General features: G+C 41.4%; 4 protein-coding genes and 2 long non-coding RNA genes across 6 annotated transcripts; 1 reads left to right on the top strand and 5 right to left on the bottom strand.

Moving 5' to 3' along the window:
• Positions 1-34637: 34637 nt before the first annotated feature.
• On the top strand, positions 34638-74841 carry LOC308291829 (uncharacterized protein; the record flags this gene model as incomplete). The annotated part of the gene is made up of 7 exons (XM_080733961.1): positions 34638-34721; positions 36411-36468; positions 37533-37686; positions 58561-58706; positions 71117-71257; positions 71908-72084; positions 74825-74841. The coding sequence occupies 7 exons, from the start codon at positions 34638-34640 to the stop codon at positions 74839-74841; spliced, it is 777 nt and encodes a 258-aa protein (XP_080590087.1).
• An 8418-nt stretch (positions 74842-83259) lies between these two features.
• guca1b (guanylate cyclase activator 1B) lies at positions 83260-92641 on the bottom strand (the record flags this gene model as incomplete). The annotated part of the gene is made up of 4 exons (XM_080733960.1): positions 83260-83438; positions 84672-84786; positions 87013-87162; positions 92438-92641. 4 exons carry the CDS (start codon positions 92639-92641, stop codon positions 83260-83262), a joined length of 648 nt encoding a protein of 215 aa, XP_080590086.1.
• Positions 92642-98042: 5401 nt separating this feature from the next.
• On the bottom strand, positions 98043-108635 carry LOC308292063 (eukaryotic translation initiation factor 4E type 3-like). The gene is made up of 7 exons (XM_080734291.1): positions 107006-108635; positions 105814-105886; positions 104558-104652; positions 103322-103382; positions 103145-103211; positions 101545-101700; positions 98043-100677 (listed from the first exon to the last, which is right to left on the bottom strand). The coding sequence occupies exons 1-7, from the start codon at positions 107170-107172 to the stop codon at positions 100631-100633; spliced, it is 666 nt and encodes a 221-aa protein (XP_080590417.1). The 5' UTR covers positions 107173-108635; the 3' UTR covers positions 98043-100630.
• Positions 108636-108930: 295 nt separating this feature from the next.
• On the bottom strand, positions 108931-112650 carry LOC308292064 (uncharacterized protein). Its single transcript, XM_080734292.1, has 6 exons — positions 112363-112650; positions 112092-112237; positions 111382-111449; positions 111146-111262; positions 110603-110707; positions 108931-109205 (listed from the first exon to the last, which is right to left on the bottom strand). Exons 1-6 carry the CDS (start codon positions 112489-112491, stop codon positions 109144-109146), a joined length of 627 nt encoding a protein of 208 aa, XP_080590418.1. The 5' UTR covers positions 112492-112650; the 3' UTR covers positions 108931-109143.
• A 7552-nt stretch (positions 112651-120202) lies between these two features.
• LOC308291119 lies at positions 120203-122646 on the bottom strand. Its single transcript, XR_013962309.1, has 3 exons — positions 122340-122646; positions 122069-122214; positions 120203-121425 (listed from the first exon to the last, which is right to left on the bottom strand). It is a non-coding gene; the product is annotated as an uncharacterized lncRNA (long non-coding RNA).
• Positions 122647-130191: 7545 nt separating this feature from the next.
• On the bottom strand, positions 130192-132635 carry LOC308291562. Its single transcript, XR_013962341.1, has 3 exons — positions 132329-132635; positions 132058-132203; positions 130192-131414 (listed from the first exon to the last, which is right to left on the bottom strand). It is a non-coding gene; the product is annotated as an uncharacterized lncRNA (long non-coding RNA).
• Positions 132636-144179: the final 11544 nt, after the last annotated feature.

Here is a 144179-nt window from a genome sequence, read left to right as displayed (position 1 = left end):
GTGTTTACAGAGACCATGTGACATTGAACTGTATCATAATGTAACATTTTGCAGCGTGGCGACACCGACCTGCCGATGTTTACCGATGATGAGTGCTAGACCACCAATTACCATTACTTTTTTTACCAATGGTTCGGGGACCACCAGTGATCGTTGAGGGGTTTCCAGGTGGTCCCCAGCAAAAAGATGGAGATTTGGTAACCGAATGGACCCTTTATAAGATCTTTAACTCATGAGTGTAAAATGAAACCCAATGGATCCTTATGGGCAACGACAATATATTCTAAGTGTTGGGTCTGAGTGGCTAAATGTCATCAAATGGTGGTCTAATATTACTTATAAAAAAACGACCGCTAAATCGGAGAGGTAATGACCGATGTCCGATACCGACATCTGGGTCCAATAGCGACCCATATATCAGTCGGGCTCTACCTTTAACCCCATGTAATTCCCCACGCTCAAGGGCAAAATGTCAGGGCCAACCAAATATACCCCTTGATGTTGCGTAGTTTTTCTTTTGGAATGGGGCTTCGGAAGGGGGGTGTTAGAAGTGGGGGAGACTGTGTGTCTGTGTTTTGGCATAATACTGTGTATTTCTGTGCATCTGTGCTTCCGGGTCAAAATGACCCGAACAGCACTTAAGGTTCAAAAAATATGAGGGGGGTGTAGCATGGGTGTAGTGCAAAAATATTTTTTTTACATTCATCTCAGAAGAATCTTTAAGGCCAGTGAGTTTCAGGTGGAAAAATGTTAAACTTCTACCTTTTCTTTCCAACTGAAAATGTAAAACGGGTCAAAATGACCAGAACAGAACTTAAGGGTTAAGTCAACTTCACCTTTGGCTCTGTTCTTGGTCTGCTCGGTTTCCCTCTATACCATACCTCTGCCGAAAATAGCTTCCAGCTTGCCCGAGGATCTGAGCAGAATAATAACATTGTAATTGTCAGATTACCCGATTGATTACTTGAATCGAATTTTAATTGACCAATAAATAAAATGATCAATGGCCACGTTGGCCAGCTGCCTTGCTCCGCAACCATAGGTCGCAGTTAACAATGAAAACCGGCACTCTATCTCTGTGGTTCCCCTGACACATCTTTGTGACATCACAGGTGACATTACTGAGTGTCAGGGGAACAACTCTAATAGAATGGGTTTGCCGCTCTGACATCACACGCTGACTTCACTGTGATGTCAGGGGAACCACACTAACATAATCCCTTTTATGCCCATACATGGATAATCCTGATGTCATCAATATTATGCCCATATCTAACAGGACTTCATATGGGAATCCCCATATATGGAGGCCACATACCAAACTAACAGAATCCATATATGGCCAAGACAGCCCATATGTGTGTGGCTGGTTCTACAGACTGGGATCTCCATGTATGGAAATAAAAAGGATTGTATGTATGATGTCAGATGTCATCCATTTTGAGGTGAGAACATGGAGAAAGTGGGCTTAATAATAAGTTGGCTGCGAATGCCATAAATGATGGTTTAATGTAACATTGAGGAGAGCGGAGCAGGTCACTGCTTCATGAGTGCAGAGTCAGCAGCTGGGGTGTGCTGGGGAGTTAATTGGTATTTAACCTAGATTTGTGCTTTTTGCTGGTGATGTAATTAATTATATTGGAGCCGATTCCAATAGTATAAACAATATTAAAAGGCTTTCATATACTCTTGATATCTTTTTCAAACTAGGTTTAGCCTGGTCTTTTGTGATTGTGTCCATTTCAGTCTGGTGTGTTCCTGTTTGTCTTAAAGATGAACCATCCAATATGAGTCTGTACTTAGATTTCGTTATACGAATGACAATGTTATTACATCGATGCGTGGACGTCTGGATCTAGCAGCAGGAAATTGAGGCAGCAATATAAACAGCTGAACTTTTCAAACCGATCTGCATACTTTATTATCCTTGCTGAGCACTGCAACCTGGGAACTGAAGTGGATGTGTGTGCACTAGCTTTTCATTAAACAGAGGAAACTCTGCATGAACAAAATGTTGAGTTCAACCCTTTACCGGTCTCTCATTGTATCTTTTTCCTAGACGCCTTGCACCTCCCTGTGTGTAAAGAGGAGGTTTCCCTTGAAGAGGAGAGGAGCCCCAGTCTGGTCCAGGAGGAACCAGAGCCTCCACACATTAAAGAGGAGCAGGAGGAGAAGCTACTAAGACCAGAAGAGGTTGATAGGCCAATGATGACATTACTAGCAGTGAAAAGTGAAGGTGATGATGGTGAAAACAGAGACACAGAGCCTGTAGCCAGCACCTCAACTGAACACATGATAACACAAGCTGATCCAGAGGACTGTGGAACATCACAACCAACTAGTGATGACCAGCTCCTCTCTTCACACTGTTCTGAATCTGACATCACTGAAGACAGTGATGAGTGGGAGCCCAGTGTAGATCAGTCACCTTTAAACACACTGAAGTCGCACAAGACACAACATGTGGAAGGACAGAGATTGTCTTTGAGCAACAAGATGTCCCAGGACCTGAAATCATGCAAAGAAACTCACTCCATGCAGAGTCACACAGAGAAGAAACGTGTTAGTTGTACAGTCTGTGACAAGCTGTTTAATGATGAAGATAAGCTGAAGACGCACATGAAGACTCATAAAAAGAAGAGGTCATTTACTTGTTCAGTTTGTAACAAAGGCTTCAGTAAAAAGGGTGACCTAAATAGACACATGAGGACTCATACTGGAGAAAAGCCATTTACGTGTACAGATTGTAACAGAGGCTTTAGTCGAGCGTCTCATCTAAAAATACACATGAGCATTCATACAGGGGAAACATCATTCACTTGTACAGTTTGTAACAGAGGCTTCAGTCAAGGGAGTAATCTAAAATACCACATGAGGACTCATACAGGGGAAAAGCCATTTAGCTGTACTGTTTGTGGCCACGGCTGTATTCACAAGGGAGATCTAAAAAAACACATGAGGACTCATACAGGAGAAAAGCCATTTACTTGTACAGATTGTAACAAAGGATTTAGTCGAGCGTCTCATCTAAAAATACACATGAGAACTCATACAGGGGAAACATCATTCACTTGTACAGTTTGTAACAGAGGCTTCAGTCAAGGGAGTAATCTAAAACACCACATGAGGACTCATACAGGGGAAAAGCCATTTAGCTGTACTGTTTGTGGCCACGGCTGTATTCACAAGGGAGATCTAAAAAAACACATGAGGACTCATACAGGAGAAAAGCCATTTACTTGTACAGATTGTAACAAAGGATTTAGTCGAGCGTCTCATCTAAAAATACACATGAGGACTCATACAGGGGAAACATCATTCACTTGTACAGTTTGTAACAGAGGCTTCAGTCAAAGGAGTAATCTAAAACAACACATGAGGACTCATACAGGGGAAAAACCATTCACTTGTACCATTTGTAACAGAGGATTTAGTCAAGTGATTGGTCTAAAAAGACATATGAGCACTCACAGGGGAAAAGCCCTTTAGCTGTACTGTTTGTGGCCACGGCTGTATTCAAAAAAGAGATCTAAACATACACATGAGAACTCATACAGGGGAGAAGCCATTCACTTGTACAGTTTGTAACAAAAGCTTTACTCAAAACTCTCATCTAAAAGCACACTTGAGGACTCATACGGGGAGGAAACCCTTTAGGTGCAGTTTTTGATAAATGCCTTGGTCCAAATACACGTGGATTCATATGAAGGAAAGGTGTATTTTTTTCCTCCTTTTTTTTGTACTGCTTATATCGGGTGTAAGTTTTGTAATACTGCTGTCCAAAGACAATTTCTTTTTTCTTCTTTTTTTTCTTACAGAGTGAGTTGAAATTAAATGGGTGTGGCAACTGAAGCAGTTGAATGCACTCAGTTCCTTCAGGCTCAATAAAGTATCTACAGTATGTTCATGTGGAGCAAGGAGACATCCAGACCAAAACACATATAGGGTTAAATCTGCCTTTTATTATACCCCTTCATACCTGCTTTAGTCGATTTTTTTCATAGCTGCCCCTGTTGCTAGATTTTGGCTGCCCCTGTTGCTAGATTTCGCGGGCTCTCTCATAACTAACACAGTGGATTGTCCTTAGGCTAGTGCGGTTATTTCTTTAGCTTCAAAGTTAGTATTTTTTGATTGGATTGTGTTTACACAACGTCCTGAGACCAACCAAACCGATGTTTTGACCTCACAGGCACCCTTGTCAAACGGCTTCTGCTCTGCACCAGAGCAGGGAGAGGAGAGGCTAGAAAGGGAGGGGAGGGAGGGGTCTGTTTGACAAGTAAGGGTGCCTGTGAGGTCAAAACAGCGGTTTGGTTGGTCTCAGGACGTTGTGTAAACACAATCCAATAAAAAAATAATAACTTTGAAGCTAAAGAAATAACCTCACTAGCCTAAGGACAATCCACTGTGTTAGTTATGAGAGAGCCCGCGAAATCTAGCAACGGGGGCAGCCGAAATCTAGCAACAGGGGCAGCTATGAAAAAAATCGACTAAAGCAGGTATGAAGGGGTATAATAAAAGGCAGATTTAACCCTATATGTGTTTTGGTCTGGATGTCTCCTTTAAAAGGTTCCATATAGAACATCTCGAGGGCTTGGAGCAAAAAGGGCGTAAGTGCCTTTTTTTTTCACAGGACAGCTTTTCATTGATTGTAATTATTTAATTAAAAACAACATTAAAAAGTATATTTTGAAATACTATTCATTGAAGCCTAATCTGTATTAATTTTCAGGCCGGGAACACATTTTGCTGTTTGGGAGGGGCTTACAGTACATGTACAGTATGTAGCAACATATTTGTTTTGTAGGCTAATTTCTGATTTAGCCCTATTCTATAGGTTAGGCCTAAATGGGTTAAAATATAGACTGATTAAACATATTGATTTAAATTAAATAATTACAATCAATAGATAGCTATCCTGTGAAAAAAATGTAAAATGTCACTTAATACGCCCTTTTTGCTCTAAGCCCTATTCTGTTGTGGTTCTTAAAAAGGTGCCATATAGAACATCTGTTGAGGTTCTTTTTAAATTTTGGGGACGTTGACATTACTGTAAGTGATCATTAACCTTCGAGTACGTTGCTCTAATACACAGGTGTGTGTGTGTGTGTGTGTGTGTGTGTGTGTGTGTGTGTGTGTGTGTGTGTGTGTGTGTGTGTGTGTGTGTGTGTGTGTGTGTGTGTGTGTGTGTGTGTGTGTGCTTGTGTGTGTGTGCTTGTGTGTGTGTGTTCACAGCTGTATCATTCTTCCTCCTAGCATGATTAGTGAGTTATGAAGTTAAAATGATTTCTTTTTTTACACAGTCTCTACTGTATATTGATTCTATTCATTATACTCTATATAGTAGGAGTAGGACGTTTATTGCGGGTGATTATGTTCCATGTGTTTGGTGTGTTCACATTGTGGTGTGGACAGGTGAATATACTGTATATATAAGAAAGATAATGCTGTACCAAAATGTCAATTGTTATCAACAACAGTAGCTGGGGTTCGTCTCCCATAGGAGGCGAGCTGCCTCACTCAGTCTGCTAAACATTACATTGATGTAAGACGGGCGAGATGTAAAATAATGTTCACCTCATCAATCATGTAAGTCTGCATTATAATAAACCATTAAAAAAAAAATCTAAACTTTTATTTTTACAATCTTTAATTAACAATGGGGTAGGTCTTTGGTCTGCCACGGGGTCTCCTCCCAGTGGGACGTGCATCGAGGACCTTCCTAGGAAGGTGCTCAGGTGGCATCCGTACTAGATGCCCAAACCACCAGAGTCTCTCTCGGGTGACTGAACTTCTGTAAGCGAGGCACCAGCCACCTGTCTGTTTCGGCAGCTTGTACCCGCGACACTTTCAGTCATGACCCACACTTTATGACCATAGATGAGAGTAGGAACGAAGATTGCTCAGTAGTGAGATGTAAAATACTTTTCACTTCATCAATCATGTAGGCCTACATTATAATAAATAATTAAATATATAGTAAGTGTGGCGGAGAGAGTCACAGCCCCAGCCTGAAGCCTCAAAAGTCTAGTATCTGCCCTCATTCCATAGGGATATACCTTTGGAGTAATGGTTAAGGTATTGGACTTTCACGTGGGAGACCCGGGTTCGAATATATATATATATATATAATAAACCATTCAAAGCTTTTATTTTTACAATGTTTAATTGTCAACGGGGTAAATTCATAAATCAAATTATTGACTTAAGAATTTGTCAAAAACACAAAAATTACCAAACTATAACAAACAACAATGTCTCCATGGGGTGATTAATAGAAAAATAAATAATAAAATAATCATAATTTAAAAAAAGTATTCTTTTAACTATAATATAGTATATTTTGAAGACGTAGTCTAGTAGTGACAGTCTAAGCTTAGTATAGTAACAGTTACGCACCTTCTCCACCAGACGGCGACATAACCTGGATCCTTTGCTGCACACCCGTGAACCCTGCTTGAAACACGTTGACCCTGAACCGGAAGTAAAGGCGTGTCGTTTATTTTCAGGTCCGTGATCTGAGCAAATATAGAACTTCCGGTGTCAGAGGCGGCAAATATAAGACTTCCGGTTTGAAGCATTCGCCTTCAAAGTAAAATGCTCGTAATTAATTCCATTGAAAAACGTTGAATTTGCAAATTCTATGCTCATTAAAAATATAAATTAGGCATTTGAACAAAGCCATATAACAAAAAATATGTGTATGTGTTAAAAAAAAGTTTTAATAACAAAAAATATATCTAAATAGATAAATGCTGTTCACTGGAGTGCATAGCCTTTACAAATTGGAAACTGGAGAACAGACAGCTCTTCGTGTCAGAACTTTTGACACATGCACACGTTCGGGGAGACCTCCTCTACCACACCACACTCTCCGCTAAGCGGGAGAGGCGGCATTGCAAAATTTGATGGCCGTCCAGTGCGGCCAGGTGCTAAAAAAAGAACTCAAATGGCGCCGTTTTCCGACTCTAGTGGGCGCTGAAGAGGAGACGGCTTTTCGTGTCGGCACTTTTGACACACGCACGCGTTCACAGAGACCTCCTCTATCACACCACACTCTCCGCTAAGCGGGAGAGGCGGCATTGCAAAATTTGCTGGCCGTCCAGTGGGGCCATGCAGGTGCCAAAAAAAGTCCTCAAATGGCGCCGTTTTCCGACTCTAGTGGGCGCTGGAGAGGAGACGGCTCTTCGTGTCGGCACTTTTGACACACGCACGCGCTCACAGAGACCTCCTCTACCACACCACACTCTCCGCTAATCGGGAGAGGCGGCATTGCAAAATTTGCTGGCCGTCCAGTGGGGCCAGGTGCCAAAAAAAGTCCTCAAATGGCGCCGTTTTCCGACTCTAGTGGGCGCTGGAGAGGAGACGGCTTTTCCTGTCGGCACTTTTGACACACGCACGCGTTCACAGAGACCTCCTCTATCACACCACACTCTCCGCTAAGCGGGAGAGGCGGCATTGCAACATTTGCTGGCCGTCCATTGGGGCCAGGTGCCAAAAAAAGTCCTCAAATGGCGCCGTTTTCCGACTCTAGTGGGCACTGGAGAGGAGACGGCTCTTCGTGTCGGCACTTTTGACACACGCACGCGTTCACAGAGACCTCATCTACCACACCACACTCTCCGCTAAGCGGAAGAGGCGGCATTGCAAAATTTGCTGGCCGTCCACTGCAGCCAGGTGCCAAAAAAAGTCCTCAAATGGCGCCGTTTTCCGACTCTAGTGGGCGCTGGAGAGGAGACGGCTTTTCGTGTCGGCACTTTTGACACACGCACACGTTCACAGAGACCTCCTCTGCCACACCACACTCTCCGCTAAGCGGAAGAGGCGGCATTGCAAAATTTGATGGCCGTCCAGTGCGGCCAGGTGCTAAAAAAAGAACTCAAATGGCGCCGTTTTCCCACTCTAGTGGGCGCTGGAGAGGAGACGGCTTTTCGTGTCGGCACTTTTGACACACGCACGCGTTCACAGAGACCTCCTCTATCACACCACACTCTCCGCTAAGTGGGAGAGGCGGCATTGCAACATTTGCTGGCCGTCCATTGGGGCCAGGTGCCAAAAAAAGTCCTCAAATGGCGCCGTTTTCCGACTCTAGTGGGCACTGGAGAGGAGACGGCTCTTCGTGTCGGCACTTTTGACACACGCACGCGTTCACAGAGACCTCATCTACCACACCACACTCTCCGCTAAGCGGAAGAGGCGGCATTGCAAAATTTGCTGGCCGTCCAGTGCAGCCAGGTGCCAAAAAAAGTCCTCAAATGGTGCCGTTTTCCGACTCTAGTGGGCGCTGGAGAGGAGACGGCTTTTCGTGTCGGCACTTTTGACACACGCACGTGTTCACAGAGATCTCCTCTACCACACCACACTCTCCGCTAAGCGGAAGAGGCGGCATTGCAAAATTTGCTGGCCGTCCAGTGGGGCCAGGTGCCAAAAAAAGTCCTCAAATGGCGCCGTTTTCCGACTCTAGTGGGCGCTGGAGAGGAGACGGCTTTTCGTGTCGGCACTTTTGACACACGCACACGTTCACAGAGACCTCCTCTATTACACCACACTCTCCGCCAAGCAGATGAGGCGGCATTGCAAAATTTGCTCGCCGTCCAGTGGGGCCAGGGGCCAAAAAAGTCCTCAAATGGCGCCGTCTTCCGACTCTAGTTGACACTGGAGAGGAGACGGCTCTTCGTGTCGGCACTTTTGACACACGCACGCGTTCACAGAGACCTCCTCTACCACACCACACTCTCCGCTAAGCGGAAGAGGCGGCATTGCAAAATTTGCTGGCCGTCCAGTGGGGCCAGGTGCCAAAAAAAGTCCTCAAATGGCGCCGTTTTCCGACTCTAGTGGACGCTGGAGAGGAGACGGCTTTTCGTGTCGGCACTTTTCACACACGCGCGCGTTCGGGGAGGAGACCTCCTCTGCCACACCACACTCTCCGCTAAGCGGAAGAGGCGGCATTGCAAAATTTGCTGGCTATCCATTTGAGGACTTTTTGAAGCACCTGGCCGCACTGGATGGAAGTCAAATTTTCAGACTGGGTCGCTGGACAGGAGAAGGCTCTTTGTGTGCAGTGTAAAAAAAATAATTGCTGACTGACAGTGTAAACGTGTTTGCCCATTTCCATGTATATGTATAGGTGTATATGTATAGGTATAACATGTGTGGATTAGAAAGTGAGTATTTATTGATGTCGGAAAATGAAAACAACCTGCAAAAAATGTTCACCTGTGATGATGGCAGGACAGAGGTTACAAAATTTTGAAAACCTGGTAGTAAATAAGTGAACATAATTTCCACTTTGACTGTAACTTCAATTCAAAACAACCTTGGAAAATTGAAAATGTGTATGAATGTGGGAAATGTGTTGTGTGTGATCTATCTAAGAGCCAGAGTGTGCAAGGCATTGCTCGGGAATATTGACACTTCATATTCAATCAGGGTGGTACACTTGAACAGAGTTAAATCAAATGTGGCTAATGTGAACTTGGGTGAAGTGGAGGATGATCCCACAAGCTATTGTACAGCCCATTTTATCATGATTTATGAAAACACTCTTTGACTCTTTGATGTCTGGCCGCAGTAGACGGCCCTCCACGCTTATTTTTTACACCTCTCTGGCTTAGCAGAGAATAAAAGAATACAGACAGGGTTTTGAAAATTAAAAAGAAATACCCTTTAACTCTTTGCAAATAAAACTGTACACTTTCACTGGAAAGGAAAACATTACCATTTGTCTTAATGTGGACTCAAAGGCTACTTTGGTAGTTTAGTAATCACAGTTTTGATCAATTTACTGTGTATGTGCGCTAATAACAACAAACATTATTCAAAGGTATATCATGCAAAACTGTTCTGGGAAGTGCAATTAAAAGGTGCAACATGCAATGGACCAAACATCACTCAAATTTAAAAACTTACACCATGCTTTGTACCAAAGTGCACACATCACACAAAAGTAGCACACACAAAACATCCCAGCAAACATAAATATACATAGTACACACCCAGACACATTGCATAGTCCTGTGATCAAACATTTGTTTTAAAATGAGCACAGTAAACACAAGACCGAAAAAATCAATCAATGTTAAGCAGATAACGTAACATGGTTTATAATGTATTATGATTGCATTATGAGCACTCATGAGTGCTTATAACAGTAATTACACAGTGTTACACTGTATGTGTTACTGCATTTATCCTTTACCATATACAGTATTCATAGAATGGTTTATAATGTGTTATGATTATTCTTTTGAATGATTATATATAAACACAACAAACGCACGCACGCGCGCGCACACACACACACACACACACACACACACACACACACACACACACACACACACACACACACACACACACAGACAAAGTTCCGACAAAAAGAGCCGCGGACAGACGGAAAATGGTGCCTTTTGAGGCCTTTTTGAGCACCTGGCTGCACTGGACGGCCAGCAAATTTTGCAATGCCGCCTCTCCCGATTAGCGGAGAGTGTGGTGTGATAGAGGAGGTCTCTGTGAACGCGTGCGTGTGTCAAAAGTGCCGACACGAAAAGCCGTCTCCTCTCCAGCGCCCACTAGAGTCGGAAAACGGCACCATTTGAGTTCTTTTTTTAGCACCTGGCCGCACTGGACGGCCATCAAATTTTGCAATGCCGCCTCTCCCGATTAGCGGAGAGTGTGGTGTGGTAGAGGAGGTCTCTGTGAGCGCGTGCGTGTGTCAAAAGTGCCGACACGAAGAGCCGTCTCCTCTCCAGCGCCCACTAGAGTCGGAAAACGGCGCCATTTGAGGACTTTTTTTGGCACCTGCATGGCCCCACTGGACGGCCAGCAAATTTTGCAATGCCGCCTCTCCCGCTTAGCGGAGAGTGTGGTGTGATAGAGGAGGTCTCTGTGAACGCGTGCGTGTGTCAAAAGTGCCGACACGAAGAGCCGTCTCCTCTCCAGTGCCCACTAGAGTCGGAAAACGGCGCCATTTGAGGACTTTTTTTGGCACCTGGCCCCACTGGACGGCCATCAAATTTTGCAATGCCGCCTCTCCCGCTTAGCGGAGAGTGTGGTGTGGTAGAGGAGGTCTCTGTGAACGCGTGCGTGTGTCAAAAGTGCCGACACGAAGAGCCGTCTGCTCTCCAGTGTCCAATTTGTAAAGGCTATGCACTCCATTGAAGAGCAATTATCTAGTTGTATACATATTTTTTGACATTAAAACGTTATTTTTACACAGAAACATAATTTTCGTTGTATAGCTTCAATTAAATGCTTAATCTATATTTTTAATGTGTATATCATATACAAATTAATCGTTTTTCAATGGCTTTAGGGATACTCTTATTCTGAAGAGATTGACACCGGGAGTCTTATATTTGCTGACACTAAATTTGTTCACGGAACATAGCCTTTATTTTCACCAGTATCAAAACACTTTCAGTAGCCGTTAAGGTAACGCTAGAATTGTTGATATTTGCGCCTTTACACATCATTATATAACTATATTACAGTAGGAACAGAGAGCTTTGCACATTATAAAGGTATATTACACTAGGAACTGCGAGCTTTACACATTCTATAAGTATATTACCGTTGGTAAAGATGTCTCAAAAAGGAGGTAAAACGTCTGTACGGCTGAAGATAAATGAACACATGACGTCGGTGGGAGAGGAGATAGTGTGTGTTTTGGAGAAACAGCAGCGTGGTGTTGATGTTTTTAGTGTGAATTTTAATGTCCGAGTGTTTGTGTTGGAGCGCCTAAGTTCGGCTGCAGAGTTCGTGTTCAACCTCTTCCAGAGAGAGATGGAGACACTAGAAATTCTGCTGGAGACAAAAGACAAACTGCTGGACGCGATGCTACAGCCACACATCAAACTACACAGAGCAGGTTGGTTCACGCTTCTTGACAAAATATGAGTTCAACACGAGCTTAGCTGCTTGCTGAACGTCAAGTTGTTGTTTGATTGAGTGAATACTTTATTATAAGTTTGTAATTGCATAGGAATAGTGCAGGACAGTACAGTTCAGATACATTTTACATGTTTGATACCGTGTGAAGTGAGGGTAACCGGAATGCTCGCCTTTAAAACATGCAGGGTCCACCCTATGTTCCCCAGGTTCTATGTTCCCCACTTCCCCCAAAAAAGGTTCTCTGTTCCCCACTTCCCCCCAAAAAAGGTTCTCTGTTCCCCACCCACCCTCCCCACAAAAAGGTTCTGTTCCCCACTAAACCAAAAAAAGGATCTACTGTATGTTCCCTACCAAAAAAAAGTATGTTCCCAACTCAAATGCAGGAAATGGTGGGATCTGGGCACTAAGAACATGTGGGCAAGCCTAATTTAGGTGCCCAGTTGCCCAGGTGCCCAAATGTCTCCACCCCTAAGTGCCCACTCGTCTAGGTGCACACTCATCCAAATGCCCATGTGTCCCTATTGCCCATATATCCAGGTGCCCACTCGTCCAGATGCCCAGTCTTAACAAAAATATGGTGTCCAGATGTCCCTGGCACCCCTGTCCCACTAGTATTCGTAATGTTTCCCCATTATTGTGTGTTTTGAGTTGTTATTAATAATTAGAAATGAATGTTTCCTGCATTTTTGGATGAGTGGGGAGCATAGAACCTTTTTTAAGTTGAGCGGGGAACATAGAACCTTTTTTGTGGGTGTAAGTGGGGAACATAGAACCTAGGGAACATAGGACCTTTTGGGGTAAGTGGGGGCCAGAACCTTTTTTTGGGGGGTAAATGGGGAACATAGAACCTGGGGAACATAGGTACCTTTTTGGGGTAAGTGGGGAACATGGAACCTTTTTTGTGGGGGTAAATGGGGAACATAGAACCTGGGGAACATACAACCTTGGGAACATAGGTACGGTCCCAAACACGCTCGCCCCCAAGTTATTTCTGCCGACTTCACGCCAGACACTCGGTGGGTCGGTTCTGGTAATCTTGTGTTTGTTTGACTGAATATAAGGTTTTATTACCCGGCTTGGTTGAATGCTTGATTCTGATTTGTCAATCACTGACATCAGCGGTCTGATATTTCTGGATAACAGACCGCTGTGCTCTATAACAGACCGATGCCTAATCAAAGGCTCAGAGAACCTGCTGCACTCAAGGCTTCACTGTGTGAATTTAGTGCAGTAGCCAACTTGTCAACCATGTACAGTATACAAACACGGTGTCATTTACAACTAAACATTGCTCTCAAGAATGTTTTTTAAAATATTTTAAGCGAGAATTAGACAACGCAGTATCAGAAAATGGATTCTATTTGATCAGCACTTCCTTGTTTTCCAGGGCGACACTTGTGGAACACTTTCAGCAGTCCGTAAACATGGAAATACTTTGTTTTGTTTTTAGTTTTGAGGGTTAGGGTTAGCCCGACAGGTGGATATGCCACCTTCGCTCCATGTCGGTGGCATATCAACCTGTCGACCTCCTATCACTCGATAACGACCGCTGAGTGAGATGTTATCCCTTACATAAATAACTTTAGGGTTAGGCATAGTTTGACTGAGGTTACGATTAGGATATCGAGGGTTAGGTTTTGGCACAGTTTTCACTGAGATTAAGATATAACGGTTGCAACTATATAAACGCAGCATTAGTTATAGCGAGTAAATGAGGGAGGTGGTGGGTCAATAATATAGAATAAATCAAAAGGTAATTAGGAAAATAGAATTAGCTGAAATTAATGAATTAAATTAAATAAATAAACAAACAAATAAAGCTTCAAATAAGAAAGTGTTCACTTACTCAAAAAGTTAAACTAAAGGAAGCTGATCCAGCTAAATAAGTGTCCAGGCACTATTGATAATTCAACTCAAATGTCCAAAAATAAACAAAAGCAATTCAGTCTATGTGGTGGGGATGGCAATTCCCCTCTTAACACCTCTTGATCTCAGATTCAAGGTCTGTATAATAATCCTCCATGGAACTGTTAACCATCCCATAAATATGAAAATAAACTTCTCTTTGAACATAATTAGAACATAAATGATCACAAAAGTTGAAAATAAAACACATTATAATTGAAATAAAAAATATAAAGAAAATACATGTGACTCTGGGGCAGAGGTTACAAAGGTTAGGAATAAGCTTACGCTTTGGAATACCAGGCAGAGACCATTCTACCGCTGTGCCGGATAGAAGACTGAGGCGACTGTGTTTTAGAGCGCTGCTTACTTCGCACATTTGCAATTTTTATTAAACAAAAACTTGGCAGATACAAAGACGATAGTCTTAAGATTTCCATACACGGATTTCCATGGCGTGCTAAATAAGTCTGGGCTCGCCGAGCCCTAACCGAGGCGGAGCCCACGGCATCTCACCCCTGGTGCAAATATAGATCTTTGTTGTTGCTTAAAACAAAGAAAAGATAATGGAAAAATTGCATTACTGTAAAGAGAGAGACATGGAAATGTTAGCTTATAGTTTATATACCTACATATACAATTTATAGTATCATTTTACAGTAGGCTATTATTAATAATTTATGAATAGTACTGTAAAACTATACTATATACATATAATATATATATATATATATATATATATATATATATATATATATATATACAGGTATAGGTATATATAATATATTAAAAAAATAAACCTTCAGAATTGATAGTGTCTCATGTCTTTCCACAAAACAGAAAATGCTCAAAGGTGGGCTCGATAAAAGCCCGGCTCGATAAGCATGATCGATTAGGTGCTCATTATCAATAAAAATTAACGATCTCTATCCCTAGTCACCACCCACCATGACAACCAGGCATACTTAATGAACTGGTGGGTGTGACCACATAAAAACCCAATTTTAACTCATTCTGTACACTTTTTGGGAAAAAATCTTCCTTGTAGTTAGTATAATCATAATAGCTGATAATCATGTTTTGGGGGGGGGGGGGGGGGATCATGGCACCCCATCTTTAAGTTGCTTGAAGCTAGTGCTCATGCTCCCTCTTCTGTCCTCCTTCTGTTTGTGTGTAAAGAGGTTTCCCCTGAACACAAGGAGAAGAGGAGATCCAGTCTGGTCCAGGAGGAACCACAACATGAGGAGAGGAGCTCTAGTCTGGTCCAGGTGGAACCACAACCTTCACAACATGAGGAGAGGATCTCCAGTCTGGTCCGGGTGGAACCCCATCCTCCACAGCATGAGGAGAGGAGCTCCAGTCTGGTCCAGGAGGAACCACAGCCTCCACAACATGAAGAGAGGAGCTCTAGTCTGGTCCAGGTGGAACCACAACCTTCACAACATGAGGAGAGGAGCTCCAGTCTAGTCCAGGAGGAAACCCATCCTCCACAGATTAAAGAGGAACAGGAGCCTCCACACATTAAAGAGGAACAGGATCCTCCACACATTAAAGAGGAACAGGAGCCTCCACACATTAAAGATGAGCAGGAGGAGATACACATTAAAGATGAGAAACAGGACATACACATTAAAGAGGAACAGGAGACGTTACTTCAAAGAACAGAAGAGGCCGATAGTCCAATGCTGATATTAATACCAGTGGAAATTGTAGCCAGCACCTCGACTGAACACCCAAAAACACAAGCTTATTTAGAGTACAGGGTACCAGCGCGAGCAACTAGTGATGACCAGCTCCATTGTTCTGAATCTGAGTTGGAGACCAGTGACGATCAGTCACCTTCAGACACCTCGAAGCCACACCAGACACAACACGTGGAAGGACAGAGGTTGTCGTCGAGCGACAAGATGTCCCAGGACCTGAAATCGTCCAACGAAACTCTCTCCACGCCGCGTGGTCACACAGGGACAAAATGTTTTAGTTGTAAAGTGTGTTGCAGAACGTTCTACCGTAAGGGAACCCTGGAGAAGCACATGCTGACTCATGCAGGTGAGATTTGTAAATTTTGTAGCGAAGGGTTTTGTCAGATGAATAATCTAAACACACACACACACTAGGTGTGGGCGATATGGTGATAATTATCGTTGAGACGATACAATGTCTCCACTATATGCCTTTTCAGAGATATCGTATGTATCGTGATACAATTGAGGGAGCCTTGTAAAAAATCCTGTTTAATCGTTAATACAGAGATTCATTGCAGAATTCAATTTAAACCTGCATTTTGGTCTAAATCGGTAGTTCTCAAACTTTAAAATGTCAAGGTCTCCACTTAACTCTGACAGTATACAAATGAAACCATTTCATTCATCCGTTTCATTTGTATACTGTCAGAGTTACATACTTGTAAAGTTCAATTTAGACCTCCCAAAAAGGAACCCAGAGAGTCTAGTTTCAAGTAACTTGAAAAATAACCATAAAAAACAATATGAAAAAAGAATTTTCCTAGAGAAAGAGAGAGAGAGAGAAAAAAAAACTTTAGTTGCAGTTTGTCTCAAACGCTTTGATCCAAATGCACATCTGAAGATACAGTCACTGTCAGGAGGAAATCTTGTATGTCCAACACCGATCCTTTTTTTGTTTTTTTTGTTTTTTTGTTATTTTTTTGAAATTTTAGAAATTCACACTCTAGGGCAGTGGTTCTCAAAGTATTCAATTTTGGTTGACGCAGTTCCACAGATCAATATGATGAAAATGGCTCACAGAGTTTCTAGATTAGTTTTGTATATTTATTATTATTATTTTTTGCTTTCTTGTATATTTTGACAATTTGATGCTGTCTGATGATGTCTACTTTTTAAAAATGATTGCAAATGTCCTTAAATTGTCACTTCAGTGTCATCAGGAGACCACTCATAACTCGCAAGCTGTGCATGAAATATTAATTAGCCGAATCAACAATGTCAGTGTTCAAAGGACAAGCGTGACATGTATCAAAGCTTGTTTGTGATGTTATGCTATGGTCTGGGTCTTTCGTAGCAAAGAGGACGAGTACAAAGACTCCATATGAGGATGCCGTGGACCACATTCTACGTGGAGAAGACAAACCTTTCCTGGAAGGAAAGTATAAAATTACCAAATATAAAGGTATGTTTTTCATCCAGTATATTACCATTTCTGTCACCTTACAGTTGCAGTGCGGGGTAAAATAATGTTCTTTCTTTCTTTCTGTCTTTCTGTCTTTCTGTCTTTCTTTCTAATGTTCTCTGCCAAAGTCATAATTGCTTTAAATACTGGTTTAAGCTTGAATCTGTGAAATCCACAATTACATGAACATGCCGTCCTTTTGAAAGTTCCCCCCCCCCCCCACCAGTAATAAAACCAATGAGTAGTTAAAGTTACACTATGTAACTTTTTTTATAAGCCAAATCTTAAAGTTGTCCTAACTATTAAATCGCTAAAGTTTTAGAACACCCACTCCGTTAATTTCAGCCCCTAAAGCCTTCTGTAAATATGTTTTCTATGATCCTGGCTGGGGTCCGGATTTCGTGGCAAAATTACGTCATCTGCATCATCTGTATACGTTGTGTATATGTTGGCCAATCACATCGCGGATCATACACACATGATACACTACCGGCCAATCACATCGTGTCTGGCCGTCTCTTCAGGAAGTAGCCACCCTCAGCTACAGTGTTTACGATGGTGAAGGATTCTTGCCTCTTACTCCCCAAATCCTGGCCAGAAGATTACGTTCTACCCCTCTACGGATTCGTATCGGTCGCGGTGGTTTGCGGCCCCGCTCCGGTGGTCTGCGGTGACACCAGGCGAAAAACAGCCGAAAAAAGCAATACTGCTACTGACCACTAGTTTAGCAACTTACACAGTATAGCTTTAAATTAATAGTGTATAACTTGCCATGCCATAGTTTTCCATTCCTTTAAAGCTATACTGTGTAAGTTGCTCAACTAGTGGTCAGTAGCTCTATAGCAAACCGCGGTCGCGTCCGCGTCTTTCGGCCGTTTTTCGCCATGGACCGAGCCACACACCCCCGCGTCTGCCTCCACCTCGCCGAGATCTATCTTTAGAGGGGTCCCTGGTTCCTGTGCGTTCAGGCATTCCGGAGAAACGGACTCTTTCACCCGAGTATATGCTGTTGTTTTGTTGAGGCAAGCTACTTCCTGAGAAGTCAGCAAGATGCGCTGTGATTGGCCGGCAGTGTATAACCCTCGCTGTGATTGGCCGGTAGTGTATGATGACGTAATTTTTTCGCGAAAACCGGACCCCGGTCAGGATCATAGAAAACATATAAAGAGAAGGCTTTAGAAGCTGAAAATAACGGAGTGGGTGTTCTAAAACTTTAGCGATTTAACAGTTAGGACAATTTTAAGATTGGTTTTATAAAAAAAGTTACATGGTATAACTTTAAATAAGATTTGCTTTATAGTATTTATTTATTGTTTTTCCTTTTCTTTTGTATCTAAACAGAAGTCTCGGCAACCTGTTGTAAAATGTAGTAAAAAACTAACAAAAGAAATAATAACATAAAACTTGTAGTCAGAGACAGTATGGACAGGCCTTTAAGTTAAGGCATAAGAGCTGGTACTTAAGACAATCAAAATAGAGTTCTAGATGTTATTTAGGGAGGAGTTGTCCTTTAAGTTTATGCTAATGTTTTCTTATTCTTTTCTTCAGGGAGACACAGTGTGTTCACAAAAGAACACATCGAACCAGGAAGTTTTGTGTTGGAGTACCGTGGGGTTCTCCAACCGATTGAAGATGAAGACAACAAAAAACACCAACGTCGATTTGATTTCACGTGGAATGGGATGCAGTATTGGTACGTTTTCTGCTTGTTCATTTAGCAAAATGCATGAAGTTGTCCCTTTATCTGTAAGTAACAAGCGATTGACCAAAGTTGCTTCAATGTTGCTGTAATTTAAATTGCAGAATTATTTTGTATATGGGTTGGCATGTTGGCTGCATAGTTGGATCTCTAAAAGCCGGTGCATTTATAAGTAAATATCGTATTAATCTAAACATATTACATAGTGTCTAAATCGGTGGTTCAGAGCTATCAACCTATGCCGCTGGTTGAATTAGAAATGCAAGGAAAGGCAATTGCAAGAGAAAATTACAATAATGCAGCTGTGTAAAAAAAAAAAGCTTTTGTTGTACAATATACCAGTGAGAAAGAGTTACTGGAATATGTGTTTAAAAAGAAAGTTTGTGTAATACATACAGTACAGTAGGGCATTCACCGAATATTCGAATATCAAATCACTATTCGATTACTGTAATCACTAATCGAATATTCGCCAAAATTAATTTTAATATTATTATTATTATTTTTTTTTTAGCCGTGACAATATTTCTACAGCAGACATGCAGCTGTGAGCTCTGGTGTTAGTATTTCTCCTAATCCATTCATGTTTGATTGTTGTCAAATCCAACCACACTGTAGTGGCTAGCCTATGTGATTGATGTGCAGACTGCCGACATACACGGCTGGCCCGTCACTATAGATGACACAGTCACTCAGTGTAGGAGGGGAGGGGCGCTCCAGAGCACAACAGCGCCCAGAAGACGCAAGCTCAATGCTCGTTGCTGACAAAAGTGTGTAATACTTTAGGCTACTTTACTTTATTGCTGCTGATCTTCGTTCCTCTTGCAGAGTATATCCAGTTTAGAGGACACCCTTCTCTTTACAGTAGCTCTTTCGGACCGCGCTTCACCGCAGCCGCGTTGATGTCATGCATAAAATGTATCTCATCTTAAAACATAAAGGTACAAGCGTCCGGCGTTTTATTTATGATAGCGGGTCGAGAGTTTCGCGACACGGATTGGAGTGGAATTGATGATCTTGTAAAGCTTGTGTGTTACATATAGTGTATACTTCTATCTATAGCATGTAATCATAACCCATCTTAGCCTTGTATGTTGTACTGGTCGAGACTCGAGTCACACCAGCCTTCATTAACATTGGAATGAGTCTCGGTACATATTAATGGCCTGCTAAGTAGTGTAGGTGTTAACGACATGTGTGTGAAGTCATTAACATAGCGTGGATATCCCATCAAATAATCACTAAATGCCTGAATCCCGAGGCTAAACAATTCACAATACAACACTGCTTGTAACGAACAAAGGATGGACAGTATAAATGTGGTTGTTGTTGAACATAGATAGAATAGGCTTGAACAGTTATTTTCTGAGTTTTCCTAGTAAAATGAACTCGTTTTTCGTCGCAAGTTTCATCAGCATGTTTATGCTATGTTCAGTCGTAAGACAGTGAAGCGTGTCAAAAATAGCAGATCTACAAGCTCACAACGCGTCTATCCGCGACGCATTGTGCATTGTGGGTCTGTTCTCTCTCTGCTGCTTGAGTTCCGCATCCACCAGTGAAAACCTCTTACAGCCAATCGATGGCTGTTATTTCACGAACCCCGCATTTTGTCCCGCCTACAAAGGTTAACCCGTTAATTGCTGGTTGTTTTTAAGGCTCGGTTTTTAAGGAGCGTTTTAATGATTTATTAGATTACAAAAATATGATATTTCACCCGTCGAATACCCGAATATTCGAATACTTTGAGGTCGAATAATTCAAATTCTAAAAATCACTATTTGTGAATGCCCTACAGTACAGTACAGTTTTTCCTTTACTTTAACCCCAAGCAAAGTTAATCGTTTTTTTCCTGTCTATTTGTCTCATAGTGTCGATGCTTCAAAAGAGGACGGAACGCTGGGGCGATTCGTGAAAGACGATCACATAGATCGCAACTGCACAGTCAAAGGACTGATGGTCAATGGATGGCCACACCTGTGCCTGTTTGCTGACAGGGAAATCTTTCCAGGCGAAGAGATATCGTATAACTCTGGTGATTCCACTTTGCCGTGGCTCTCAATGGTGAGTTAAGGTTCTCACGTTCTCTTCATTTTATTTTATATTAATTTACATTGATTGGTTAAGAGGCACTCCATGAGTTTTCATGAAAACGGTAACAGCTAACTAACTACCTCTTGCTAGCTTAACACTAGTGTGTCCTAAAATAACTTAAATGACGAGTTGTTGTTAGGAAGAGGATAAGAAGATGAAGATGTGACATCAGAAAAGCCCCTTTTCCACTGACATGGCCCAACACCACACCGCCCACTTGTGCCAGGTTTTCCACTACAAGGACCTGGGTAGAGTGGTGTGAAAGTGGTACTAAACATGGTACTAAAAAGTATCCAATCCAGAGTAGGTCTGAGCTAGGCCAAACAGGGCCAAACACTTCATAAAGACTGATCACTCACTGACTTTTCATTTAGACCACCAATATCAATACATGATAGATTATTTTGTGTTATAATCACTTTTATAATCTATTATAGTGTATTATAGTTATCTGTGTGTGTGTAATAACAGGTCAGCTGGGTCATTGTAGATATGTACATCTGCACACCTGTGAACATTTTGAGATGAGTATTGGTTGTAAAGCCTACACATTGTATGCTACTTGACTCACCCCTGTCTTCCTTTCTAAGTGGTAACTAGACAACATTACATCTCCTCTGTACAATTTCAGGCACCCTGCGAACAACAATCTGACCCGAAGTTAAACGAAAGTGAGCCGGCATCAGAACAGGCAAGTTGTTCTTTGCAACATCATTGTTATGTGCTGCATCTGTCAACTTGCATGCATTAGAAATGGTCTATTTTACAGGCCTTTTCCATTCCTGCTGACTATTAACTGTAACATATCCTATCTGTCTCTGTCTTATGTGTAATAATAACAACCAGTAAGACGCCCTAAGGGTGAGAAACATGGCACTGTTACGAAGTTAAATAATTAATCTGGCTGGTCGAGTCATTGTGATGTCAGAACAGGTCAGCTATATCCATATCTGGGGTCTGTGAGGTCAGATGTAGAGCTATTGGCCAGCTCCATATATGGAGATGTCTTGGCCATATATAGAGCATGACATGAGGCGTGATCTGCAGGTTTTCATACTGAATGTGACCTACTGTAAGTTCGCAATAATAGCTTGTTTATTTCATCTTAAAATAATCTCAACTTTGTACCTGCCATTGACTCATTCACAGGAAGTCTGTGGTGGCACTGATGATACGATGACAGAGGTCAGTGCGACTCCTGCAGCATCAACGGCCGACACTGTAAGTTGACTTTATACTTGTAATATCTTGACTTTACATCCTGGCTTAACCCTGTTCTGTGTGATCTTGATGAAGTGCTCAATCATGCTTGCCATGTTCGAACATTGTCATACAATTAAATGGAGTCTCCACATCGGTGATGCTGAAAAAGCTCTGCTGTATTAGTCGTGCGTCGTCAACGTTGTTACATCATACCCTAAAAACATAGAGTAACACCAAAGCCTTTGGGTTGAATGAGAAAATGAAGCCACACCAATAAATCAGCAGGCCACATTAGCAAAAAACCAAAAAAAACATTAATGAGTCATGACAAGCTCTGTGTGTGCATGTGTACATCAGGGCTGCATGATACCGATTAAATCAGTTTTATATGTGATTATGTAATACAAGTTGTGTTATTGATAATGTTATCAAAATGTCGGTCTCATATGTCTCATAAAAGCTGATTCATTGTTGAAGAACTTAATGATAATGGAGGCTGGTGGGAAATCAAAGCGGAAACGGCATGTGCAGAAAGACTAGGCAAAAGCGTGCGAGTGTGGTACTCAAAGCAATTTTCCCAATGTTTTGCTCGTGAGAAAGGTGTAACGGAATATGTGTTTACAGAAAATGGCCTTTGCCGTCCGCAACAATGTGTGTGGAATTAAAATGTATGATTTAATCTTAAAAAATAAAAAATCTGTTCCACAAATGCCACTTATTAATAGAAATAACAGTATTATTTGTTTGTTAAAACATGAGGACACTGTTTGGTGTAGGGACACAAGTAAACTTGTTAAACAAGCAGCAAACTGAGTTGTGTGTGTCAGATGGGCACCTCACAGACCTGAGTTATGAGGACACCTTATGCATTTCGTCACAAAATGGTGTTATGTGTAAAATGTGTTTAAAGTTTACATTAAGTATACTAGCACAGGGGTCTTCAACGTTTTCAGGCCGGGGACCCCCAAACTGACTGGGAGATGGAGCAGGGACCCCCTACCACCTCGTAGGGTGGGGGGGTCGGGGCTACAACATATTTTTTTAATTTTAAACATGTACAAGTTACAGCGAGCAGGGTGGGCCGTACCACTACCATTTCTAAACATACTACTTATTAACTGAGAACCAATGTCAATAATATCAACAATCTGTCAATTGCATAGTAATCATGTATTCAAGCTATTCAAAATGGATAGAATCATGATTTATTTGTGAAAAATGAAAAAAAAAAAGTTTTTTTTTTTTTTTTAAGCAATAATTTCGCGGACCCCCTGTAGTACCTCCGCGGACCCCCTAGGGGTCGCGGACCCCCTGTTGAAGACCCCTGTAACTAGCATATTCGTCACAAAATGTTGTTATGTGTTAAATGTGTTAAAAGTTTAACATTAAAGTTATACTATGTAACTTTTTTAATAAAACATATCTTAAAATTGTCCTAACTATTAAATCGCTAAAGTTTTAGAACCCCCACTCTGTTAATTTCAGCTCCCAAAGCCTTTTCTTTATATGTGTTCTACTGAGCCCTGGTGGCCGTGACCGGGGCTGTTTTTCCCGGCAAAATTACGTCATATGCATCATTCTGTACACGTGTCTCCCTCAAAAAATCAAAGCTCTTCAGGAAGTACACTGCAGTGTTTACACTGGGCTAGGAGTCTAGCATGTAACTCCCCAACCGAGGCTCGTAGAGGGACACGAAAGACCTCTATGGATAGGTCTCGGCGAGGCGAGGCGGACGCGGTGGTCTGAATGCCCGGTCCGAAAAACGGCCGAAAAAAGCAGACGCGACCGCGGTTTGCTCTACTGCTACTGACCACTAGTTGAGCAACTTACACAGTATAGCTTTAAGTGTACAAGCATATCCATTTACTTGTTGTTATAATCTGTCATACCTGTGGCTTAATGTTTATATTGCATATTATTTACAGTCTTCTTCATTTGTTTTGGTTCCTCAGTGCCTCCATATAGTTACCAGCACAGTTGTCAACGCAGTTGCCAACGCTTTGGACATTTGTGAAGAATGCTGTGGCCCTGCCTCCAGTTTCGAATGGCTTGATTTAAAATGCAAATGTTCGTATTCACGTCACTTAAACAATTTTTTGTTGTTGTTGTTGTTGTTGTTGTTGTCATTGTTGTTTAGTACAGTGCACAAAAACATTAGCATGACTCGCTAACCTTTCATTTCACCATGCTTTTAGTGTGTTCAAGATCATGGCACAAATCCTGCTTTTCCAAGATGAATTCATCACTGGTATGTATCGTCTTAATTTCCCTTTTAACTTGAAATGTGTTCTTTCGGTGACTCATACATTATAGAGTTTCTGTGGTTAATATAAACATATATATATATATATATATATATATATATATATATATATATATATATATATATTAGGGCTGTCACGATTATGACATTTTACATGACGATTAATTGTCACTCAAATAATTGCGATTAACGATTTAATTGTGTATTTGTCGTTGATAATTACATTTCTGTTTGGCCTTTAGGCTTTGAAGTTGCACATGGCAGATATGACACATAACCTAAATATACAAAGAAATGACTGACATATTTGACAACTTTCTACTTAAAAAATAACATTGATAGTGGAAATAGCCGATCTACGACGCGTTGTGAGCTTGTAGATCTGCTATTTCCACTATTTCTGAAAATGTTTGTAAATGTATGAACATTTTTCAACATTCACGATTATGACGATTATGACAAAATATTTGCGATTATGTCAAATAATTGCGATTAGACTATTATGTAATAATTGTGACAGCACTAATATATATATATATATTTTTTTTTTGGGGGGTTTTAATAATGATAACCTTTTCTGTATCGTTGTTGACTGTTTTCTCGTCTCTCCATCACCCAGGATCCCAGCGGTTCCCCGTCTTCCAAGAGGCCCCGAGACCCTGGCCCAGCATCTCCACCTCTGCCGGTCCTGCCCCCAACAACACCCGAGACAGCCGACTCCCCGTCCTCTGAGACCTATGCTGTGCCATGGAGCCAAATGCCCTCAACAATCATGGAATCCCTCGCTGCAAAGGAATACATACCGACGAACAAAAGAGCAGCCATGATTCGGATCGTTGTTGACGATCTCATCAGTAAACACCGTGGACAGAGACCCGGTAGAAAACACCTGCGGGAAGTCACCCAGAAGATGATAGATCGATACCCTCTGTCTTTCCAAGAGACTTTTCCCTTTGGAAATATAACGCGTGTGACAAACGGCTTCATGGTTCTCTTTCGACAGCTAGAAACCAGAGTGAAAAGTGCCTTAAAAACCCAAGATCACCAGGTAGGGCTGGAACCATCCACTATTCTCTTGGCGATTATCGTGTATTTATGGAATACTTTCACTTTGGTTAATATTGTAATCGAGAAGTAATGTATTTACGTGCGTGCAAAATGGGAGATGATCTGGGATCCCACATGATTTGTAGTTTTACCGAGATGTTCAGCTCTGCTGAATATTTCCGTAGATAATGTCTAGCAACAAGAGATTTTTAGTCTAACCCTCTCAAGCCCTTATCAGAGTCTGGGGTGAAGAGCTATCACCTCACCTTTTAGGTGATAAGCTATCACCTAAAAATGTGATGGCCATCATAGTCACGGACTCACGGTGAAGTCATATCATCGCGCCTCTGTGGCTCTAACACCAGGGGGCACACTGATTGGTCAAGATCGACCAATCACTGAACGGTGTGATGGAGAGATGTCTGAAAGAAAAACGGAGGAGAGATGTCTAGGTCCGCGGTGATGGCTCTTCACTGCGGCTGTTGTAGTTTTCTGACTTAAAAAAGACTACACCACGGTGATAAACCATCACCGCGGACTACACTCTGAGAGGGGCTTCACAGTTTTCAAATCCGGCTGATTATAATGAGACTGTGCAGTTTGTGGAAAGTCTGAAGTGCCCACACATCACGGTATTGAAGGTGACAGTGTTTTCAACAAACTGCCTAACCTTCTTGCACATGAATGTGTTTAGAGTTCTTAATCAAAAAAATAAAAGTTATGAGGTAACAGACTAGAATCATATCATGAGGTAACAGACTAGAATCATATCATGATGAAAGCGACAACAAGCCTAATGCTATTAACATTACAGGAGCAAAGCTCGGAGGCCAAGCGTTCCAAAACAGGTGGCTTTGTGAGACTCCTCAGCACTGTCCAAGCCGGTAGGTTTTTCTCCTCACAGTACTAGTCAACACGTACAAAATCAGTTCCAGTTCCTTTCCCCTCATTCATGCGGCCAGGGGGAGGCAGTATGCAGACCAGGATTACTGCATGATTTTTTTGAGGGTACCTACGCTAGGGGATACAGGGAGAACATCCAAACTCCGCACAGAAAAGCATTATTTTAAGCATTATTTATTAAGTAATTTGTCAGACATTGTATAACTGAGAAAATAACAAATTGACAATTTAGGTCCAAGGATCGTCATTGGTACAAATTAACCTTTTTTTTGCCAGTAACTCTGACCCTTACAGTTCCATGAGTACACTCTTGAGTTATAGTCCTTTTAAGGGCCCATTTGTTCCCCTGGTGGTCCCCAAACCAGACTCTGAGAACCTGTATATTAATGGTAACACTGATGAGGATGTACTGTATGTTGTTCATAGATCTACAAGCTGCAACATCCTTCTCAAGCCCTGGCCCAACATCTCCACCTCTGCCACAGAGAGACCTGCCGATGCTGCCCTCAACACCACCTGAGACCGCCGCCTCCCCGTCCTCTGAGACCTATTCTGTGCCATGGAGCCGAATGCCCTCAACGATCATGGAATCCCTCGCCGCAAAGAAATACATCCCGACAGAAGAAAGAGAAATGATGCTTCTGATCGTTGCTGATGATCTCATGAGTAAACACCCGACTCCCGATAGAGCGCAGCTGCAGGATGTCACCCAGAAGATGATAGATCGATACCCTCTCTCCTTCATAGACACTGAGCCCACTGGAGACAGACCGGGTGGCACAGACGGTTATACACTTCTCTTTTCACAGCTACACAGAAAAGTTAAAAATGTGAAGAGAATTCGAATAAAAGCGAGGCCAGCAGAGGTAGCAGAGGGTGAAGTTCCAAGAACGAAAAGGTCCAGATATTCAGACGGTGACGGATGTGCGGAGTGGCAGCCTGATGTCGAGGGAACAGAGTCACGGCAGTCTGAACCAGAAGGATTGAAAAGTGCCTTAAAAACCCACCATCACCAGGTAGGGCTGCAACCATCCACTATTTTCTAGGCGATTATCTTTTATTTAGACTAGGTCAGTTTTCCAAAGATCTTAGCCCCGGCAAACCATGTTAATTCATGGCATACAGGTTCTGTAGGGGTATTAAGGTGCGTTTAATCCAAATCTGGCCACCACTATGAAGTTTTACTAAACAAGGTAGAGCATTGTCTGAAATTTCCTTTTTTTTTTTTATTCATATATGGGGAATACAATGACATATTCTGATTTAATATAAATTGTGAAGGAACCACTTTAATATTATTTATATTGTGAAAAATGGCCATAGTCCAGGCCCTTAGGGATATTTCACGCCAATCAGTCTAAAAGAGACCACATTTTTCCCAGATGCAGCCCAGGGCATATTCTTTAACTGTGGTACCCGAGCTCACCATAGTGGCCAAATCCAATATGGATATCACCCTGAAGTGTCCACTGATCACAGTATTAAAGGTGACAGTGTTTTCAACAAACTATCCTAACCTTCTTGCACATGACTACGATTTAGCCGCAGTATGTGTTTGCAGTTCTTAATCAAAAAAGAAAAGTGGTTCAGTTATAACAGACTCAAATCAATTCCTGGTTAAAAAGGTGATACACCATGAAAATTCACTTTTCCTATTTTAAAACCTTTTTTTGGGGTCCCACTAGCACCTTCTATCCTCACAAAGTCCCATTTCAGACCGTTGTGTCTTTCTCTGGTTTTGGGAAGGTGGAGGTTAAAAGCATCCCACGGGTTCTCAAAACAGGCTGTCCAGATTTGCTGCCGTTTGTGACGTCATAAACGGCCGTTTGTGAAGGGGGGGGGGGAGGCGCAGTTCAGGCCAAAGGTGGTACTGCAGCTGAAAATGCTCTGAGAGCCATCCAAAAATGAGAGGTTCTCTATTCAGGAGTGGTAATTTAGCCTCAAACCTTTTGAAAAACGTTTGTGGGACATAAACAATATGACATAAATACTTTTTAAATGCATGGTGTATCACCTTTAAAGCATCAACAAGCCAAATGCTATTATCATTACAGGAGCAAAGCTCGGAGGCCAAAACGGATGGCCTTTTGAGACTCGTCAGTGCTGACCAAGCCGGTAAGTTTTTCTCCTGCACAGTGCAATACAACACTTACAAAATCAAATCACTGTATTATATATTTATATTACAGTCAGCTAAGTTCAAATCATTCCTAACAAAATCGGCAAATTCACATTTTGTTGCATTGTGACGCATTCTGTGTTTGTTTTCTTAATCGATTGCTTAATTCATTTTGTTAATTGAATGCCATTCTCAATGTCAGTTCTGAGGATCACCATTGGCATAAAGGAACTTTGTTTTTGCCGGTAACTATCAATAGATTCACAAGCTGCAACACCCTTCACACGCCCTGGCCCAACATCCCCACCTCTGTCACAGAGAGACCTGCCGGTCCTGCCCCCAACAACACCTGCTCCACCTTCGCCACAGATAGACCTGCCAGTCCTGCCCTCAACACCACCTGCTCCACCTTTGCCACAGATAGACTTGCCAGTCCTGCCCTCAACACCACCTTCGCCACAGAGAGACCTGCCAGGCCTGCCTTCAACACCACCTGAGACAGCCGACTCCCCGTCCTCTGAGACCTATTCCGTGCCATGGCACAAAATGCCCACAGCAATCATGGATTCCTTCACTGCAAAGCAATGGATACCGGGGAACAAAAGATTAGACATGATTCGGATCGTTGTTGATGATCTCATCAGTAAACACCGTGGACAGAGACCTGGTAGAAAACACCTGCGGGAAGTCACCCAGAAGATGATAGATCAATACCCTCTGTCTTTCCAAGAGACTTATCCCTTTGGAGATAAACAAACGGTGACAAACGGTTTTAGAGTTCTCTTGCGACAGCTAGAAAACAGAATTGACAATTTGAATAGAGCCCAAACCTTCAAGAAGAGGCCAGCAGAGGGAGATAGGGCTGCACTGCAGTCTAAACAAGATGATTTGAAAAGTACCTTAAAAACCCAAGATCAAGAGGTAGGTCTGCAACCAACCACTATTCTATTGTGTATTTATGGAATAACGTTTGTTTAATGTAGTATATCGAGAAGTAATGTCAGTGATGTCATTATGTGCGCATCCCGCATCAAAAACTCATTCAAGTCGCCCAGGGACCCATTCATGTCATGGTCCTGGGGTCCCGGGGATGCGCCTCCATTGGAGTCCATGTTAAAATAATTTACCGCGTCGCGGTAAAAGAAAAACATTTTAAATTTCCACAGACACCACCATTGTTCATGGGTGAAAGCATCCTACTTTACCCTACGTTAACACAAATAAAATCCACGTAGAAAGTCTAAAAAACAGGCGATAGAAACGCCAATGTTTTGATTCCACCGACGTCCGACGCCATTTTGCGCACCCGAATTCATTAGGGGCTCATGTTTTAGTAGTTTTAGTAGTTCTAAGTTCAAACATTAGCCAAATTGTAAAACAAATAAGAAATAGGCAAACATTTTGAAAATAGCCGATCTACAAGCTCACATCGCTCGAAAACATTGTATTGAGGACTCATAAAACTTTTCTGGGACCCGTTTGAATGACCACCTGTGGGTCCCGGGACCCATTACATTGAAAACCTAGTAACATCACTGTAATGTATTTACGTGTGTGCAAAATAGGAGATAATCTGGGCTCCCACATGATAGTAAGTTGCAGAAAATTTCAGCTCTGCTGAATATTTCTGAAGATACTGTCTAGCGACAAGTCTAACCCTCTCAGTTTTAAAATCCAGCTGATTGTCCAGCTCTGACATTATGCTCTGATGTCACTGTTCAGGGGAACCACTCTTAACACAACGGAAGCCAAGGTTTATAACATTTCTAGCTGTTGCTGCTGCCGCCGTTCACTTACGCTTTATTTTGAAGAGCCTCGGAAGCTTCGTGCGTGTGCACGTGAGTGTCCACTGACGATTGAGGAAGATAATCCATTTGTTTACAAACGCTCGCGAAACTAAAATCCAAACCGGGCCCGACCATCGCGGTAAAGTGTCGCCATGAAAACAGGCAGATCTCTGCTTCCCTGGCGTTCTTTGCACCTTATTCAGAGATAAAGCCCTTTTTATGTTTCAGCATAGAATATAAATCAATGCAGCCTAGATCCTCCATTTTGTTTCTGTGCGAGCCATGTTATGACGTATGGACCAGCGTCTCTCACAGGGTACACAGGACGGATGCAGCTGCATGTAACAAAGTTAACCCTTTGTCTCGTTGAGAGACGAGACAACTGAGTTTTGGCACAGCGACCTCCAGTGGCCTTGTCTCGTTACTGAACGAGTTTGGCCACTTGGGTGTTAACAGAATGGGTTTGCTGCTCTGACATCACACTCTGGCTTGCCCATTTTTTATTATGCCCATATATTTTATGCCCATATAGTCGACAATGTGGTTTCAGAACATGCCCATATATGGGCATTCCCGGGTCACAATTTAATTAGGTCCTTGTCCATTTTATGCCCATATATGGAGATCCCTTTCCCGATGTCATCAATATCAAGGGCATATCTGGGAATTCCCATATTTGGTAATGCCCATATATGGGCATGTTCGGACATCACTTTGTTGACTATCATGCAGGAATCTTCATATATGGGTAACTGGTCAGATATACGTATATCACTGGCCGAGAACTGGTCAAGAATTGTCGCCCTGAGGCGTCTTACTAGTTTAGCTACGGTATGTGTTTGCAGTTCTTAATCAAAAAATAAAAGTGGTTCATTTATGAGGTCCTTGACAACAGACTCAAATCATGTCCTGGTGACAACACGCCTAATGCTATTAACATTACAGGAGCAAAGCTCGGAGGCCAAGCAGCCCAAAACAGGTGGCTTTGTGAGAGTCTTCAGCGCTGTCCAATCCGGTAAGTTGTTCTCCTCACAGTACTAGTCAACACATATAAAATCAAATCACCTTATTATATATTAATATTACCTGTAGTCTGGTAAGTTCAAATCATTCCTAAAAATCAGGAAAAGACAACATGTCATATCACAATAGATATAGTTTACTAATCAAATAGTGCTGTAGAATACCTACGGTTGCAATAATAATAAACTTTATTTGTATAGCACCTTTCATGACATGAAATGCGGCTCAAAATGCTTTACAGAGCAGAAATGAAGCTGTGCTTAACAGAAAAGGTACACATGATTAACAATAAAGCAGAAAAGAAAAGTAAAAACAAAATAACATTAAAAACAATGTGGTCATGACAGCAAAGGGATTTCAAGATCAGCTACACTGTCAAAGCAAGAGTGAAGAAACAGGTCTTGAGCTGTGCTTTAAAGAGGTGGTGCCATGATTTTACCCCCCTCTAAAACATGATTATCAGGTATTATGATTATACTAGGAGGAAGATTTTTTCCAAAAAAGTATACAGAAAGAGTTAAAATTGGGTTTTTATGTGGCCACACCCCCAGTTCATTAAGTATGCATGGATGTCATGGTGGGTGGTGACCCAGCTGATATAGCCACACCCCACAGTGTTGGGTGAATGGTAATTGGGGAGGAGTTGATACTGTGACATACTTAGTATCTGTGTTTTTTAACTGACACCTTTGACCACAAGGTAAAAAAAACACACACCAGGGGGTCTAATGAAGTACTTTCAACCTCCTAGACACATGAAAAACAGAAAAAGTACAAAACTATGGCACCACCTCTTTAAAGCGTGTGCTCTTAGGTAGGGATGCGGTATCGGTACTCGTGGTATCGGTACTCGCCCCGATACCGGCCTATTTTGCGGTATCGGTACTCGTCAGATACTGCTCACAAGCGCCCGAGTACCCTGTGTGTTCCGCCACTTCGCCTTTCTCTCTCTTAAAGTATCAAAAGTAAAAATACAAAATGTTTGAGCATAGCAGATCTAGAAGATCATGCACAGTACAGGAATTTCCATGGGCTAAACCTGAAAAAGAAAGTGAAATGTGTGGCAGTTGTGCCATGTTCTGGGAAAGCAATGCAATTTAATGTGTTATATACAGCCAGAAAGTGAGGAACATCTGATAAAAAAAAAACGTAATTTAAAGACATTTTGTATTATTAATTGTACTCGTATCGGTACTCGGTATCGGCGAGTACTCAAAATGAAGTACTCGTACTTGTACTCGGTCAGCAAAAAAGTGGTATCGGGACATCCCTACTTAGGTGCAATGGGAGTTTATTCCATGCTGACGGCCCGTAGAAGCAGAATGCTGCTTCGCCGTATTCTTTTCTATGCCATTGTAGGTACATTGAAAGGGCGGTCATAGAGGCACAAGGTGCCAGATCATTTAGAGCTTTATAAACAAGTAAAATAATTTAAAACTCAATCCTGGAGTAATATTTCCTCTCATCTTAGTTTTAGTTAAAACTCTGGCTGCCGCATTTTGAACAAGTTGTAGTCTGTCAGTTATTTTCTTTGGCACGCCAGAAAGAAATGCATTGCAGTGATCAAGCCGAATGGAACTTTTTTATAATTATTATTTCTTTTTTTAACTATCCATAGATTCACAAGCTGCAACATCCTTCACTCCATTCACTGGCCGAATATCTCCAACTCTGCCACAGAGAGACCCGCCAGTCCTGCCCTCAGCACCACCTGAGACCTATTCTGTGCCGTGGCACAAATTGCCCGCAACAATCATGGATTCCTTAGCTGCAAAGAAATATATACCGTCCAACAAAAGAGGAGACATGATTCGGATCCTTGTTGATGAATTACTCTGTCAACACCATGGACAGAGACCTAGTAGAGGACAGCTGCGGGAAGTCGCACAGAAGATGATAGATCGATACCCTCTGTCTTTCCAAATGACTGAGCCCTTTGGAAATAAACCGTTTGCGACAAGCGTCTCTTTCAAAGGTCTCTTTCAACAGCTGGAAAACAGAGTTAGTTATACGAATAGATTTCTACCCTCAAGAAAGTGGCCAGCAGAGGGCGACGTTCCAAGTTACGGGTGCGTGGAGTGGCAGCCGGATGTTAAGGGAACTGAACATAGAGCGGCACTGCAGTCTAAACGAGATGAATTGAAAAGTGCCTTCAAAACCAGCGATCACCAGGTAGGGCTGCAACCGTCCACTGTTCTCTTGGCGATTATCGTGTATGTAGGGCTGTCACAATTATTACATAATCGTCTTATCGTGATTTCTTTTTTCATAACCGTCATAATTGTTTCCATGTTGAAAAGAACTGTTCATGTATGTATATATATTCTTTAAGTAAAAAATAGTGGAAATAGCCGATCTACAAGCTCACAACGCGTCGCATCGCAACGCGTTGTGAGCTTGCAGATCGGCTATTTCCACTATCAATGTTCTTTTTTAAGTATAAAGTTGTCAAATATGACAGTAATTTCTTTGTATATTTAGGTTATGTGTCATATCTACCATGGGCAACTTCCAAGCCTAAAAGCCAGAACAGAAATGTAATTGTCAACGACAAAAACACAATAATAATAAATCGTTAATCACAATTATCTGAGTGACAATTAATCGTCATGTAAAATGTCATAATCGTGACAGCCCTGCGTGTATGTACGGAATACCTTTTGCTTTGGTTAATAGAGTAACCGAGAAGTAATTTATTTACTTACTATTTAAAGTTCAATTAACTGTTGCCTTCTACCTTCTATCCTTAGCTGTCATCTGTCCAGAAATTGATGAGCGAAACGTATCCCCTCCAGCGTGAAGCCATCAACCGTGGAACATGTGTCGAGGGCATAAAGGAAGAGTGGCCGTTCCTGTTTGAAGCTTCTCACCTCTTCGATCACGCATCTCGACTCCTTGGCTTTCCGGTCGAAAACAAGCTGGCAGAGGAACTTTCCAGGAAAGAAACGGGCATCAACAACTTCCTCGACTCCAAAGGTAAATGTCGTTACAGTAAAAAGCGGGTGACAGTGTTAAAGGAGTAGTTCACCCCCAAAATGACTTTTTTTCTATTGATTACTCATGCCATGGAGACTTGAGATCAATAATATTTTTAGTTTTTTGTCGCATTCCTAAGACAAAAAATGTATTACAATGAATGTGTACCCCCTTTGATTCTGGGTGGGGACCCAAATGCATTCGGGTCCCCATCCGGAATCAATGGAGGTAAATTTACTATAATACATTTTTTGTCTTTGGAATGTGACAAATACAAAAAAATATTATTGAACTCAAGTCTCCATGGCATGAGTAATCGATAGAAAAAAAGTCATTTTGGGGGTGAACTACTCCTTTAAAGTAATGCACAGTTGCGCTCTCCTCTCAACTGATGCTTACCAAAAAAAAAAAGCAAATTGGTCTTGACGTGTCGACTTGCAAATTATGAATCGTTAAATGGGAGGAAATCTAGGCAATCTACCGTTGGGACCACTACAAAGTTAAAGGCATCAAAAGTGTTAACATCCATACACTGTACACTGTACTGTTAATAACTGATTCAATCAATCAACTATAGGGATGAAGATGGGTGAAGGTCCAGTACAGCTGATCAGTGGCATTGCAAGATACTTCACGGAAAACCCAGATCACCTCTTCTACCAAAATGAGGTACGTTTTATGGATTTCAAACCCCAGATCCAGTGGTGGTAGAAATACTCATTCGCCATACTTGAGTCAACATATAGATACTCAACGTCAAACAATCACTGTTGACCCACTTTGTACTGCTCTTAACAGGGACGTGCTGGCCATTGGGAAAAGCGGGACAACTCCCGAATGGCCGGTTCATTCCTGGCCGGTCCAGGCCGGCCATTAGGAAAAAAATTAAAATAAAATGTCGGCCTTCGTTCCATTTTGGGGGCTGGTCGGCCAACAAAGTAAATTGTCACTGTCGGGCAGAAACATTGTATCTCCAAGTTTCAAATGTATAATTTCTTTTGCAAAGTGTAGCCCTGCTTCATCATACAAGGCCGTCGCACAGTAGTGAAAACAGCAGATCTACAAGCACACAACGCCTCGCGGTGTGAGGCGTTGTGTGCTTGTAGATCGGCTGTTTTCACTAGTTTAAATCATTTCTAAAATGATAAATACAAAACAAACGGTTTTGGACATACAAGGTTTCCACCCGACAACGACGAAATATAACTCATGGAATTGGCCCACTGGCTTGTCACTTGTCATGATCTGAAATGGCAAATCTTTGAGTAGCAGCAGCGCTATAGAGAGAGATCTCTCTCCATATTCACACGCTATGTAGGTCAGTTTTCAACGCAAATCTCAAACAAGGCCGCCAGGTGAATATGGTCTATAGATCGCCCTGTAGAGAGCGTCGCTGCCATTGCCGCGGTGTAAACCGCAGCCAGTGGTGGAGTAGAAGTAAAAAATTATTAAAATGAGCAAACTAAAAGTATAAACACTAAAAATTGTACAGTACTTACTGTAAGTAAATGAAGGCCACAATAGTTACTTTACACTAATGTTTACACCACAGTTAATGGCGTTGGTGCCCCCTACGCTACAGGGTGTCGCTAAGGAAATCAGTCTATAGCAGGGGTCTTCAACGTTTTCAGGCCAAGGACCCCTTAGTTGAGAGAGAGATAAAGCAGGGACCCCCACAACCTTGTCATAGATTCCATATCGTTTCATTGTTTGACAGCACAATCATTAGTGTATTTTGGATTCATGTCAATTTGTGTTTTGAGATATTTAACCACTTGAACCTTAAATACTTCTCCCCTCAACACCAAACCAGCGCGAGGCGTTGTGAGCTTGTAGATCTGCTATTTTTGGCTAAAGTTCTCAGAATCTGGTTAACTCATTTTGTGCTCCTGAAATTAACGGATTAAAATGTCCAGCGTGCCTCTCGCTTTCTCCATAAGCGGCCAGTCTCTTATTTTGAAGGCCAGAAGTCGATTGCGTAAACACTTCCGGTTTGACGTCATCACGTCATTCACCGGAATCGCTCGTCGTCAACATGCCGTTGTGTAATGGCGGATCGTTTCTTTTCAACATGTGTTTTATTAGCGAGTATTTTTCACGAGTATTCTCGGGATTGGCTACAAATGAGTTCAATCTGGCTAAAAGGAGATTTTATTTTTTTCTTTCTATCACACAATGATTTGGAGGACCCCCATGTAGTAACTCTGAGGACCCCCTAGGGGTCCCGGACCCCCTGTTGAAGACCTCTGGTCTATAGGCTACAGACACTGTAGTTTGTGTACTGTACACTGGAAACGCAATATCATAACCATCACATTCATATGTGTATCTTTGTTGTTTTATTTTTCCCCAAAACAGGACTCCACGGATGTTGACCTGTGCAACCTCCCATGTACCCCATGCATCCTAATCAGAGGTTAGTAGTTCAATCGTGTTTGCATCTCGCTTTTGTTTTTAGTTTTGCTGAAAAGACAATTTGTTGAGATGAAAAGTATGGAGTTTAGCCAGGGGCAACATTCTGAGAAACAAAATGCTGAATACCTTTTCAAAGTAGTTTTTAGCTTGTTCTTACCAAAAACCGATTGTTCGTTCACCCAGAAAAGAAGAATTATAACTGCGGCCATCCGTGCTTTTGTTATGGTCCGTTGAGAAGGGCTGGTTTTAAACATGAACGCAATCTGGAGATAGATTCCGAGGTAAAGCCGTTTTCCTGCAGATCATTCCATTGCTTCCAACGGTGGATTACACTTCCTGGTTCCACTTTCTCCCGATGGATTATGGGGATTTGAGTTTTTTGCTTCTGTACCGGGTGCCATAGAGCGCACGCTGCGGTTTACAATAGGAAACCTTATATCCCGACTTAAAGCCATATATGTAACTTTTCCAAAAAAACTAATCTAACTAATAAACTAATAAAATTATCCTAACTATTAAATCGCTAAAGTTTTAGAACCCCAACTCTGTTCATTTCAGCCCCTAAAGCCTTCTGTAAATATGTTTTCTATGATCCTGGCCGGGGACAGGATTTCCCGGCAAAATTACGTCATCTGCATCATCCATATACGTTGTATGTATGTTGGCCAATCACAGCGCGGATCATACACTACCGGCCAATCGCAGCGCGTCTTGCCGTCTCTTCAGGAAGTAGCTTCCGTCAGCAACAGTGTTTATGTTGGTGAATGAATCTTGCCTGTTACTCCCCCAATCCTGGTCTAAAAATGACGGGAGACGGCTCTACGGATTCGTATCGGCGAGGCGGTCGCGGTGGTCGCGCGGCCCCATTCTCGTGGTCCACGGCGACTCCGGACGAAAAACGACTGAAAAAAGCAATACCGCTACTGACCAGTAGTTGAGCAACTTGCATAGTATAGCTTTAAGTCGGGAAAAGCACTCTGCGGTCAGATATGAAACCCTGACTTTAGTCCGGATTAGGCACCCTGTGTGTTAATTAGTTTTTCTTGTGTGATGTATCTGTCTAAGGTGACCAGCCATTCAAGATGGCTGTGGATCAGCACATTGTAAATGACCACATCACCTCCCCCGTTGCTGCCCTGGCCTATGCCTTCGCCCTGTTCTATGTGTGTAACATAGAGTACCCGAAGGAGATGGCTCTGACCCTGGAGTTCATGCAAAGGTAAGCAACGCATGGTTTTGAAATGTATATAGAGCTGGGCTGTTCAAGTTCTGAGAGTCTTGTCTGTCCCAGTGCTTCACAGAACGACAAATCGTGAGCTTGTAGATCTGACATCTTCGACGTGCAGCCAAATTCTCGATAAATCTGGCATTATGACTCGATAAAGGCCTCACCGAAATACATTACAATTACAAATACTGTTCAGGGTGTGTACAGAAACAGGAGATAGGCACCTGCCCTATGGGCCTCATGGCTCTGCGTTTTTCGGCCAAATATCGGAGGGAATTTCGGAGTGCGTGAATAAAATAATCAACCTCACGTTATGTCAATCACGTTTGCACACTGCCGCCCGTTTCGTATTTATTTTCGGACCAGGGTTGATTTTTCCAGATTTTCACAGCTGTCGCACTGAGTCCCTTGCTCTCTCTCTCTTTCCTCTCTCTCTCCCTGGCCTACGGCTTTCGGATTTCCAAAACACAACGAAAACACGCTGAGTTCCAGCAGAGTGATTGATCAATTGAAGCCTTTATTAAAAGTTTGCATAAGAAAAGGTACAGTTTCATAACGGTACAGTTCACCGGTACAAGGTCTACTAAAAGGATACACCCAAAAAGGCCTATGGCTTGTTTCAATTGAGATCCTTTTTTTGGATTACAAACTCCACAGGTTAAGATTTTTATCTACCTGTAATGTAATAAATGTAATGTCCCAAATTAGCCGATTAGAGTTGCCCTTCCCCACTGACATCTACAGATCAATCTAAAAAAAATATATATTGTGCAAAAAGGCATTGCAGATTGCCCTATCATGCCAAATTATAACTGACTTCAAGCAACTCCGACTTCAGAAGGTTGACATTTCTCTATTATAAATCCTTGTTTTGAGCGGTCTCGTGTAATATTGTAATATTTCGAAATATTGTATGCCATACAAATTCGAAATCTTAACTGAACGGTTTGGAATAATTCATTGCATGTGCATTGTATCTAGACTAGAACACATGAAAGTTTCAAAACAAATAAAAGTTTCAAGAAAATGTACCTTTACACCGCACTTTCAATTGCACTTGTTTGTCCTGTATCCTCTGAGGTCTCCTGATCAAACATACTATAATAATACTAAAGAGCCAAGGGCCACCATCAACTAACTAAAGTTCATGTTCTGAATACGTCTTACTTTTGGTAATCCATAAATGAATTCTGAAGTTCTGAACACATCTGAATTTTGAGTTTGAAAACGTAAAGGTTTTGATATAAATAGTTCCTATCTGAAGTTGTGCTGGTTTACAGTGTAATGTGGCTCTGCGATCAAAATAACATTTGAGTATATAAACTTTGTCTGTTACTTCATTTCATGTGTAGCTGAGATATTTCTTCTGTTCCCTCAGAGTTTTCTTTGGAATCAATCCAGAGAGAGGGTCCAAGGCAGAAAAGACGGGGAAAAAACTCCACTCCATTCCTGTGAGACTGTTAAAGTTTATCACTCAACTGAAGGATTTCGAATCAAGCATTTGAGGTTTTTGGACTGCGTGTGCATGCACGCACACACGTGCACACGTGTGCACACCAACATGCGCACAAACACATGCGCACACACAGACACACACACACAGACAGACAGACAGACAGACAGACAGACAGACAGACAGACAGACAGACAGACAGACAGACAGACAGACAGACAGACAGACACTGAGGACTTACCTCTTGTCTGACTCAGACTGTTAGTCTGAAGTATCATAGTTTTGTGAATATTCTCAAGGTGAGAAATTCCTATTGCTGCACATGTGTAGTTCATTGCTGTATTGACATGTATTCTGTTTTGAAATGGAAATGTCTTAAAATGTGCATACACACACACACACACACACACACACACACACACACACACACACACACACACACACACACACACACACACACACACACACACACACACACAGAACTTATCTCTTATCCGACTATTAGGCTGATTTGTGAATATTCTCAAGTTGAGAATATTATAAGCCTATTGCTTGTTAAGTTGATTTACAAGATAAGAACACGATAGACAAGTACAGGATACCCATGTACCTGACAAAACACTTCCTAAATGTCAAGGACATCCACATTTACAACACCAGAGGTAGCTCCACAAATCATGTTCAACCCAGATTTGACTAAATTTGTTCTCCTGCTATAACATGTGGAATGCCCTACCGCAAGTCCTAAAGGAGTGTAAATCCCTAACCTCCTTCAAAATCGGTATGACAAGTCATCTACGGACGGCTGCTACTCGAAACTTGTTACAAGTCTAAGCCAATACTTACCTCCCCCTTTCCACTTTAAAATATCTCCCTTTTAATTTCATTTTCCTTTGTTCTGCTTTTGAATGCCTTTTCCCTTTTGTTATTGATGATATCCTATGCAAAGTATGGTTTTCTATCCCTCTGTTTCTCATTGTTATATGAGATACAAAAAGTGGTTCCTGTGTAAATAAGCCAAAAGTCCTACTAGGATCTCCTTTTTAGCTGACCGTGTACCAGTGATGAAACTGTGATTTGTACTGTCATTTTCCTATGCAACCTCCAAATAAATTCTTCAATCAATTGCTGTATTGGGGCAACGTGTGTCAGTGGGGAATGAGTGGGAGGTGGCGCCTCATTCAGTTTATCATTCTGCCCTCAGATGTATAACAGGTGACGGCTATAATACCATTGCATACTGTATAACCCATTTAGGACTAGAATTATTGAATGCTTTAACCAGTGAAAAATAGCAGATATACAAGCTCACAGCGCGGCATAGCATATATACAAGCTCACAGCGCGGCACCGAGTGCCGCGCTGCGAGCTTGTAGATCTGCTATTTTTGAAAAAGTCGTGAAAATATGTGCAAATCTTTGAATATATTGTATTTTCAAATCGAACGTTTGTAACTCATATTTTGCTTCTGGGTGGTCCCTGGAACTAAATATTTTTAGATGGGGGTCCGTGGCCAAATACATATCATTTTCGCGGTCCTTCACATGGAAACGTTTGAGAACCACTGACATAGTAGTCTCTCAAGAACAGACTAACTGAGCTCCATTTAAGTGAAACTACCTTTTCTTTGACGATGGCTGGCCAGATTGCTATCATAGAAACACAGGTTTTTCCAAAAAACCTTAGAAGGAACAAAAGACACTTATAGAATCGGGTCAAAATTCCAATTTTCACGATTTTTCAAAAATAGCAGATCTACAAGCTCGCAGCGCGGCACTCGGTGCCGCGCTGTGAGTTTGTATATCTGCTATTTTTCAATAGTTAAAGCATAAAATAATAATACACAGTACTGTGTACCCGTTCTGAATGGGATAATCGGTAAGATGGGCCAGGACGGAATTCATTTGCAAGTGTGATTTGTGTTATATGGACAGAATATTTCCCCAAATATGGATATGACTAATACATCTGACATCATAGATGTCTTATTTTATAGATCACATGAGACTCACACAATATGTCCAGCTATGGACTTAATATGGATGACATCAATGATCTCCATATATGGGCAGGTCAGCTATAGACATTGAGGTGTTTGTAAATGAATTCTGTCTTGGCCATATATGGAGCATCCATACTTGGGCATTGCCAAATATGGTTCAACAATTTGATGTCACAACAGGTCAACTATAGACACTGAGGCATTAGGCGAATGGGGACTGTTGACAGATCCTGTAAACAGTGTTTTAAGATAAATGTTTCATGACACATTACAGTTGAATGTATTTTTATTTCATGGGAATATCTATAAAGAGATGTATTGCATTTGGAGGTTTAATTGCGCCGTTCTATTGTTTGAAGCAGAAACGAAACAATGTTCTATTTGTATATAATGTGGTTTACTCAGATTGATAGACAAAGTGATACAGAGAATATCCTATAAATCTACAGAAATGTGCATTTTAGGACTGACAGAAGTGTGTAATTGGGTAGACTAGTGGGAGAGGACCAAAGGGGTCTAGGATTAGCCCTCCGCCTCAAAGAGGTGAAGGTCGAAACGAGGCGTGTGGAACTCCAAACGGAGGAGGTACAGGTAGGACTCCGCCAAAGAGTTTTTTTTTAGTACATGTGCAGCCTTTATTACAAACATTACAAATGTTTCTTTTCCCTTGCATGAGTCCTAATGTGTGTTGTTACAGTAGATCAGGGGTGGGCAACTTTGATGATGGCGAGGGCCACTATATGTCCACCTTCACTCCAGAGGGCCACATTGCATAGTGCTATGGCCTACTTTGTCACTTTCTAGTATCTCATACAAAAGAAGCAAAAATTGCAGATTTCAACTACAACATTTGGAGGGGACAGAGATTGTCTTTGAGCAACAAGATGTCCCGGGACCTGAAATCATCAAAATAAACTCACTCCCTGCAGATCACACGGGGAAGAAAAGTTTTAGTTGTACAGTATGTGACAAGCTGTTTGATGATAAGGATAAGCTGAAGACGCACATGAGGACTCATAAAGGGAAAAGGTCATTTACTTGTAAAGTGTGTAGCAGCATTGGCTTTAGGCAAAAGGGAAATCTAAATCAACACAGGAGGACTCATACAGGGGGAAAGCCATTCACTTGTACAGTTTGTAACAGAGGTTTTGGTGTCAAAAGTAATCTAAAACAACACATAAGAACTCATACAGGAGAAAAGCCCTTTGTACAGTTTGTAACAAATGTTTTCTTATCAAGGGTGATCTAAAAACACACATAATGATACAGGGGAAAAGCCCTTTAGCTGTACAGTTTGTGGCAAGGGCTGTATGTACAAGGGCAGTCTAAAATATCACATGAGGACTCATGTACAGGGGAAAAGCCATTCAATTGTACAGTTTGCAACAAATGCTTCAGTCAAACTAGTGACATAAAAGACACATGAGGACTCATACAGGGGAAAAGCCCTTTAGTTGTACCGTTTGTAACAAAAGCTTTAGTATGAAAAGTATTCTAAAAGCACACTTGAGAACTCATACAAAGGGGAAAAACCTTTAGGTGCCGTTTGTGGCAAACACTTTTGTCCAAATACACATAGATTGAAGTTTTATTATATATTCATGTTCTTCTTTCTTTTCCTTTTGTCAAATGGCATCTGAGTTTATAAATGATATCAGACGTGTGTGATCTAGCCTCATGACTTCAAATCAATGTAACAGTTTGCCTTGCTTATTGGTGTTTAATGAACAATTATTTAAAAAGTAAAAGAGCAGATATGCAATTAGTTCCTTTGGGATCAATAAAGTATCTATCTATCTGTCTGTCTGTCTGTCTGTCTGTCTGTCTGTCTGTCTGTCTGTCTGTCTGTCTGTCTGTCTGTCTAAAGTTATCTGACTGGGAATATAGGCTATCTGAATCCTCCTGCCCAACTCCAAAAAGGCAACTTCTTTCTTCTTTTATTATTATTGTTTTTTGTTTTGTTTTTTTTACTAAATAACTGAGTCCAGAAAAAGGCATTAATCACTAGTCACTTTTTCACCATCTGGTCAGTTAACAAATACACATTGAACAAAGCATTATAGTCTAGTAGCCAGCCCATAGAGCCCCATTGTGAACCTGGACATTTTGAGTACCCTAAAGTTTTATGTTAGAAATGTTGAGTATGGGTCCCCAGCATGTAGAAACTGCCGGATGCTAACTTGTATATGTTGAGCAATTTTCATAATTAGCATAATTAGATTTAATTAGCATAATCACCTATAATAATGGATAATATGTAAAAAACTGATTGGCTGATTTGAACAATATTGGAGTGGTTTTGGGGGTTATTGAGGATGCCGAATCCATTTCTGAAATTTTCTAAATTCAAAATGGCTGTTTTAAACTGGAAATGGCCATATACCAACTTAAATTGGGATGATTTTGATCATTTTTTGTTGATTTTCCAAATGATGAAGTGACTATTTTTGCTAGGCTATTGTGGCAGTCATTGTTCTAATCATTTTGTGTGGATTGTCAATATTTGGCTTTTGAAATGCAGATAATGTATAAGCATAATAAATAACCACATTTATCATTTAATTCATAATCAAAATCAACAAAAAAGTATCGAAATCATCCCAATTTCAGTTGGTATATGGCCATTTACGGTTTAAAGTGGCCATTCTGAATTTAGAAAATGTCAGAAATGGATTCAGCATCTTCAATAACCCCCAAAACCACTCCAATATTGTTCAAATCGTTCTATCAGTTTTTGACATATTATCCATATAGGTGATTATGCTAATTAAAGCTTATTATGCAAATTATGCAAATTATCTATCTATCTATCTATCTATCTATGCAAATTGCTCAACATATACAAGTTAGCATCCGGCAGTTTCTACATGCTGGGGACCCATACTCAACATTTCTAACATAAAACTTTATAGGGTACTCAAAATGTCCGGGTTCACATTTTGGCTACTAGACTATTAAAGGAGTAGTTTACAAAAAAGAAAAAGAAAGAAAACGTTTTTGTTTTTTTCTCTCCATTAATTACACACCGCATGAAGCTTTGAATTAATAGAGATTTTCTTTTGTTTTTGTCGCATTGATGACTGGCGGAGTCTTCATTTGTGTCTCCATCTGGAATCAATGGGACTAAATGTATTATAATCAAATTGTTGTGTTAGGAATGTGACAAAAACATAAATAGGCCTATTACAGAACTCAAGTCTCCATGGAGTGAGTAATCGATAGGGGGAAAAAATACATTTTGGGGGTGAACTATTCTTTTAAGCTTTAACTCTGGAGTAGTCTAATCCACCATGGTTCCGGGACCCAAAACATGACAAACAAACCGATCACTGAAATGCCATAAAAATAATAGGCTATTAATAATAATAATTAATAAGTATAGAGATAATAGCCGATATACAAGCTTGCAACATGGCGCGTTGTGTGCTTATCTGCTATTTTCACTAGTTTTGGTCCCGGGGTCGTTTTGGAACCAACTGCTCTTATCTATAACAGTTAGTTACGCACCTTTTCCACCAGGTGGCGGCACATAGCCTGGATCCTTTGCTGCGCACGAACGCTTGAACCCTGCTTGAAACACGTTGACCCGGAAGTAAATGCTTGTTGTTTTTTTCAGTAGCCGTTAATATTATAACTCTATGGCCGTTACGTGTTATGGTGCAATTGTTGATCTTTACCGATCTTTACACAATATTACAGTAGCAACGGCAGTGACTTTGGCCAAAAATGTCTCTTAAAGGAGGTAAAATGAGTCAAATGGAGTCTGTACGGCTGAAGATAAATGAACACATGACGTCGGTGGGAGAGGAGATATTGTGTGTTTTGGAGAAACAGCAGCGTGGTGTTGATGTTTGTAGTGTGAAGCTTTATGTCAGAGTTTTTGTGTTGCAGCGCCTAAGTTCGGCTGCAGAGTTCATGTGCAACCTTTTCCAGACAGAGATGGAGACACCAAACAAACTGCTGGACGTTGATTTTGACATGGACATCCATCCATACACTGCAGGTTGGTAAATTGATTGATTGATTGAAGGCTTTATTAGAAGTTTGCATAGGAAAATGTACAGATTCATGACGGTACAGTTCACTGGTACAAGGTCTACTAAAAGGAGATCCATGAAAAGACTAAGCTTATTTCAACAGGAAACCATTTAAGTATCTCATATAACATTGAATGACAGACAAATAGAACACAGTACTATGCAGTAGATATGTAAAGAAAAAAAAGGAAAAAAAGAAAACAGTAAGTCTAAACAAACAGTAAGTACAGTATATACAGTATATACAAGGAAGGGAGGGTAGGGTTGGGCTGGGTTTTTACCAGTTGCGAACGGCTGCTGCCTGTAAGTGGTTTTTTAGGGCAATTTTAAAGGATGCTAGTGATCCACACTCCTTTATGGCCTTCGGTAAGGCATTCCACATTTTTGTGGTATAGCAGAAGAACGAGTTCGACCCTTTCTTTGAGTTGACTCTGGGTTGAACGTGATCTGTGGCACTGCCTCTGGTGTTGTAATTATGGACATCCTTAACGTTTATAAAGTATTTTGACAGGTACTTGGGTATCATAGTGGTGTAGTGTATCTTGTACACCAGGCCCATTGCAAGTTGCTGTACTCTGTCATCTACTCTGAGCCACCCCACTCTTAACTGGTGAGTAGCGGTGAGGTGAGTCTGATAGGGAAGGTTAAGCAGGACCCTAATTAGTTTATTTATTACCATACGTGGACTCCGTAGTCAAAGAGGGGCTGGATTATTGCACCAGCTATGGTAGTCCATGGGCCAGACGGGTTGTCGGTATCAAAAAGGTGGCAAAGGTTACCATGCATTTTTGAAAAGCTCTATATCTGTAGATTATATTTTGGTATGATAACCCTTTCTTAGACCCAGCTAAATTGGTGTTATCAGCCACTAGAGTTGGTCCCATTAACTTTACATTACAGGGAAAAAAAGCAAAAAAATAATCTGCTTTAAGTAGCATAAGAGGGGTCAAACTAGGGGGTTTTCATGATGCTGAATCCATTGCAAGCATCTGTTTAGCACGAAAAACATTCCTGGGGCTAAAACAGCCCCCACAAAAGTGATGACTCATCACTTTTCATCACTAAACCATAGTCTTTTTAGCCCAAGGAATGTTGTTTGTGCAAAACAGATGCTTGCAATGGATTCAGCATCATGACAAACCCCTAGTTTGACCCCTGACACCCCTCTTATGCTACTAAAAGCAGATAATTTTTTTGCTTATTTTCCCTGTAATGTAAAGTTAATGGGACACCAACTCCAGCGGCTGATAACACCAATTTAGCTGGGTCTAAGAAAGGGTTATCATACCAAAATATAATCTACAGATATAGAGCTTTTCAAAAATGCATGGTAACCTTTGCCACCTTTTTGATACCGACAACCCGTCTGGCCCATGGACTATGGTCTTCAGTGTGTTGAAGTTGACCATTGGGGCGATCCTCTGTAGGAAACGAGTTTGTTGGTTGATTTTTTGTATTACTTTTGAAGTCATCTTTTCGCTGGAAAGATTAGCTTCAAGGATACCTTGTCACCCACTTTGATTGTGAAGTCATCTACCTTTTTGAGGTTATGATTTGATCCAAAGAGGATGGACTCGGTTTTTCCCAGGTGAATTGATAATTTGTTGTCGTTAAGCCATGTGCAGATCTTACTCAGTTCAGAGTTAAGTGTCTTTTCAACCTGCAAGTGGTCCTTGCCCGAGACTAGGAGAGCCGAGTCATCCACGAACAGGAACAGGTTGCAGTCGCAAGCAGATGCCATGTCGTTCACGTATATTAGGAACAACAGAGGTCCCAGTATGCTACCTTGAGGAACTCACGTGTGTGTGTGTGTGTGTGTGTGTGTGTGTGTGTGTGTGTGTGTGTGTGTGTGTGCAACACACAGTGTGTTGTATGTTTGTAAATTGTTTTGTTTTTATATTTGGCAGCCGTGCATCCATGTTCAAGTCTTTTGATGGGCTATGTGACCAATATGGCCTCACTCGGCTCGTCACCGTACCCACCAGGGTGACAGTGCACTCCCAAACCATCATAGATCTCATTGTAACCACGGACAAGTCTAGCCCTGAATATATGACGGTCATATGCATGACCGTATAGTGCAACGGTTTGAGCTACAAACGTCAGATTTCAAAAATAAAGTGCTTGCCCAAGTCTTCTTTACTCAGAAATTATGCCGTTCAGCGATAATTACATGCCGCTCCCGGATTGTTTAATAAAAATCAAACCTCGGTTCAAAGTGAAGCGGTGAATCTTAGTATAGAATTGTCTGGAGAGCCGGTATGACAGCCGGTATAATAGGTTTTAAAAAAATATATAAAAAATCCTGCTTGCTGGTCTCTTAGTTGTTTGTCAACTGCATCCCTCTATAATTATTTCAGTTTCTGTTATCTTTGTGGCCTACTACATTTTTCAACTTCTGCTAGATTTTCAATGTATTTACTCTTGTCTGCCTTAATGCTCCTTTTTACCATTCTGTTAGCATGAACGTGATCAGCGGCAGCCGTTCGCAACTGGCAATAACAAACCTAGCCCAGCCTTACCCTCCCCTGACCTTCTTTGTATTTACCTACTGTATTTATATATATATATATTTTTTTTTTCTTTTCTTTTTCTTCTTTTTCTTTCTCCTTACTATATCTACTGCATAGTACTGTGTTCTAGCTGTCTGTCATTCAATGTTATATGAGATACTTCAATGGTTTCCTGTAATACAGTATCTGGCTTAAAGTCCTGTTTGCAATTTGGTGTTAGGGGAGTTTCTCACCTGAACTGAGTCAGTGGGTCCCTAGACATGAAAAATCACAGAGGTGCTCGTTCGCCATAGTGGCACGAATGGCGCAATGGCCATATCAAATATGGCTGCCATCGGCTACTGTGTAAATAAGCCAATTAAGTGCTTTCCTAGGATCTCCTTTTAGTTGACCTTGTACCAGTGAACTGTACCATCATGAAACTGTACCCTTTTCTATGCAAACTTCTAATAAAGTCTTCAATCAATCAATCAGCCTACAACATACAGTAGCATAGTTACACATCTCCATTCAGAAACATTATCATTCAGAAGATTGACTTCCATTATTCTAAATGGAGGTGTTACCTAAACCTAACTGTAAGAGCCATTTGAGCATTGTTGCCTATTTAATGATTTAATGAAATGATGATGTCATGGAAGGATTCAAGATTCAATAACATTATTGCCATGTCAACAAGTTGATAGGAATCGTCAATGGTCAATGCGTGATTGCCTCTATTTAACAAGGACGAAGGTGCTTAATCACACTCAGGTGTTGCTGAGGAAAACAGTTTTCAACTGTGTTTCATTCACCTGGTCTGTATTCGTGCCATGCTGTTTATGTTTATTATTTTATTAGTTAAAGTATAGGATCTTAGTGACAATAAATATAATTAATTTAACGCTGGACATATTTGGACTTCAGTTTTGTTTTGATCACACGTTTAACACTATCTTGGCCGTCGCATCCAGTAGTGCTCCAAATATTGGATTTGGGCACTACACCTAACCTTAACCCTAACCTCAGTAAAACTAACGCTGGTGAATGCTAACCTGCCAACGCAGGCGAATGCTAACCTGATGAATGCTCAGTCCCTGTTTCTAAGTGGGGGTGTTTCTGAATGGGGACGTTTCTAAGTGGGGGTGTTTCTGAATGGGGATGTTTCTAAGTTGGGGTGTTTCTGAATGGAGACTGAATGTCCCCGTAGCATAGACTACCGGCGCGGTAGAGTCCCGGGTTCAATCCCCGCTTCCTTGCATTACTACACATGTATGAGTGCACGCATGCACACACATACACACACACAAACACACAAACACACACCCGCTTCCTTGCATTACTACACATGTATGAGTGCACGCATGCACACACATACACACACACAAACACACAAACACACACCCGCTTCCTTGCATTACTACACATGTATGAGTGCACGCATGCACACACATACACACACACACACACACACACACACACACACACACACACACACACACACACACACACACACACACACACTTCATTCATTGAGGAACATCACTGTGAGATGATGTGCTGATGCTAACTGTCTCTGTCTGTGTGTAAAGAGGAGAGGAGCTCCATTCTGGTCCAGGAGGAACCACAACCTCCACAACATGAGGAGATGATCTCCATTCTGGTCCAGGAGGAACCACAACCTCCACAGATTATTAAACGGGAACAGGAAGAGGAGGCTAAGGTGTCAACATGGACGTTACTACGTAGGCAGACCAGGTGCAGCACTCTCTCAGGTAAAACAACATTAGCCTCACGTAGGCCCTGGTTGGTTCCTCAGGACTTGCGAGCCGTCAAATATTTGAATAACTGAGCGGGGCCAGACCAAATCTGCCGAGGGCAATTTTCTTTTGCAATGGCAGATTCGACTGCTTTCCAGGCCAAAACACCTAGCACAATGTGGCCACGTTCATGTTATTATGTCAACTGTTTTAAATAAACCATAAATAAACATCAATCATTAAAACAACTACATTATGATGACAGAGTTTGTTTTAGTTGACGAGGAACATTGGCTTTTTTCATTGATTTTGCATGAGGAATAAGGCATTCTAATTACAGCAACTCATTATTTGTGGCTCATTTGAGTGTCTCCGAGCAGACGTGAGATTCAGCGTACCTTAACCTTAACGCTTAACATCGTGGCCAAAATCGAATGACTTTGTTTGTGGAACCGTAATATTTGTGCTTACTTACTTATACAATCTGTGCCTACCCAAGCTTAGTGAATCAGGCCCAAAATACAGTATGACTGTGGGTTCACAGTCACACTTGTTATTTTAAGTGTAGCAACAGTGAAAACTCAGAAATTCTTCAGAAATTCCTCCGACCAGAAGTCAAACACTTACATTATATAATTTGTCACTTTGGCATTCTAGGAAGCATGTATGTACATGTATTCCTAATTTGTTTATACTGTTGGTTTCCACAGAGCACAGGGAGAGGTCTTCAGTATCTAGAGAGATGGCCTCCAAAAGATGTTCAACGTTGTCAGAGGAACAGCCAGAGATGGACAAGGGACGTGGACTGATTGATGCAACGATGCAACCTGTAGTAAAGTTGTACAGGCTAGGTATGTAGTGTTTTATTTACTGGTGACTACTGCTGAGACAGACTTTGAGCCTGGACATTGTTTGTACATCCTTTTCCCCCGGATTTTGACCAAATGTTTACACAACAAACTTTGAGTTGTTTGTGCCAGAAGGTTGGCCACATCTAGGCCTGATGTAGCACTTCAGTTTACTTAGGCCCCGGAAATGTTTTAACACATTTTTCCCTTCGGTTTTGACTGGACAAAGCCAGATGTTTGAGCTATAGTTCCAGGAGCACCACTCAAACTGTCAGTAACTGTCAGTAGCAGTAACAGACTGGTGGGCCCTACAGAGGTGTTTGTCAGGCAATGGACTAGCTAGATGTATTTATGACTCAGTGCTACATGTGCTCCTACTTGTTGAACTTGTTGAACAATCTGTGCAAAGTTAGGCCACAAAGATATTGTCATATCAAATGTAGTCCATATTGTCCAGAACTATTGAAGTGACATAGGCCTACTGGTAAAAATGCTAGTCTCTTGTAGTCTGCTGGCATTAGTTGGTAAACATGGGATTTAAAGAGGAGGTTTTGTACTTTTTCTTTTTTTGTGTGTGTCTATTAAAATTACTCTAATCCACATGTCAAACTCAAGGCCCGGGGGCCAAATCAGGCCCGTGACTGAATTATCTTTGGCCCGTGGGATGATAATTAATCACTATTAGAACTAGCCCTCTGGTATATTGCACATGAAACGTCTGGAATTCGAACCCAGGTCTTCCGCATGAAAGTCCAACATCTTAACCATCAGACCAAAGGACTGGGGGAGATACTAGACTTTTGATGCCATCAGGCTGAGGCAGTGAATCACTCTGCTACACACGCACCACCATAATACTACAATCCCACAATGCACTGCTAGTGCATTGGCACGTATCGAGGGCCCGTGACTGCAAGCCCGCGTTTAAATAAACATTGAACCAGTCCGGCCCTTGACTTGTACCATTTTTTACATTTTGGCCCAATGTGTATTTGAGTTTGACATCCCTGCTCTAATCTAATAGACCCCCAGGAGTGGTTATAATGTGTCTACGGACAAGCTGTGCCAGTTCTGACAGTAAACTGCGACCTGAGGTCGCAATTAAAACAAGCCCAAAAGAAGTGACCATTTTCAGCCATCAGCTATTTTCAAAAATAATCATGAAAACAAGGCCAGAGATTTGTAAACAGATGTGCATACTTTATTTTCCTTTGTTGAGAACTGCAACATGGGCACTTAATTGGATGTGTGTTCACTAGCTTTTCATTAAACAGCAGAACCTCTGCATTTTCCTAGACGCCTTGTACCTCCCTGGGTATAAAGAAGAGGTTTCACCTGAAGGGGAGAGCAGCTCCAGTCTGGTCCAGGAGGAACCAGAGCCTCCACCCATCAAAGAGGAGCTACTTCAAAGACCAGAAGAGGTTGATAGGCCAATGCTGACATTACTAGCAGTGAACAGTGAAGATGATGATGGTGAAAACAGAGACACAGAGCCTGCAGCCAGCACCTCAACTGAACACATGATAACACAAGCTGATCCAGAGGACTGTGGAACATCACAACCAACTAGTGATGACCAGCACCTCTCTTCACACTGTTCTGAATCTGACATCACTGAAGACAGTGATGAGTGGGAGCCCAGTGTAGATCAGTCACCTTTAAACACTCTGAAGACACACAAGACACAACATGTGGAAGGACAGAGATTGTCTTTGCGCAACAAGATGTCCCAGGACCTGAAATCATCCAAAGAAACTCAATCCCTGCAGAGTCACACAGGGAAGAAATGTTTTAGTTGTACAGACTGTGACCAGCTTTTTAATGGTAAGGATAAGCTGAAGATGCGCACGAGGAGTCATACAGGTAAAATGTCATTTACGTGTTCAGTTTGTAGCAAAGGCTTCTGTCAAAAGGGAAATCTAAAACAACACATGAGAACTCATACGGGGGAAAAGCCATTTACTTGCACAGATTGTGGCACAGGCTTTAGTCAAGTGACTCATCTTAAACAACACATGAGGATTCATACAGGGGAAAAACCATTTACTTGTACAGATTGTGACAGAGGCTTTAGTCAAGTGAGTAGTCTTAAACAACACATGAGGACTCATACAGGAGAAAAGCCATTTACTTGTACAGATTGTGACAGAGGCTTTAGTCAAGTGAGTAGTCTTAAACAACACATGAGGACTCATACAGGAGAAAAGCCATTTACTTGTACAGATTGTGACAGAGGCTTTAGTCAAGTGACTCATCTTAATCAACACATGAGGACTCACACAGGGGAAAAGCCATTTACTTGTACAGATTGTGACAGAGGCTTTAGTCAAGTGACTCATCTTAAACAACACATGAGGATTCATACAGGGTAAAGGCCTTTGACCTGTAATGTTTGTGGCCATGGCTGTATTCTGAAGTGCAATTTAAAACAACACATGAAGACTAATTACGCTTAAGCTTAGGAGTCTTATAAGCTTTACAGACAACTGCAATCTAAAAGCACATCTGAGGCCTCATACGGGGGGAAAAAATCCTTTAGCTTCAGTTTGTGTTAAACGCTTTGGTACAAATAGACACAGATTCATTTGCAGAGAAGTTGTTATTTTTTTTTCTCAGTTAACCCTACCAGTGCCAGCCCCTAGATGGCGCCAAAGAATGCCAAGCTTTCTCTCATAGGCGAGCGCATTAGCATCCGGGGACTCACGTTGCAGTGACGCGCGTGCTCACGTTCGTGCACGTCATGGAAAGGTCCCGGATGATAATGCTAACAGAATAGCTATTCCCATGTTGTCATTTTAAAGATCATTTTTCGGCGATTTCGCCGTAAATATACCTCGGCGCGCATCCCTACAAACACAATCCAGAGATATGGCCCTTCAAAGATGTGGTTTTTCATTGGATTCGGCGGCGATTCGCGGCGCCGTTCGCGGCTAACGGCCGGCTTGGCGGCCCCCGGATTTGGAACACTGGATTTTAAATTTAGGCTGAGGCTTCAGAAGGCCTCGGATCATTTTATTCATTTCATTAAAAATCCCGAACATGTTCGGGATAGGCACACTGGACTACGTTCCGGAAGCGGCGTTGAACATTGGGGGTCTCAAAAATGTATTTTAAACCATTTTTAATGGAATATATCGTCGGACCATGTAAAATGGCTAGCTGGCTAGCGTAGGACGAGCCAGGACCACCCACGGCTCTACAAGCAGCTCAGGGTAAGTCAATTAATAAAAAAAAAATTGTTTTGGATTGAACATATCCCGAACATGTTCGGGATAGGCACAGAATGAGTTAATAAATGATATCAGACACATGTATGATCTAGGGCTGGGCCTTTTGAGTTCTAACCAATATCACATTTTACCTCGGTTATTTGCGATTATTGAACAATTATTTAGTAGTATTTAAGTAAAACTAAATATTGAAAGTATCAGATGTAAAAGCTCGCCACATGCCGTGATGCCTTTTTTTGTATGCCACCATTGTACAACTAATTATTAATAATACACTGTTAAGGGGTTAAAGGAACTCTACATTTTTTCAACCTATCTTCATCTAATCAGTCCTCACTATTGCTCATTATAAGATGGCACCATTTCTGTCCACTCACTCGTGTGTCTCAGAGGAGGGCTGTGAACGGTTCAGAAATTGGTATAAATGTTTGGTCTTTGTTTTTTGAAGGGCGCCAGCCAATCCAACAGCTGAACGTGTGTATACAGCCTCAAGTGCTGCAATGGGGCTGTTAAGTATGACATCATTTTGTAGGCAGAGGAGAATTTCTGCCCCCAGTTTCCGTGAATCTTTTTACTATTTTTACTATTTACACATTTTTCTTCTCGTTGTTGTTGAAAGGAAAGTGTTAGAATTATACTTTAGTCGTTATTTTTGTCTCGGATCTGTTGAAATAGCGAGGGACAGAAAATGCTCTCGGGGCAGAGTTCTCCTCTGCCTACAAAATGATGTCACGGCTTAAAAGCCCCATACCGCTTGTTGACCAAATTCAAGTTGCGCTGTTGAGCAGCCTTGATGTGTTTGAAGTGATACTGTGTACTTTGGTATGGTATAGGCTAAGGCACTGCTCACCCGCACTATCTATCATATTTCTTCTTGTATTCGTTAATTTGACTGAATAACGGAATAAAAGGCATTAATGACTTATCACCTTTTCACAATCTGGTCATTTAACAAATACACATTGAACAAAGTATTAAAGGATTAGTTTAAAAAAAAAAAAAAAATCTATCAATTACACACCCTATGAAGTTTTGAATTAATAGAGATTGCCTTTTGTTTGTTTTTGTCGCATTCGTGACCGGCGGAGTCTTCGGTAGGAGTCAATAGGACTCGGTAGGAGTCCTATTGACTGGTTACCCGGTCATCAAATTATTGTCTTAGGAACGTGACAAAAACTAAACAATGTCCATTAATTCAGGGCTTCATGGGATTTGTAATTGGCAAGTTTCAGTTTTCTCTTTTCTTTATTTTTATTCTCCAGTGTGGAACACTTCTGATTTTCACATTTCACAAAATGTTCTCACTTATGTGTCTCTCCTTCTGATCATAATTTGATGCTGCTGTTTATAGGCTCTCTCTCAGTCTCTATAAAAGATCTGGGCACTGAAAGTATTCATCAGAAAAGGAAAAGAAAATGTTGGCACAATAAAGGCTGTTCCCCCTTTTTAAACGTTTAGTGCCCAGTCCAGGTCACCTGTTTTATTTTATTTTGTATTATTATTATTATTTCCTTCATATCATAATAAATGTTTTATCCTGTTTAATCCTGGAGCACATTTTACCACTTTCAATGTAATTACTTTATTGTGTGTCCACTGTCCAGTGATCCCCTGGTTATCTCTTTCTCTCTACCTTCATCAGGTCTGATGAAGACCCGCAAGGGTCGAAATGTTGTTTCTTCATAAATAAAAGTGTTGCTGGAGCTGCTGAACAGTGTGCAGACTTCTCTTCTTCCTATGGTGGGTATTTTGATTCTGCACCTGAAACATCTTTTGGAGATGTGCGCACTTCCCTCTTTGCTCATTATTTAGGTATTCACATTACAATGGTCCATATAGAACATTTACTTTACTGTAAGTAGGCCTTTGTGTCTAATCCTATATTAAAAAGTCCAGCACCCTTCCTAAATACAGGCATAAGATGTGCACACAATCCTCTCTGTGATCTTTAAAGAGGTGGTGCCATAGTTTTGTACTTTTCTGGTTTTCATGTGTCAATTAGGTTGACAGTACTTCACTAGACCAGTGTTGGGAAAATTCACTTTAAAAACGAACTAGTTCAAGTTCAAGTTCAGAACTTCTAAAATGAACTAGTTCATTTCATAGTTCATAATTCTATATTTTGAACTAAGTTCATGGTTCCCCAAAATGAACTAACTTAGTTCTTTTTCGTTCTTTTTTTAACCATAATTTGTTTTATACTTTGGCTATTCAAAAAAAAGAAAGAAAAAAAGAAGAAAAAAACAATATAGGTTTATATATATATTATATAAATGTTTAGACGTTGCTGCATGCTATTATTTGTCAGAATTATTGACACAGCCCATATAGAACCACACACAGCAATAATTTCATCCAATTTAACATTGAGGTGCCCACAATATTTATGTGCCCACTGGTCCCAGTCTTCCTGCACCCTTATTGTGAAGGGCTGAATGTAATAACCATGTTATTGTCTCATTGTGTGAAATATCATAATATTCAAAACAAATATTTGACTCCAATTGATTCCCCACACAGTATTGACTTGATATAGCAATAAAAATATATAGGTCTATATATTACACAGCAGTTGTGGGAAAACCAAGACATTGTTCAAAAAACACAATTCCGATTGTGGTCATTTTGGAAATAGGGCAAAAAATATATTTTTCTTCAATCCACTGTCTTGACACTCGAACCAAAATTGTTCTATAGACCATAATCTACAAATTGGAAGTGAAAAATAAACTTTACCACACATTTGAAATGAAAACAAAAAATTACAAGGAACCCCACTAGAAGGCATACTTTTCTAAACCTCGCGCACAGCATGTTTCCGCGTTGGTTAAAATAGCTGATCTACAAGCTCACGTTGTCTCATGGATGCGACGCGTTGTGAGCTTGCAGATCAGCTATTTTCGCCGTGCAACACATAGGACAAAGTATAGTAGTCAGGCTTGCGAGACACGTAACGAGGAGGAGATTAACAGTGCAGCTGCAGAGTGCAGACAGCACCGCATCAATGTTCACGAGGAGCTGCGTGCAGTGTGTGCTATTGGAGCATGTGAATGAAAAGAGAGACGAGAGGACAGACCATCTATATATCTATGGGACAGACGACCGCGGAGGCGCGGACCGCCGCATGAACGGCCGACGAACGCCGACGAACTCCGTTCACGGGCATCAGAATGACCGCGTTCGACAATATCGTTCATCAAGCGAAAACAATTACGTTCAGTTCACGTTCGCCCAAAATATGAACGTGTTCATGAACGATCGTTCTTTGAACTCGTTCGGGTACAACACTGCACTAGACCCCCTGGTGTGGTTGTTATGAGCAATTGTGTATTCCCTTTGTTTTTGGGGTTTCTTCTTGGAGGCTGACAGCTTGTGGGTCAAAAGTGCCAATCCAAAAACAGTGAGCCTAAATGTCATCATATACTCAGCCCCTCCCCTTTTAACACACACCCAACACTGTGGGTGTGGCTAACATCAGCTGGGTTACCACCCACCTGACAAGCAGGAATACTTAATTAACTGGTGGGTGTGGCCACATAAAAAAACAATATTTTTTAACTCTTTCAGGGTAACTTTATTATCAAGCTCTTGTTAACACTTTTTAATATATCACAATGACACGTGTTGTGAGCTTGTAGATCGGTTATTTTTGTGACAGTTTGCTGTAACAAAGTAGTGTGTGTGTGTGTGTGTGTGTGTGTGTGTGTGTGTGTGTGTGTGTGTGTGTGTGTGTGTGTGTGTGTGTGTGTGTGTGTGTGTGTGTGTGCGCGTGCGTGCGTGCGTGCGTGTGTGTGTGTGTACTTGTAATAATTCACTGTAATCATGTACAGTGAAAGTACATTGAAAACCCTTCCAAAATATTGAAAGCTCTTATAATCTTTTAAATATTCAATATGGTCAGTGCATTTGTGTGTCCATGCGGAATCAATGGGACTACATTTATTATCAAGTTATTGTCTTAGTTAGGAATGTGACAAAAACATAAATATTACAGAACTCAAGTCTCCATGGGGTGAGTAATCGATAGGAAAAAAATACATTTTGGGGTGAACTACTCCTTTAACTCAACCGATCAATGAAATGCCATAATAATAATACTTAAGAAGTAGTGATAATAGCCTATATACATACAAGCTTGCAATGTGGCACGTTGTGTCCTTGTATATCTGCTATTTTCACTAGTTTGGGTCCCGGGGCCGTTTGGGACCAACTGGTCTAAGCTGTCCGCTCTCTATTTATAAATATAACTCTATGGTCTAATCCAGTGGTTCTCAACCTGTGGGTCGGGACCCCCAGGGGGGTCGCCAAATTATTTTGGGGGGTCCCCAGATGATTAGCTTAATGACGTGCAACATAGTTTTCTCACTCAACAGTAAACAAACCAACATAAAGTTTAAGTGTATAGAGGGTATCTACACATTTCTAAAGTGACAATTTAAGGAATTTTTAATACCTCTCAAATGACAAATTAAACATTGGCCAAATTGTCAAATATTAGAGGCAGAAATTGTGAAAATACCAGATCTACATGCTCACAACGCCTTGCAAATTATGCAAAATGTAATGCATCAACTCTGCTCGTCAGGGTGGAGGGGTCTCCACAGTTAAAATATGATTATTTTGGGGGTCATGGCCTGAAAAGGTTGAGAACCACTGGTATAATCTAGTAACAGTTACGCCCCTTTTCCACCAGGTGGCGGCATAGCCTGCATCCTTTGCTCCGTACGTACGCTTGAACCTGGCTTGAAACACGTTGACCCGGAAGTAAATGCGTGTTGTTGTTTTTTTTCAGTAGCAGTTGTGCGTGCAGCGTTGAGCGTAACGGTGGAAGTGTTGATCTTTATACGATCTTTACTCTTTATATAAGTATACTACATTATCAACACTTCAACAGCGGTGACCTTGGCCAAAAATGTCTCATAAAGGAGGTGAAATGAGTCAAATGGAGTCTGTACGGCTGAAGATAAATGAACACATGATGTCGGTGGGAGAGGAGATTTTGTGTGTTTTGGAGAAACAGCAGCGTGGCGTTGATGTTTGTAGTGTGAAGCTTAATGTCAGACTATTTGTGTTGGAGCGCCTCACTGCAGCAGCAGAGTTCATGTGCAACCTTTTCCAGAGAGAGGTGGAGACACAAAACAAACTGCTGGACATTGATTTTGATATGGACATCCATCCTTACACCGCAGGTTGGTAAAAACGCTCAACACCTACTATACAGGACTATTGATTTGCATACAGGCTCTGTCTATGTGGGGCGACTTTTGTTTTAATCACAAGAGTCGTAGCTTTAAAATGGTATATAAAATGTTAGCCGCAAATTGCAACACTAGATTTTTGGAGCGGTGAAAGCGCTCCCAATAGACAGGTATGTCCGTGGGCACCTGTTTCGAATGATATCAACGCACTTAATGCGAAATATTCACGTGCTTTCAGATTCTTCAATGCAGAGGTATCCATAGATACAGCATACTAGTATCTCACCAATGCAGAGAAGTATCTCACCAAGGCAGAGATATTAGTAGTAAAATGACGACATCTAGTGGTCAACCTCAGAGGAGCGCAAAAATAAAACCTGAGGAGAATTCCAGCCTCGAACCAGAAGCCAGCTATTCTCTGTTCCCCCGTGCAACGCTCCACGCCACAGACCCCGACGGAGCGGCGCGGTATTGGGCGGCGATGACCCCCGTGAGTCGCCACCGAGGCGAGCGCTAGCGAGCCGAGTTGCCGCGACGAGCGGTGGGAACGCCGCACAATCCCACTCAGCCGCGTTACCGAGTTATGTGCCGTTATGGACAGAATAGTAAATATTCAGTCCCTCACTATCAACGTCTACCCCACTGCACGTCTACCCCACTATCCACGTCATAGATAAATGCACAAAAAAGGAGTCACATCATCCGTTCATTAGCTCAGTCAGTAGAGCACGGATGCAATAAACCCACGGTTTGGGTTCGATTCCCCTGAGGGGAATAATATTCAAGGCGAGAGATATCGGCGCATGCGTACTTCAAAGTAGATACTCCTCCGTGGATACACTGTGGATACTATCTGCGTTCAAACGTCTGAAAAAGGGTGATAAAGTCCGGTTGAATGCGAAGATACCAGTCGAAGCGGGTGCCGTGGGTATGTATGTATGTATGTATGTGGCTGGCTGGCTGGCCGTGTCTGTAGCCTGGCAATACCTTGAGTGGCCACACACAACACACAAGTTAAAGGAGGGGCGCTGTTCTGCAGCACACGCACACACACACACACACACACACACACACACACACACGGTATAGCTGCTCAGATTCACCGCTCCACTTCGAACCGAGGTTTGATTTTTTTTAATCCGATCTAGGGTTGCAATACCTCCCATAGGCAGCCAATGCATCAAAACAGTTTTTTGCTATCTGATTTTATTAAATGATGTCAAACTCACCAATATTGGGCCTGTATGGAAAGCTTGGAGTATCCTCTTTCTATCTGCAAAGTGTTTGTTTCATAAAAATCCACCGTAGAGACATGTTATGAGCTACTTTCTTTCAAGAAATTCAGTTCAGGTAATTATTTTTTCAAAGTGCTGGAGTTTGGAAGCGCTCGTGGGAAGTCACTCAGCGGTCCTGTGTACCAGCTGGTAAATGTCACATAGCTTAATACATGAGGCAGCGGGACATTGCGTTATTGAAGACAATCGCTTCCGAAGTTCAACACTTAGAAAAAAAAACATGTCTGCTCGGATTTGAAAAGGTTCGCCGAGTTGCCGCGACGAGCGGTGGGAACGCCGCACAATCCCACTCAGCCGCGTTACCGAGTTATGTGCCGTTATGGACAGAATAGTAAATATTCAGTCCCTCACTATCAAAGTCTACCCCACTGCACGTCTACCCCACTATCCACGTCATAGATAAATGCACAAAAAAGGAGTCACATCATCCGTTCATTAGCTCAGTCAGTAGAGCACGGATGCAATAAACCCACGGTTTGGGTTCGATTCCCCTGAGGGGAATAATATTCAAGGCGAGAGATATCGGCGCATGCGTACTTCAAAGTAGATACTCCTCCGTGGATACACTGTGGATACTATCTGCGTTCAAACGTCTGAAAAAGGGTGATAAAGTCCGGTTGAATGCGAAGATACCAGTCGAAGCGGGTGCCGTGGGTATGTATGTATGTATGTATGTATGTGGCTGGCTGGCTGGCCGTGTCTGTAGCCTGGCAATACCTTGAGTGGCCACACACAACACACAAGTTAAAGGAGGGGCGCTGTTCTGCAGCACACGCACACACACACACACACACACACACACGGTATAGCTGCTCAGATTCACCGCTCCACTTCGAACCGAGGTTTGATTTTTTTTAATCCGATCTAGGGTTGCAATACCTCCCATAGGCAGCCAATGCATCAAAACAGTTTTTTGCTATCTGATTTTATTAAATGATGTCAAACTCACCAATATTGGGCCTGTATGGAAAGCTTGGAGTATCCTCTTTCTATCTGCAAAGTGTTTGTTTCATAAAAATCCACCGTAGAGACATGTTATGAGCTACTTTCTTTCAAGAAATTCAGTTCAGGTAATTATTTTTTCAAAGTGCTGGAGTTTGGAAGCGCTCGTGGGAAGTCACTCAGCGGTCCTGTGTACCAGCTGGTAAATGTCACATAGCTTAATACATGAGGCAGCGGGACATTGCGTTATTGAAGACAATCGCTTCCGAAGTTCAACACTTAGAAAAAAAAACATGTCTGCTCGGATTTGAAAAGGTTCGCCGAGTTGCCGCGACGAGCGGTGGGAACGCCGCACAATCCCACTCAGCCGCGTTACCGAGTTATGTGCCGTTATGGACAGAATAGTAAATATTCAGTCCCTCACTATCAAAGTCTACCCCACTGCACGTCTACCCCACTATCCACGTCATAGATAAATGCACAAAAAAGGAGTCACATCATCCGTTCATTAGCTCAGTCAGTAGAGCACGGATGCAATAAACCCACGGTTTGGGTTCGATTCCCCTGAGGGGAATAATATTCAAGGCGAGAGATATCGGCGCATGCGTACTTCAAAGTAGATACTCCTCCGTGGATACACTGTGGATACTATCTGCGTTCAAACGTCTGAAAAAGGGTGATAAAGTCCGGTTGAATGCGAAGATACCAGTCGAAGCGGGTGCCGTGGGTATGTATGTATGTATGTATGTGGCTGGCTGGCTGGCCGTGTCTGTAGCCTGGCAATACCTTGAGTGGCCACACACAACACACAAGTTAAAGGAGGGGCGCTGTTCTGCAGCACACGCACACACACACACACACACACACACACGGTATAGCTGCTCAGATTCACCGCTCCACTTCGAACCGAGGTTTGATTTTTTTTAATCCGATCTAGGGTTGCAATACCTCCCATAGGCAGCCAATGCATCAAAACAGTTTTTTGCTATCTGATTTTATTAAATGATGTCAAACTCACCAATATTGGGCCTGTATGGAAAGCTTGGAGTATCCTCTTTCTATCTGCAAAGTGTTTGTTTCATAAAAATCCACCGTAGAGACATGTTATGAGCTACTTTCTTTCAAGAAATTCAGTTCAGGTAATTATTTTTTCAAAGTGCTGGAGTTTGGAAGCGCTCGTGGGAAGTCACTCAGCGGTCCTGTGTACCAGCTGGTAAATGTCACATAGCTTAATACATGAGGCAGCGGGACATTGCGTTATTGAAGACAATCGCTTCCGAAGTTCAACACTTAGAAAAAAAAACATGTCTGCTCGGATTTATTGACAGATATAACTAATAACATGTCTACGCTGGGTTTTTATGAAACAAACACTTTGCAGATAGAAAGAGGATACGTCAAGCTTTCCATACAGGCCCAATATTGGTGAATTTGACGACGTTGTTTAATACAATCAGATAGCAAAAAACTGTTTTGATACATTGGCTGCCTATGGGAGGTATTGCAACCCTAGATTCATCCGATTAAAAAAAAAGAAATCTAGTGTTGCAATTTGCGGCTAATAAAAAATGTTGGTCAACATACGGTCCAAAGCCCCAAGGGTGGGCCTTCGACTGTTAACAGGTTTTAATATGTGCGCAGTGGCGATACTTAACTTCTAATTAGCGTTCATACTCGCACATTTGTTAAATGAGCACTCAGATTAGTTTGAATGAACTTTTGAACCTCCGAACGTTCTGTTACAGCCCTAGTGATGGGACGTTCAAAATTATTCCAGTGGCGTCGATGGCATCAATGGCCAGAAATCTGTCATTTCATGCATTTTGTACTTTTAGTAGAAACCGTAGCGTTAGAAGTGATTTGTGAGATTATCCCTGAACAAATGCATGAAGGCTCGCATAGTCACTAGGGATGTTCCTAGCGACTAATTTCACTGACGTGTACACGACAATTTTGAAAACGAATATTCGACTATTCGAAAATAAATTGTTATTTTTTTTTATTGTAATTTCACACAGAAAATAGCCAAAACTGAGCACTTCGATCTATTAGGGCAAAGTATCAAGAGTATATAAAAGCCTTTTAAAATGTTATATAATATTGAAATCTTGCTCAAATGAATTCATTGCGTGAATCTAGGTCAGATCAATAATTAGCGCATCAGTCTCAGCTTGGTCGCTACAACAGCTGATGTCTGTCTGACTGGGGTCGCTATACTAACTGAGCAACAGCTCTGTTCTCTTCAAAGTTACATAATGGTATTCCATTCTCAGCCAATGTATGATTAAGCATTCTCCTTGGCTTGTTCTCACCCCAAAATATGGATTAATTCATGGACCGGATCACAGATGCAGCGTGCAGGCTATCCTACTCGAGGTAACGAGTGATTCACATCCAGTATCTTTAAAGGACCTACACCATGAATTTTCACTTTTTCTATTTTAAAACCTTTTTTTGGGGTCCCACTGGCACCTTCTATCCTCACAAAGTCCTATTTCTGTACATTGTGTCTTTCTCTGGTTTTGGGAAGACAGAGATGAAAAGCTTTCCACGGGTTCTCAGAACAGTGCTGTTCTGAGAGTTGATCCGTGTGACGTCACACGGATTCCCGTTTTTTTTTTTCAGTCAAAAACAAATTTTTTTCAAAAGATTTTTTTTTTTCAAAACTTTTTTTTTTTTTCAAAACTTTTTTTTTCAAAAAACTTTTTTTTTTTCAAAAAACTTTTTTTTTTTCAAAAAACTTTTTTTTTTCAAAAACCTTTTTTTTTTTCAAAAACCTTTTTTTCAAAAAACTTTTTTTTTCAAAACTTTTTTCAAAAAACTTTTTTTTTTTTCAAAAAACTTTTTTTTTTTCAAAAAACTTTTTTTTTCTGGAAAAACCCCACTAGATGCGCCCCTGAGCAAACAGAGGCCGTTTTGGTATTGCAGCTGGAGAGCCTCATTATAGTAGAGCTAGAACAAACAAAAAGAATGGTCAGAGTGTTTGTTGAGGGTTAAAACCTGTCTAAGACTCAATTTTGAGCATATATTTATACAAAAAATATAGTTTTAAAAGCATGGTGTAGGCCCTTTAAGATACACGTCGCTTAATTGCCATTAATTTACTCACGCAGCGGACAGCCTGCTTGGTGTGTGGCTGCGTGCAGTGCCATGCACACTCACTGCAGGTCAGCGCGACCACTGACCACAACCGTTTAGTCGGATAACCGAATACACGCGCACATCCCTAATAGTCACATGTATGCATGTATGAGTAGGCCTACACACACAAACACACCAGAGCCCACAAGCGTTCCCAACACAATTGCCTGCTGTAACGTGAGCCTCGGCTCGATGGATAGCTGTTACATAAGACGCCATCTAAGGCATTGTATTTTTTAATAAGACAGCAATATTAAATCCAGTGGGTAAATCGCGTTGGTATAATATTGATTAATCACCTCATTCGAGAGGGAGGTGACGTGGCGTGTGTTTTTCATTCAGCCAGTTCAGTCTCACTTGCATTTCAAATTGTATCCTTTGACTGGCCGGTGGTGATATATAACTTAACTGACACAAGGTAGGCTATTTATTATAGACATAGTCTACTTGTGTGGATGATTTTTGACTTGAGTAAAATCGCGATAAAGGGAATTCTCCATCTGTTCTCCTCTCCTCGGTGCCGGACGGGTTGCACTCTGTACTGTCTGCGTCACTGCGTTGGAAACATGTGGCGCGCGGGAGCGTGCCGCTGTTACTACGTTCATCTTTTTGACACCCGACTCTAACCCTCACCATAAGCTTAACCTCCGTGGAGTGAGTCCACGGAGGTTAACCCTAACCCTAACCCTAACCCTTGGATATCACTGTAACAATAGACTAGCCAGTCACATAGCTACTGTAGATGTGTGACCATTAAAGGGCCACTTCACCTCTGGGACTAGCCTGACACTTCAGTCCGCACATCACCCCCCCCCCTGCTGGTGGGTGGTTTGTAGTGTGGACTGAAGCTGCACACATTTTAATCTATTTCGAAGGCGCCCGAAGAGCGGGCGCATTGAATGGGCCAATCAGGGTTGTATGCTTGGGGCACGTGTGTGGCTGCTCCGGTCCCAGCCCCCTCCAAACAGAGCTCTTGAGCTCACGTAAGACTCACTCGTGGACTCTGATTGGTGTCCTCTGCCCACGTGAGAGTCTAGTGGACTCTGATTGGTCCGTGAAAACTGTCATGGCGGAGTCAGACTTGACTCGTATTATTTTAATAAACTATGAAATAGTGCCGTTTCTTCACGTTTTAATACCATTTTGCACTAACGTAAACATGCAGACATATAATATGTTATGAGAAATAACGTATTTTTGCAATGTCACGCCACGTCGCCGTCGAGCGTGTGTGTGTGTGTATGTGTGTGTGTGTGTGTGTGTGACGTCAATAGGCTTTAGCCCCCCCCCGCCGAAATGGATTGTCTGCCCGGAATGTCAGACTCTCTCCCCCCACGTAGTGTGGTGTTGAGATGTCGGACGCTAGCAGTCAGGCAACTCTGGGACAACCCTATCTTATTTTATTGTTGTTTGGGACACGATCAACACAATCCTGAGTTATTTTTGCATTTTGCATCATATGATGCAAAACGCATCACTGGATGATGCAAAATGCATCACTAGTACATGCTGAATACTAAAATATCTCAAAACACAGATTGAACACAAAAAATAACTTGTGTTGATCGTGTCCCAAACAACAATAAAATAAGATAGGGTTGTCCCAGAGGTGAAGTGGCCCTTTAATTATCTTTATCATCAGCATACTAAATGAGATAAATATGAAGACACATGCTTCATTTGTAGACAAAGTCCATTTCCCTCTGGATGAAGTTGTCTTTATGACTCTGTTGTAAATGTGCTCATACCTGTTAGGTTATTCCAGACATATTCCTCCCTTTCAAAAGATACATTTATGTTTCATCATACTATGGTGTTGCCCACCGGGAAAAGAAGAGATTCAAATTCTCACAAATATATCTGACACTGTGACAAGGAAATTCTGTGTAAAAAAAAAATACATATATATATATATATATATATATATATATTATATATATATATTATATATATATATTGTTGTATTCCCTCCCCCACATCAGAACAAAGTTAGACCATGAATGTGTATCTTGGGGGATTTTGTCGGCGAGCACCAGAAAATGGTTTGCGAGAGCATAATCGGAGCAAATATATTGCACTGTTTACTAGCCCTTGAGTCTTAATCGACTAAGTGTGGCAACTTTCACTCGGTAGAACCTTGAGAAGGTGCCTAGTGAGGTCCACGAGGCGGCGGCACATATCTCCTCAAGGGGTACCCCCCTCAGGGCAGCCCAGGAGGTAGAGACGCTCCTGGTTTAGTGACAGTGCACACCGGGTGGTTTATGCCGGTTCCTTACCTGATAGGCGTGGGTGATAGTATTGACTACCCATTGCGACAGGCGCTGTTTAGAAAGGGCACGGCCCTTATTAGCGCCGCCGTGGCAGAGGAACACTGCAGGAGGTCCATGGAAACCTGCAGCAGTTGTGTGGACTTGGTCCCGCCCTGGTGGTAAACGGTCGAGGTATTGTCTAACCGAATGTTTGTCCCTGAGGTACGGCATCAGGGCCAAGTGCACCGCTTTCAACTCCAGCACGTTGATGTGGTTTGTGCGGTCGGCCTCGGAACCATTGTCCACGAGTCGTCCTGCACGGCCACACTCCACCCCAGCCCAACGGGCAGGCGTCGGTGGTAACAACCTCCCTGCGGGACGGGATGGACCCCATAGGGACACCACTCGAGATGTAGGCCCTGTCTCTCCATGAAACCAGGACGAGGAGGCCCTAGTCAAAAAATCCTTTAGGATTCCGATAGAAAAATCCTATAGAAAATCCTTTAGGATTCCGATAGAAAAATCCTTTAGAAAATCCTATAGGATATCTTCTTATAGTATTATAAAATCCTTTAGAAAATCCCATTAAGAATCCTATAAGAATCCTTTACAGTTTTGGAACAGATCCTATTGGATATTTTCTTATAGGATAATAATCCTTTAGAAAATCCCATTAAGAATCCTTTACAGTTTTGGAACATATCCTATTGGATATTTTCTTATAGGATAGGTGCCTTGCCTGGCTGCCACCTACCAACATGGGGTGGTGTTGTGCTGACTGATTTATCAGGCTATCAGTGTTAAGACATACAGTATTAGATTTGACATTATCATTGACATCTTGAGTGAGATTCGAACTTACGACCTCCCGTGCTTTAATCCTGCCCTGATCCTCTGCGCCACAGCTCCTGTTAGTAAGGATTGGTTTTTGGTCCTATTTGACATTTTATAGGATCCAATAGGATTTCCCCTACACAAATCCTATTGGATTTTTTCTTATAGGATTATTATCCTATAAGAAAATATCCAATAGGATCTGTTCCAAAACTGTAAAGGATTCTTATAGGATTCTTAATGGGATTTTCTAAAGGATTTTTCTATCCTATTGGATTTTTTTCTTATAGGATTATTAATATCCAATAGGATCTGTTCCAAAACTGTAAAGGATTCTTATAGGATTCTTAATGGGATTTTCTAAAGGATTTTTCTATCAGAAATCCTACAGTTCCAATAAAATCCTATTGGAACTTTGAAAAATCCTATTGAAAAAAAGGTTTTTGAAAAAACCTTTTTTTCAGTCAAAAACAAATTTTTTTCAAAAGATTTTTTTTTTCAAAACTTTTTTTTTTTTTCAAAACTTTTTTTTTCAAAAAACTTTTTTTTTTTCAAAAAACTTTTTTTTTTCAAAAACCTTTTTTTCAAAAACCTTTTTTTTTTCAAAAACCTTTTTTTCAAAAAACTTTTTTTTTCAAAACTTTTTTCAAAAAACTTTTTTTTTTTTCAAAAAACTTTTTTTTTTTCAAAAAACTTTTTTTTTCTGGAAAAACCCCACTAGATGCGCCCCTGAGCAAACAGAGGCCATTTTGGTATTGCAGCTGGAGAGCCTCATTATAGTAGAGCTAGAACAAACAAAAAGAATGGTCAGAGTGTTTGTTGAGGGTTAAAACCTGTCTAAGACTCAATTTTGAGCATATATTTATACAAAAAATATAGTTTTAAAAGCATGGTGTAGGCCCTTTAAGATATTACACGTCGCTTAATTGCCATTAATTTACTCACGCAGCGGACAGCCTGCTTGGTGTGTGGCTGCGTGCAGTGCCATGCACACTCACTGCAGGTCAGCGCGACCACTGACCACAACCGTTTAGTCGGATAACCGAATACACGCGCACATCCCTAATAGTCACATGTATGCATGTATGAGTAGGCCTACACACACAAACACACCAGAGCCCACAAGCGTTCCCAACACAATTGCCTGCTGTAACGTGAGCCTCGGCTCGATGGATAGCTGTTACATAAGACGCCATCTAAGGCATTGTATTTTTTAATAAGACAGCAATATTAAATCCAGTGGGTAAATCGCGTTGGTATAATATTGATTAATCACCTCATTCGAGAGGGAGGTGACGTGGCGTGTGTTTTTCATTCAGCCAGTTCAGTCTCACTTGCATTTCAAATTGTATCCTTTGACTGGCCGGTGGTGATATATAACTTAACTGACACAAGGTAGGCTATTTATTATAGACATAGTCTACTTGTGTGGATGATTTTTGACTTGAGTAAAATCGCGATAAAGGGAATTCTCCATCTGTTCTCCTCTCCTCGGTGCCGGACCGGTTGCACTCTGTACTGTCTGCGTCACTGCGTTGGAAACATGTGGCGCGCGGGAGCGTGCCGCTGTTACTACGTTCATCTTTTTGACACCCGACTCTAACCCTCACCATAAGCTTAACCTCCGTGGAGTGAGTCCACGGAGGTTAACCCTAACCCTAACCCTAACCCTTGGATATCACTGTAACAATAGACTAGCCAGTCACATAGCTACTGTAGATGTGTGACCATTAAAGGGCCACTTCACCTCTGGGACAACCCTATCTTATTTTATTGTTGTTTGGGACACGATCAACACAATCCTGAGTTATTTTTGCATTTTGCATCATATGATGCAAAACGCATCACTGGATGATGCAAAATGCATCACTAGTACATGCTGAATACTAAAATATCTCAAAACACAGATTGAACACAAAAAATAACTTGTGTTGATCGTGTCCCAAACAACAATAAAATAAGATAGGGTTGTCCCAGAGGTGAAGTGGCCCTTTAATTATCTTTATCATCAGCATACTAAATGAGATAAATATGAAGACACATGCTTCATTTGTAGACAAAGTCCATTTCCCTCTGGATGAAGTTGTCTTTATGACTCTGTTGTAAATGTGCTCATACCTGTTAGGTTATTCCAGACATATTCCTCCCTTTCAAAAGATACATTTATGTTTCATCATACTATGGTGTTGCCCACCGGGAAAAGAAGAGATTCAAATTCTCACAAATATATCTGACACTGTGACAAGGAAATTCTGTGTAAAAAAAAAATACATATATATATATATATATATATATTATATATATATATTATATATATATATTGTTGTATTCCCTCCCCCACATCAGAACAAAGTTAGACCATGAATGTGTATGTTGGGGGATTTTGTCGGCGAGCACCAGAAAATGGTTTGCGAGAGCATAATCGGAGCAAATATATTGCACTGTTTACTAGCCCTTGAGTCTTAATCGACTAAGTGTGGCAACTTTCACTCGGTAGAACCTTGAGAAGGTGCCTAGTGAGGTCCACGAGGCGGCGGCACATATCTCCTCAAGGGGTACCCCCCTCAGGGCAGCCCAGGAGGTAGAGACGCTCCTGGTTTAGTGACAGTGCACACCGGGTGGTTTATGCCGGTTCCTTACCTGATAGGCGTGGGTGATAGTATTGACTACCCATTGCGACAGGCGCTGTTTAGAAAGGGCACGGCCCTTATTAGCGCCGCCGTGGCAGAGGAACACTGCAGGAGGTCCATGGAAACCTGCAGCAGTTGTGTGGACTTGGTCCCGCCCTGGTGGTAAACGGTCGAGGTATTGTCTAACCGAATGTTTGTCCCTGAGGTACGGCATCAGGGCCAAGTGCACCGCTTTCAACTCCAGCACGTTGATGTGGTTTGTGCGGTCGGCCTCGGAACCATTGTCCACGAGTCGTCCTGCCCGGCCACACTCCACCCCAGCCCAACGGGCAGGCGTCGGTGGTAACAACCTCCCTGCGGGACGGGATGGACCCCATAGGGACACCACTCGAGATGTAGGCCCTGTCTCTCCATGAAACCAGGACGAGGAGGAACACATTCTTCTCTGTCTGTGTCGCGCCGCATCTAGATGGAAGCTGTTCAGCCACCTCTGCAGGAGGCACAGCGAGAGCAGGCCTAGCGGCACAACAGCCGCAACAGAAGTTAGCATGCCCAGTTAGCATGCGGGAGACCGCAAAGTGTTTTCCTGGACTTCTCACTGAGCTTAGACTGGGAGAGCCAGACCTGGTGTCTGGCCTGGACAAGGATGGACATCATCCTCCCAAGTTCCCGTGTCATTAGTCCAAACGCCTCCAGAGACGCATCACAGTAGGTGATGGAGTCTGTGGCTGTGTCAGTGGCTGCGCTTGCATTACCTTCCTGCAGCGATGTGGAGAGGGCAAACAGGAGGTGTGAGTGGGAGTTGCCGATCCTGCAGGCACATGCTCCCGCATTGCCAGCAGGATGAGTAGGAGGTCAGTCAGTCTACACTGTGGGCGAGGACATCTTGTGTCCCGGCGCACCACCTCATCAGGGGAAACAATAAGGGCCACAATGTCGGGTTCAATCCCTGGCATGCAGTCCAAACCGAGACTCGAGCAGACAGGAGCAGGCCTTGGAATCTCTCCAGCAGGCCTGCAGCTCCCTCACATAATCCTCCACATGCGGGACAGCGAATGCTGTGGAGGTTGGCCTCCGCTTAAAGAAGCGATTTGGTCAGAAGGGATGAAATAGAACTCCTGTTACTGAACAAATATCTATAGCAATGAGTGCTATTTGAACATTTGAGCTATTTTACACTTATTTTAACAAAAGAAACTCACTTACCCTGCTTTAAAGAAACTGAATTTGTGTCAAATCAAAGTCCTTATTGTTTTAATCCTTAAACATTAAGGTTTTTAAGGTGTTTCAATTATATTCCTTCATCACAGACCAGTGTGTGGAGTCCAGTCTGCATGTGAAGATGAGTTCTCCAGCCAGGACTGTTTCTATTAAACAGGAACCTGAAGACCACCTTAATCAGCAACCTGAAGACCACCTTAAACAGGAACCTGAAGACCACATAGATCTCAGTAAGTTTCAATCTCTTTACAATTTACTATTTAAGCATCTGTCTAAATAACATGCTGTATAAATTACATTTTAAGCTTTAGTCACAATGAACAACATCACAAGTACATTAGTCACATATGAGATGCAGCACGGCACAGGTACAGTTAGACATCCTGCCCAACAGGAGCATCCCAAATAAGTCCTTTTACGGAAGTCATTGGCACTCAATTTACAGACAGCAAAAATAACATTTGTTGCATTTACAAAAAAGAAAACAGTATATGTTCCTCTAGATGTTTTTATTCTTTTCCTTGTGGGGTGCTCACCAGAGTTGAAAGTGAGCTGGTACTATGGGTGAAAAGATCATCGATGGATGGACCCCTGGATCTATCAGAATGTACCATGAACTATGGTTCAGTCAAAAAATGTTTTAATCCGTTTCCTCAATGTTTCGATCAGTCACGTCTTCATCAGGAAATTGAGAGAGCAATAAAAACAGTGCTGTTTTTTAAACCAATGTGCATACTTTATTTTCCTTTGTTGAGAACTACAATCTGGGCACTGAAGTGGATGTGTGTCCACTAGCTTTTCATTAAACAGAGGAAACACTGCATGAACAAAATGTAAAGTTCAAACCTTTACCGGTCTCTCACTGTATCTTTTTTCCTAGACCTCCTGCACCTCCCTGTGTGTAAAGAAGAGGTTTCCCCTGAAGAGGAGAGGAGATCCAGTCTGGTCCAGGAGGAACCAGAGCCTCCACACATCAAAGTGGAGCAGGAAGAGCTACTTCAAAGACCAGAAGAGATTGATGGGCCAATCCTGACATTACTATCAGTGAAAAGTGAAGGTGATGATGGTGAAAACAGAGACACAGAGCCTGTAGCCAGCACCTCAACTGAACACATGAAAACACAAGCTGATGTAGAGAACTGTGGAACATCACAACCAACTAGTGATGACCAGCTCCTGTCTCCTCCCTCCAGCTCCTTTTCTGCACCTGACATCACTGAAGACAGTGGTGATGATGATGATGATTGGGAGGCCAACGCATACAAAACACAACACGTGGAAGGATATAGCTCGTATACGAGCAACAATCTGTCACAGGACCTGAAATCATCGACAGAAACTGTGAAGAAAAACTATAGTAGTGGAGTCTGTGACAAGCTGTTTGATGATAAGGATAATGCGAGGACGCACAGGAAGACGCATACAGCGAAAAGATTGACTTGTACAGTTTGTGACAGAGGCTTTAGTCAAGTGGGTAATCTAAAAGAACACATGAGAACTCACACAGGGGAAAAGCCATTTACTTGTACAGTTTGCAACAAAAGCTTTCGTTTGAAAAATATTCTAAAAGCACACTTGGTGAGTAAAAAACACATGATCAGTTACAACTTACTGAAAACCATTAACTAGTTACCGTTACTAGTTACTTCATTTTAAAAAAGTAACCTTTTAGTAACGTTTTAGTTGGGCTCCCATTAATGACCCTATAGCCTTCATTTTCATCACTTGACATGCATTGCACTGAACTCTGCTAAGCAATGTGGACTATACCAGTGGTTCCCAAACATATTAGCTTGTGACGACCCAAGTTAAAGTTATACCATGTAACTTTTTTTATAAAACAAATCTTAAAATGGTCCTAGCTGTTAAATCGCTAAAGTTTTAGAACCCCCACTCCGTTATTTTCAGCTTCTAAAGCCTTCTCTTTATATGTTTTCTATGATCCCTGCCCGGGACCGGTTTTCGCGGGAAAAATTGCGTCATCACACTACCGGCCAATCACAGCGAGGGTTATACACTGCCGGCCAATCACAGCGCAGAACATACACTGCCGGGCTCTCTGGTGGGTTTAGGAAACACGCCTTCAGGAAGTACACTGCAGTGTTTACACTGGAGGAGTCTAGCATGTAACTCCCCAACCGCTGCTCGTAGAAGGACACGGGAGACCTCATTGAAAGCGTCTCGGCCCGGTCCGCGAGCGAAAAACGGACGAAAAAAGCAAACGCGACCGCGGTTTGCTATACTGCTACAGACCACCAGTTGAGCAACTTACACAGTATAGCTTTAAGATATGATTATTCTGGGGGTCAGTCACATCTAACACTCTCTCCAACTGGGTGGGATTTATGATTTATTACCCCCCTTTTCTCCCCATTTTAGTTGTTTTGCCAATTGTGTGTTGTCACTGATTATTGTATCCTACTGACTCACCTGCCAGTGAGGAGCCCCCACCGGGAGGACGTACTGTTGTATCATACTGACCCACCTGTCAGGTAAAATGTAATGTGGAATCTAGAAATGTGACCGAATATTCGGCGCTGAATATTTTCGGCCGAATAGTGCCAAAAAACGCATATTCGGTTTCGGTTCGGTTTGATTTTACAGCCGAATAATTATTACCGAATAGTACCGAATACCAAATACCGAATATTACCGAATACTACAGAATAATGTATAGGATATTCTATATATTTTTTTTCCTTTTTTTTTAATAACAATAATTACATTGATATTTCTTCATGATGCAATAATTCAACTATATGGAATGTTAATATTTTGAGACATAATGTGTCTTTTATTACAAATGTACTACACAATAGTAAATAAATAATTCTACACAAAAATAAATATGTTATGTGTGCATTCAAAAGTGAGAAATAAATGTTTTATGGAACCATATGGTGATTATTATTTAAGTTAGGTTTTGCCATAATCATGTCTTTTGCCATAATCAGGTAGCTTTACAACAAAGGTACAGCAATGGTGCAAAAAAATTGCAATACAAAATAAATTATATACATGTATTATTCGGCTATTCGGTATTCGGTTTTCGGCAAAATGTTTCCAATATTAGGTATTCGGTTTCGGCCAAGAATTTTGCTTTCGGCACATCCCCAGTGGAATCAATTCGCATCTATTGTAGTTCTTTAATCTGTCACAACTGAATTTAGCTTGAAGGTCTACCGACCGAAACGTTGCTTTCATTAAATTTACCTCTGGAACATGCAGTGTGCGGGTGTGTTTCTCTTTTGAAATTCATTCTGTTCTTTAATGTGTGAAATGAAATAAAATTCATAAATGCATGGCAACAGGAGCAGTTATATCAACATGCAATTAGTTCCTTTGGGCTCAATAAAGTATGTCTGTCTGTTTGTCAATTTATCTGGGAATCTATCTGAATCCCATTTCTAAAGTGAAAATTTAAACATTGGCCAAATTGTCAAATATTAGAGGCTGAAATTGTGATGCGAGGAATTGAGCATGTAGTTCTGCTTTTTTCACAATAGAACTGTGTTATACAAAATGTAAAGACTCAACTCTTAGTGCTCATCAGGGTGGGGGGTCCCCAGTTTAAATTTGATAAATGTGGGGCGATATAGCCATAGGGGAAATCTTGCTCTTTCGAACGACTGTCATTTCGACAAAGGAGCGTCGGTAGGGTTAGCGACTCACCCCACGGAGGTTAGGGTAGGTTTGGGTGTCGAAATGATTACACGTAGTAACAGCGAAACGCTCCCATAGCCATATAGCCTCACATGCAGGTCTGCATGTGAGGATGTGCATGTGTTGGGTTCCAGGCAGTGGCGTCAGTTAAGCAAAAGCTAACGTATGGAAACATGACTGGTGTCTTGCACGAGTGCCTTCGTGCATGTTCAAGACACCAGTCATGTTGCCATACATACTGTACCTTAGCAACAGGCACGATGAATATATTTTAAGAAGTATTTTTTTTCCTCACTGTAGCCAAGGTATGGCAGCTGCCGTACCTTGCCCTACCCAAATGAGTACCTGAGACAAAAAACAGTCTAATAAGTCCATATTTTACATTTTTGAATATAGATTTTATTTTGGTTTTATTTTTTTTACCAGACTGTAAATCACAAACTAGAAGTTTTTATCTGTTAAATTCTTAATGCACTCCCCCCTCACTTTGTTGAATTATATATATATTTTTTAACTTTTTTTTACTCATATAGTTATGAATTGTAAGACATAATACTTATGGAAAGTGGAAAAACGGTATATCTCCAACAGTTTGTGGAACAATAGTATAGGTCCGTACAAGCAATATTCAGCAGTAAAAGGGAGCAGATAACATTAAAACAGACAATTGAACAAAATGAGGGGGGAGTGCATTAACAATTTAACAGATTAAAAATGACTAGTTTGTGGCTTACAGTCTGATAAAATCAAAAAATATCTATTAATATATATATATTATATGGACTTGGACTGTTATTCGTCTCAGGTACTCAACTGACGCCCTCTGGTTCCAGGTGGTTCAGTGGCATGCTGCCTCTTCCCCTTATTCACCACGTGTCGTGTTACAGCCCCGCGTTGGTAGTATGGTGACTCCATACATTGTCATTGTCTACTTTTACTTTGCTCCTGTGACTGTATATTTATTCCAAATATTTTTCTACTTTTACTCGAGACAAAAAGCAACATTCCTAGTCTTTGATCAGAGGTCGTGACCTCGCTGGGACGAGCAGACATTTATTTCCTGTGTAACTGTAACTGTCAACAATGTGTTCTGAAGGCACGTGCGTGGCACACATAGACGCGACCGAGTATTTCCCGGTGGGGGCTTGGGAGTGTGGGGAACACGCACCACTGACTATTGCTGATGATGGAGAGTTTATATTGCTTAGCCTTTATGTATTGAGAATGAGAGGCACTCTTGCCGATTTAGTAAGAGACTCGTCGCCAATTGCAAGATATTTAAAAGTTATTTGGGGCCATGATGATATCCTTTTCTTCCCACAACTAGACTAAGGATTTATTGTTGTATTGTCTGTGTTTGTTTACAACCACAATTATTCACGTGTGGCAAGATCTCGGTTCACTGGTTTTTAGTAGGCTATCCACGATTTTCCTACGCCCCATAGTGCATTGCGCAGACGTTTGCACCGATCTTCCGCCGCCGATTTACAAGCTCACAACGGGTTGCATCTGCGACGCGACGTGAGCTTGTATGTCTGCTGTTAAACCCGGAAGTTTGGTCCTGATAGTCTCCAGTAAACCCCCGGGGAAAATTGTGGATAGTGTAGGCTTAGAAGCCTTTTCAGAAGTTAATTTAATGTTTTCCATTTAATGATTTCCTTTATACTCATCTAATCTTGCGCTAATGCACGCAACTTTTTTTGCCATGTTTTAAGGCCGTGTAGGCTTTTCAGAAGTTAATTTAATGTTTTCCATTTAATGATTTCCTTTATCGTCATCTTCCGCTAATGCACGCAACTGTTTTCGCCAGGTTTTAAGGTCTTATTTTAGTTGTTTCTCATAAGCTCGCAACCCTCCTTGCCCATCAGCCCCCACCTTTGCGCACAGGTTCACCGGGAAATACGCGGTCGCCACATAGACATCAAAGGGGACTTGAGCCCCTGCCCTTTTATCCATCTGTAAAAAGTTCCCTCTCCAGACCATGAATGCAGTTTTTACTTTTGGCAAATGCCCTCTTTCCATACCATACCTGAAGGCAGCAATCAAGAGAATTGCCTCGTCCAAACTCTCCTGAACTTGTATGCAGCATCATATGCTTGAAGAATTGCCTGTTGTCTGTGTAGAAATCCATGCTGTTACTTTAGGAACAGTAGTATTTTCTAGTGCTTTTCAAGGCTCTGAAGCGTGCCTATATCTGTTCTACATCTGGCCTAAATCTTGGACCTAAGTGTCAAAGTTTTTTGTACAGGGTCACATTGACCAAGCTTCACAGGCCGCTTAATGAAACTAGAAATGCAGTTCCTGAAGACACCGTGTGGGCTCGCTGAAAAAGATCTAATATGTGTCTAGTTTTAAGTGCCAAATAATATGTATGGCAGTAATATAAATGGTAAGACAAAATTCATTTCACGTAGGAATTCACAGGGAAACTTTTTTTTTTTTTTTTTTTTTGAAAATCACAAAAAGTATAAAAATTGGGAACGAAAAAAATACATGCAATGATAACTGTTAAGCTGAACAAGTTGACGTTTGAACTACATTTGTAGCTCAAAAACAAAAGACCAGTTTTAGGTGACAGGATAATTAGCACCGCTCACGTCACACTAGGTATGATTAGTATTGTTATTACCGGTATATGGTTAATGGAACCTTACCTTGTTTGCTTGCATTCTACAGTATATGCAGCATATAAAAATGCTGGGTTGAAAATAACCCAATTGGGTTATTTTGGTAACCCAACACATTTCTAAAGTTGGACCGACCCAGCCTTATTGTATACCAGCAGGGTTGCGTTATGGGTGTAACCCTACATGTTAGGGTTGGGATTGTACACCCAAAAATGTATTACACAGGAGGTTTGTTATAAGTAGATCTTAGTGCATTATTTACAATGTACAGGCCAGGGGTGTCCAAACTTTTCTCAAAGGGGCCACATTAGAAAATATCAAAACACCCAAGGGCCGACTATATCTCCTGACAAAATGTATTTTCTGTTGGACCATAACAAAGTCACATGCATCGCAATTACAATATTTTATTCAAAGAAGGACTTCACCACTTTCTACTCAGTCTGGGTCTCGTAGGTAGCTAATAGCTAATAGAAACTGCAGGATTTCTATTCCTGAAAAGTTGCAATGTTAAAGTGGAAGCCATTGTTTTCAAAAACCCGCCCCTAGCTCTCCTATGAGACCCAGACTGAGTAGAAGAAAATTGTGCTATTTTATCATGAACATTAGTGAGGACCTATTATATGAAGATAAGTTGAAAAGTGGTGAAGTCCTCCTTTAACTATAATTATCAATATTTAATATCAGATGTCTTTTGTCAGGTGTGTGCTTTAAAAAAAAAAAAAAAAACAGGCGTGCAAGCCATGGTTAAAAAAATATAACACAATAGCCTTTCTTTGACAAAGTTATTGCGACCGTCAGGGAGCAGTTTACTATGAAAACCTCAACCGGCCGTTCCGTCCGTCACCCGTCACACGTCACACCTTTGTTTGTGTACGGTGTGATGTCATATATCTTCAGTATGACATCACACCACATGTGTACACAAACCTTTGTGTACGTTGCTGTGGCAACAGTCTGTTGTTGCTGGTCTGTTAGTGTACGTTAGCAACCACCTTAGCAACCATGGTTTTACCCTAGCAACCAACTGTTTACCCTAGCAACCAACTGTTTACCATAGCAACCATGTTTTTTTACCCTAGCAACCAACTGGGCATAAAAGGGATTCTGTTGGGGATCTCCATATATGGGTATAAAAGGGATTCTGTTAGGGATATCCATATATGGGCATAAAAGGGATTCTGTTAGGGATCTCCATATATGGGCATAAAAGGGATTCTGTTAGGGATCTCCATATATGGGCATAAAAGGGATTCTGTTAGCTGTTAGTGATCTCCATATATGGGCATAAAAGGGATGCTGTTAGGGATCTCCATATATGGGCATAAAAGGGATTCTGTTAGGGATCTCCATATATGGGCATGGAAGGGATTATGTTAGGGATCTCCATATATGGGCATAAAAGGGATTGTATCCCAGATGATGCCCTGTTAGGAGATCCACACTAACAGAATCCATATATGGTCCTACCGACAGCTGCTATAAGCCAACCCTGGCGATAAGGTCTGAGTCGAAGAAATGCTTCTTTCCTGGCAAGAATTGCCCCTTTATACTGTAGGGCTCGTTTGTGTATATATCTCCATATATGGAGACATAAGGGTGTTTTTAATGAATCTATCATGGTTAAAATGGAGTTTGAAGTTACAATGAGTGTGTGTGGGGAGAGGGCCTGGGCCTGCCGGAGGGCCAGATAACATTTACATCAAATATCTAAATACTGAATGAAGAAAATTAAAAACTGTTCAGGGTGTTCACTGTTCATACAAGCCTGATTAGACCGTACAATGACAAAAAGTTTTTTTGAAAGTGGAATATCCCTTAAGTCTGACCTCACAAGCCCCATATTTGGACACGAACAACATATAACTCCATATGTTAAACAGTTGGTTGCTAGGGTAAAAAACATGGTTGCTATGGTAAACAGCTGGTTGCTAGGGTAAACAGTTGGTTGCTAGGGTAAAAAACATGGTTGCTATGGTAAACAGTTGGTTGCTAAGGTAAAAAAACATGGTTGCTATGTTAAACAGTTGGTTGCTAGGGTAAACAAATGGTTGCTATGGTAAACTCTGAGCACTCCTTGGGTATCACTTACGTTGGCTGTTCCAGAGTTACCTCCCTGCAAGGCTTGTGCTCTATCCAGCTGATTTGCACGCAAACGAGTGGGCGCGCTTCCAGATGATCAACAACAACAAAAAGCAGCAAGAACACAAAGCCATTGACAAGGGCCTGCAGAAAATGCATGACACGCTGCTGCGCCACACTCAGCACCCCTAAAAACCAGTACTTGGGATTTGTTGATGTAAATGTTCACATAGAGTGTAATAATTGGTAAAACAAACTTTTGGCCTATTTGTGGAGATAAGCGACCAACGGTCGCTTATCTCCCGATTAGGGAGTCTTACTGGTTATTATATTATTATTATCTTATAAAATATCCTTGACAGTGCTGGCGGGCCGTTTATAGTAGGCTATGATTTAGGAACAAAGCCGCCGGCTGTATAAAATGTGTCTAAGGGCCGCATTTGGCCCCCGGGGCTCACTTTGGACTCCCCTGATTTAGGCATTTAGCAGTCTCTTAATCCAGAGTGATTTATCGTAGGCTAAGCAAGGACAACACACGGTAATACATCAAACCTAGAAATAGTCATCTAGGATCAGGGTTGGGAAGTAACAGATTACATGTAACAGGATTACGTATTCAGAATACAAAAAAAAAATGGTAACTTGTCAAGTCTCAGGTTACATTTTAAAATTAGTAATGCGGATTACAGTAATGAATCTGAACAATGGGGGTTATATGCTGGATTACATTCTCCCCTTGCCCTCATCAATTTATATCATCAAGTTATAATAACACCAAACAATAAAATTATCAAATTATTTTCTTAATTTCATAGGCTCAATATTCTTGTCTAGTTATCAATGGTAAAACTTGTTTTATTTAATTAAAGAGTTTTGCTAAAAAAGTAATCAAAAAATAACCGAAAGTAACTAGTAGTTACTTTTTAAATTGTGGTAATCAGATTGCGTTACTGACTACAATATTTTACCAAGTAACGTGTAACTGTAGGCGATTACTTTTCATAAGTAACCTGCACAACCCTGTCTAGGATCATATCTCATATAGGTAAAGCATATCATATCTATTTCATATAGGTAAATCAATTAGTGTACGACCGATATATCGGCCGCCGATTATCGGTACCGATATGCCCAGATAAGGCCATATCGGCGATATGGCCTTATTTGGGCATATCGGTTTATATCGGTATCGGTGAAATTTCCCGCTAATATAATAAAAATTAAGCCTAGTGCATTGAACAGTGTATGAGGGCTCTGAATGATATAATGACCAGCATTGTCCAGCAGAGCGCGCCCTGCCACATATAAGCAATGAGCCTTCAACCTTTCAGTCCATCAGCCGTCTCGACATGACTCTTTTTAGAGACGTGTAATCGATTCAAAGATGCGCTGCAGCCCTGCATGATTATGCACCCCCCCCCCCCCTAAAAAAGCCCCCCCCCCCCCTAAAAAAAGTCATATCGGTCGGACACTAAAATCAATATAAGTATATAGTATAGTTTATAAGGCAAAATGGACATGTTTCATAGAACGTATTGTTGCCAAAGTAATTCTGCAAGACGTTGTGTCTTCAGACTGTATAAAGTACCGTCTTCTTCAAGGGAAGAAGGAAAAAAAACAATGAGTTATTTGAATAAACATTTATTCAGATGTATGTTTGACAGTGATCAGATATGAAGATTATAAGAAATAAAAGTGTGAAGAACAGAAAGAAAAGACACATTACAGTATAGGTAGGTACTGTAGGTAGGTAAGTATGAACACATTATGCATATACAGTAGGTATGTATGAATGTGGGTAAATGGATAAAGAGGTATGCAATGTAAATAAATAAATATGAATGACAAAAATATAGTGGCACGGTTTTGTTGTGCACACAGCCTGACTAGGGTTTTATAGGATCCCATCTCCAGGAGAGCGTAGTTTAGACCATGGGCCTCTTAAGTAGTCCACTTGCCAGAATGTGAACCCTGGCATATTGAGTACACCAATGTTTTATGTTAGAAATGTTGAGTGTGGGTCCCCATCATGTAGAAACTGCCGGATGCTAACTTGCATATGTTAAGCAATTTTCATAATTAGCTGTATTTAGCATAATCACCTATAATGGAAAATATGTCAAAAACTGATTGGCCGATTTGAACAATATTGGAGTAGTTTTGGGGCTTATTGGATGCTGAATCCATTTCTGACATTTTCTAAATTCAAAATGGCCGTTTTAAACCGGAAATGGCCATATACCAACTTAAATTGGGATGATTTTGATACTTTTTTGTTAATTTTCCAAATGATGAAGTGACTATTTTTGATAGGCTATTGTGGAAGTCATTGTTCTAATAATTGTGGATTGTCTATATTTTGCTTTTGAATCGCAGATAATGTATAAGCATATAAATAACCACATTTATAATTTAATTCATAATCAAAATCAACAAAAAAGTATCACAATCATCCCAATTTAAGTTGGTATATGGCCATTTCCGGTTTAAAACGGACGTTTTGAATTTAGAAAATGTCAGAAATGGATTCAGCATCCTCAATAACCCCCAAAACCACTCCAATATTGTTCAAATCGTCCTATCAGTTTTTTGACATATTTTCCATTATTATAGGTGATTATGCTAATTAAAGCAAATTATGCAAATTATGAAAATTGCTCAACATATGCAAGTTAGCATCCGGCAGGTTCTAAATGCTGGGGACCATTACTACACATTTCTAACATAAAACATTGGCGTACTCAACATGTCCGGGTTCACAATGAGGCTCTATGGGCTGGCAAGTAGACTAAAGTCTGACATCATTTTGTAGGCGGTAGAATTATACTTTAGTCGTTATTTTTGTCTCAGATCTGTTGAAATAGCGAGGGACACAGCACTGCCCATATTGACAATAAATCTGCTTGGGGGTCTGACTAAAATGATGTCACAGCTTAAGAAGCCCATATACTGTTTGGTCCGAAGGGGCAGTCAGTTGAGTGTGTCCGATATGCCGTGGGTTTTATTAGTTGTTGTTGGTTGTCAGGGCGATATCACAACCAATCGATGGACGGACTTGGCTGACCACGTCCGCAGCATGTTGCGTGGCACGCTTTTGTCAAACGTCAGAATATGACTCCCAGGCAGTGAGACTGTGTTGCAACACGCAAAGCCTGACTCGGGTTTTAGGATCCCATCTCCAGGAGAGAGTCATTTAGCACTCGGGTGACTGAAAAAAATCACTTCCACTCTGACTGCATTTATCAGTCAACTTGACAGGTAAATTCTCTCCCTTTTTGCCCAGGAAAGCAACACTTCCAACCCTGCTGCCAGCAGGGGTTCTATTGTCTGTTGTTCTATTGACAATAGAACCGCCGCTGGCAGCAGGGGAGGAGGTGTTGCTCTCCTGGGCAAAACATTTAGAGAATTTACCTGTCAATTTGACTGATGAATGCAGTCAGAGTGGTATAATCGTATATAATTTCATACTAAACGTTTCAGAAGGGGGGGGGGGGGGGGAAACGAGAACATATGTCTTGAGTATTTAGGAAAAGTCATGGAAGGGGAAATTTCTGAGACCTTCACGGGGAGAGTTATTGCACTTTCCGATCTCAAAATCAGCCAAAATGACCGGTTAGTCACCCGTGTGTTAAACCATACGGCCCAAAGTTTTATTTGTTGCTGTTGGTTGTCAGGGACGGACTTGGCCTGCCACGTCCGCAGGAGGTTGCGGCGGCAATTGACCAAACAATAAATGAAAGAATCCTGTTTTTTTAGAAGTGGAGAAGCTCCCCTCCACCCCTGGACAGGACGACGGGCTGATTTCACAATAAAGGTGTTTTCGTAGGACATTTCACAGTAAAGGTCGCCGCAGCTGCATGTTAAGACACTTCCGCCTTGGCTTCTTGTTTGTCCTGGCCCTGTGATGTCACAGCGTCCGTGGTTTTGCTGTGGCGACGGCCCTGGATCCAGTCGGCCGGGTTGACGTCCAGCTTCAACATCTTCATCACCCACTGGTCACTTTTGGCTCCGGCAATGAACTCCTCCAGAGACAGCTCCCCTACAGGTCAAATCAAATCAAGCAAAAAAATAAATTAAAAAAAGAAAATCAAAGTGAACCGGAAACAAAATATACATGGCTTACACATGAAAACAATATTAAAGGAGCTATAGTCAACTTTTTCTTGAAAAAACTACGCTAAAATAGAAATAATGTTTCGAGAATATTTTATAAAAAAGATTAAGCTTCATATATGTGTGTTTCTATTCAAAACTGATTTTGGCCATTGTCAGGTTGACTTTGTTTCGTTGCTTTTTGTGGTCATTTTTGAATAGAAACACATATATGAAGCTTAATCTTTTTTTATAAAATATTTTCGAAACATTTTTATTTTAGTGTCCATTTTTTCAAAAAAAAGTTGACTATAGCTCCTTTAGAAGCCAGGAAGAAAAAATGGGTCTTTGATAAAGATTTAAAAACACCCAGGGACTGCGGAACGAATGTGAAAGGGCATTTTGAAAATCGCTAAAAGAAAGGGTAGTCATGAAATAGTATCAGATAATGTAATATTATGTTTTCTCATAGGATCAAAGTTTTTATGGTCACGATTCACTGCAATCCTGGATGGCTTGGTTCTAGGCTTAACATAATTGTTATATTGTTAAATATTTTTGTAAAAGTTTATGGGGAAAATGTATGGGCGATTTTTTGTATCACCAGTAAACCACTTCCGCTGCGATGCTCTATCAAGAGCAGCTGGTCAGCTGACCTCAAAGGTCTGGCTGGTATATATAAGTTGGCCTCCAGTTACCGTACTCTGCAATTTACACACTAGAAGACAAGTCAGAATCTCAAAGCAACACCTGTGTCATATTCATTTATTGTAACACCAGTATACAAATATATCATATATTAAATATGTGTTTAATATAACACCTGTATTCATTCACACCATGTTTTCACAGATCTATAAACACTCACCATCATTTTTCACAGATCTACAAACACCATCACCGTCTGTTTTCTCAGATTTGCAAACACTCCCCATCTGTTTTCACAGATCTACAAACACTCGCCATCTGTTTCCACAGATCTCCAAACACTCCCCATCTGTTTCCACAGATCTCCAAACACTCCCCATCTGTTTTCACAGATCTCCAAACACTCGCCATCTGTTTCCACAGATCTCCAAACACTCGCCATCTGTTTCCACAGATCTCCAAACACTCCCCATCTGTTTTCACAGATCTCCAAACACTTGCCATCTGTTTCCACAGATCTCCAAGCACTCACCATCTCCGTTCTCATCCACGATCTCAAAGATGCGTTCCACCACCTGGTCTGGAGTCATCCTCCTGGAGTCTTCATCCAGCTCCCCGTGACACGCGATCTTTAACCTGTAGATACTCTATGAAATATATAATAACAATTATATGACACGGTATCTTTAATCTGTAGATACTCTATGAAATATATAATAATAATAACATGACACGGTATCTTTAATCTGTAGATACTCTATTAAATATATAATAACAATAATATGACATGGTATCTTTAATCTGTAGATACTCTATGAAATATATAATAACAATAATATGACACGGTATCTTTAATCTGTAGATACTCTATGAAATATATGATAACAATAATATGACACGGTATCTTTAACCTGTAGATACTCTATGAAATATATAATAACAATAATATGACACAGTATCAGTAGATACTCTATTAAATATATAATAACAATAATATGACACAGTATCTTTAATCTGTGGATAGACTATTAGTCAACTTTTTCTTGAAAAACGGACGCTAAAATAAAAATAATGTTTCGAAAATATTTTATAAAAAAGATATATGTGTATGTGTTTCTATTACAAAATGACCACAAAAAGCGTAAAATAATGATAAAATAATCATTTTGGCCGTTGTCAGTCTGACTTTGTTTATATCCCTTATCAAGAATAGAAGAGAGATGTAAACAAAGTCAGTCTGACAACGGCCAAAATGATTATTTTATCATTATTTTACGCTTTTTGTGGTCATTTCTTAATAGAAACACATATATGAAGTTTAATCTTTTTTATAAAATATTTTCAAAACATTATTTTATTTTAGCGTCTGTTTTTACAAGAAAAAGTTGACTATAGCTCCTTTAATATAAACATTATGATTATTATTATGAATATGACAGGCGATCTTTAACCTTTAGCATTTTTGTGATTTCAGCTTTCAGCTCTGTGATGCAGCTTTCCTCATTAACGCTACTCCGTAATCTCGAGCGAAATAAGCGGATGCTATGTTAGAATAGTGATGCTAGGGTTGAAGAAGTTCATGCTAGGATACGCATAGTCCAGGGGTTTCAGGCAGTATGTTGATGGAATCGTGCACTTTATGATAGAAGCATGACATTTGGCACACAGTTAGAACATGCCATATTATGGAAACATTTTGGCTATAAGGACATCGCAGATTTGTCTTGGGAAACTTGTGGGAGCCAATCAAAGTTGGGCTTTCATAGACTTGGGAAAATCGCGCTCTTTTGAACGACCATCATTTCCACCGGAGGGTTAGCGACTCACTCCACGGAGGTTAGGGTTAGAGTCGGGTGCCGAAAAGATGACATGTAGTAACAGCGACACGCTCCCATAGACTTTACTATACAGTAAAATTATACAAAAGATAAATACCGGTATGCTTTAAGTAGCATGTGAGGGGTCAAACTAGGGGTTTTTCATGATTCTGAATCCAATGCAAGCATTTGTTTTCCACCAAAAAACATTCCTTGGGCTAAAAACGGACCCCATAAAACTATAGTTTAGTGATGAGTCGTCATTTTTCATAGTTTTGTGGGGGCTGTGTTTCGGAAAGGAATGCTTGCATTGGATTCAGAATTAAAAAAAAAACTAGTTTGACCCCTCACATGCTACTTAAAGCATTTTTTGTATTATTTTATTTTATTGTATATTAAATTCTATGAGAGCCCAACTTTGATTGGCTCCTACAAGTTTCCCAAGACAAATCTGCGATGTCCCTATAACAAAAAATGTTCCATATGGCATGTTCTGTGCGCCAAATTTCATGCTTCTATCATAAAGTGCACGAAACACTCAGACTAGGATGCTAGGGCAGGGTTCCAATAGGCGGCACGGGCCATTTATGGTCCGCGGGGGGCTACTGTCTGACCCACACCATAATAATGGTGGTATAAGAGCAGCAACAACACTAGTAGGCCTGTATCGTCGTTGTCGGCTGGAAATCTCGTATCTCCAAATTTGTAAGTTCTTTCGCAAATCATACAAGGCCGTCGCACAAAAGTAGTGAAAACAGCAGATCTACAAGCACACAACGCCTCGCACCGCGAGGCGTTGTGTGCTTGTAGATCGGCTGTTTTCACTAGTTTAAATAATTTAAAAAAATATAAATTCAAAACGAACGGTTTTGGACCTACAAGATTTTCACCCGACAACAACAATATCTGAACTGTCGCTGGAGTAGCGGGAACGCCGCCGTCGCCCCCTGCAATGTTGTGGCCCTCGGCTTGGTACCCTAGACATAATTCGGCCCTTGGGGAAAACTAATTGGGGAACCCTGTGCTAGGGTTTTCAGGAGGTCGGTGAACCCTCACCTCCACGATCTCCAGCAGTTCGTCTCGGTCGATGCAGCCGCTGCCGTCCTTGTCGTACATCTTGAAGGTCCATTTCAGCTTGTGTTCCAGTTTCCCTCGAAGCACCAGGTTCAAGGCTGCCACGTACTCCAGGAAGTCGATGGTGTTGTCCTGTAAGAGGCATTTCATTACTAATTACTAGGACAACTTTTGTTTTTTACAACAAGGGTTCACATTTTAGATTGTAATTAGAGAAAAGAAAAAGTGAGTGTTAAAATGTTTTCATTTGCTTCTTTCTATTGTTTTATCGCGTTTACCCTGCTAAAATCTGGGGCATGCGTACGCATGGGGGCATGTGTACAAGTGGCTAAATATGTCTTTTTAGACACAACAAGCCAGCAGTTTCTTTATTGCTATTTACAGTAACACTTCTAGCCCCCGGCCATAAGTCACATCCAACCATGAAAGGTTGCGTTGTATCTTGAGAATGGGCTTATTCTGTGTAAAATGACATATTTAGCCACTTGTACGCATGCCCCCAAACACTGAAATAAGAATCTCTAAAACAATAGAAAGAAGTAAATGAAATAATTTTAACACTCATCTTTTATATTCTTTAATTACAATCTAAAATATGAAACCTTGTTGTAAAAAACTAAAGTTGTCCTCTCTCTCGCTGCATCTATAGTGTTGTCCTGAGTGGAAGAGAGCTTGTAGATCTGCAATTTCTTTCTTTTCTTTTTTTTCTTTTTTTACATTTGTGCATTGCATGCAAGTCTTTGAATGTTTTTTTGACCTGATTCTAAAATGTCTTCTAAAAACAAACGCATGTTTCTATGGGAGTGGTTCGAGACCCCATCTCGAAATGTTATGTGTCAGGGACCCCCCAGAAGAAAATATTTGAGTTACAAAATGTTTGCTTTAAACAAGATATATTCAAAGATTTGCTAAAAATGTCAAGATGTTTCAAAAATAGCAGATCTACCTGCTCGCAGCGTAGCACCACGCTATGAGCTTGTCTGTCTCCTCTTCTCTTACACCAACTAAATCCTCTTTCACAACATCCATAAAACTCCTCTTTGGTCTTCCTCTAAGTTCCAACCACAGCATCCTTCTACCACTATCCCTCCTCTGTACATGTCCAAACCATCTCACTGTCCCTCCTCTGTACATGTCCAAACCATCTCACTGTCCCTCCTCTGTACATGTCCAAACCATCTCACTGTCCCTCCTCTGTACATGTCCAAACCATCTCACTGTCCCTCCTCTGTACATGTCCAAACATGTCCAAACCATCTCACTATCCCTCCTCTGTACATGTCCAAACATGTCCAAACCATCTCACTATCCCTCCTCTGTACATGTCCAAAGCATCTCTCTATCCCTCCTCTGTACATGTCCAAACCATCTCACTATCCCTCCTCTGTACATGTCCAAAGCATCTCTCTATCCCTCCTCTGTACATGTCCAAACCATCTCACTGTCCCTCCTCTGTACACGTCCAAACCATCTCACTGTCTCTCCTCTGTACACGTCCAAACCATCTCACTGTCCCTCCTCTGTACACGTCCAAACCATCTCACTGTCCCTCCTCTGTACACATCCAAACCATCTCACTGTCCCTTCTCTGTACATGTCCAAACCATCTCACTATCCCTCCTCTGTACACGTCCAAACCATCTCACTGTCCCCCTTCTGTACATGTCCAAACCATCTCACTGTCCCTCCTCTGTACATGTCTAAACCATCTCACTGTCCCTCCTCTGTACATGTCCAAACCATCTCACTGTCCCTCCTCTGTACATGTCCAAACCATCTCACTATCCCTCCTCTGTACATGTCCAAACCATCTCACTGTCCCTCCTCTGTACATGTCCAAACCATCTCACTGTCCCTCCTCTGTACACGTCCAAACCATCTCACTGTCCCCCTTCTGTACATGTCCAAACCATCTCACTGTCCCTCCTCTGTACATGTCCAAACCATCTCACTGTCCCTCCTCTGTACATGTCCAAACATGTCCAAACCATCTCACTATCCCTCCTCTGTACATGTCCAAACATGTCCAAACCATCTCACTATCCCTCCTCTGTACATGTCCAAAGCATCTCTCTATCCCTCCTCTGTACATGTCCAAACCATCTCACTGTCCCTCCTCTGTACATGTCCAAACATGTCCAAACCATCTCACTATCCCTCCTCTGTACATGTCCAAACATGTCCAAACCATCTCACTATCCCTCCTCTGTACATGTCCAAAGCATCTCTCTATCCCTCCTCTGTACATGTCCAAACCATCTCACTATCCCTCCTCTGTACATGTCCAAAGCATCTCTCTATCCATCCTCTGTACATGTCCAAAACCATCTCACTGTCCCTCCTCTGTACACGTCCAAACCATCTCACTGTCTCTCCTCTGTACACGTCCAAACCATCTCACTGTCCCTCCTCTGTACACGTCCAAACCATCTCACTGTCCCTCCTCTGTACATGTCCAAACCATCTCACTGTCCCTTCTCTGTACATGTCCAAACCATCTCACTGTCCCTCCTCTATACATGTCCAAACCATCTCACTGTCCCTCCTCTGTACATGTCCAAACCATCTCACTGTCCCTCCTCTGTACACGTCCAAACCATCTCACTGTCTCTCCTCTGTACACGTCCAAACCATCTCACTGTCCCTCCTCTGTACACGTCCAAACCATCTCACTGTCCCTCCTCTGTACACATCCAAACCATCTCACTGTCCCTTCTCTATACATGTCCAAACCATCTCACTGTCCCTCCTCTGTACAGTATGTCCAAACCATCTCACTGTCCCTCCTCTGTACATGTCCAAACCATCTCACTGTCCCTCCTCTGTACATGTCTAAACCATCTCTCTATCCCTCCTCTGTACATGTCCAAACCATCTCACTATCCCTCCTCTGTACACGTCCAAACCATCTCACTGTCCCTCCTCTGTACACGTCCAAACCATCTCACTGTCCCTCCTCTGTACATGTCCAAACCATCTCACTGTCCCTCCTCTGTACATGTCCAAACCATCTCACTGTCCCTCCTCTGTACATGTCCAAACCATCTCACTGTCCCTCCTCTGTACATGTCCAAACCATCTTACTGTCTGTCCTCTGTACATGTCCAAACCATCTCACTGTCCGTCCTCTGTACATGTCCAAACCATCTCACTGTCCCTCCTCTGTACATGTCTAAACCATCTCAGTCTGGCCTCTCTGGCTTTATCTCTAAGACATCCGACATGCACTGTCCTCTAATGCACTTGTTCCTGATCCTATCCATCCTTGTTACTCCCAGAAAGAACCTCAACTCTGCTACCTCCAGCGCTGCTTCCCTTATTTTCCTCATTGCGACTGTCTCTAAAAACCATACAACATACTGTATAGCTGTCTGTCTCTATACCATACAACATAAGATTGACCTGCTTGCACTGGTTAATCTTATAATAATGCTTACTATACAGTAAATGCATGTTCATAAGACATGAATCCTCACTTACTATAAATCAATGTTAATAACACATAAATCCACACTATTGGCCTAACCGATTTAGAGGTGATTTTAAAAATACATTCTAAATCCTAACCCTAGTTTTCTGTTACTTTCATGGGTTAAAAGTAGCAAAAGTAGCAGATATACAAGCTGTAGACATGCTATGTCATACTATTATTGATGCTTTATGTGTGACAATGATCAAGTAGGACGTTAATTTACAAAAAAAAACACAAAAAGACAGACTATCTCTGCTGTCGGGCCGAAACTCCTCCTAACTCCAAAATGTAATTTTTTTGGACAATGAGCTCAAGGAGCTAGGAGGTTTTGACCGAAGGGCTTGTTACTACTTTTCATTGGTTCAATTCAAAGAGGTTTTGGCCAGACAGTGACGATATGTAAATCAGAGCATCAATCTAAAACGACACAAATGCACACATGCGGGCCGCAATATTTAAGGTTAATATTGGAATAGTGATATAAGGTTGATTTCAGCTGTACATTGCAAACACAACTTAAATTCAGTCTATATTAGTACCATAATGACTGGTGCTAGTATATTGTATGACCAATATATTTGTATTTAAGTTCATAATGTTAACATAAGAAAATATAAATGCACTTGAAATTAAATACAAGATTTACTTTTCTGGATTCCAATTTAAAAAATGCTTAAAATAATGAAGGGTTCCAATTCAAAACTAATACTGTTCCTACGAAACAGTGTGGGCTCGCTTGTGACTATATTCACCAACATGCTAACTGTCATGTGAAGCTCAACCAATACTCCAGCTAACACCACTCCCAGATTTTCCACACCTCAATTGCACCTCATTGGCTAAGGGCCCTGCCTTTGTACTGTCTGCGGCGGAACTCACTATATAAATAATGAAGATAACATAGTGTTCTCACCTTTCAGGCGAGCCCACAAACCTCATTGGCTAAGGGCCCTGCCTTTGTACTGTCTGCGACGGAACTCACTATATAAATAATGAAGATAACATAGTGTTCTCACCTTTCAGGCGAGCCCACAAACCTCATTGGCTAAGGGCCCTGCCTTTGTACTGTCTGCGACGGAACTTACGCGACGGAACTCACTGTACAAATAAGGAAGATAACATAGTGTTCTCGCCTTTCAGGCGATCCCACAAATAGAAAGAAATAGCAGATCTACAAGCTCAAAACTGTATATGCATTGTGGCCCTCTGGAGTGAGTGTGAAAATACAGTGGCTTTCTCCATCATCAAAGTTGCCCACCCCTGCTGGCTTTCCATGTCTAAATGGCATGTGTTGATACAACAACAATCACTATAATAATACAATAAAACAACTCACTCTATGAAGCTTCAGCACAAGTTCAATAAAAACAAATCTAAGCCGCATTGTTACTCTCATCTCAAAGTGTGTGCACTTCTAGCCAAACTACAGTCAGCCAATCAGGCGATTGGACTCCGCCTTAAAATATCTCCACACTAAACCTTGTCATTCTCTTTTTCAGCATGCAACAAGCTCCCACCTCCATCCCCAACTCCACCTAGTCTCAATTGTTCAGAGTAAAGGAGGTTCATCTGCACAGCCACCATTAGCGTCTAGACTCCATGGGGGGTTCTCCCTATTAATCCCTCCCTATTAATAGCTAATCTTAGACATTTAATTTTGAAAGCTAATCTTATACATTTATTGTTAAGGTTCTATGCTTCTAAATGCTTATGGAGTCTAATCGCCAAATCTGTTATGCTAATCTATGTTTTTTTATAATTAAACATTTGCTTGCTCAAATCGGTGTGATCTCTTCTTTATTGAAAGGTGTTCAATCCATCACTCACTCTATGAATTAATTTTGATACAACAACAATCCATAACTCACTCTATGAATTCATGTTGATAAAAACAACAATCACTATATAATAGTAGCCTACAATAAAACAACTCACTCCGTTCTTGTCGAAGGCCTCGAACATGTGTTCGATGTAGTCGGCGCCCTCCTTGTTGTTGGAGACTCCGAAGAAGCTCCTGAACTCGTGTCTGAAGAGCGTCCCGCTGGGACACTCCACCACGAACTTCTTGTACCACTCCTGGAGCTCCGCCACGTCGATCTCCTTCTCCGGGTCGAAGTCCGCCGTGAGGCGAGCACCCATCACAGCCTCCCCAAAACAACCAAAAGACCCGTCAAAACTTTAACCTGAGGGTTTGTCTCTCACATTGAAACTCTTTGGATTCTGTCTCGCTGTGTAACATGGATGAGCTTGTGTTCGGGTTTAATGTGAGAAGTAAAAGCGAGATGATGTTATGGTTGTGGTTCCTTGGCGTTGCAGTTTGTTCCACTGAGGGAGAGGACGGGACAAGCAGCATTATGGAGCTTAATGAGGATTAGAGAGTTATCATAGCTGTCAACATCTATTAGTGGACAGAGAGATCATAGAGGATCAGTCTGCTTCCCATTGTGCCCTGTCTGTTTACAGTAGACAATGTACCATAAACAACGTACAGTAAACAATGTTTACAAGGCACTGCACAACCTGTACCGGCAAGGCAGACAACTTACTGCTGCCAGGGGCCCTTAGGGCAGGGGTTTTCAAAGAGGGTGACGGGGCACCCTGGGGTGCCACAGCAGCAGTCCAGGGGTGCCGTGAGATAATTTGATCATATTTAACACTCAAAAATACATATATTTTGGGGCGCCCACTGGCCTGGTGGTCAAGGCGCATACCACATACTAGGCTATGATGCCTGCTGGTGTCGCCGGTTCGATTCCCGATCCGGAGGACCTTTGCCACATGTCTCTCCCCATTTCCTGTCAGTCTACTATCCTATCAAATAAAGGCATAAAAGGCCCCAAAACAAATCTTTAATACAAACAAAAAAACATATATTTAGTATCATTTTAACCAAATTGGCTATTATCTCAACGTTTTCCTCGCAACTTCATTTCGGGGAGAATAATGGCAAAATTGCCCTTATGTTCCCCTTATATGGAGGTGAATTAATTTGAATGTACAACACAATTCTGATTTACTCAATTAAACACAACTTCATTCAGATGTTGTCATCATCCTATAATAATTAATAACAAAAATAAATACTTTTTTTTTAAACATTGCTATCACACTTTTATGCTAAAGGCTGGGAGTGAAAATTATGAATATAATGTAGGGGTGCCTCGGAGAAAAATAATATTTCTAGAGGGGTGCCCTCATGGGTGCCCTGAGTCAAAAGGTTTGGGAGCCCCTGCCCTATAGGGCCATGTTGCACCACCCAGCTTACTGCTGTATAGGAGTGTGTGTGTGTGTGTGTGGTGTGCGTGCGTGCGTGCGTGCGTGCGTGCGTGCGTGCGTGTGCGTGTGTCATCGTGCTGACTGCAGTGTTATGAGGATTATAACACTCTGAAGGTCATGTGAGAGGATTGGTGACATGTGGTCACATGATTAATATGATGACTCACCCTATGTGTTGTGACTGAACAGAGAGATACACACAAACACCCCCCCCCCCCCCCACACACACACACACACACACACACACTATCAATAACAACACAAACATATCTACATGAATCTTTCCCTCCACCCTCAAGCCGCTCTTTTTTAGTCATAAAACTACAACGTTAACGCTCAAAAAGACCACAGCGCACTACACCGCGGTGGATAGCCGCCTTCCACCGCGGACCCGACTCTGATCGAGGCTTCAGAGTTGAGCAGTAACTAGTTCATATGGACAGGGTTAGGGTTAGGTTAACTATGGTTCATATGGACAGGGTTAGGTTTAGTGCTTAATTTGTCACAATAGACAAGCTACTGTATACACACATACATGGATCCATAGAATCTTGTTAACAGTAAAAATGTATATTTTTAATATGCCAGTTATTCAGATTGATCATTCCAAATTGATAGACTGACCATCAGTGTTCTGATGGGCCACATGTGCCAAATGTTGCTGCTAATGTTATACTGGGTGCGTAAATTTGGGTAAAAAAAAACGTGCATGACAAATTAAGCACTGACTATATATTATATAGTTCATATCTACAATTCAATTCAATTTTATAGGCAGTCCACAGGTGTGCTCTATGGAGGCCCGGTCCGCAGTCTCACTCTTGGTCTGCAGCTGAGGGTCCGAGCTGTAACAGCAGTCCATGGAACTGTGGAGTGGGAGACACAGAAAGATGTCCACAGATGTGGGGTCCATGGTCGTGCAATGGTCCGTGCTGAGCACGAACCTGCACTCCGCAGTCCGTGTTGGATGACAGCACGGACCATTGCACGACCATGGACCCCACATCTGCGAGCGGGGAACGGGTCCCCGGAGGTGGAATTAGTGGCAGGTCTTGCTGCGACGTGAGTCAGCACAGTGTTCGTTACAAACGCACCGGACTTCACCACTTTTCAACCTATCTTCATATAATTGGTCCTCACTAAAAAATAGCTTTTTTCCTTTTCCTCAGAGGAAGATTGTGGGCAGGTCAGAAACCCATCGTCTTGTGACATCATCGATTGGGAATCCAAGCTAATAGAAAATGCAGGCTTTCTATTCCTGAAAAGTTGCAATGTTAAAGTGGAAGCCATTGTTCTCGCGATAATAAAAAATCAAAATATTTTTTTCAAAAATATTGATTCATTTTTATTATTATTATTATTGTTAGTATTATTATTATTATTATTATTATTTTCTTTTACTTAAGCCAAAGTATTTCATTCTCGCATTTTTGCTTAAACGAGTTGGGGTTGTGGTAGGTGGTAGATGGTGAGCAAGCTAACTGTACTGCACGTGTTGTGTGTTTGCATTGTATGTAATGTCCTAGTCATATGTTTTTGTACTGTATGTAGTGTTTTTGTGTGTCTAGTCATGTGTTTTTGTACTGAATGTAATGTTACTGTATGTGTTTAGGACCTCCTCTAAAATGAGATGCTGCATCTCAAGGGGCAATCCTCTCAATAAATTCTGACCATATCAGCTTTGAGATTTATTTTAAATAAGAGATGGATGGATTATTATTCTCAGTGGTGTAAAGTAAGTAGGCCTGAGGATTTTTACTCAAGTAGCCTACTGTATTTAAGTACAATGTTGAGGCATTTGTACTTTACTTGAGTCTTTCCAATTTGATTTGACATTTCCAATACTTTTACTTCTACTCCACTACAATCTAATCAATTAAATCTCAGATTTAAATATTTACTCCACTACAATTATTTGAACACTTTAGTTACTTGTAGATATAGCTTAATAGATATTTATTATTATTGAAAAACATACATCATCATCATCAACGTAGATTTAACACTAAACAAGGCTCTAACTCGTTCTCCTGCTATACCATCAACATGTGGCCCTTCCACAAGCCTTAAAGGAGAGCAAATCCCTAGCCTCCTTCAAAATTGGTATGAAAAGTCACCTTCAGACAGCTGCTACCCTTGACTTGTAAATAGCCTAAGCCCCCCCCCCCCCCCCCCCTTATTCATTTTTTTCTGCCTTTGTATTTGATGTTATGCTTTTGAAACTGATATTATCCTAGGATCTACAGTAGATAAAGTACTATGTTCTATCCGTCTGTCTTTCAATGTTATATGAGATACTTAAAGTGTAGTTCCTGTGGAAATAAGCCTCGGCTTTCTAGGATCTCCTTTTAGTTGACCTTGTACCAGTGATTTGTACTGTCATGAAACTGTACTTTTTCTATTGCAAACTTCTAATAAATTCTTCAATCAAAGCCATTTGAAAATATCCGATCTACAAGCTCACAATGCATCGTGATGTGATGCATTGTGAGCTTGTAGAGCAGCTATTTTCAAAAGATGTTTGTACATATGAAAACTTGAAATGGGGCGTTCTGCATAATGAGTACTTTTACTTTTAAGTATAGGCCTACATTTTGATGCCAATACTTTGGTACTTTTACTCAAGCACATTTTGAATTCCTGACTTTTACTAACAAGAGCATTTCTACATTTGTTTCACCACTGAGTATGCAAGAGTATTGTTGCCTTTTCATATGTGACGTGATCAACAGATCTCAAACCCTCTGGAAAAGTTGTGTTTTACATTTATTTCACTCCTGTGCACTTCATTCTTCTGAGATCTCATCATACTTGCAAAGAAATGCATGAGATGACAGAACTATGGCAGATCTACAAGCCCACAAGGCTGCCACACTGTAACATGACACTCAATGAATAGTTTATCATTGTTTGTAGATCTGTCATCTCATGTGTCCATTAATAACGCTACAGTTATTGTCTATTCACAAGACAATATGCAGCCTGGAATAATGCATGTCCTTATGTCGCTGTGTCTCTATGTCCTCATGCAGCCTGATCAAATACTCCATCTGATTCCAACCTGAATAAATTAAAAAATAATGTCATTCATGTCATTTTGCGTCCCGCGAAGCTTGGCCAACGAGACCCTGGCCTTCCGTATACAAACAGACATAGACATAGAAAAGTAGACGCTTCCTTCGGCTCTGGGGGCATGAGCTCGCGGGACTCGGCGACCGGTCGGTTCCCACTTCCACGTGCGTCACAGACACGGTATAGTTGCTAGGCCAATCAGAGGCAGGTGATGGGCGGGTCTTTACGTATACGTAGCCTCTAACAACAGCTGAGCCGTGCAAGTGTCCCGCAAAAGACGCGCTGTGATTGGCCAGTAGTCACTTTGACTGGCAGCGTGGTCTCCGGCACTCCCGGACATTCTGCCTCCAGTTGTTGCACGTTGCAATGAACTGCAGCGGCGGAAGAGGTATTTAGTAGGGGTGTAACGATACATTTTAATAGCGATTCGATACATATCTCGATATATGGTTGACGATACGATACATGGATGATATTGGTTCATTCATGGCGAATTGGCGATACGATTCGATTTAATTATTTAAAATCGATATAGTAACTATTTAGCAAAGACATTAAATCTGTGTGAAAGGTGTGGATAGTGCTGGTTTTTAAGGGAAACATGTATTATTATGGATATAAATGAGTAAACACAGTGATTATCTGCCAAATACATGGACGTTGTATATTGACAAACGTGCACCTTGACATGAACCCAGAGATTACACACATTTAGATAGACCAGTGTAGCTATATGGAAAGGAAAAGTAATTAAACCCCTCCTTTTAATTCTTTCTTCTTAAAAATGCTAAATACAATGCACAAGTAGGTAGTATCGATACAATCGATTCTTTGCACTGCCGATTCGATACGATACAAAATTAAACGATACGATTCGATTTTAGCTGTTTTCATTTCGATCTACTAATTTTTTAAGTTAAAAACGATATTTCGATACAGTTACTATATCGTTACACCCCTAGTATTTAGCTTTTTATATCTGTGCAAACAGACACCAAACTGACCAATCACAGTCCGGACAGACACGGGGACAAAACCGACAATGCCAGATGTCCGCTCAAAAATCACCAACGGGAAACATTTGCATAAATTTGCATACATTTCTTAATGACATTTTGTGTGCTGAAGGTTGCATAATTGCAACAATAAAATATTATTTCACAAATCCTCCCATATTTGAAACAAATAAAACCAACAACAATGTGCAATATTGTTTTATCAAACTGTAAATCTTACCAATCTCATACTAAACATTTCTCTACGGTACACAGCGATATTAAGGCTCTAATATACAAAACATAACTCATAAAAAAAGCCTAATATTGCATTGTCAGGATTAACCGTAAGATGCGATAAAGTGACTTTAAAAGTGAAAGATCTTGTAATGTTATTATAAAATAATAATTAAAAAACACTGCAATCTATTCTGCTTCAGATGTCCCAACATCGTGTATAAAAGATACAAATATTGTCGCTTCGATAACATTTGACATCAACATTATCTCATGATTCAGAAGTATTGTAGATCTACATTAACGTGATTCAGAGGTCTTGTAGAGCAGTGGTTTTCAACATTTTCAGACTGTGACCCCATTAATAATCATATATGAACTAGTGGGGACCCCCCATAATAATCATAAATATGAACTGGGGACCCCCACCCTGTAGGAGTTGAGGCTTGACATTTATGTTGATTTGTTTCCACATAAATATTGTGAAAATAACAAGTCTACAAGTGCAATGTGTTACTTGTGAGCTTGTAGATCAGCTATTTTTAAAATGTTTGCCTCTTTCTTATTAGTGTCCTTATTTGTGTGCAAGCGATATTATCGTTTATCGTGATAAAAAAACACTCATGATAATCGTATTGTGGAGATTTACATTTATCGTGATATCGTCCTCGTCATGTCATGCAAGGTTACCATTTAAACCCTCTATAATTGGTAAAAGGTACTTATAATATATGTACTTGATACAGTCTTTTTTTTCACTGTTTTAAATGTCTTTCCCAAAAAATAGCCAATCTACAAGCTCACAACGCATCACAATGTGACTTGTAGATCGGCTATTTTTTGGCAAATGTTCTGCCCCAGGATAATGGATTTTTGATTATCGTGATAATATCGTATATCGCAATGTCTTTTGTCACAATAATCGTGACAGACATTCGGTTCATTCATTAATAGTTAGATGACAATTTGGCCAATGTTTGACCAGTCTTGTATAGAATACTAAGTGTGTTGATTACTTTTGCAGTAGTCTCGCGTAGCCAGACAACTATTCCACAATCTCCGAATGCTATATAGAGTCTGGAAGAGCAGCTCCCGAACGGCGAGTATCAGAAGTAGCCAGTGCTGCACTGAACTGTAGTCCCATTGGAAACATAACAGAAACACAATAGCTCAGACAAAGTCATTCGAGCGGCCTATTCTTGTTATGAGTGTATAGTTTAAGAAAACGTTTGAAAACAACATGGAAGTAACACCAACAACACCAGAGAAAGACGAAATAATGCCCCCAAAAATAAAGAAAGGAGACATAACGCTTCCAGTAGGACATGTTATTGCTACTGCACCAAGGGAGCGGTTGCGTCACATCCGCTTTTATCTCGCACTCATCATTTTCTTCCCCGGTTTGCCAGACTGTATGCCGGGAGCATTTGGCCAAATCGCGGAGGCAACAGTCTGGCCACGCGAGACTACTTTTGCAGTAATGCAGTAATGGCATTCTTTTTCTTATATTAAAAAAGGTCTTAAAAGTCACTTCAGTCATTGGGGGACCCCGCCCAAAATCACGTGAGGGGGTCCCAACCCACAGGTTGAGAACCACTGCTGTAGCTCATCTTACATCATCCAGAGGTCTTGTAAATCATCTTACATTAAAAAATAAAAAAGAAGAAAAGAAAAAGAAACCCAACATTCAGAGGTCTGTGAGATCAGTGCTTTCCTGGAAACATGGACAAAAAATCCGATGACTCTCTCTCTCTCTCTCTCTCTCTCTCTGTGTCTCTCTCTCTCTCTCTCGACTCAAACAAAGCAGAAAATAGTAATTAGAAAGGTGAAATTCTGTGAAATTACAAGTGTGGTTGCCATGACGCGAGTCGCGAGGAATCCACTGGGAACTGAATTCCGTACGTCTTACCATTTATATTAGATATTGTTGTGATGCCAAGTGAAGCTTGACCTAAAGCTTCACCTTTCTGTTGTGAAGCCTTCCAACCCAGTGGCGTCAGTTCAGAAAAGGCTAAGGTATGGCAACATGACTGACACCAGTCATGTTGCCATACCTTAGAAACGGGCACAATGAAAAGTACATTTTATTATTTCCCCCGGTAGCCAAGGTATGGCAGCTGCCATAGCTTGCCATACCCAATTGACGCCTCTGTTCCAACCCGGATTACATTAAAAAACACTGGTTCACTTTGCCGGGAAAACATTCTCGGACCAAATACAATAGTGTGTTGGCTATAGCAACCACACTAACTCATTATTCTTACAATAAAACCAATTCAGAGTTGTAGTGTGACTTCGACGGTAGCAGCAGTTGATCCGATCACGATGCTGGTTTGTTTTCGTAACGCCTTGTCGCCCCCACCAGCGCGAACTCAGCGTTACAGTATATATATATATGTCCTGAAATGCACCATTTCAAAGTGGCACCGCGCAGGCAGCATGGTCCTAAAGACCGCCGTGTGCCACGGTTCTAAACAAACCTAGAAGCAACTAAAGAAGGCAGTCTCAGTGTCTCAGAGTGTTTAGGAACGTCTCACAACGTTGAGCTCTAACGTCTGGAACGTCCTCCTTCGAACGCATGGTGCTCCTCGTGGGCTGAAAGCACAAAGAAAAACAACAACTATTAACTCATATGGATGTTATTGTAAATGACTGTAATGTAAAGTTATGTTTAAATATTATTGTAATAGCTGTAATGTAAAGTTATGTTTAAAACCAAAATGAGTCAGAATGGTATTATTGTAAACACATGTTTTAAAACCACATACTCATGTTTATAAATCAGAAATCACAACTATAAAAGATATCTGCTATTATTATCATTATTATTATTACCCCTATTAAAAGACAGCTCTAAAGGAGATCTGCATTCATTAGTGTGGTTGCCTGACAGGGCAACACATTATAGTTCTAGGGAAACTTTATATACTTATAGGTTAACTGTTTATAGACTGTTTATAGACTGTTTATAGACTGTTTATAGACTTTTCCGCTGCCATTGGAAATGGCAGGGATAGGGAATCAATAGGGAATCAATGGGAGTGGGAATCAGTAGGTAATCAATGGGAGTGGGAATCAGTAGGTAATCAATGGGAGTGGGAATCAGTAGGGAATCAATGGGAGTGGGAATCAATAAGGAATCAATGGGAGTGGGAATCAGTAGGGAATCAATGGGAGTGGGAATCAGTAGGGAATCAATGGGAGTGGGAATCAGTAGGGAATCAATGGGAGTGGGAATCAGTAGGGAATCAATGGGAGTGGGAATCAGTAGGGAATCAATGGGAGTGGGAATCAGTAGGGAATCAATGGGAGAGGAATCAATAAGGAATCAATAATATTGGTCGAGCTTCACATGACAGTTAGCTTACTGTGAATATAGTCAGCCACCGTTAGCAACCACACTCGCAATGTCAAATTGCATCTTTCTAGTTATTATTATTATTATTATTAAAACATACTCACGTTTATAAAAGACAGCCTTAAAGCTGATGTCGGGCAGCAGCTCATAGATGCGTCCCAGGACGTTAGCCTCGTTAGCATAGCAGGCGTTTCCGTTCCACACCTGGACGACATCTTCTCTGTCTCTGACACTGATGCTGACCCCGATCACCTCATCCTCTGTACGGACACAATACCATTAGTATTATTATCACCTCATCCTCTGTACGGACACAATACCATTAGTATTATTATCACCTCATCCTCTGTACGGACACAATACCATTAGTATTATTATCACCTCATCCTCTGTACGGACACAATACCATTAGTATTATTATCACCTCATCCTCTGTACGGACACAATACCATTAGTATTATTATCACCTCATCCTCTGTACGGACACACTATGATTATTATATTGTTGGGTACAGTAGAGTATGGAGAGAGACGGGAAACAGGGAGATACTGGAAACTGGGAGAGACACGCATTAGAGCCAATAGATCGTCATGGGCAACTGGCGGCCCGGGGGCCCCCACCTTCACTTAATGCGGGACGCTGGTTAATACTGGAATACTGATATATTATTGATTTCAGCTGTTGCAATTCCAACCTTGCAAACATGACTCACTTCAGTTACTTCAGTCTATATTAGTAGTTTATGACTAGTACTAGTCTTTTTTTTTGTCCAATTGTATTTGTATTTAACATAAGAACATATAAATGCATTAAAAAAAAAAACATTACTTTTCATGGTTCCAATTCAAAATCTGCTAAAAGAATAATTCCAGATTCCAATTCAAAAATAACTGCATGCATTGTGGTCCTCTGGAGTAAATGTAAAAATAATAGTGGCCCTCTCATCATTAAAGTTGCCCACCCCTGCAATAGACGCATTTCCAGAACACGTCACACGGCTAAGAACCAGTATGCATGAACCCCACCGCTCATAGGATGTAATGGGTGGTCACTGCACTGAGTGCACTCGCGTTTAAAAATGCATTCCATCAAACTTCCAGACGCTGTTTTTCTCCCAGTGTGGAGGAAGAATGTTTAGGATTATTTACTGTGATCTCTCTTTAAATATATAATCCTTGGTTTCTGTTGTGTGTGTAAACAATAATAGAGATTCAAAGCAGATGTCCTAAACACCTACAGTCGCCGTCATCAGAACAGAGGGAGCGCTCCTGATGATCAAGTCCCTGCGATTGCTCGATCAAGTCTAATTTATGCTCCGTCCCAAGACGGTGTCACACTCAGATATATATATATTAGATGGATTGTGTAAAAAAACTTTCAGATGCCATAGCACCCCGAATCATAAATGACTGTGGAAACTTCCCACTGGACTTCAAGCAACTCTGTTATAAATCCTTGTTTTGAGTGTAATATTGTAATATTTTGAAATAGGCCTATGCACTTGATCTTCATGAGCTGTATGCCATAAAAATGCAAAAATGTAACAACAAAAAAGGTTTGGAATAATTCACTGCATGTGCAATGTATCTAGAATAGCTTTTTTCAAGAAATATATGAATGTTTCAAGAAAAACTACTTTTACACAATATTATTCTTTATTTTTTAGATGGATCTGTATATATCTATACATTGATAATAATTACCTGAGGCACAGTAATCAGTGAACTGCTCTCCAATGGTGGCCAGGAGTAACTCCTTCCAGACCGCAGACTGTGGAGGAGACGTGGATTCATGAGAATAATAATAATTAAGTTATTACACCACAGGGTGTGCATTATTATGGTGGTTATTGGCACACCAGCCTGTAATTAATCACTCACTGTGGATTCTTTTGGGACTTTCATTTTCCAAACTCCACCTTTGGCGTTGCTCTCTTCTTCCCTGTAAACAAGCAGACGTTCACCTTGTGAGCTTGTAGATCTAACTATGTAAACAAGCTTACGACACACTGTTCACCTTGTGAGCTAGCAAAAAAAAAAGACAAAAAAAAGCTATTACAATTTTAGTAAAGTAAACTCTTATATCTGATATTTAGTCAACTAAAACTAGACTAAAAGTTAAAAAAAAATGAGATTACTATAATGACAAAAACTAATTGTAATATTATTCAGATTAAAGCTAAAACTAGAAAGATGCAATTCTGGGTCATTTGCAAGTGTGGTTTCACTGATTCAAGTAGTGAGGAATCCACTGGGAAATGAATCCCATCTTACAATTGATATTAGATATAACATTACTCAGAAAGTTTACAAAATACAGGGTCACTTTGCTGGGAAATAATTATCAGCCCACATATAATAGTATGTTGACTATTAGTAGCAACCACAGTAAATGCATCAAAATGAACAGATATTCCTCTGTCATTCAAAACTTTGTGACTCTGTCGTGCAAACAGAAGCACGGCGGATATATATACATACTATGCAGTAGGCCAATATATATATTGTTCATTTTGATGTACAGTGGTGAACCTGCAATCTGGCTAGCCATCGTCAAAGAAAAGGTCCTTTTCTCAGTTAGTTTGTTCTCGAGAGACAAGTGAACCTGTGAACCTGCAGTGTTTTGTAAACCCTTTGAGTGATGTTATCCAGGTAGGGCGGCTGCACAACAGAAAAGCTCATCTTTAAACATGACCTCACAACATCTAATATAAATGGCAAGACGGAATTAATTTCCCAGCGGATTCCTCTTGACTGTGGGTATATATTAGTACCATAGAGGTCTCCTCTCCCCCCTCATCAGATGGTAGGAACATCTCAGAGTGTGTTAGGGTGTATTACTGTATGTTAGGGTGTAATTAGTACCATAAAGATCTCCTCTCTCCCCTCATCAGATGATAGGAACATCTCAGAGTGTGTTAGGGTGTATTACTGTATGTTAGGGTGTAATTAGTACCATAAAGGTCTCCTCTCTCCTCTCATCAGATGATAGGAACATCTCAGAGTGTGTTAGGGTGTAATTAATACCATAAAGGTCTCCTCTCCCCCTCATCAGATGATAGGAACATCTCAGAGTGTCTTAGGGTGTATTACTGTATGTTAGGGTGTAATTAGTACCATAAAGGTCTCCTCTCCCCCCTCATCAGATGGTAGGAACATCTCAGAGGCAGGTTGTTCACTCCAGGTATGTTGTTGTAAACTCTCCAGAAACTCTGCTCACAACACAAACAACACAGAGACACACATAGAGAAGCAATGTTAAGCTTCAGAGTATTTATATTATTTCATATTTCATTTAGTTGTTTATTTAGACGGGACAATTCATATTAATGAACATTACATGAAGCAATGTAAATACACCAGATTTAGCAAGATGCTTTTTCGTCCGTAGTCCCCAAACATCAACATCAACAATACTGTCATACAAAATAATATACAAAATACAAAATATATTTAGAAAACAGTAGAAAATAAATAAGAAAAAGAGAGTAGAAAAGGTTACTTTAAAACTAATTCTAGGGCAGACTATTGTGGACCGACAAGTCACACATGATCACAAGACTGGTTACTCTTCAACCACTGTTTCAATAAGACCCTGGGGAAGTGGGGATCTCCCTTAGTGTGACAGGGAGCTCATTCCAGTATTGACAACCTTTAATGGAAAGGACGTTTTGACTATTAATCTATTTGATGTACAGTAACAATAGTCAGGGAGAATTAGCAGAATACCTGTCAAATCTGGGAATAAATTCCTTACCAAACAATTTCTTCGCCAATGTGTTCGTAAAGGTGTCTAGTAACATATCTAACAAAGATTGAAATTCAACATCCCTAGGAAAATCTTTGTCAGCTAGGGTAATTCTGGGTCTCATTCACTTGCTATACACTATACTATAAGGGAAATAATGACTCCCAAAAAATATGCTTTAAGTGGGATGTGAGGGGTCTAACTAGGTGTTTTTTAATTATTCTGAATCCATTGCAAGCATTTGTTTTGCACGAAAAACATTCCATGGGCTAAAAATGGACCCCCATACCACTGTGAAAAGTGATAACTCATCACTAAACCATAATTTGTATGGACTGTTTTTAACCCAAGAATCTAGGGGGCTTTGGAATAGGGGCGCTGGTGTTACATTATGCAGACTACGACAAACGCACATGGAATGCACATTTTCATAAAACTGTCTAACGGTACTGACGTTTGCACGCAACATTTGAAAACAAAACGTGGCATTGCGGGTTTGCCTATTGAAGCCATTATGGGAGTTGTGTGTGTGTGTGTGTGTGTGTGTGTGTGTGTGTGTGTGTGTGTGTGTGTGTGTGTGTGTGTGTGTGTGTGTGTGTGTGTGTGTGTGTGTACTGTGTAGTACCTGTACAGTTTCCACAGTGTAGATCTTCTTCAGGTTTGACTCACATTCAGCTGCTGTCGTTCCTGGCAGAGATCTGACAGATCATAGGAAAAGAGATCAGATACAAGGTCTACTCAAAGGAAAGGAAGCACAATGGCTTGTTTACAATGGGCTCCTTTTGTACTGTAATTCATAAAATGATTCTATATTATGATATTTTGCACTATGATGCACCTTTGTATGAGGATAAATAAACAGACTTGTGTTGACAGGGTCTGGTTTTGTTTAGTTTCCAATAAGCACATAGACTACTGACTACAACAACTGTACACAGTGTTTATGTTACTTTGCTTCCGGAGTGTAACCAAATGGACCCGATCGTTACATTCTGTACCTTGGGGTTACGAAAACACCTAGCTGTGGTCCAGAGCCGAGCTAGAAAACACGCAAGACGGCTCGGTTCAATATATTTAACATAATCCCTGATACGATAGTTCCTAGGTCTTTGCAAAGGGCTTGCATTGACTGACTATGGGAGCCAACCCAGGACAAACTGACTCTATGGGAGCCAACCCATGACAAACTGACACTATGGGAGCAAACCCAGGACAAAAGTGTGGAGGATTTAGAGCTAACAACACTGTATGTAGAGCTCTAGACCCTGATGTTAGGATGCATTTACTATGAAACCCTGCTGCTCATGAGTGTCAGTCAGTCAGTCAGTCAGTCAGTCAGTCAGTGACGCCTCAAGTCATACTCCATATATGGCCAAGACAGAATTCATTTTTGCAAGCGTGACTCGCATCACGGCAACCACACTTGCAAATTAATTCTGACCTTTATGCCCATATATGGAGATATCCCTGATGTCATCAATTATATTTAGCCCATATCTGGACACATTGTGTCAGTCTGTTGATTCAGTTCTTCTCGCCCTTAGGGCGTCATACTGGTATTATATAGTGTTGTTGGACAACAAAAGGCAGGTTCATTTTGCTGGCAAAAAAAACTCTGACCTGTGTTGCCAATAGCAACTAATAATAATAATACTAATAATAATAATACAATAATAACTATTTTAAAAAAAGGAGTTAGTAAGTTGTATGGGTTGCAAATAAAGCTTCGTCACTCATGGATGTTTATCTGGGTTAAGCAGACATGACTAGTCAACCACCAAGCATCAGACATGACCAGCAGAGAGCAGATTGTTTACCTGTCCAGCCAGAAGGTCCAGGCAGAATGCAGAGGCAGGCTAGTGACGTCATCCTCCACACAACACATGTTTACAGATGTGTCGTTGATGTTTACAGACGTGACGTCATCAATGTCCAGCTGCTTCAGACTGTTGTTGTTGTTGTTGTGGTGTTGGATCAGCTCCATGACGTCACCCAGCAGAATAAAAAAAAACAGGGAGATAAATAAACAGTCGTTCCAGTCAGATGGAGTAGTTGTGATTAAAGGTGAATTAATTAATTAGTCAGTGTTAATCAGGTCAGATCAGATCAGATCAGCTGCTGACTCATTGCACTCAGCTGTGAGTCTGACAAGACACAACAACATAGGGCCGTGACGTCACTGTCTGCTAGAGATGGGACGTACGCGAACGGATCGAGTCTTTCGAACAGTTCTTTGAAATGAACGATGGGATCCTTTTCGCAGTAGGGAGCCAGCCGTTCCTTCTTTTGAGGAGGGGGAGTCAATTCTTTAATAAGTTAAAGTGTCAATACTGCAATGTGGAAATACTGTACCACAAGCAGATAGAGGTTCGGAATTAAAATGTCCTCGAGTAAAAAAAAGTCAAAATGCACTTAAAATACCAATAGAAAGTACTCATCATTATGCAGAATGTCTCATTTCACAAGTTTTCCAATGAATAAAATGTAGAAAAATCATTTGAAAATAGCAGAACTACAAGCTCGCAATTTGTGAGCTTCGGCTATTTTGAAATGGCGGAAATGTATACATGGCCGAAAAAATCATGATTGAACTGCATTTGTAATTTAAATAAAAATAAAAATCTACAAATAAACTAGTAACTAAAATGAGTCTTTTGAACGGCTCTTTGAAAAGAACGGATCCCAGAGATCCAGCTCACTTCAAAGAGCCATAAATCCCCTACCGTCTGCTGCGCAGCGCTGCGCAGCACTGAGAGCGTCTAGATTCTGGAAACTAAAAGCCCCCTCTCTCCTTAAACAAAGGACTCCACGTGTTATCTGTGTATACATTAATGTCATTTAATTTATCTCTGTATAAATTAATTATATTTAATTGCGTGTGTTGCTGTGTTGATGTGTTAATGTTGGATGAAATGAAACGCAGTGGGTTATTATTGTGTTGCTCCAGAAGCTGCATGGTGAACTGGAACGCCTCCTCTCTGTGACATAAGGTAGTTTGTTTCCCTGGATTACATTGTAAGGCAGAAACATACTTCCACTAAATAGGGCCTGGAATTTCGTCATTTTGGCCATTTTTTGAGGACACAATAAGGCCAAATGCCAGGGCAGGAAGGAAGGCCATCAAATAAAAAGATTTTAGTCCATTGAAAGAATTTGATGAATTTAAGGGTTAATCTGCAGTGAAATAGATAAATGATGGCATTTACAATCTGATCCATTCTCAGCCCTGCACCAAAGTCACTGGATTAATTTAAAGATGGGGACATCAGGGGTTCCCAAACTTTTTTGTCTCAGGGCACCCCGGTGGCGTCAGTTCAGCAAAAGCTAGGTATGGCAAAGATTTGGAGTCCTCATGGAAAAGAGGTATTACATTTTGTATTACACGGTTCTATTGTGAAAATAGCAGATCTACATGCTCACAACGCCTCACACTGCGAGGCGTTGTGAGCATGTAGATCGGCTATTTTGATAATGTCTTTTTTTTTTTAAGTTTTGTTAGTTTTTTACACAGCCTGGAACGGTTGTTCAAGTGCAGCTAAACTTGGCATGTTAGTAAACGTGACACAATTAACAATAATGCATTGCACCTGCGCAGCTGACCTGCGGAACCTGGGAATATAACATGTTGTCAAGATGGGGAGAATACAAGAGTGGAGAATATAATCATAATGCATTTGTAGTTATTTTTTTGTAGTTAATTTAACAACATAATAACCAGAACAGATAGACAAAGAGACATTCATGGATTAATTTATATTTAAAAGTAACTTTTATTTCCCCCCATGGACCCAGGGTATGGCAGCTGGGTCCATATTTTAGGACGCAGAGGGAATGTTGATCCCATATGTCAAAGCGCCAGGAATGATAAAACAAGATGAGTGTGTCTTCGGTATTTTAGATGGTGGAAACTTCAGGAGAAAAACATGAAATGCCCATTTGAAGATGTGAATGATTTTTATGACATATTGTTCTCTGCTTTCTTCACAGCAGCTGTCATGTTGTCTGCCGAGCAAAACTCTGCAAGGAGAGAGAGAAACACATGCATGTAAGGAGAGAAAGACATGAATATGAGCATAGAAACACGTAGGCCTACATATGAGCACAGGGGCGTCACACCACATTCTGGGCCCTGGGTACAAGGATTCATGAATGGGAACCCATTATTATGCATTATTTTGTGCTTTAACTATTGCAAAATAGCAGATATACAAGCTCACAGCGTGGCACCGAGTGCCTCGCTGCGAGCTTGTAGATCAGCTATTTTTGAAAAATCGTGAACATTTGTGCAGGTCTTTGAATATTTTTGACACGATTCTATAAATGTCTTCTAAATCCTTCTAAGGTTTTTTTTTGTGTGAAAGATCTATGTTTCCATGTCAGTGGTGCTCAAACTTTTTCATGTGAAGGACCCCCAAAATGATATGTATTTGGCCACGGACCCCCATCTCAAAATTTTAGTTTAGTTTTTCGCTTAAAAAATACATATAGGCCTATTCAAATATTTGCACACATTTTCTCGTCTTTTCAAAAAATATCAGATCTCCAAGTTTGCAGCTGTGAGCTTGTATATCTGCTATTTTTCAATAGTTAAAGTATAAAATAATAAAGGCCCCTCCACCTTGGGCCCTAGTAACTAAGTCCTACTTTCCCCCCCAGTGTGACGCCCCTGAATGAGCAGAGCATCTTCTATTAGTCTAGTTGTTGGAGTAGACCTCTGACTTCCTCTCAGCTTCCCTACTGTCTGTCGGTCTCTGGTAGGGTGACAAAGGGGGACATCTGGTCCCCCTTTGCGAGGGACAGTCCCACATTTCCATGACTTTTCAGGTGTCCCCCAAATTGAGACTCTGTCCCACATTGTGACTGGCAGGTATTGATATAGGTGCGTTGATTGTTGCTGAAGCTCTTTAACATGAGCTCACAGCAAGCTAGACTGGACCACACTGAACTACTATATTAATATGTTATAGGGCATACCATTGTAATGTAAATCTCTCATTGTCTCTTTTACCTGCAAGATATGTTTTTAAGACTGTTATTAAAATAACAAGAGAAATATCCCCTATAGGGGAGTAAATAACAAATTAATAGGCAGTATGAGGGCTATGGTCGAATATGACATCAAAGCATAAGCATTTATTAGCAACTTACGGTAAGTAATAATTTGCTATTAACTCCCTGCCCGCCCGTCCCACATTGTCCCACACAAGTTGTACTTCTGTCCCTCAAATGAACAGTTTGGATCTGGTCACCCTAGTCTCTGGTCTCCTGCTCAGTTCTCCTGTCTGGCTCTCCTACACTATCTCCATCTCAGCTTTCCTTACAGCCGTCACACCACATGTCCCCCAACAATAATAACTGCTACAGTAGCTCACTAACTGACTGACAAGGCTTTTGTTTCGTGAGTTGGATTGAACCTTGTTCCTGGTTGTAGTGGAAGCTGGCTGGCAGAGAGAAGTTCAAACACTTGGCCTGCTGATGAAACACTTCCAGGTCAGATTCCTCCAGGCTCGGCCCCCTCCCTGGAAAAACAATGCAAATAATTATGCAATGTGTGTGTGTGTATATATATATATATATATATATATATATATATATATATATATATATATACAATTAAATTGTAGTGTGCTGGGCTGTTGTTAGTTGACTGTGTGGAGAGACTTCCCAGCATCTGTGTCTGTCAATGTTCTATAGTGTTATTATGTGTTGTTGGTTTTTTGTTAATATAACCATTATTTTATGTGTTTAGGGAAACACTGTACGCTAATCGTTGTAGAGAACACCCCCTCCCCTCTGTGTTTTGTTCAGTGTGTGTGTGTGTGTGTGTGTGTGTGTGTGTGTGTGTGTGTGTGTGTGTGTGTGTGTGTGTGTGTGTGTGTGTGTGTGTGCGTGTGTGTGTGTGTGTGTGTGTGCGTGCGTGCGTGTGTGCGTGCGCGTGTGTGCAACATACTATTTACCAAAAATATACAGAGAGTGAATGGGGGAGTCGATCTCTCTGACTGAGGTGGTGAAGTTGAAAACCAAACAGTTCACACAAGTAGATAACAAACTGAGCCTGCTAGCTGCACCTTCAACTGGGGAAGAGAGGAGAGTAGTACATGATGATGTTACATGTCATTTACTTTTTACATCCTTTATGTCTATGTCAACTGTGCTGTATCTTACATTCATGATGATGTCATCTGTGGTATACCTGCAACATCTATGGTGATGTCAGAGATAGCATTCATGTTGGCCTGAGAGCTGCCACAGGTTCCATTTCTGTAGACAAGGACATATACAGTACTCTTATGAACACATCCTTTTTTAGGCAAGACAGCTTTATTTATTAGTAAGGGGATTTTATAAGATATCTGACCAATCTGCGAAGTAAATCGTTACCAAGAAATGTCTTCACCAATGTTTTTCTAAAGGTGTATATAAAAAACTGATTTAAAATCGGACCCACAAAACAATGGTTTAGTGATGAATCATAATGTTTCACCGTTTTGTGGGGGCCATTTGTATCCCATGGAATGTTTTTCATGCAAAACAAATGCTTGCAATGGATTCAGCATCATGAAAAACCCCTAGTTTGACCCCTCACATGTTACTTAAAGCAGATTTATTTTTTGTATTTTTTTCCTGTATAGTAAAGTTGGAAACACTTTACTATAAGGTACAAAGTAATACACTTAGTTAATGCTTAACTAACACTTTATTCCTGATTAACTAATGGGACAGAAACACAAATCATTTTTTATGAGGTTTCCCCGGGAGTTGAATTTCAACCTTTTAGTACATATTATTACACACCTTTAGAAACACATTGGTGAAGAAATTTCTTGGTAACAATTTACTTTGCAGATTTTCTTATGTTCCCCTTACTTTAAAGTGCACACTCTCTGTACACACATAACTCACATTCGATTGTGTTGCGTCATGACAAGCGTGCTGTTGTCCTCAGGAGAAGCTGCGATGTCAATCCAAGAAGAATGTGTCATCTTCAGAATAGAATTAAAGTGGTCATGGTCTGAAAACCCTTCGAGGAAGTTCCAACGACCTGAAAGCTGTTGAAAAGACAAAGACACACAGACACACGCATGCACAGTTAGTTAGTTGACCAGAGTCCCTTGCTAAATACCGGTATCAGAAATATGCAGTAAGAACGATGTAACATTTGTTTGAATTAGACCTGGGCATTGTCCATAGTCAGTGGTGTGATGATGGTCTCACAGTCCCGTGGAGGTGTTGCTGCCGGTGCGGTTTTACCAAGACTCAAACTCCCGACCAAAAGAAACGCAACGTTCCACACAATAAACATGGCTGTCAGATCAAGTTTCTTCACAAATGTTTACTAGTGTAAAAAGGTTCCAAAAAGTAGACTTGGAACAAAAGAATGTTGGAAAAAAGGCAGACAGGACAACAGCTTTGACTGATGTCTAGCAGTAATCTCTATCAAATGGTCTTTGAAAATGTGACTGAAGCCAGCAGTATTTATACAGACACTGTGTGGAGAGGTCAGTTTCTCCGCAAACTCCAGGATTTGTTAAAATTGTTATTCCCCTAATTTTCAAACTTTAACAGGTGTTTCCTGTGTTTTCTCCGTCCCAGCCTGCCAGGATTGGGCAACATTGGACTTTCAAAGGTTCTGCTGTCATTAAACAGCCTTATTCTGTTCCAGGGGGTTTCAGAGTAGGTTCTCTGTGAACTGCCATTTCACAACAACACTGCTGGATTTCTGCATAGAAGTAAACAATAACAAATGTATTTATTTTATTTTTATTTTCAATAAAGTGCCTTTCCAGACCTTAAAGGATGCTTAAACAAGAACAACAGCACACTGAAGCAACACACAGGGTTCCCACATATCTTTACCAATTAATTTCCAAAACTTTTCCAAGACTTTTCCAGAATATTTAACCCGATTTCCAGGACTATATAACAATAATTCAGCTCAATAACAAGTCGCTTACTCCTATGTGCAATGCCTAAAGACAGGTAGTGTATGACAGTGGTTCTCAACCTTTTCAGGCTGACCCCCGAAATAATCATATTTGAAATGGGGACCCGGCACCCTGACGAGTACTAAGAGTTGAGGCATTACATTTTGTATAACACGGTTCTATTGTGAAAATAGCAGATCTACATGCTCACAACGCCTCGCTTTGCGAGGCGTTGTGAGCATGTACATCGGCTATTTTCACAATTTCTGCCTCTAATATTATTTGGCCATGTTTGGCCATGTTTAATTCGTCATTTCAGAGGTATTAACAAAATCCAATATAACCGAAGACAATGCATAGCTATTTCTTCCAGGACCTTCCAGGACCCTTGATCAATTCCAAAACTTTTCCAGTACTGGAAAAATGTTTTTCTAATTTCAAAATATTTCCAGGAATTTCATGACCGTGTTAACCCTGAACACACCAGTAGAACATAACCTTTCCACACCACTACAGTAAGGCACCAGTTGGTTAACACGCCAATAAATAATTATTAACTGCCACGCCAGTGGTTGGGCCCCAACTGCTGATCTTTGACCTGTAAACAAACATACAGGAAGTCATTTCTGCTGTGTTTTGTAGGCCAGTGATCAATCTTGAACTTATGATGGTGGTGGTTCATAGAAAAAAAAATCAATACAGACAAAGAGTTTTGTTTTCTGTGTTGTTGATTGTGTTTTGGAGGATTTCCAGCGTGAGCTCTCAACACAGAACACATGAATTCCACATCATCCTCCTCTCAATAGCAGTGTTGATTTCGTCGACTAAAACTATGGCGAAAAATATTTGTCGACTGCGTTTTTTTCACTGACGAAAACTAAATAAAAACTAAGCTGTGATGACTAAAACTAAGACTAAATATATTGACAATTTCGTCAACAAAATAAAAACTAGACTAAAACGTTAGGGAGGGACTAGTGAAGAAGAGTAATTTTATGTTTTAGGCTTGTCGCAGCGCGACGCGTTGTGAGCTTGTAGATCGGCTATTTTCGTCACGCAACCAAGTTTAAAATCAGCCATTACCATGTCATCAAGGCCTGCCAAAATACACTTTAGTTGACTAAATCAACTGTAGATTTAGTCACCTAAAATCTTATGACATTTAGTCGACTAAAATTAGACTAAAACTAAAACATTTCAGATGACTAAATTATGACTAAAACAACACTGCTCAATAGAATGATAGCATTCAGGTTAAATACACTTTAATCATGTTGTAACCAGTAGATTTCCTATCTTTGCATAATGGTTATGGTTTAAATAAGTCATCTATTACTCACTAAAAGCGACTGGTTGATTGTCATGTCACTGATCCAGGAACTGGTCCTTGTACGTTTTGCGGAGGGCAACATGCGACGTCTTTTCCCCCCCGTTTTCTACGGTTTCTTGGGCTGGATATGGCAGCCTGGAATGGTCGTACAAGTGCAGCTAAACTTGGCAAGTTAGTAAACGTGCCACAATTAACAATAATGAATTGTACCTGTGCAGCTGACCTGCGGAACCTGGGAATATACCATTTTGTTAAGATGGGGAGAATACACGATTGGAGAATATAATTAAAATACCTTGTTTAAGTTACCATTTTGTAACATTTTGCATTTGTAGTTATTTTACTGTAATTTAACAACATAATAACCAGCACAGATAGACAAAGAGACATTCATGAATTTATATTTAAAAGTAACTTTTATTTCCCCCCTGGACCCATGGCAGCTGCATACCCCTGCCATACCCAATTGACGCCCCTGTATTTACAATAGAAAGGTCAGGGGAAGGTAAGGATGGGCTTTGTTTTCATTTTGAGTAGCAGCCACCTATAAGGGGCTTTTCAGTGCTGTTTTAAAGATAGACATAGGGATTTACACTCCTTCAAGGCCTTCGGTAGGGCGTTCCACATTTTAGTGGCATAGCAGGAGAACGCATTTGACAATTTTTTGTGCCAAATCCACAAATACACACTTTTATATATATTTCTATTGTGGCGTTGTACACTGTTGTGTTATTGTGTTAGTGCTGGTCATGGGAAAGTTTGTGAGTGTGCGTGCGTGTGTTTGCACACATGCAGGGTGCTGTTTTGATTTATGTCATTGGTTTATGTTATGAAAAGCTCCACCGGCTGTCTGTCAGTCAGTCAGTCAGTATGTCCGTCATGTCACGTCACACTTTTGGCCCTATTCTTATCTCCAGCACCGCTGCTCCTATCCATGCCAAACTCTGCACACACACTCCTTGGCTGCCAAACCACAACATTTCTCACATGCCCCCTCTTCATCTATTTTCCATGAGGTTGCATTTTGCAAACAACATTTGGACACTGCTCCTACAATGCCACTTACAGGCCAATTTGTGTGTGTGTGTGTGTGTGTGTGTGTGTGTGTGTGTGTGTGTGTGTGTGTGTGTGTGTGTGTGTGTGTGTGTGTGTGTGTGTGCGTGCGTGCGTGTTTGTGCGCGTGTGTGCAGGGTGCTGTTGTGATTGATGTCATTGGTTTATGTTTAGTTCGCAACAGGGACGTGCTGGGCCTCTGATTCAGCTCGGGAAATAGAGTTGGGAGAGGCCCTCATTGCGCGCTACTCAAAGATTTGCCATTTCAGATCATGGCAAGTGACAAGCCAGTGGGACAATTACATGAGTTATATTTCGTTGTTTTCGGGTGGAAACCATGCATGTCCAAAACCGTTTGTTTTGTGTTTATCATTTTAAAAATGATTTAAACTAGTGAAAACAGCCGATCTACAAGCACACAATGCCTCGCAAGTACATTTTATAGATGATAAATACAAAACGGTTTTGGACATACAAGGTTTCCACCCGACAACGACTATATGCTATAAATATAAGGTGCTGGGAGTGAAAATTATAATGTAGGGGTGCCTCGGATTAAAAAAATATTCATGGGGTGCCCTGAGACAAAAAAGTTTGGGAACCCCTGACACAGGGCTTAAGTGGTTAAAGTACAACAACATCTACACTCAGAATATACACAGACACAGCCTATAGATACTGTGTATAGGTCATTACATTTTTCTCAAAATGATTTTTGTTTTTACATTGTGAAATGATTTTAAAAAATGATTTAAAAAATGTTGCCAAAAAGAGAGAGAGAAAAAAAATGCTGACATTGACGTGACTCCTTTCTAAATAATAGGACTTGTTATTGCATTGGGTTCCGCCCTCTGTTCAACTCAGTGAGTTGAGAATGGAAACACTGCCCTCATGTGGATTCTTTCATATCACACTGTAACACTGTTAGTGAACAAACACTCGGTGGGAAGGATTCCTGTCACAATATAGAGCCGTTTAACACTGTTACTGAACAAGCACTCTGACGCAATGATTACTGTGACAACGTGGAGCAGTTTAACACACATACTGTGATTCCTACCTTGAGGCAGCAGCAGACAGACTGGTTGGACTTCCTGGTCAGGTGAGCAGGCTGGGTGTGAATTCCTTGGCTACAGCGACATCTGTTGATGGGGACCTACTGATTGGTTTTATTTCACCAGACTCTACCTAGCTCCAGTGGGTTGGGAGGGGCAGCGGCCTTCGGCCGCTGCCTGGGCTCGCAAGTCCGGCTTGGTGCCGTCCCCCCACCTCGGCGCCTGACTCTGGCTGGAGCTTTACAAAAAAAAAAAAGCCAGCTGCTGAGCTGACCTGCGCAGCGTGCGTGCGTGCGTGCGTGCGTTCAGTGCTTGATTGATTGATTGATTGAAGGCTTTATTAGAAGTTTGCATAGGAAAATGTACAGATTCATGACGGTACAGTTCACTGGTACAAGGTCAACTAAAAGGAAATCCAATGAATTGAAATAGGAACAGCTACAGTCTCATGAGAGTACAGTTCACTGGTACAAGGTCGACTAAAAGGAAATCCAATGAATTAAAATAGGAACAGCTACGTACAGTCTCATGAGAGTACAGTTCACTGGTACAAGGTCAACTAAAAGGAAATCCAATGAATTAAAATAGGAACAGCTACAGTCTCATGACAGTACAGTTCACTGGTACAAGGTCAACTAAAAGGAAATCCAATGAATTAAAATAGAAACAGCTACAGTCTCATGAGAGTACAGTTCACTGGTACAATAAAAGGAGCTTTATTTATTGAATGAATTATTTCCCTGTCTCCACAACAGGCCAAACTGCGCCGCCACTGACTGATACATTGCGACCGTCAGGACGCAGTTACTATCGAAACCTCGACCAACTGTCTGTCCGTCCGTCCGTCCGTCACACTTCCACCCATCGATTCTCACATGGCCCTCCTCTCATCCTCTCAAATCACACAAATCGGTACACACTTGCTCTACGCTCATGTCATCAACATGGATCTGTCCCATTTAGCGCCACTTTCAGGCCGATTTTTTTAAACACATTTTTGGACACTACTCCTACAGATTTTGCCCTAAAATCAATACGCAGTATATATTAGGGAGTCAATTATTTATTTATTTAATTAATTAATTAATTAATTCCCTGTCTGCAACACTGGGCTCACTGGTACTTTCCCCCGACTGCGTAGGCTACTGATTATTTAATGAATTAATTAATTATGGCCCCGCCCCCTGCATTGGCTGGGCTCACTGGTACAATTAACTTTCCCCTGACTGCGTAGGCTACTGATTCTTTAATTAATTAATTAATTAATTGCCTCCTCGTTAAGAACCCCGTAAATTTAGGCAAATTCATTCTTTCTTTCTTTCTTTCTTTCTTTCTTTCTTTCTTTCTTTCTTTCTTTCTTTCTTTCTTTCATTCATTCATTCATTCATTCATTCATTCATTCATTCATTCATTCATTCATTCATTCATTCATTCATAAATAAATAAATAAATAAATAAATAAATAAATAAATAAATAAATAAATAAATAAATAAATAAATAGCGGGGGTCCCCGAGGGTGTCATCGCGTGCGGGGCGGCAAGCCTGATTATTATGTAAATGAGGCTGCATTAATTATGCTAATGAGGTTGGGGGCGTGGTCTGCATTAATTATGTAAATGAGACTGCACAACATGCATTCGACGCGCGCGTCTTGTTGCTAATTAAACGCGAATGCAGGGGGCGGAGCTAATTAGCCTAATTATTCAAATTGGGGGGGCGTGGTCTGCATTAATTATGCAAATGAGGTTGGGGCGTGGTCTGCATGCATTATGTAAATGAGACGCACGCGTCTTGTTGCTAATTAAACGCGAATGCAGGGGGCGGAGCTAATTAGCCTAATTATTCAAATTGGGGTTGGGGTGTGGTCTGCATTAATTATGCTAATGAGGCTGTTAAATGGCGTTTCCCAGCGAGTAAAAAATTTAGACGACCGTATGTAAATGAAGGGGAGGAGCTTAGTCGACGTATGCAAATTGGGGGCGGGGCATGGTTTGGAAATGCGTTTGGGTATGGTTCGCAGACATTATGCTCGCATACATTATGCTAATGAGGGCGTTAAGGTGGGTTTCCCAGCGCGTAAAAAATGCAGACGACCGTATGTAAATGAAGGGGAGGAGCTTAGTCGACGTATGCAAATTGGGGGCGGGGCATGGTTTGGAAATGCGTGTGGGCGTGGTTTGCAGACATTATGCTCGCATACATTATGCTAATGAGGGTGTTAAGGTGGGTTTCCCAGCGCGTAAAAAATGCAGACGACCGTATGTAAATGAAGGGGAGGAGCTTAGTCGACGTATGAAAATTGGGGGCGGTGCATGGTTTGGAAATGTGTGTGGGTGTGGTTCGCATAAATTATGCTAATGAGGCTGTTAAGTGGCGTTTCCCAGCGCGTAAAATATGCAGACGACCGTATGTAAATGAAGGGGAGGAGCTTAGTCGACGTATGCAAATTGGGGGCGGGGCATGGTTTGGAAATGCGTGTGGGCGTGGTTTGCAGACATTATGCTCGCATACATTATGCTAATGAGGGCGTTAAGGTGGGTTTCCCAGCGCGTAAAAAATGCAGACGACCGTATGTAAATGAAGGGGAGGAGCTTAGTCGACGTATGAAAATTGGGGGCGGTGCATGGTTTGGAAATGTGTGTGGGTGTGGTTCGCATAAATTATGCTAATGAGGCTGTTAAGTGGCGTTTCCCAGCGCGTAAAATATGCAGACGACCGTACGTAAATGAAGGGGAGGAGCTTAGTCGACGTATGCAAATTGGGGGCGGGGCATGGTTTGGAAATGCGTGTGGGCGTGGTTTTCAGACATTATGCTCGCATACATTATGCTAATGAGGGCGTTAAGGTGGGTTTCCCAGCGCGTAAAAAATGCAGACGACCGTATGTAAATGAAGGGGAGGAGCTTAGTCGACGTATGAAAATTGGGGGCGGTGCATGGTTTGGAAATGTGTGTGGGTGTGGTTCGCATAAATTATGCTAATGAGGCTGTTAAGTGGCGTTTCCCAGCGCGTAAAATATGCAGACGACCGTATGTAAATGAAGGGGAGGAGCTTAGTCGACGTATGCAAATTGGGGGCGGGGCATGGTTTGGAAATGCGTGTGGGCGTGGTTTGCAGACATTATGCTCGCATACATTATGCTAATGAGGGCGTTAAGGTGGGTTTCCCAGCGCGTAAAAAAATGCAGACGACCGTATGTAAATGAAGGGGAGGAGCTTAGTCGACGTATGAAAATTGGGGCTGGTGCATGGTTTGGAAATGCGTGTGGGCGTGTTGCGCATACATTATGCTTGCATACATTATGCTAATGAGGGCGTTAAGGTGGGTTTCCCAGGGCTTAAAAAATACAGATGACCGTAGTGAGCATTCGTTCCACGAACGCATTCATTCAATGAATGAATGAATAAATAAATAAAGTGCACGTGCACACACGTGTGTGCGTGCGTGCGTGCGTGCGTGCGAGCGAGCGAGCGAGCGAGCGCACACGCGCGCACGCACGCACGCACGCACGCACGCACGCACGCACGCACGCACGCACGCACGCACACTTTATTATTTATTCATTCATTCACGCACACACACACGCATGCACACTTTATTTTTTAATTAATTCATGAATACAGCCTGCGATATGCGTGAAATCTTGCAAGCACATTCCCACTAGGTCAAGGAACAGATGCCTCCCTTCTCACATTGGCCTGTTATAGCGCCACCAGCGGGTCAACTTTTGCATAACACATTTTTGGAACAAAATGCCTCAAATCATGCATGCAGCTAATTTCTGTCCTGATCTGTTGCATCTATTTCCTGTAGTAGGCTGCTACCATTTCAAAATAAAACATGTGTTGAATGATCACTTTACAAATATCCAATACAATGACTCTTGTTTTGAAATGTCCACTGGTATGACAGGAAGCTATGACAGGGCCCCTTAGTGCTGCTGACGGAACACAGGCTGAAGAGACGTTCTGAACTTCTGAAGTAAAAACAACACTCTCGGGCATTATGGAATATAAAGTTTCAACACACGACTTTGGGGAACAGTTAATATTTGCCATGCTCTATAAAACCAAGACACTGTGGAATATGGAACAAAACGTGCCCAACTGGTCTTGTTGTTGTCATCCACCTTACTTTAGCAGGTGAGTTAAGTAATTAATATAAATAATGCTGGTTTGCAGTGATGCATCACTGTCAATTAAACTGTGTGCTGTCATTAATGTAGGCCTAGTTGTCTTAATGGATGATATTTATAATGCTGTTTTGGAAAAACGGCGTGGTGATGTTTGTAGTGTGAAGACTAATGTCAGAGTTGTTGTGTTGGAGTGCCATAGAGAAGAGTTCATTAGCACCAGAGAGAGATGGAGACAGTGAGACACTACTTGGTTGGCCTACATATTGTCATGAATTAGATGGCGAGTGTGTAGATGTCTTCTGTTGGAGCCTGGTGTCCCGCATTTGCGCTGTCTGCATTTGCGCTGTAGAAAAAAGGTGGTTGTTGTTGTTGTTGTTGTTGTTGTTGTTGTTGTTGTTGTGGGGCACTTGGTGAAAATCTCGCATCGGGGCACACCGGGGGCTAGTTTCGTCACTGTGTATGTCCAAAAAAAAAAAAAAAGATTTAAACTAGTCAAAACAGCCGATCTACAAGCACACAACGCCTCGCACTGTAGATCTGCTGTTTTCACTACTTTTTGTGCAAACAGTAAAATTTTTACTTTTGTGCAAACAGTTTCATTTTTTCCTAATGGCCCGGCCTGGACCGACCGATAATGAACCGGCCGTTCGGGAGTTGTCCCGCTTTTCCCAATGGCCAGCACGTGGTGATGTCAGAGATAGCAATCATGTTGGCCTGAGAGCTGCCACAGGTTCCATTTCTGTAGACAAGGACATATACAGTACTCTTATGAACAAATCCTTTTTTAGGCAAGACAGCTTTATTTATTAGTAAGGGGATTTTATAAGATATCTGACCAATCTGCGAAGTAAATCGTTACCAAGAAATGTCTTCACCAATGTGTTTCTAAAGGTGTATATAAAAAAACTGATTTAAAATCGGACCCACAAAACAATGGTTTAGTGATGAATCATAATGTTTCACCGTTTTGTGGGGGCCATTTGTATCCCATGGAATGTTTTTCATGCAAAACAAATGCTTGCAATGGATTCAGCATCATGAAAAACCCCTAGTTTGACCCCTCACATGTTACTTAAAGCAGATTTATTTTTTGTATTCTTTTCCTGTATAGTAAAGTTGGTAACACTTTACTATAAGGTACAAAGTAATACACTTAGTTAATGCTTAACTAACACTTTATTCCTGATTAACTAATGGGACACAAACACAAATCATTTTTTATGAGGTTTCCCCGGGAGTTGAATTTCAACCTTTTAGTACATATTATTACACACCTTTAGAAACACATTGGTGAAGAAATTTCTTGGTAACAATTTACTTTGCAGATTTTCTTATGTTCCCCTTACTTTAAAGTGCACACTCTCTGTACACACATAACTCACATTCGATTGTGTTGCGTCATGACAAGCGTGCTGTTGTCCTCAGGAGAAGCTGCGATGTCAATCCAAGAAGAATGTGTCATCTTCAGAATAGAATTAAAGTGGTCATGGTCTGAAAACCCTTCGAGGAAGTTCCAACGACCTGAAAGCTGTTGAAAAGACAAAGACACACAGACACACGCATGCACAGTTAGTTAGTTGACCAGAGTCCCTTGCTAAATACCGGTATCAGAAATATGCAGTAAGAACGATGTAACATTTGTTTGAATTAGACCTGGGCATTGTCCATAGTCAGTGGTGTGATGATGGTCTCACAGTCCCGTGGAGGTGTTGCTGCCGGTGCGGTTTTACCAAGACTCAAACTCCCGACCAAAAGAAACGCAACGTTCCACACAATAAACATGGCTGTCAGATCAAGTTTCTTCACAAATGTTTACTAGTGTAAAAAGGTTCCAAAAAGTAGACTTGGAACAAAAGAATGTTGGAAAAAAGGCAGACAGGACAACAGCTTTGACTGATGTCTAGCAGTAATCTCTATCAAATGGTCTTTGAAAATGTGACTGAAGCCAGCAGTATTTATACAGACACTGTGTGGAGAGGTCAGTTTCTCCGCAAACTCCAGGATTTGTTAAAATTGTTATTCCCCTAATTTTCAAACTTTAACAGGTGTTTCCTGTGTTTTCTCCGTCCCAGCCTGCCAGGATTGGGCAACATTGGACTTTCAAAGGTTCTGCTGTCATTAAACAGCCTTATTCTGTTCCAGGGGGTTTCAGAGTAGGTTCTCTGTGAACTGCCATTTCACAACAACACTGCTGGATTTCTGCATAGAAGTAAACAATAACAAATGTATTTATTTTATTTTTATTTTCAATAAAGTGCCTTTCCAGACCTTAAAGGATGCTTAAACAAGAACAACAGCACACTGAAGCAACACACAGGGTTCCCACATATCTTTACCAATTAATTTCCAAAACTTTTCCAAGACTTTTCCAGAATATTTAACCCGATTTCCAGGACTATATAACAATAATTCAGCTCAATAACAAGTCGCTTACTCCTATGTGCAATGCCTAAAGACAGGTAGTGTATGACAGTGGTTCTCAACCTTTTCAGGCTGACCCCCGAAATAATCATATTTGAAATGGGGACCCGGCACCCTGACGAGTACTAAGAGTTGAGGCATTACATTTTGTATAACACGGTTCTATTGTGAAAATAGCAGATCTACATGCTCACAACGCCTCGCTTTGCGAGGCGTTGTGAGCATGTACATCGGCTATTTTCACAATTTCTGCCTCTAATATTATTTGGCCATGTTTGGCCATGTTTAATTCGTCATTTCAGAGGTATTAACAAAATCCAATATAACCGAAGACAATGCATAGCTATTTCTTCCAGGACCTTCCAGGACCCTTGATCAATTCCAAAACTTTTCCAGTACTGGAAAAATGTTTTTCTAATTTCAAAATATTTCCAGGAATTTCATGACCGTGTTAACCCTGAACACACCAGTAGAACATAACCTTTCCACACCACTACAGTAAGGCACCAGTTGGTTAACACGCCAATAAATAATTATTAACTGCCACGCCAGTGGTTGGGCCCCAACTGCTGATCTTTGACCTGTAAACAAACATACAGGAAGTCATTTCTGCTGTGTTTTGTAGGCCAGTGATCAATCTTGAACTTATGATGGTGGTGGTTCATAGAAAAAAAAATCAATACAGACAAAGAGTTTTGTTTTCTGTGTTGTTGATTGTGTTTTGGAGGATTTCCAGCGTGAGCTCTCAACACAGAACACATGAATTCCACATCATCCTCCTCTCAATAGCAGTGTTGATTTCGTCGACTAAAACTATGGCGAAAAATATTTGTCGACTGCGTTTTTTTCACTGACGAAAACTAAATAAAAACTAAGCTGTGATGACTAAAACTAAGACTAAATATATTGACAATTTCGTCAACAAAATAAAAACTAGACTAAAACGTTAGGGAGGGACTAGTGAAGAAGAGTAATTTTATGTTTTAGGCTTGTCGCAGCGCGACGCGTTGTGAGCTTGTAGATCGGCTATTTTCGTCACGCAACCAAGTTTAAAATCAGCCATTACCATGTCATCAAGGCCTGCCAAAATACACTTTAGTTGACTAAATCAACTGTAGATTTAGTCACCTAAAATCTTATGACATTTAGTCGACTAAAATTAGACTAAAACTAAAACATTTCAGATGACTAAATTATGACTAAAACAACACTGCTCAATAGAATGATAGCATTCAGGTTAAATACACTTTAATCATGTTGTAACCAGTAGATTTCCTATCTTTGCATAATGGTTATGGTTTAAATAAGTCATCTATTACTCACTAAAAGCGACTGGTTGATTGTCATGTCACTGATCCAGGAACTGGTCCTTGTACGTTTTGCGGAGGGCAACATGCGACGTCTTTTCCCCCCCGTTTTCTACGGTTTCTTGGGCTGGATATGGCAGCCTGGAATGGTCGTACAAGTGCAGCTAAACTTGGCAAGTTAGTAAACGTGCCACAATTAACAATAATGAATTGTACCTGTGCAGCTGACCTGCGGAACCTGGGAATATACCATTTTGTTAAGATGGGGAGAATACACGATTGGAGAATATAATTAAAATACCTTGTTTAAGTTACCATTTTGTAACATTTTGCATTTGTAGTTATTTTACTGTAATTTAACAACATAATAACCAGCACAGATAGACAAAGAGACATTCATGAATTTATATTTAAAAGTAACTTTTATTTCCCCCCTGGACCCATGGCAGCTGCATACCCCTGCCATACCCAATTGACGCCCCTGTATTTACAATAGAAAGGTCAGGGGAAGGTAAGGATGGGCTTTGTTTTCATTTTGAGTAGCAGCCACCTATAAGGGGCTTTTCAGTGCTGTTTTAAAGATAGACATAGGGATTTACACTCCTTCAAGGCCTTCGGTAGGGCGTTCCACATTTTAGTGGCATAGCAGGAGAACGCATTTGACAATTTTTTGTGCCAAATCCACAAATACACACTTTTATATATATTTCTATTGTGGCGTTGTACACTGTTGTGTTATTGTGTTAGTGCTGGTCATGGGAAAGTTTGTGAGTGTGCGTGCGTGTGTTTGCACACATGCAGGGTGCTGTTTTGATTTATGTCATTGGTTTATGTTATGAAAAGCTCCACCGGCTGTCTGTCAGTCAGTCAGTCAGTATGTCCGTCATGTCACGTCACACTTTTGGCCCTATTCTTATCTCCAGCACCGCTGCTCCTATCCATGCCAAACTCTGCACACACACTCCTTGGCTGCCAAACCACAACATTTCTCACATGCCCCCTCTTCATCTATTTTCCATGAGGTTGCATTTTGCAAACAACATTTGGACACTGCTCCTACAATGCCACTTACAGGCCAATTTGTGTGTGTGTGTGTGTGTGTGTGTGTGTGTGTGTGTGTGTGTGTGTGTGTGTGTGTGTGTGTGTGTGTGTGTGTGTGTGTGTGCGTGCGTGCGTGTTTGTGCGCGTGTGTGCAGGGTGCTGTTGTGATTGATGTCATTGGTTTATGTTTAGTTCGCAACAGGGACGTGCTGGGCCTCTGATTCAGCTCGGGAAATAGAGTTGGGAGAGGCCCTCATTGCGCGCTACTCAAAGATTTGCCATTTCAGATCATGGCAAGTGACAAGCCAGTGGGACAATTACATGAGTTATATTTCGTTGTTTTCGGGTGGAAACCATGCATGTCCAAAACCGTTTGTTTTGTGTTTATCATTTTAAAAATGATTTAAACTAGTGAAAACAGCCGATCTACAAGCACACAATGCCTCGCAAGTACATTTTATAGATGATAAATACAAAACGGTTTTGGACATACAAGGTTTCCACCCGACAACGACTATATGCTATAAATATAAGGTGCTGGGAGTGAAAATTATAATGTAGGGGTGCCTCGGATTAAAAAAATATTCATGGGGTGCCCTGAGACAAAAAAGTTTGGGAACCCCTGACACAGGGCTTAAGTGGTTAAAGTACAACAACATCTACACTCAGAATATACACAGACACAGCCTATAGATACTGTGTATAGGTCATTACATTTTTCTCAAAATGATTTTTGTTTTTACATTGTGAAATGATTTTAAAAAATGATTTAAAAAATGTTGCCAAAAAGAGAGAGAGAAAAAAAATGCTGACATTGACGTGACTCCTTTCTAAATAATAGGACTTGTTATTGCATTGGGTTCCGCCCTCTGTTCAACTCAGTGAGTTGAGAATGGAAACACTGCCCTCATGTGGATTCTTTCATATCACACTGTAACACTGTTAGTGAACAAACACTCGGTGGGAAGGATTCCTGTCACAATATAGAGCCGTTTAACACTGTTACTGAACAAGCACTCTGACGCAATGATTACTGTGACAACGTGGAGCAGTTTAACACACATACTGTGATTCCTACCTTGAGGCAGCAGCAGACAGACTGGTTGGACTTCCTGGTCAGGTGAGCAGGCTGGGTGTGAATTCCTTGGCTACAGCGACATCTGTTGATGGGGACCTACTGATTGGTTTTATTTCACCAGACTCTACCTAGCTCCAGTGGGTTGGGAGGGGCAGCGGCCTTCGGCCGCTGCCTGGGCTCGCAAGTCCGGCTTGGTGCCGTCCCCCCACCTCGGCGCCTGACTCTGGCTGGAGCTTTACAAAAAAAAAAAAGCCAGCTGCTGAGCTGACCTGCGCAGCGTGCGTGCGTGCGTGCGTGCGTTCAGTGCTTGATTGATTGATTGATTGAAGGCTTTATTAGAAGTTTGCATAGGAAAATGTACAGATTCATGACGGTACAGTTCACTGGTACAAGGTCAACTAAAAGGAAATCCAATGAATTGAAATAGGAACAGCTACAGTCTCATGAGAGTACAGTTCACTGGTACAAGGTCGACTAAAAGGAAATCCAATGAATTAAAATAGGAACAGCTACGTACAGTCTCATGAGAGTACAGTTCACTGGTACAAGGTCAACTAAAAGGAAATCCAATGAATTAAAATAGGAACAGCTACAGTCTCATGACAGTACAGTTCACTGGTACAAGGTCAACTAAAAGGAAATCCAATGAATTAAAATAGAAACAGCTACAGTCTCATGAGAGTACAGTTCACTGGTACAATAAAAGGAGCTTTATTTATTGAATGAATTATTTCCCTGTCTCCACAACAGGCCAAACTGCGCCGCCACTGACTGATACATTGCGACCGTCAGGACGCAGTTACTATCGAAACCTCGACCAACTGTCTGTCCGTCCGTCCGTCCGTCACACTTCCACCCATCGATTCTCACATGGCCCTCCTCTCATCCTCTCAAATCACACAAATCGGTACACACTTGCTCTACGCTCATGTCATCAACATGGATCTGTCCCATTTAGCGCCACTTTCAGGCCGATTTTTTTAAACACATTTTTGGACACTACTCCTACAGATTTTGCCCTAAAATCAATACGCAGTATATATTAGGGAGTCAATTATTTATTTATTTAATTAATTAATTAATTAATTCCCTGTCTGCAACACTGGGCTCACTGGTACTTTCCCCCGACTGCGTAGGCTACTGATTATTTAATGAATTAATTAATTATGGCCCCGCCCCCTGCATTGGCTGGGCTCACTGGTACAATTAACTTTCCCCTGACTGCGTAGGCTACTGATTCTTTAATTAATTAATTAATTAATTGCCTCCTCGTTAAGAACCCCGTAAATTTAGGCAAATTCATTCTTTCTTTCTTTCTTTCTTTCTTTCTTTCTTTCTTTCTTTCTTTCTTTCTTTCTTTCTTTCTTTCATTCATTCATTCATTCATTCATTCATTCATTCATTCATTCATTCATTCATTCATTCATTCATTCATTCATTCATAAATAAATAAATAAATAAATAAATAAATAAATAAATAAATAAATAAATAAATAAATAAATAAATAGCGGGGGTCCCCGAGGGTGTCATCGCGTGCGGGGCGGCAAGCCTGATTATTATGTAAATGAGGCTGCATTAATTATGCTAATGAGGTTGGGGGCGTGGTCTGCATTAATTATGTAAATGAGACTGCACAACATGCATTCGACGCGCGCGTCTTGTTGCTAATTAAACGCGAATGCAGGGGGCGGAGCTAATTAGCCTAATTATTCAAATTGGGGGGGCGTGGTCTGCATTAATTATGCAAATGAGGTTGGGGCGTGGTCTGCATGCATTATGTAAATGAGACGCACGCGTCTTGTTGCTAATTAAACGCGAATGCAGGGGGCGGAGCTAATTAGCCTAATTATTCAAATTGGGGTTGGGGTGTGGTCTGCATTAATTATGCTAATGAGGCTGTTAAATGGCGTTTCCCAGCGAGTAAAAAATTTAGACGACCGTATGTAAATGAAGGGGAGGAGCTTAGTCGACGTATGCAAATTGGGGGCGGGGCATGGTTTGGAAATGCGTTTGGGTATGGTTCGCAGACATTATGCTCGCATACATTATGCTAATGAGGGCGTTAAGGTGGGTTTCCCAGCGCGTAAAAAATGCAGACGACCGTATGTAAATGAAGGGGAGGAGCTTAGTCGACGTATGCAAATTGGGGGCGGGGCATGGTTTGGAAATGCGTGTGGGCGTGGTTTGCAGACATTATGCTCGCATACATTATGCTAATGAGGGTGTTAAGGTGGGTTTCCCAGCGCGTAAAAAATGCAGACGACCGTATGTAAATGAAGGGGAGGAGCTTAGTCGACGTATGAAAATTGGGGGCGGTGCATGGTTTGGAAATGTGTGTGGGTGTGGTTCGCATAAATTATGCTAATGAGGCTGTTAAGTGGCGTTTCCCAGCGCGTAAAATATGCAGACGACCGTATGTAAATGAAGGGGAGGAGCTTAGTCGACGTATGCAAATTGGGGGCGGGGCATGGTTTGGAAATGCGTGTGGGCGTGGTTTGCAGACATTATGCTCGCATACATTATGCTAATGAGGGCGTTAAGGTGGGTTTCCCAGCGCGTAAAAAATGCAGACGACCGTATGTAAATGAAGGGGAGGAGCTTAGTCGACGTATGAAAATTGGGGGCGGTGCATGGTTTGGAAATGTGTGTGGGTGTGGTTCGCATAAATTATGCTAATGAGGCTGTTAAGTGGCGTTTCCCAGCGCGTAAAATATGCAGACGACCGTACGTAAATGAAGGGGAGGAGCTTAGTCGACGTATGCAAATTGGGGGCGGGGCATGGTTTGGAAATGCGTGTGGGCGTGGTTTTCAGACATTATGCTCGCATACATTATGCTAATGAGGGCGTTAAGGTGGGTTTCCCAGCGCGTAAAAAATGCAGACGACCGTATGTAAATGAAGGGGAGGAGCTTAGTCGACGTATGAAAATTGGGGGCGGTGCATGGTTTGGAAATGTGTGTGGGTGTGGTTCGCATAAATTATGCTAATGAGGCTGTTAAGTGGCGTTTCCCAGCGCGTAAAATATGCAGACGACCGTATGTAAATGAAGGGGAGGAGCTTAGTCGACGTATGCAAATTGGGGGCGGGGCATGGTTTGGAAATGCGTGTGGGCGTGGTTTGCAGACATTATGCTCGCATACATTATGCTAATGAGGGCGTTAAGGTGGGTTTCCCAGCGCGTAAAAAAATGCAGACGACCGTATGTAAATGAAGGGGAGGAGCTTAGTCGACGTATGAAAATTGGGGCTGGTGCATGGTTTGGAAATGCGTGTGGGCGTGTTGCGCATACATTATGCTTGCATACATTATGCTAATGAGGGCGTTAAGGTGGGTTTCCCAGGGCTTAAAAAATACAGATGACCGTAGTGAGCATTCGTTCCACGAACGCATTCATTCAATGAATGAATGAATAAATAAATAAAGTGCACGTGCACACACGTGTGTGCGTGCGTGCGTGCGTGCGTGCGAGCGAGCGAGCGAGCGAGCGCACACGCGCGCACGCACGCACGCACGCACGCACGCACGCACGCACGCACGCACGCACGCACGCACACTTTATTATTTATTCATTCATTCACGCACACACACACGCATGCACACTTTATTTTTTAATTAATTCATGAATACAGCCTGCGATATGCGTGAAATCTTGCAAGCACATTCCCACTAGGTCAAGGAACAGATGCCTCCCTTCTCACATTGGCCTGTTATAGCGCCACCAGCGGGTCAACTTTTGCATAACACATTTTTGGAACAAAATGCCTCAAATCATGCATGCAGCTAATTTCTGTCCTGATCTGTTGCATCTATTTCCTGTAGTAGGCTGCTACCATTTCAAAATAAAACATGTGTTGAATGATCACTTTACAAATATCCAATACAATGACTCTTGTTTTGAAATGTCCACTGGTATGACAGGAAGCTATGACAGGGCCCCTTAGTGCTGCTGACGGAACACAGGCTGAAGAGACGTTCTGAACTTCTGAAGTAAAAACAACACTCTCGGGCATTATGGAATATAAAGTTTCAACACACGACTTTGGGGAACAGTTAATATTTGCCATGCTCTATAAAACCAAGACACTGTGGAATATGGAACAAAACGTGCCCAACTGGTCTTGTTGTTGTCATCCACCTTACTTTAGCAGGTGAGTTAAGTAATTAATATAAATAATGCTGGTTTGCAGTGATGCATCACTGTCAATTAAACTGTGTGCTGTCATTAATGTAGGCCTAGTTGTCTTAATGGATGATATTTATAATGCTGTTTTGGAAAAACGGCGTGGTGATGTTTGTAGTGTGAAGACTAATGTCAGAGTTGTTGTGTTGGAGTGCCATAGAGAAGAGTTCATTAGCACCAGAGAGAGATGGAGACAGTGAGACACTACTTGGTTGGCCTACATATTGTCATGAATTAGATGGCGAGTGTGTAGATGTCTTCTGTTGGAGCCTGGTGTCCCGCATTTGCGCTGTCTGCATTTGCGCTGTAGAAAAAAGGTGGTTGTTGTTGTTGTTGTTGTTGTTGTTGTTGTTGTTGTTGTGGGGCACTTGGTGAAAATCTCGCATCGGGGCACACCGGGGGCTAGTTTCGTCACTGTGTATGTCCAAAAAAAAAAAAAAAGATTTAAACTAGTCAAAACAGCCGATCTACAAGCACACAACGCCTCGCACTGTAGATCTGCTGTTTTCACTACTTTTTGTGCAAACAGTAAAATTTTTACTTTTGTGCAAACAGTTTCATTTTTTCCTAATGGCCCGGCCTGGACCGACCGATAATGAACCGGCCGTTCGGGAGTTGTCCCGCTTTTCCCAATGGCCAGCACGTGGTGATGTCAGAGATAGCAATCATGTTGGCCTGAGAGCTGCCACAGGTTCCATTTCTGTAGACAAGGACATATACAGTACTCTTATGAACAAATCCTTTTTTAGGCAAGACAGCTTTATTTATTAGTAAGGGGATTTTATAAGATATCTGACCAATCTGCGAAGTAAATCGTTACCAAGAAATGTCTTCACCAATGTGTTTCTAAAGGTGTATATAAAAAAACTGATTTAAAATCGGACCCACAAAACAATGGTTTAGTGATGAATCATAATGTTTCACCGTTTTGTGGGGGCCATTTGTATCCCATGGAATGTTTTTCATGCAAAACAAATGCTTGCAATGGATTCAGCATCATGAAAAACCCCTAGTTTGACCCCTCACATGTTACTTAAAGCAGATTTATTTTTTGTATTCTTTTCCTGTATAGTAAAGTTGGTAACACTTTACTATAAGGTACAAAGTAATACACTTAGTTAATGCTTAACTAACACTTTATTCCTGATTAACTAATGGGACACAAACACAAATCATTTTTTATGAGGTTTCCCCGGGAGTTGAATTTCAACCTTTTAGTACATATTATTACACACCTTTAGAAACACATTGGTGAAGAAATTTCTTGGTAACAATTTACTTTGCAGATTTTCTTATGTTCCCCTTACTTTAAAGTGCACACTCTCTGTACACACATAACTCACATTCGATTGTGTTGCGTCATGACAAGCGTGCTGTTGTCCTCAGGAGAAGCTGCGATGTCAATCCAAGAAGAATGTGTCATCTTCAGAATAGAATTAAAGTGGTCATGGTCTGAAAACCCTTCGAGGAAGTTCCAACGACCTGAAAGCTGTTGAAAAGACAAAGACACACAGACACACGCATGCACAGTTAGTTAGTTGACCAGAGTCCCTTGCTAAATACCGGTATCAGAAATATGCAGTAAGAACGATGTAACATTTGTTTGAATTAGACCTGGGCATTGTCCATAGTCAGTGGTGTGATGATGGTCTCACAGTCCCGTGGAGGTGTTGCTGCCGGTGCGGTTTTACCAAGACTCAAACTCCCGACCAAAAGAAACGCAACGTTCCACACAATAAACATGGCTGTCAGATCAAGTTTCTTCACAAATGTTTACTAGTGTAAAAAGGTTCCAAAAAGTAGACTTGGAACAAAAGAATGTTGGAAAAAAGGCAGACAGGACAACAGCTTTGACTGATGTCTAGCAGTAATCTCTATCAAATGGTCTTTGAAAATGTGACTGAAGCCAGCAGTATTTATACAGACACTGTGTGGAGAGGTCAGTTTCTCCGCAAACTCCAGGATTTGTTAAAATTGTTATTCCCCTAATTTTCAAACTTTAACAGGTGTTTCCTGTGTTTTCTCCGTCCCAGCCTGCCAGGATTGGGCAACATTGGACTTTCAAAGGTTCTGCTGTCATTAAACAGCCTTATTCTGTTCCAGGGGGTTTCAGAGTAGGTTCTCTGTGAACTGCCATTTCACAACAACACTGCTGGATTTCTGCATAGAAGTAAACAATAACAAATGTATTTATTTTATTTTTATTTTCAATAAAGTGCCTTTCCAGACCTTAAAGGATGCTTAAACAAGAACAACAGCACACTGAAGCAACACACAGGGTTCCCACATATCTTTACCAATTAATTTCCAAAACTTTTCCAAGACTTTTCCAGAATATTTAACCCGATTTCCAGGACTATATAACAATAATTCAGCTCAATAACAAGTCGCTTACTCCTATGTGCAATGCCTAAAGACAGGTAGTGTATGACAGTGGTTCTCAACCTTTTCAGGCTGACCCCCGAAATAATCATATTTGAAATGGGGACCCGGCACCCTGACGAGTACTAAGAGTTGAGGCATTACATTTTGTATAACACGGTTCTATTGTGAAAATAGCAGATCTACATGCTCACAACGCCTCGCTTTGCGAGGCGTTGTGAGCATGTACATCGGCTATTTTCACAATTTCTGCCTCTAATATTATTTGGCCATGTTTGGCCATGTTTAATTCGTCATTTCAGAGGTATTAACAAAATCCAATATAACCGAAGACAATGCATAGCTATTTCTTCCAGGACCTTCCAGGACCCTTGATCAATTCCAAAACTTTTCCAGTACTGGAAAAATGTTTTTCTAATTTCAAAATATTTCAGGAATTTCATGACCGTGTTAACCCTGAACACACCAGTAGAACATAACCTTTCCACACCACTACAGTAAGGCACCAGTTGGTTAACACGCCAATAAATAATTATTAACTGCCACGCCAGTGGTTGGGCCCCAACTGCTGATCTTTGACCTGTAAACAAACATACAGGAAGTCATTTCTGCTGTGTTTTGTAGGCCAGTGATCAATCTTGAACTTATGATGGTGGTGGTTCATAGAAAAAAAAATCAATACAGACAAAGAGTTTTGTTTTCTGTGTTGTTGATTGTGTTTTGGAGGATTTCCAGCGTGAGCTCTCAACACAGAACACATGAATTCCACATCATCCTCCTCTCAATAGCAGTGTTGATTTCGTCGACTAAAACTATGGCGAAAAATATTTGTCGACTGCGTTTTTTTCACTGACGAAAACTAAATAAAAACTAAGCTGTGATGACTAAAACTAAGACTAAATATATTGACAATTTCGTCAACAAAATAAAAACTAGACTAAAACGTTAGGGAGGGACTAGTGAAGAAGAGTAATTTTATGTTTTAGGCTTGTCGCAGCGCGACGCGTTGTGAGCTTGTAGATCGGCTATTTTCGTCACGCAACCAAGTTTAAAATCAGCCATTACCATGTCATCAAGGCCTGCCAAAATACACTTTAGTTGACTAAATCAACTGTAGATTTAGTCACCTAAAATCTTATGACATTTAGTCGACTAAAATTAGACTAAAACTAAAACATTTCAGATGACTAAATTATGACTAAAACAACACTGCTCAATAGAATGATAGCATTCAGGTTAAATACACTTTAATCATGTTGTAACCAGTAGATTTCCTATCTTTGCATAATGGTTATGGTTTAAATAAGTCATCTATTACTCACTAAAAGCGACTGGTTGATTGTCATGTCACTGATCCAGGAACTGGTCCTTGTACGTTTTGCGGAGGGCAACATGCGACGTCTTTTCCCCCCCGTTTTCTACGGTTTCTTGGGCTGGATATGGCAGCCTGGAATGGTCGTACAAGTGCAGCTAAACTTGGCAAGTTAGTAAACGTGCCACAATTAACAATAATGAATTGTACCTGTGCAGCTGACCTGCGGAACCTGGGAATATACCATTTTGTTAAGATGGGGAGAATACACGATTGGAGAATATAATTAAAATACCTTGTTTAAGTTACCATTTTGTAACATTTTGCATTTGTAGTTATTTTACTGTAATTTAACAACATAATAACCAGCACAGATAGACAAAGAGACATTCATGAATTTATATTTAAAAGTAACTTTTATTTCCCCCCCTGGACCCATGGCAGCTGCATACCCCTGCCATACCCAATTGACGCCCCTGTATTTACAATAGAAAGGTCAGGGGAAGGTAAGGATGGGCTTTGTTTTCATTTTGAGTAGCAGCCCTATAAGTGGCTTTTCAGTGCTGTTTTAAAGATAGACATAGGGATTTACACTCCTTCAAGGCCTTCGGTAGGGCGTTCCACATTTTAGTGGCATAGCAGGAGAACGCATTTGACAATCTTTTGTGCCAAATCCACAAATACACACTTTTATATATATTTCTATTGTGGCGTTGTACACTGTTGTGTTATTGTGTTAGTGCTGGTCATGGGAAAGTTTGTGAGTGTGCGTGCGTGTGTTTGCACACATGCAGGGTGCTGTTTTGATTTATGTCATTGGTTTATGTTATGAAAAGCTCCACCGGCTGTCTGTCAGTCAGTCAGTCAGTATGTCCGTCATGTCACGTCACACTTTTGGCCCTACTCTTATCACCGGCACCGCTGCTCCTATCCATGCCAAACTCTGCACACACACTCCTTGGCTGCCAAACCATAACATTTCTCACATGCCCCCTCTTCATCTATTTTCCATGAGGTTGCATTTTGCAAACAACATTTGGACACTGCTCCTACAATGCCACTTACAGGCCAATTTGTGTGTGTGTGTGCGTGTGTGTGTGTGTGTGTGTGTGTGTGTGTGTGTGTGTGTGTGTGTGTGTGTGTGTGTGTGTGTGTGTGTGTGTGTGTGCGCGTGCGTGTTTGTGTGTGTGTGTGTGTGTGTGTGTGTGTGTGTGTGTGTGTGTGTGTGTGTGTGTGTGTGTCATAGGCTGACTCATAGGGGTGTGTGTGTGTGTGTGTGTGCTTATTGCTGTGGATGTGGGTGTTGTAAATAAAAGTGTCCTATAATAAATGGTTGCCATGACTCATCCGGAAGCATCGGTCATCAGACACACAGACCTCTCAACACAGATGGTGCTGCCAGTATTTATTTATCTACTACACCTTTATTTGGACACATTAACCATCACCACACATGAAATAACGCACACGAACGCTAGTTTACATCCGTAGTCCCGCACAGAAAACAAGCAACATTACAAAAACAAACACACACATAATAAACACTAAAAGGTACAAACAGAAGAGAAAAAAACAACAGTAAAATACTAAAATACAAGACCTACATTTTAGTCTGTTCCCATGTTTTTCCCCCTGTAGGTCGCTCTAGTCTAGACCAGTGGTTCTCAACCAGTGGTTTTTATGGCTCTAGCTGTGATTCTCAACCATTTTAATTTCAAGGACCCACAGTTTGACATGCATTAGGCTGCGGACCCCTATTTAATGGTATTTCTATCTCTGAGACCCCGATTTATATTGTAAAATCAATGTTAATGTAACTCTGAGAGTGTACAAATGGAACCAAATGGACCCTTCAGGTTCCATTTGTACACTCTCTAAGTGACATAGGCCTACCCATAAGGGTCCATTTAGTTCCTAACTATCATTTAGCCCCCTGGAACTCCCTCTCAAGGACCCCTGGGGGTCCCCGGACCCCACTTTGAGAACCAATGCTCTAGACCAGTGTTCTAGATAGACCAACTTTTTTTTATGCCAAGGCACACCCAGATAGGTCTATTAGCTACGGTGTGTGTGCCTATATTTAAAAATGTTTGCCCCGCTTTCTATTAGACCTATTTTACAATTTGGACAATGTTTTACCAGTTTTGATATCATTTGTTGATTACTATTGGTGCAATAATGGTCTTTTTAATTTTCTTTCTTGGGATATTAAAATGGTTTTAAAAGATCTCAAACCTCACAATTTAAAAATAACTAGCCCTTACCCGTTCAAAGATATGAGCTCCAAAATGATGTGCAGTGTGTGGGTTATGGGATGTGCACTGTGCATACAGTATATGAGGGATGGAAAGTAACTTTAACTGGTGCTTGCATGATAATATGTAGGAGCATCAATGTAAGAAATACCCGTTGCGTTTAATGGCTACCCACCCCCCCGCCCGCCCTGCCGCCTGCGCACACACACACACACACACACACACACACACACACACACACACACACACACACACACACACACACACAGAGCTGGTTAAACATTTTGCCTCATGCTAGATGCAGAATAGATGTGCCTCATGCTAGATGCAGAATAGATAGTAGATACACCATAAAAATGCTAATATACAGCATATGATTTGTGAAAGTGACAAACGGGCTTCACAGTTATGTCAGGTGTGTTCATATGCTAATGGTGATGCGATTTCAGATCAATTGCTCCAGCCACTGAGGAGAAACGCTGTTTCAGACAGACAGACAGACAGACAGACAGACAGACAGACAGACAGACAGACAGACAGACAGACACTCACTCACTCACTCACTCACTCACTCAGACATTCGCAAAATTATAGTATAGATATTCATTAAACTAATCCATTAATTAAACTATTTGTTTACTTCACACCCATTAATTAATTTAGAGGGGAAAAAATGAATGAAAAGAATTAAAGTGGTACGGCAGTGTATTCATTAATCTATGTATTTATTTATTCCAACAGAAACATCATGTTATCAGCACACACTGACACATCACGAGCTTTCAACGTAAAATACAACACAACGGCGCCCTCCTGTGGTTCAGCCAAGTATTGCTTTGATTGATTGATTGAAGACTTTATTAGAAGTTTGCATAGGAAAAGGTACAGTTTCATGACGGTACAGTTCACTGGTACAAGGTCTACTAAAAGGAGATCCATGAAAAGACTAAGCTTATTTCCACTGGAAACCATTGAAGTATCTCATATAACATTGAATGACAGACAAATAGAACACAGTACTATGCAGTAGATATGTAAAGAAAAACAAAAAAGAAAACAGTAAGTCTAAACAAACAGTATATACAAAGAAGGGGCAGGGGAGGGTAGGGTTGGGCTAGGTTAGTTTTTTACCAGTTGCGAACGGCTGCTGCCTGTAAGTGATTTTTCAGGGCAATTTTAAAGGATGCTATTGATCCACACTCCTTTATGACCTTCTGTAAGGCTTTCCACATTTTGGTGGTATAGCAGAAAAAATAGTTTGACCCTTTGTTGGTTTTGACTCTGGGTTGAAAGTGATCTGTGGCGCTGCCTCTGGTGTTGTAATTATGGACATCCTTAATGTTTATAAAGTATTTTGACAGGTACTTGGGTATCATAGTGGTGTAGTGTATCTTATACACCAGGCCCATTGCAAGTTGCTGTACTCTGTCATCTACTCTGAGCCACCCCACTCTTAACTGGTGAGTAGCGGTGAGGTGAGTCTGATAGGGAAGGTGAAGTAGGACCCTAATTAGTTTATTTTGGGCTGTTTGGAGTTTAGTTTTCAGGGCTTGTGGGGCGTCACGATATACCATACGTGGACTCCGTAGTCAAAGAGGGGCTGGATTATTGCACCAGCTATGGTCTTCAGTGTGTTGAAATTGACCATTGGGGCGATCCTCTGTAGGAAACGAGTTCGTTGGTTGATTTTATTTATTACTTTAGATGTCATCTTTTCACTGGAAAGATTAGCTTCAAGGATACATCCTAAGTAAGAGATTTCGTTTTTTCGTGTTATGACCTTGTCACCCACTTTGATTGTGAAGTTATCGACTTTTTTGAGGTTATGATTTGATCCAAAGAGGATGGACTCAGTTTTTCCCAGGTGAATTGATAATTTGTTGTCATCAAGCCATGTGCAGATCTTACTTAGTTCAGAGTTAAGTGTCTTTTCAACCTGCAAGTGGTCCTTGCCCGAGACTAGGAGAGCCGAGTCACCCGCGAACAGGAACAGGTTGCAGTCACAAGCAGATGCCATGTCGTTCACGTATATTAGTTATTATTATTATTAACAACAGAGGTCCCAGTATGCTACCTTGAGGAACACCACAGCTTACTGGGAGGGGGGGGGGGGGGGGGGACAGGGTACCGTTAATCTCCACCACCTGTTCCCTCCCCACCAGGTAAGATTGCATCCAACTCACTGCTGCGTTGTCAAGACCGATGGCTTTTAGTTTCTCAATCTGAATAGAATGATTTACGGTGTCAAATGCCTTCTGGAGGTCCATCATGACCATGCCACTATATTTGTCGTCATCCGCTTCGCGTTTGATATGGTCAGTCAAATAGAGAAGGCATGTGTCAGTGGAATGAGATTTTCTGAATCCAGATTGGAACTCGTAAATCAGATTATTCTCATCGAGATATCTTGCTATCTGTTCGTAGACTATTTTCTCCATGACTTTGGATATGGAGCTAAGAATGGAAACGGGACGGTAGTTTCCAGGGTCTAGTTTGCTACCTTTTTTATGCAGGGGGGTTACTTTTGCTAGTTTGAAGTCCTGTGGGACATGACCCTGTTCGATGGAAAGGTTAATTATGTGGGCAATGATCGGTGCAATGGTGGCGGCTGAATCTCTGAGGAATCTAGCTGGAATTTTATCAAGGCCAGTGGCCTTGTGTTGAGGTAGGGCGCTCAGTTTTTTAAACACTTCATCAGTTGTCACTGTGGCAAGTTTAAAGCTGTCTTTTCTGACGCCCAGTTTATTGTAGAATTTCTTAACAAATTTTACACCATACCGCCCAGATGGGGCGACCAGTCATTCGACCAATGAACGGGCCATGGTGGTAAAGGTTTTGTTAAGATGGGTAGCCACTTCACATTTGTCAGAAATGAGAGCGGCGTCCGTTTTGATGTTTATGCTGTGGCATATGGTTTTAGGTTTTAAGCCTAATTGGTTGTTAAGCAACCTCCATAGGTCTCGTGTTTTTTGGAGCTGTGTGGAACACAAGCTCCCCTATACGTGGCCGTGTGTGTAGGTATGTGGGTGGGTATGTGGGTATGTGGGTGGGTGGGTGGGTCTGTATGTAGCCTGTATGTAGTAACCCTGGGTGACCAGAGAGGTGCTGTTGAGTCTAGCCTGCCCTGAGCATCAACTGCAATACACACACACACACACACACACACACACACACACACACACACACACACACACAGCTCCACTTCGAACAGAGGTTCGATTTTTTTTGTATTCGTCGATTTTGTCATCGATGTCGTTTTTTTTGGCGGATCTAACTAGGGCGTTCGTCTGGTTTCTAAGTTTCTTACACTGAGCAGTAAGATGCTTGATTTGGATATTGAGGTCAGGGTTGAATTTTTTCCAAGCTTTTTGCAGCACTTTCGTTTTTCATCGTACTTTTTGTCTCTGAGTTTAGCTGATTCGACAATATCTGAGTTATACCATGGCTCTTGGCGGGCTTTAACCCTGGTGGTTTGCAAGGGGGCCACGTTGTCTAGAGCATCGGTCAATTTGGTTTTAAAACCACACCATGCTCCTTCGACATCTGTACACTGCAGTTCTGGGGAAAAATCTGTATTCGCTAGTGTGTGATTTAAAGCCTCACTGGAGTAGTTTTAAGGCTTCTAGCTACAACTGTTTTGTGGCCACTAGCCTTGGGTTTGTGTATTTCACGCGTAGAGTAGATCATGTAATGATCACTAAGACCGCACTAAGACCGCATACAATAACTATCATTTCGGGTAATAGTTTCATCTTTATCGTAAAGGAAAGCAGATAAATCAATCAATGACCTAATAGTTGGATGTGTTGAAATAAAGACATTTTTCACAGCACATTCGGGACTTTAAACTTTGACTCCTGACATAAGGTCCATTCTTTATTATTTATTCATCATTTGAGCCACATAACCACCATTTGATGACATTTAGCCTCTCAGACCCCAAACTTTGAATGTTTTTGTGTATTGGATAAGATTTTGTCCACCATTCCATGCTGCAAATACAGCTCGATGGAGTTACCGGTAGGAGGTTTTTATATTATCATCACTTTATGGAGTTAGGAGGTTTTTCCACCATTAATGTGGAGATAGTTTTTTTGTCCATCATTGGTTGGAAATGTTGAATGGAGTCAGGAGGTTCTGTCAGAAGAGCTTTTTAATTATTTTCATTGGTTCAATATTTTGTATTTAAAAGCCACACGCAGTAAAAAGGCTGTTCAGTCGCACTGGAAAATGTAGAACGGCTCAGAATCTATGAGCCTCCTATAGAAACCTTTCTTATACAACAAAGTCTCTAACTAGATTACTTTTTGCAGGCTGTCCGGGTGCACATTGGGTTGTACAGTCATTCTCAGTACTCAGTCACCCTACAAAGTTAAAAGGGTCAGAACTGAGTAAAAGGTAAAAAGGAGAAAGGGAACCCTCCCTCCTCTTCTCACCCCTTTCCACCTCCACCTCCCTTCCTCCTCCTCACCTCCCCTTCCTCTCTCCTCTCCTCCTCTTAGGACTTTGCCACTTTTCAACCCATCTTCATGTAATAGGTTCTCACTAATGTTCATAATAAAATAGCACAATTTCTTTCCAAGTCTCTTAGGAGAGCTGTGGGAAGTTCAGAAATCCATATAAGTCTTGACATAATTAAAATAATAAGGGTAATAATAGTAGTAATAACAATAATAATAGTAATTAATAAATTGAAAGTACAGATACAATCAATATTAGAAGCATGAACAGGTTGTTTCAAGATGTGAGTACAAGGAAGTCCTGAAGCGGCCAAAATATGTAACAGATCTGATTGAAAGAGGGAGATTGTTCCAGTCAGATGGAGCTTTGTAGTGGAATGCCCTGCGTCCAGATACAGTGGTTATGTTTGGGGGGACAGTGAAATAGGGATGTTGTGAGTTCCTGAGTGGATATGGTGATGTGTATGGTTCCAGGGATTGTTTCAAATAAGATGGACAGTTGAAATGTACACATTTAAAAAGGAATAGGTACCAGTGAAGTTGCCTTCTTGCCTTAGGCTGCAGCCAATCAAGTGAACTATACAGATTGCAGTGGTGTGTTCTATACGGGCATCTTAGTACAAATCTACATAAGGAGTTATAGAAAACATTGAGAGGCTTGAGATTGGTGTCAGTGGCTGTTAGATAAACAATGTCAGCATAATCTACAATGGGAAGTAGTACTTGGAGTCACCCCTGATTGCAGTAGCCGGCAAGGGGCGGAGTGAACCCGGCGGGTGGGCGGGGTTAACGCGGCGGTTGAGCGACAGGGTTCACTCCGCCCCACCGGGTTCACCCCGCCCCCTCCTGAGCTGGCTTGGGAGCTATGCTTGGGAGCCGCCAGCCAGGGGCGGGGTGGGCTAACGCGGCGGTTGAGCGACAGCGTTCACCCCGCCCCCTCCTGAGCTGGCTTGGGATACTTGGGCAGCTGCAGTCAGTCAGTGATACTTTATTCCACGTGCATGGCAGACCACTCATGTTAAACAAACGCTAGCTTCATTACGTACTTGTGATATAATTATTTTCCTTACTTCAAAGGAGAAACAGTTAATAGATGGATAGAGTGAACATAAACTGCCATAGGTTTTTTTAACAGTGAGATCAATATGTGGTTTGAATGTGAGTTCAGGATCCAGTGTAATACCTAGGTATTAAACGGAGTGATGTTGCAACAGTGCCTCCTAGTGTTTACAAGCGGTACAGGATGTTATATCTATACTATAATTTTGCGAATGTCTGAGTGAGTGAGTGAGTGAGTGAGTGAGTGAGTGAGTGTCTGTCTGTCTGTCTGTCACAGCGTTTCTCCTCAGTGGCTGGAGCAATTGATCTGAAATCGCATCACCATCAGCATATGAACACACCTGACATAACTGTGAAGCCCGTTTGTCACTTTCACAAATCGTATGCTGTATATTCGCATTTTTATGATGTATCTATATCTATTTAGCCTACAGTACCTTTTGTGACCACACATGTTAAGGGAGGGGCGCTGTTGTTCAGGCCATGCACAATCACACACAAACCCACACACACACACACACACACGGGGGGGGGGGGGGGGGGGGGGGGGGGGTTTGTGCAGGCAGGCGGGCGGGGGGGGGGGGGGGGGGGGGGGGGGTTCTGGCCCTGTTACAGATGTTGTCCAAAAATCATGCAGATCGGTACACAGTATCTCTGTAGCCGTTAAATGGAACGGGTTTTTTCTTACATTGATGCTCCTACATATTAGCATGCAAGCACCAGTTAAAGTTACTTTCCATCCCTCATATACTGTGTGCACAGTGCACATCCCATAACCCACACACTGCACATCATTTCGGAGCTCATATCTTTGAACGGGTAAGGGCTAGTTTTAATAAAATACTTCATAGCCTCCTTTACTGCTGGTTGTAATTTCTCTATTCAATAATAATCCAATATATTAACATTAAGATCATTTCTTAAATGTATTTGATGATATAATTAAGTGTGCCTGCCATGCAATGCAATGGCAAAACACTTATTGTAATCCGCCATACTTATATATACTAGCCCTTACCCGTTCAAAGATATGAGCTCCGAAATGATGTGCAGTGTGTGGGTTATGGGATGTGCACTGTGCACACAGTATATGAGGGATGGAAAGTAACTTTAACTGGTGCTTGCATGCTAATATGTAGGAGCATCAATGTAAGGTTCCATTTAACGGCTACAGAGATACTGTGTACCGATCTGCATGATTTTTGGACAACATCTGTAACAGGGCCAGAACCCCCCCCCCCCCCCCCCCCCCCCCCGTGTGTGTGTGTGTGTGTGTGGGGGGGTTTGTGTGTGATTGTGCTAATGGCCTGAACAACAGCGCCCCTCCCTTAACATGTGTGGTCACAAAAGGTACTGTAGGCTAAATAGATATAGATACACCATAAAAATGCTAATATACAGCATACGATTTGTGAAAGTGACAAACGGGCTTCACAGTTATGTCAGGTGTGTTCATATGCTAATGGTGATGCGATTTCAGATCAATTGCTCCAGCCACCGAGGAGAAACGCTGAGACAGACAGACAGACACTCACTCACTCACTCAGACATTCGCAAAATTATAGTATAGACTAGTCCTTACCCGTTCAAAGATATGAGCTCCGAAATGATGTGCAGTGTGTGGGTTATGGGGTGTGCACTGTGCACACAGTATATGAGGGATGGAAAGTAACTTTCTGGTGCGTGCATGATAATATGTAGGAGCATCAATGTAAGAAATACCCGTTTCGTTTAAAGGCTACAGAGATACTGTGTACCGATCTACATGACAACATCTGAAAGAGGGCCAGCCAACACCCCCCCCCCCCCCCCCCCCCCCCCCCCCCACACACACACACACACACCCACACACACACACACACACACACACACACACACACACACACGCACACACACGCACACACACACACACACACAGAGCTGGTTAAACATGTTGCCCCATGCTAGATGCAGAATAGATATGCCTCATGCTAGATGCAGAATAGATAGTAGTTACA

This window comes from Nannobrachium achirus, assembly GCF_963921795.1.
Source record: "Nannobrachium achirus genome assembly, chromosome: 9".
In the NCBI taxonomy this organism is placed as follows: Eukaryota; Metazoa; Chordata; class Actinopteri; order Myctophiformes; family Myctophidae; genus Nannobrachium; species Nannobrachium achirus.
The sequence above is the reverse complement of the archived record's forward strand: the minus strand, read 5'-3'. Positions and strand labels throughout refer to the sequence as shown.

Excerpts from the sequence above, each read along its gene's own strand:
- LOC308292064 (XM_080734292.1), bottom strand. The coding sequence starts at position 112,491 with ATGTTTATTGTGTGGAACGTTGCGTTTCTTTTGGTCGGGAGTTTGAGT. Across the intron at positions 112,238-112,362 it reads TGACTATGGACAATGCCCAG|CTTTCAGGTCGTTGGAACTT; the intron begins GTCTAATTCAAA and ends TCTTTTCAACAG. Across the intron at positions 109,206-110,602 it reads CCACTACAACCAGGAACAAG|AGTTTTGCTCGGCAGACAAC; the intron begins GTTCAATCCAAC and ends CTCTCCTTGCAG.
- LOC308292063 (XM_080734291.1), bottom strand. The coding sequence starts at position 107,172 with ATGGAGCTGATCCAACACCACAACAACAACAACAACAGTCTGAAGCAG. Across the intron at positions 103,212-103,321 it reads AAGTCCCAAAAGAATCCACA|TCTGCGGTCTGGAAGGAGTT; the intron begins GTGAGTGATTAA and ends TCTCCTCCACAG. Across the intron at positions 101,701-103,144 it reads CACTGATTACTGTGCCTCAG|AGGATGAGGTGATCGGGGTC; the intron begins GTAATTATTATC and ends GTGTCCGTACAG.